General features: G+C 43.7%; 3 protein-coding genes and 1 long non-coding RNA gene across 5 annotated transcripts in view; 2 read left to right on the top strand and 2 right to left on the bottom strand.

The window, feature by feature from the left end:
- Positions 1–23,312, bottom strand: part of crip2 (cysteine-rich protein 2) — a 57,683-nt gene extending 34,371 nt beyond the window's left edge. Inside the window, exon 1 of the mRNA XM_023993998.2 lies at positions 23,173–23,312. Coding sequence (XP_023849766.1) covers positions 23,173–23,215 — 43 coding nt within the window. The 5' untranslated portion in view covers positions 23,216–23,312. The remainder of the gene's footprint in view (positions 1–23,172) is intronic.
- Positions 23,313–36,910: 13,598 nt separating this feature from the next.
- Positions 36,911–72,066, bottom strand: LOC139028225 (uncharacterized). Its single transcript, XR_011480409.1, has 3 exons — positions 71,633–72,066; positions 45,912–45,991; positions 36,911–39,014 (listed from the first exon to the last, which is right to left on the bottom strand). It is a non-coding gene; the product is annotated as an uncharacterized lncRNA (long non-coding RNA).
- On the top strand, positions 52,290–95,586 carry mta1 (metastasis associated 1). 2 transcript variants are annotated; one of them, XM_023993996.2, is made up of 17 exons: positions 52,290–52,559; positions 58,115–58,182; positions 65,543–65,636; positions 82,313–82,445; positions 82,642–82,705; positions 84,509–84,626; positions 85,108–85,210; positions 85,629–85,728; positions 86,730–86,918; positions 87,948–88,081; positions 88,509–88,699; positions 89,094–89,245; positions 89,445–89,634; positions 89,906–89,995; positions 90,190–90,345; positions 94,523–94,665; positions 94,908–95,586. In XM_023993996.2, the coding sequence occupies exons 1-16, from the start codon at positions 52,532–52,534 to the stop codon at positions 94,624–94,626; spliced, it is 1,914 nt and encodes a 637-aa protein (XP_023849764.1). In that variant the 5' UTR covers positions 52,290–52,531; the 3' UTR covers positions 94,627–94,665; positions 94,908–95,586. The 2 variants fall into 2 exon arrangements, with proteins under 2 accessions (XP_023849764.1, XP_023849763.1); XM_023993995.2 differs by having other exon boundaries at positions 52,291–52,559; positions 94,879–95,586.
- Positions 95,587–96,553: 967 nt separating this feature from the next.
- On the top strand, positions 96,554–119,397 carry tmem229b (transmembrane protein 229B). The gene is made up of 2 exons (XM_023993994.2): positions 96,554–97,267; positions 112,338–119,397. Exon 2 carries the CDS (start codon positions 112,548–112,550, stop codon positions 113,097–113,099), a length of 552 nt encoding a protein of 183 aa, XP_023849762.1. The 5' UTR covers positions 96,554–97,267; positions 112,338–112,547; the 3' UTR covers positions 113,100–119,397.
- The last annotated feature ends 12,561 nt before the right edge of the window (positions 119,398–131,958 follow it).

Raw genomic sequence — 131,958 nt, 5'->3', positions numbered from 1 at the left:
GTGTCAACGGGGTGACTGATTGGCAGGACCCCGGCTTTGCATAGATATGAGCCATGAAGGATAGGTGGTGTTATGCCACTACTGCTAATAGAGACATGTGTGCTGGTGCGTATATGTGCTTGTGAGTGTGTATGTGTGTGTGTGTGAAAGCTGTGTGTATGTGCGTGTGTCCATGTGTGTCCGCACAGACATGCATGCTCGTAGTCATACCCAGGCACACCCACCTACACACGTGTGTTTATATAGATTAAAATGCATATTACACATACATTACAATATGCATACATTGTACAGTACATACTAGAGGTCGACCGATTAATCGGAATGGCCGATTAATTAGGGCCGATTTCAAGTTTTCATAACAATCGGAAATCTTTTTTTTCCTCTTTTTTTCCCACCTTTATTTAAGAGTCATAAGAGTCGCTCTAACCACCTGCCTCACGAGGAGCCCGCCTGTTACGCGAATGCAGTAAGAAGCCAAGGTAAGTTGCTATCTAGCAGTAAACTTATCTTATAAAAAATCAATCAATCAATCATAATCACTAGTTATAACTATACATAGGTGATGATATTACTAGTTTATCTAGCGTGTCCTGCATTGCATACAATCGATGCAGTGCGCATTTGCGAAAAAGGACTGTCGTTGCTCCAACGTGTACCTAACCATAAACATCAATGCCTTTCTTAAAATCAATACACAGAAGTATATATTTTTAAACCTGCATATTTAGCTAAAGGAAATCGAGATTAGCAGGCAATATTAACCAGGTGAAATTGTGTCACTTCTCTTGCGTTCATTGCACGCAGAGTCAGGATATATGCACCATTTTGGGCCGCCTGGCTCATTGCGAACTAATTTGCCCGAATTTTACGTAACTATGACATATCTTTGAAGGTTGTGCAATGTAACAGGAATATTTAGACTTATGGAACGGTTCCGTATTTCACTGAAAGAATAAATGTTTTGTTTTCGAGATGATAGTTTCCGGATTCGACCATATTAATGACCTAAGGCTCGTATTTCTGTGTGTTATGTTATAATTAAGTCTATGATTTGATAGAGCAGTCTGACTGAGCGATGGTAGGCACCAGCAGGCTCGTAAGCATTCATTCAAACAGCACTTTCGTGCGTTTTGCCAGCAGCTCTTTGCAATGCTTCAAGCATTGCGCTGTTAATGACTTCAAGCCTATCAACTCCCGAGATTACGCTGGTGTAACCGATGTGAAATGGCTAGCTAGTTATCGGGGTGCGCGCTAATAGCGTTTCAAACGTCACTCGCTCTGAGACTTGGAGTAGTTGTTCCCCTTGCTCTGCATGGGTAACACTGCTTCGATGGTGACTGTTGTCAATGTGATCCTGGTTCGAGCCCAGGTAGCGGCGAGGAGAGGGATGGAAGCTATACTGTTACACTGGCAATACTAAAGTGCCTATTAAGAACATCCAATAGTCAAAGGTTAATGAAATACAAATCGTATAGAGAGAAATAGTCCTATAATTCCTATAATAACTACAACCTAAAACTTCTTACCTGGGAATATTGAAGACTCATGTTAAAAGGAACCACCAGCTTTCATATGTTCTAATGTTCTGAGCAAGGAACTTAAACGTTAGCTTTCTTACATGGCACTTTGCACTTTTTCTTTTCTCCAACACTTTGTTTTTTGCATTATTTAAACCAAATTTAACATGTTTCGTTATTTATTTGAGGCTAAATTGATTTTATTGATGTATTATATTAAGTTAAAATAAGTGTTCATTCAGTATTGTTGTAATTGTCATTATTACAAATAAATAAAAAATTTAAAAAATCGTCCGATTAATCGGTATCGGCTTTTTTGGTCCTCCAATAATCGGTATCGGCGTTGAAAAATCATAATCGGTCGACCTTTACTTTGTACAGCCGTTAGCGATGATGCTAATGACAACCTTCTGCTAGCAGATATGGAAAAGCTTTCCCAAAAACCTTCTCAATTAAATGTGAACTACAAAGTAACCTGTGCCTACCTGGCAGAATGATATCATGATTATTTGCATCAATTCAGTGGCCATTTCCTTTGAAAACTATGCAATCACATGAGCGCTACAAAAACATCGCTAACCAAACAACGGTCTCTTGCTGGTGCGCACTTGGATTAAAGGGTAGCCTAACTACACCTCAAAGCCACATTTCTTCTATTTTTCCCAGACCTCAAAAGTCTCCTGATGTGGTTTAAGCATGGTTGTGGACTTAGAAAATGCTTTTATATTTAAAAAGTGTGATTTTGAGAGCAAAAAACGTTATCATCATTTTGCTATCGGGAGCCTGGACAAATGAAACGGAGAAAACGGTATTTGAGAAAAAACTAAATGGAATCAGGCAAAAAATGTAAAGGGCCCTATGTTAGGCTTTATCAATATAAGACAGCTACTGTAGGCCTACATACATGACACCTAAATTGCAACACATACACACACATCCACTCATACAATCCTTCATAGATTGCTTCTATCTAACCAGTCGTTAAATGGTAATAGTTGTGTGAGGTAAACGCTATCAGATATGTGAGGGCAGAAGTCATTATGTTGTCTTCCTTCGGAGTGGATTTCACTACAATTTTAATCCAGTTATAGTATGATAAGAGGTCTATATACGAGGTAGCAACACTGTCCCACTGGACATTCCTTCCCGTTCCTGTGGCAGTACTGTTGCATGCTGGTAGTTGTGTAAGTGTTGTCCAAGGCGGAGTAGTCCAGTGATTATTTGTCTGTGATGACTTCTCAGACTTTGTTTAACAGACACAGAGGTGTGTGGGTGCAGCATGTGTATTGCACACACTACCGATCAAAAGTTTTAGAACACCTACTCATTCAAGGGTGTTTCTTTATTTTGTACTATTTTCTACATTATAGAATAATAGTTTAAGACATCAAAACTATGAAATAACACACATGGAATCATGTAGCAACCAAAAAAGTGTTAAATCAAAATATATTTCAGATTTTAGATTCTTCCAAGTAGCCACCCTTTGCCTTGATGACAGCTTTGCACACTTGGCATTCTCTCAACCAGATTCATGAGGTAGTCACCTGGAATGCATTTCAATTAACAAGTGTGCCTTCTTAAAAGTTAATTTGTGGAATTTCTTATCTTCTTAATGCGTTTGAGCCAATCAGTTGTGTTGTGACAAGGTAGGGGTGGTATACAGAAGATAGCCCTATTTGGTAAAAAACTATGTCCATATTATGGCAAGAACAGCTCAAATAAGCAAAGAGAAACGACAGTCCATCATTACTTTAAAACATGAAGGTCAGTCAATACGGAAAATGTCAAGAATTTTGAAAGTTTCTTCAAGTGCAGTCGCAAAAACCATCAAGCGCTATGATGAAACTGGCTCTCATGAGGACCACCACAGGAATGGAAGACCCAGAGTTACCTCTGCTGCAGATGAGAAGTTCATTAGAGTTACCAACCTCAGAAATTGCAGCCCAAATAAATGCTCAACAGACACATCTCAACATCAACTGATCAGAGGAGACTGCGTGAATCAGGCCTTCATGGTCGAATTGCTGCAAAGAAACCACTACTAAAGGACACCAATAAAAAGAAGAGACTTGCTTGGGCCAAGATACACGAGTAATGGACATTAGACCGGTGGAAATGTGTCCTTTGGTCTTGAGTCTAAATTTGAGATATTTGGTTCCGACCGCCGTGTCTTTGTGAGACGCGGTGTGGGTGAACGGATGATCTCTGCATGTGTATTTCCCACCGTAAAGCATGGAGGAGGTGTGATGGTGCTTTGCTGGTGACACGGTCTGTAATGTTTTTGAATTCAAGGCACACTTAACCAGCATGGCTACCACACCCTTCTGCAGCGATACGCCATCCCATCTGGTTTGGGCTTAGTGCAACTATCATTTGTTTTTCAACAGGAAGGGCTATTTTACCAAAAAGGAGAGTGATGGAGTGCTCCATCAGATGACCTGGCCTCCACAATCCCCTGACCTCAACCAAATTGAGATGGTTTGGGATCAGACCGCAGAGTGAAGGAAAAGCAGCCAACAAGTGCTCAGCATATGTGGGAACTCCTTCAAGATGGTTGGAAAAGCATTTCAGGTGAAGCTGGTTGTGATCAAGGCTAAGGGTGGCTATTTGAAGAATCTCAAATATAAAATATATTGTGATTTGAACACTTTTTTGGTTACTACATGATATGTGTTATTTCATATTTTTGATGTCTTCACTATTATTCTACAATGTAGAAAATAGTACAAATTAAAAAAAACGTTGAATGTGTGTGTGTGTTTGCTGTGTTTGTGTGTGGGTCACGTGTGAGAGTTATGGTGTTTGGGTGCTTCTGGCTCGTTGTTGATAATTAAGCTGCTGTAATTAAGTCGTTTGGGACACTTGCCCATTAGAAGCCTTCCCCCTGTAGACCTCCTTGCTAAATTACTAGTTCCCTCGTATAATTTCCCCACACTGCTAATGTCTGGCGTAATTACACTCCGTTTTCACACACCATAAGCGCCTGGGCTTGCTCGCTCGCTCGCACGCACGCACACACAGAGACAGACACACACACACAGGAGACAGACACACACACACAGGAGACAGACACACACAGGAGACAGACAGAGACCCCAATATGGCTAGAGAACTTAACTGTCCAAAGAATAACGCTCACAGTAGGCCTAATGGCTTCCCTGCCGAACATGATCCTAAGTAGCAGCACATCACATCATTTTGAACAAACAAAATACGTAACCGAATCACAGAGACGACTTTCTGCTAAACCTGTATCACTGATAGCAGTGTAGAAACAGCACTTCCCCTATCACATGGCTAATCTCATATTGGGCTTGGCATGTTTACAGAAACAAATTTTCCTCAACGCTGATTCTATTAGATCCATCCTTATGACTCCCATGTTCCCTGGGAGAGAAGGTTGTGAATTATGTGTGTCTATGATAGAACAGTTCTGTGAACAGTTGCTGTGGCCTCACATGCACCTTACAGCCCCTTTACAGTCAAGTTTTACCCACACTGTGAACAATGTCAACTGTAGGTTTGCTTTGTTATAAAAAATGGTTCATCCAGACGTAGTCATCCTGAGTCAAAAGGATGAGGATGGGGTAACATAGGAGGGGTTAACACAAGCACACCTCCATCCTAGGGTTAAACCAGGCTGCCAACAGGGGGTTAACACCTCCATCCTAGGGTTAAACCAGGTTGCCAACAGGGGGTTAACACCTCCATCTAGGGTTAAACCAGCTGCCAACAGGAGGTTTAACACCTCCATCACCTCCATCCTAGGGTTAAACCAGGCTGCCAACAGGGGGTTAATACAACCACACCTCCATCCTAGGGTTAAACCAGGTTGCCAACAGGGGGTTAACCACCTCCATCACTCCATCCTAGGGTTAAACCAGGTTGCCAACAGGGGGTTAACACAACCACACCTCCATCCTAGGGTTAAACCAGGTTGCCAACAGGGGGTTAACACCTCCATCACCTCCATCCTAGGGTTAAACCAGGCTGCCAACAGGGGGTTAATACAACCACACCTCCATCTCTAGGGTTAAACCAGGCTGCCAACAGGGGGTTAACACCTCCATCACCTCCATCCTAGGGTTAAACCAGGTTGCCAACAGGGGGTTAAACACCTCCACACCTCCATCCTAGGGTTAAACCAGGTTGCCAAACAGGGGGTTAACACCTCCATCACTCCATCCTAGGGTTAAACCAGGTTGCCAACAGGGGGTTAACACACCTCCTCACCTCCATCCTAGGGTTAACCAGGTTGCCAAAGGTTAACACCAGCCACACCTCCATCCTAGGGTTAAACCAGGTTGCCAAACAGGGGGTTAACACAGCCACACCTCCATCCTAGGGTTAAACAGGTTGCCAACAGGGGGTTAACAAGCCACACCTCCATCCTAGGGTTAAACCAGGTTGCCAACAGGGGTTAACACCTCCATCACTCCATCCTAGGGTTAAACCAGGTTGCCAACAGGGGGTTAACACCTCCATCACCTCCATCCTAGGTTAAACCAGGTTGCCAACAGGGGGTTAACACCTCCATCACCTCCATCCTAGGGTTAAACCAGGTTGCCAACAGGGGGTTAACACCTCCATCACCTCCATCCTAGGGTTAACCAGGTTGCCAACAGGGGGTTAACACCTCCATCCCTCCATCCTAGGGTTAAACCAGGTTGCCAACAGGGGGTTAACACAGCCACACCTCCATCCTAGGGTTAAACCAGGTTGCAACAGGGGTTAACACTCCATCACCTCCATCCTAGGGTTAAACCAGGTTGCCAACAGGGGTTAATACAACCACACCTCCATCCTAGGGTTAAACCAGGTTGCCAACAGGGGTTAACACCTCCATCACCTCCATCCTAGGGTTAAAACCAGGCTGCCAACAGGGGGTTAACACCTCCATCACCTCCATCCTAGGGTTAAACCAGGTTGCCAACAGGGGGTTAACACCTCCATACCTCCATCCTAGGGTTAAACCAGGCTGCCAACAGGGGGTTAAACACAACCACACTCCATCCTAGGGTTAAACCAGGTTGCCAACAGGGGGTTAACACCTCCATCACTCCATCCTAGGGTTAAACCAGGTTGCCAACAGGGGGTTAACACCTCCATCACCTCCATCCTAGGGTTAAACCAGGTTGCCAACAGGGGGTTAACACCTCCATCACCTCCATCCTAGGGTTAAACCAGGTTGCCAACAGGGGGTTAATACAACCACACCTCCATCCTAGGGTTAAACCAGGTTGCCAACAGGGGGTTAACACCTCCATCACCTCCATCCTAGGGTTAAACCAGGCTTGCCAACAGGGGGTTAACACCTCCATCACCTCCATCCTAGGGTTAAACCAGGTTGCCAACAGGGGTTAACACCTCCATCACCTCCATCCTAGGGTTAAACCAGGCTGCCAACAGGGGGTTAACACTCCATCACCTCCATCCTAGGGTTAAACCAGGCTGCCAACAGGGGGTTAACACCTCCATCACCTCCATCCTAGGGTTAAACCAGGTTGCCAACAGGGGGTTAACACCTCCATCACCTCCATCCTAGGGTTAAACCAGGCTGCCAACAGGGGGTTAAACACAACCACACCTCCACCCTAGGATAAACCAGGTTGCCAACAGGGGTTAACACAGCCACACCTCCATCCTAGGGTTAAACCAGGTTGCCAACAGGGGGTTAACACCTCCATCCTAGGGTTAACCAGGTTGCCAACAGGAGGTTAATACAACCACACCTCCATCCTAGGGTTAAACCGGGTTGCCAACAGGGGTTGTTAACACCTCCATCACCTCCATCCTAGGGTTAAACCAGGTTGCCAACAGGGGGTTAACACCTCCATCACCTCCATCCTAGGGTTAAACCAGGTTGCCAACAGAGCGTAAGGGGTAGCGTCACAAGAGTTATTTCACATATTTCAGACAGATAAAAGATAAGACCATATTTACTATACAGAGGAGATCAAAGGAACCACAGACTGAAGAGGAGAGCTTAGCTCACCACAGGACCTCAAAACACAGCTAAGAGGCTTACAGAGGACAGGTACAGTATCAGGCATATCAATCGCTTTCTGACCTCTGTCTGCTTCTAAGCAGTAGAAGCAAAATATGTTTTGTTCAGTTGTCATCAGAACTCACACTGCCCACTGGCTATACCTAAATGTAAAATGTTACCGTTGTTTTTTAACAGGCTAGCTGTCCTTTAGGACTTGACACATCCTCAACAGTGTTGACCTTGTTAACTACCACATCATGAGGGTGATGAGGATGACCTTTCATTAGTGGGTCAAGATGGGTTAAGTGCTACACTGCTAGCAATACACAAAGTCCGAAAGTCTATGATTCAATTACGTGTTTTGTTGGTTCAAAATTATGTGATGTGCTGCTACTACATAGGATCATATTCAGGTTGACACGGGAGTGAAAATTCATTCTTCCCGTCTTGTCCTGTCCAATTTTCCCCCCTAAATATCCTGATCCTGCAACAGTTCTAGAACCCTGGAAGTTTCCTGTCCCATCCCGATAAAAATCACTCCCGACCCGTGCTCTTTTTTACGCGCAGAAATCAATATGCTTTCCATCCGCAACATTTTGGAACAGTTGGTGCATATAGTATGATGGCATTTTGTGACGTTTTCCGTTTTGGTCCTCGGCAAAGGTTTTATCGGCTGTTTGTCCACACCAAAAAATGTCTTCAGGCAAGCCGAAGTTCAGAGCCGACGTGTAGGCCCCTTCGTCGGTCACTGGTTTAACAGTAGGGATTCCCACAAACACTGCTCCCAACTTTTAACATGTTAGGCACAAACTAAATTTAAGGAGCACCAGAAAGAAATTGATTTGTGATATAGTTTAGGTTTACATTAGGCCTACATGAATCCTACCTTTAAAGCACATCTCATGAGTAGCAGACTCTTTTCCTTTCTTCCTGTGCCAATCAAATTAGCCTTAACCTACTGTCAAGTTACAGTACCAGATTTTTTGCTAGCTAGGTGACATGACTGAACAACGTTGTTGGTTATCAAACCAAAAATGAGCGACACAGGATTATTTTAAAATGGCCCGCGACATGGTTTGTGAAATTATATCAAATGCGTGCAAATCCCGATAGAAAGTTTAAAAAAAAATCTCTGGTAATATGGGTCATATTGTTTTTACCGCTTACACTAGAGACAAGCCGTTTTCTTTGCTGTAAAGCTGTAAACATGCCCGTCGCGAAACGGTGCTCCATATTCCCTCTCTGACACTCAGAGGCTGCATGTCAGTCAACTTGCAAAGTCTACTCTGGGCCTGTGCTCTTGGTTATAACAGGCGATGAAACGATACAATCTATCAACATGGCTTGCTTTGCGCCGCGCGCTTCCAATGTAACAAATGTACAACTCTAACAACAGAAGACTCATCAGGGTCTGCATCCCCGCTCGCCATCACTGCTAAATTCTATTTCAAAAACTGATGGAGGAATAGATGTACATGAAGAGTGGGCAGAGAGAAGCAGTGAGAGTGGGCTGGTAGGGGATGGGGCTGGGGCTGGCTGATTACAGCTGCCACATGTGATGTGGGCATGAAAGTGAAGTAGATAGTGAAGTGGACCCGTGCATTCAAGAGACTAGTGGCTGTTGCTTCAATTCAACTGAATGTATAAACCAAACTGAGTTTATAAACATTCTCTAACAGGCGCCAGCGGGTTCTTTCAATCTGTAGGGCTGAAAAATGTGGTAGTATCATATGAAACGGTACTACGGTATTCCAAGATGTTGGTATCATGATGTTTTGGTACCGTGATATTACCGTGGTACCGTGCAACACTAGTCTGTACTGGTCAAGAGGAAAGCACCATTTTCATAGCCTCTCTGCCTTGCCTTGTTCACCTTTCGGGGCGGCAGGTAGCCTGGCGGGTAGGAGCGTTGGGCCAGTAACTGAAAGGTTGCTGGATCGTATCCCCGAGCTGACAATGTAAAAATCTGCCGTTCTGACTCTGAGCAAGGCAGTTAACCCGCTGTTCTCCGGGCGCCGATGATGTGGATGCCGATTAAGGCAGCCCCCCGCTCCTCTCTGATTCCGAGGGGTTGGGTTAAATGTGGAAGACACAGCCTCTCACCCTCAGCTCCAACTCATCTGCAACCACTAACCAGCCAGGACATTGTGTTCTGAACTGGAAAGTCTAGGCTACAGGTCAACATAGCTCTCAGAGAAGTACTAGGCTGAAATGCTACTGGGTACAGGACTGTGTGACTTACTGCTAATGATTACTAATGATGTAGCATGTTTCCCAAATGGCACCCTGTTTCCTACATAGTGCACTACTTTTGATCAGAGGCCCATAGGGCTCTGGATAATAGTAGTGTGCTATTTAGGGAATAGGGTGCCATTTGGGATGCCTATTGTACTGTATGTAGGTTGCTTTGCACCTGTGGTCTTGCTGCTGTTTACTTGTGGAACCAAATGCTATTTGAAATTCACATCACCTTCACAGAGTCACAGAGTGAGCGCAGTAAGTGCTTAAATAAAAGGGTCTCAGACGCATTGAGTTCACTACACAAGTTGGTAGTGTTCAGCGGAATTGGCTAAGGAAGATAAAAGGGGTAGAGGGGGTGTAAATGAATGATTTTCTGCATCTAGACCAAAACCAAATTAGAGCGGCTTCACTGCAGTCAGATTGGACGTCTTAATATAAAAATAATACACTACCGTTCAAAAGTTTGGGTTCACTTAGAAATGTCCTTGTTTTTGAAAGAAAAGCACATTTTTTGTCCATTAAAATACCATCAAATTGATCAGAAATACAGTGTAGACATTGTTAATGCTGGAAACGGCAGATTTTGAATGGAATATCTACATAGGCGTACAGAGGCCCATTATCAGCAACCCTCACTCCTATGTTCCAATGGCACGTTGTGTTAGCTAATCCAAGTGTGTCATTATAAAAGGCTAATTGATCATTAAAAAACCCTTTTGCAATTATGTTAGCACAGCTGAAAACTGTTGTAATGATTAAAGAAGTGAAGAGTGAAGAGGTGACTGGGATTTTATTTATTTTATTGAACCTTTATTTAACTAGCGCACATAGAAGAGATATTTATTTAATATTTATTTTACTAGGCAAGTCAGTTAAGAACAAATTCTTATTTAAAATGACGGCCTAGGAACAGTGGGTTAACTGCCTTGCTCAGGGGCAGAACGACAGATTAGATCTTGCAACCTTTCGGTTACTAGTCCAATGCTCTAACCACTAAGCTACCTGCCGCCGGGATGCTGGCCTTCTAGGCAGAGTTGCAAAGAAAAAGCCATATCTCAGACTGGCCAATAAAAAGAGAAGATTAAGATGGGCAAAAGAACACAGACACTGGACAGAGGAACTCTGCCTAGAAGGCCAGCATCCCGGAGTTGACTCTTCACAGCTGACGTTGAGATGGGTGTTTTGCGGGTACTATTTAATGAAGCTGCCCGTTGAGGAGTTGAGGCGTCTGTTTCTCAAATTAGACACTCTAATGCACTTGTGCTCTTGCTCAGTTGTGCACCAGATCTTACCACTGCTCTTTCGATTGTGGTTAGAGCCAGTTTGCGCTGTTCCGTGAAGGGAGTAGTACACAGCGTTTCTTGACAATTCCTCGCATGGAATAGCCTTCATTTCTCAGAACAAGAATAGACTGATGAGTTTCAGAAGAAAGTTATTTGTTTCTGGACATTTTGAGCCTGTAATCGAACCTAGACCGCTGCGCCACTCGGGAGCCAACATTTTAAGGGCACGGCATAGTCTGTCCCAAATGGAACCCTATGCCCTATATAGTGCACTACTTCCCTATGGGCAGTGGTCAAAAATAGTGCATACATAGGGGATTGGGTGCCATTGGGACGCAATAGTGTCATCTCTGTTAGGGCCCTTCCTTGACCAGCTATAGTTTCACAGGGGCTATTATGCAACCCAATGCCACATGAGGCACCGAATCAAGAAATTACATTACATAACGTAGCCTAGGCCTAATGTAGAGCGTTCAGTCAGCCCCAGGGGCAGCCAAGTGGAAAACAGGGTACTCCACTCTAAAGTTTCTAAAACGGTTAAAATAATGTCTGAGTATAACAGAACTGATATGGCAGGCGAAACCCCGAGGACAAACCATCCCAAAAAGAAAAATGTTCAGCCTACCACTGTTTCCAATGTATGTCATGTTTATTATGAGGCAAAATCCTCCCAGATTGCAGTTCCTAGGGCTTCCACTAGATGTCAACAGTCTTTAGAAAGAGTTTCAGGCTTTTTTTTTTTTTTTATGAGCTAGAATTTGTAGTTTTTCTAAGTGAGGTGACTGTGACATTTTGGCTGTAGTGTTATCATGCGTGTGGATGAGAACGCGTTCTTTGTTGTTTATCTCCGGTAAAGACAATAACGATTCTCCGTCTTAAATTTTATCATTTATTTACGTATTAGGGTACCTGAGGTTTGATTATAAACGTTGTTTGACTTGTTTGGAGAAGTTTATTGGTAACGTTTGGGATTCATTTTGTATGCATTTTGAAGGAGGGAAACTGGTGGATTATTGAATGAAGCGCGCCAGCTAAACAGAGTTTTTGGGGACATAATGAAGGACTTTATCGAACAAAAGGACCATTTGTGATGTAGCTGGGACCTTTTGGAGTGCCAACAGAAGAAGATCTTCAAAGGCATTTATTATATCGCTATTTCTGACTTTCGTGGAGCACCTGCCTGGTTGAAAAATGTTTTTCATGCTTTTGTATGCGGGGCGCTGTCCTCAGATAATTGCATGGTTTGCTTTCGCCGTAAAGCCTTTTTGAAATTTGACACAGCGGCTGGATTAACAAGAAGTGAAGCTTTATTTTGATGTATGACATGTATTTTCATGAATGTTAAATATTTATATATCTGTCATTTGAATTTGGCGCTCTGCAATTTCACCGGATGTTGTCGAGGTGGGTCGCTAGGGGAACGCCTGCGCCAGAAAGGTTAATCAGAACAACAGTTTTCAGCTGTGATAACATAATTGCAAAAGGGTTTTCTAATGATCAATTAGCCTTTTAAAATGAGAAACTTGGATTAACTAACACAACGTGCCATTGGAACACAGGAGTGTTGGTTGCTGATAATGGGCCTCAGTAGGCCTATGTAGATATTCCATTAAAAAAATCTGCAGTTTCCAGCTACAATAGTCATTTACAACATTAACAATGTCTACACTGTATTTCTGATCAGTTTATTTGTAATGGACAATTTTTTTACATTTTCTTTCAAAAACAAGGACATTTCGAAGTAACCCCAAACTTTTGAACGGTAGTGTAGATATATAATAATAATAATAAAAAAACAAATTAGGCCTAAACATCAGTTCTATTTAAGGATCACATCCTAAGAAACCATAGTTCAACAACCACATGCAGGTCAGTTCATCTCTCAGAGCAGAGTTTACAGTGTGCACTGTAAAAGGTATCTATTCTATATTTTGGTGTTCTACTATGCATGTTAGTATCCCAAACAGATTTCCCTTTGGAGATTAACAGAGTATAATCTCATTTTGCTGCTTGAATCCCATGCACCCGTCTGTGACTGACACATTTTATTACTAAGAACTGAGAAAGGCACCGACCATCTGTTTTATTGAACCTTTATTTAACTAGACAAGTCAGTTAACAACAAATTCTTATTTACAATGACGGCCTACACCGGTCAAACCTGGACGAATTGTGCGCCGCCCTATGGGACTCCCAATCACGGCCGGTTGTGATACAGCTTGGATTTGAACCCGTGTGTCTGTAGTGACGCCTCTTGCACTGAGGAGCAGTGCCTTAGACCGCTGCGCCACTCGGGAGCCAACATTTTAAGGGCACAGCATAGTCTGTCCCAAATGGCACCCTATACCCTATATAGTGCACTACTTCCCTATGGGCAGTGGTCAAAAATAGTGCATACATAGGGGATTGGGTGCCATTGGGACGCAATAGTGTCATCTCTGTTAGGGGATCAAACTGTGACTGGAAGAGGCATACAGATCGACAACAGGGCCCTTCCTTGACCAGCTATAGTTTCACAGGGGCTATTATGCAACCCAATGCCACGAGGCACCGAATCAAGAAATTACATTACATAACGTAGCCTAGGCCTAATGTAGAGCGTTCAGTCAGCCCCAGGGGCAGCCAAGTGGATAACAGGGTACTCCACCATGAACAGGGAGAAAGAGAAGATTGTGTGTGTACGGTGTGTGTGTGTGTGTGTTTCAGTGTGTCTGTCAGTGTGTGTATGAGTGTGTAGCCTACGGTGTGGGAAATAGGGTGTCCTTCTCTTCTGCCCTGAGAGAGCCTGTCTAAGAGGAGGACTAAGGTATTCTAGCAACCTGAAAGGACAAATGCGTGTAGCTACTATACACAGAAAAAGACAGAAAGAGCCTTGTGTGAATAGAGGTGTTGCTACTCATTATAATACAGGAGGCACTTTGAGAGGCTCGCTTTAAATAAAGACCAAGCCATGTCACTCCACTCCTCTCCACTCGCCCCATTCCGCCTCGCTCCCCCTGCCCCCTCATTTAGATTCAGGGGAGGAATTTAAGGCCTGGGTTTAGAAAGAGAAAGAGTATGATTTTTATTTTTTAAAGAGAGGGATAAAGAGATGTAGAGGGATAGAGAGAGAGAGGCTCAAAGACCTCTCTGATGAGGATAGGCTACCCGTCCTGTTGGTGGATGACGCATAGAGCTGTGGGTTGGCAGCGCACTAGATTGCAGCCTGCCATAAAAGAAGGGACAGTGTCTGACAGACCAACCAACCTGCACATGTCCTCTATGCCATTGCTTTTGTCCATTGTATGGATTTTTTTACCCTTGATTAATGTTGTTCCTGATTGTCCCATTGACAATCTTGATGATTATTATTTCAATTATGTTAATATTGTAAATTAATCACTTCATCTCCAAAGTATGATTTGGCAATATGCACATTGTTACGGGATGGAGAGAGAGATATTTAACATAGAATAGACTTATGGCAGCACAGCATCATTCACTTCCTAGTTTTTCACTTATCATGCTGTGCACAAGTGACGCTGCCTGCCATTATATTGGCCCACTTAGCCTATTTCAGGTCCACGTTTGGTTTACTGAGCCGTGCCACCATGCACGCACTCACACAAACAGACACACACAATTCCCTGGGGGTCTCTGTCCTAGTCACGCCAATCAATAGTCCCTGTGCATTTCCAATACGGTTTCACATCGGTAGAGCTGCAGCAGTTGGAACACTGGAACTCTCTTCTGAGAGATGTGCACCATGCACTCTGGGAGTTAAGAGTTCACGTCAACGAGTGAAGAAGAAGTCATCCTGACCTAGGCTAAGGGACATTATGCATTCTTTCTCTGCCTACACTTGGGCTAAGGTTTTATTATGGATGTATTTGGATTTCATTAAGTTAGCCTAAATTCATGAGAATCCTAAATATAGGCCAAACATCAACCTACTTTATACTCTTGATTCTTTAATCTGGTACAGATTCTCTTCATGGGATAGAAACACTATGAATAAGTAGAGACAAGCTAAGCAGAGATTTAACACCAAAAATACATTTGAAATAAGATGATTGTAAAGGCTTTAAAACGCCACTATTACAGTCAACATGTGTATTAAGTTAGTGGCGACTAAATGTCACCATCTGCAAACAGCAGCCCAATAAAGAACAAATGGAAAATAATAACACTTCCTTTCGAAGCAAAAGTTTGCATTCCAGACAGTGGCTTACCACTAAGGGTTTAAAACGACAGTCTATAGTATCAAGGAAGAGAGAGAATTTTAAAAAAGATTGAAAGAGAGAAATAGGTATAGATAAAATGCCCGCTGTTCCAATATTGGGCAACGCAAGGCGGGTCCTTTTCTACAGACGCCAACGCGAAATATATACTGGCAAACATAGAATTCAATGTAGAAATGGTTGAGCTAAGATGATCCTTTTCCAAATGGATTTTATATTGTTCTTTGGCATAGCCATTCTCCATAGTAGGACGCAAGGTGCATAGTAGGCCTAATCGATAAGGCGCATGTCAACCACCATGCAGCTTGAATCCATACAGCACATTCAGTAGCAGCAATCGCTTCCAGCTAAAGTGAGTCAGGTAAGGTGGTTAAAGAGAGTTGTCTAGGTGGTATTGTAACAAGGCAGCAAGTCCAGCTCGTTCTACACAGGTGCATTCTAGAATTCCTTTGTGACGTCCACCTGATGTTCCAACCACCTCGCCCAGACTAGACCGCATCACTTACTCACTTAAGTGATAATGCCAGAGAAGCCGGTGTTTGGAGGATATAGTGGCACGGGTGTTGTTAGGAGGATGCCAATATATCCTCCAAACACCGGCTTCGAGAGCATTATCATTTTTATACAATGGGTTACCAAAATATTTAAACAATGATTGACAAATTTTCATAAATTTTTTAATTGTATTAATTTATTCATACTATTTCATCCTTCCACAAAATATAGTCCCGACACAAATCTAGGGTTACTACCCAAGCCGGTTGGTCGTTCGTTCTATCGGTTCGGTTGCCAGAGACGCGACTCAGTTGTTCAGTCTTTTTGTTCTGCATCTATGGACGCGACCCAGTTGTTCGTTCTAAATGTTCCATTGCCATACTGGCTGGCAACGTTCTTACGATTAACTTACAGTCATGTCGAAAAGTGCAGCCAGAATAACAGCAACGTATCCACATTTGCATTTGTTAAAGCTGTTTTCTAGTGGCATTTATTTGGATACATCCATAACAATGAGCTAATGAGGCACGATTTCGACTGGCATTGAGAAAATGCTCACTCGTCAGGACACTGTTGCTCAGAGGAGGTAGTCAACAACACAGCTTACACAATCACCTCAAACTGCAGCAAGAAAGACAACAAACTAGTTGCACTTCATTTCGTTTGACCTTTTTTCAATTTACATTTCTTTGTACAGTGCCTTCGGAAACTATTCACATCCCTTGATTTTTTCCACATTTTGTTATTTTACAGCCTTATTCTAAAATGGATTCAATAGTTTTTTCCCTCGTCAATATACACACAATACCCCATAAAGCAAAAATGGGTTTTTAGAAATTTAAGCAAATGTATTACAAATAAAAAACTGAAATATCACCATTACATAAGTATTCAGACCCTTTACTCAGTACTTTGTTAAAGCACCTTTGGCAACAATTACAGCCTTGAGTCTTCTTTGGTATGACACTACAAGATTGGCACACCTGTATTTGAGTTTCTCCCATTCTTCTCTGCAGATCCTTCCAAGCTCTGTCAGGTTGGATGGGGAGCGTTGCTGCAGGTCTCTCCAGGGATGTTCGATTGGGTTCAAGTTTGGCCTCTGGCTGGGCAACTCAAGGACATTCAGAGACTTGTTCCGAAGCCACTCATGCGTTGTCTTGGCAGTGTGCTTAGGGTCGTTGTCCTGTTGGAAGGTGAACCGTTGCCCCCAGTCGGAGGTCCCTAGCGCTCTGGAGCAAGTTCTAATCAAGGATCTCTGTACTTGCTCCGTTCATCTTTGCCTCGATCCTGACTAGTCTCCCAGTCCCTGCCGCTGAAAAACATCCCCACAGCATGATGCTACCACCACCTTGCTTCACCATGGGGATGGTGCCAGGTTTCCTCAAGACGTGACGCTTGGCATTCAGGCCAAAGAGTTCAATCTTGGTTTCATCAGACCAGAGAATCTTGTTTCTCATGGTCCCGAGAGTCTTTAGGTGCCTTTTTACAAACTCCAAGCGGGTTGTCATGTGCCTTTTACTGGGGAGTGGCTTCCGTCTAGCCACTCTACCATAAAGGCCTGATTGGTAGAGTGCTGCAGAGATGGTTGTCTTTCTGGAAGGTTCTCCCATCTCCACAGAGGAACTCTAGAACTCTGTCAGAGTGACCATCGGGTTGTTGGTCACCTCCCTGACCAAGGCCCTTCTGCCCTAGGAAGAGTCTTGGTGCTTTCAAACTTCTTTCATTTAAGAATGATGGAGGCCACTGTGTTCTTGGGGACCTTCAATGTTACAGAAATGTTTTGGTACCCTTCCCCAGATCTGTGCATCAACACAATCTGTGCCTCTCAGAGCTCTATGAACAATTGCTTCTACCTCATGGCTTGGTTTTTGCTCTGACATGCACTGTCAACTGTGGGACCTTATATAGACAGGTGTGTGCCTTTCCAAATCATGTCCAATTAATTGAATTTACCACAGGTGGGCTCCAATAAGGTTGTAGAAACATCTCAAGGATGGATCAAAGGAAACAGGATGCACCTGAGCTCAATTTCAAGTCTCATAGCAAAGGGTCTGAATACTTATGTAAATAAGGTATTTCTGTTTTTATGCATTTTCTAAAAACCTTTGTTCGCTTTGTCTTTATGGGTTATTGTGTGTAGATTGCCAATCAATTTCAGAATAAGGCTGTAACGTAACAAAATGTGGAAAAAGTCAAGGGGTCTGAATACTTCCCGAAGGCACTGTATATATCCATAAAAATTATGCTAGCTAATTCTTGACTTCAACTGGCTGAGAAATTCTGCCTGCCTTTTTGTCTCGTCCCGACACTTTCATTACTATGGGACAGCTGGAGATCGAATTTGAATACTGAAACAATGTTGCAAATGTCGGAGAGACAGACTGCAAGGTTTATAAAAATCTCTGCTGTTGAAAACTAAATGTTAGTCTAAAAGAAAATTGAGATCATGTCTAGATGATTTTTAAAGTGGAGATCAAGTTTATAACTTGCCTGGCTGGGCTGATGAGACAGTGGATTGCGGAGTCAGATGGAACAGAGTAAATAGGCATTTTAACGTCATAGATTTAGCCGGTGGTACCTTGTGGAATAGACACTGGCTGAAATGCAGTTTTAACCAATCAGCATTCAGGATTAGACCCACCCGTTGTATAATCTCCAATAATCACGTATGATGCAGACAAAACCACACAAGTCTCATCACTGACTGTTCCGACTAGCCACAGCGTCAACTACTCCCAGTAAAACTGTTATTTGTTTGTAGGCCCACGGATCAATAGTCCCGCGGAGCTTTTGTAGGCACGCGGATCAATTTTGCCCTGCCCCCGCTCCCAAATAAGAACAATCCAAAAATGTTTTGGGTGGGGTTATTAGGTCGGGGTCTTAACTTAATGTTGAGAGTTAGAATAGTAGAATACACAAGGTACAATTTATAAATGTTGTTTTGCATCAGCATTTCTTCTCATGTTATGCCAGTCACTGACAGTCACTCAATTAGCTCATGTCAGCTAACAATTTTTTAAATAGGTAAGTTAGTCTAGCCAGCTATCTAAACTTGTAATAATCATGGGCCAACATTTCTCTCCACCCTTTGGCAAAATTAGCAGAATTGCAGGGAATTCGATATATAAAAAAATAATGTATCTCTGCCCCATGGCAAAATGTGTAGAATTGCAGCAAACTTGATTTAAAACTGCAACATGTTCTGTACGTCCAATGGCAAAATGAGTAGAATTGCATGAAATTCTCTCTTCTTTCCCGCTGTAAAAAAGGTGGCCACTAAAATGTTCTTCTCGCAAGGTGGGGGGCCGTCTGTGAGTATGGATGTGGGTACACAGACCCGCAAGCCACTGCAGACCCTCATGATGAGTTCAGATTTGTTGTGGCCCCCACCCCCACTGCCCATCCCTGCTATAGTTAGTTACTCACTCACCCACTCTGACTTCTGACGCAAACCACTGAGGCTAGTCACTGACTGACTGCTGTCAGTTACAGCTACTGTATCCCCAGAATCAACTGTTGTGTTCACATATCCCCTACATGGGGTGGCAGGTAGCCTAGTGGTTAGAGCGTTGGGTCAGTAACTGAAAGGTTGCTAGATCGAATCCCCGAGCTGACAAGGTAGAAATGTCGTTCTGCCCCTGAACAAGGCAGTTAACCCATTGTTCCTAGGCTGTCATTGTAAATAAGAATTTGTTCTTAACTGACTTGCCTAGTTAAATAAAAAACATCAGCTGTTCACACAACCCCAGCATCAGCTGTTCACACAATCCCAGCATCAGCTGTTCACACAACCCCAGCATCAGCTGTTCACACAATCCCAGCATCAGCTGTTCACACAATCCCAGCATCAGCTGTTCACACAAACCCCAGCATCAGCTGTTCACACAACCCCAGCATCAGCTGTTCACACAAACCCCAGCATCAGCTGTTCACACAACCCCAGCATCAGCTGTTCACACAATCCCAGCATCAGCTGTTCACACAATCCCAGCATCAGCTGTTCACACAATCCCAGCATCAGCTGTTCACATAACCCCAGCACCAACCCCATACTGCACTTCAGATAAACCTGCATGCTCCAGGCAGGAGGCAGCACTCCACCCAACTGTGATGTGAACACTTCACCCCACCACACGCAGTCCCGGTAAAAATAACTTCAATAGGCTGTTCCCCTTCCTCTGTGTGCTCGCATTGTGTGTGTCTGTCTGTTTCCCTGTCTGTGTGTTACATTAAAAAAATATTAATAAATGCGGAGCAATCAAATTACTGCTAAGATTAGAAAATTGCCATTTATTTGGTGCTCATCTCAAATCTTATTTGCCTGCTGTACAGATGTAGGATGTTAATTTGATCACACTTTCGCAGAAGAACTTTCCTGCAGTGCAGGACATTTAAAGTGTGTCGTGCAGTGGTCACCAACCTTTTCTAAGTCAAAATCACTTTCTGAGTCAAAATGCAAGCCGAAATGTACTGCTGAGATTTTTAACCATGACTTAGACAAATGTAAGCCTACGCAACATTAACCTACTAAAAACAGTACTGTATCAATGAGGTTTGTGCAGTAAGACCAATATATTAGCACCTTATATTGGCTTTGCTTGAATTGCCCTGCCAATGCATTGTTGTTCAGAGAATTTATTTTTTTTATATGTAAAGATTTGAGCTAGGCTATATGATCACTTCGGTAATATATCCGTTGTTGTATTACTTGTGAGGCACAGCTGAGTGAGCATACATTTAAATACTTTACTGGGCTGATGGTGCCTGCATCTGATGGTCAGTCTCAGCGGAGGGAGAGAGCAGCAGACTGAGGGTTCGCCTCTCAACGTCCCTCCGTTCTCCCTTTCCTCCGCTGACCAAAAAGGGTCACCGTCTTCCAGCTAATGGCGAAACTCGAGTCGCACCGCATTATTCCTGCCTCATGCACAAATTCATGTTGTTACTCCTATGAACAGAGAAAGTGAAATATTCCCCGATACTAATAAAGACCCAAGCCTCTAATGATAACAACGCAAGCCTATAGATACACTTTCCTTGTCATTCCTTACCGCCTCAGTGTTGGAAGAACGCACATTTTAATAGCCTAGAAAAGTGTTGAATAGATTTTTTTGACAGTGTTGAGTAAGAAGTTAAACAACAACATCATAAAAACAGCAGCACTTTGCTGTGTTCGTTGACAGTCTCTCTAGTCATGGGTTTTAAAAGGTTTGAAATCTCACAGTATAAACTTTGCTGTAGCTTTCTTTTAAGCCTGGCTCGCTACTGCAGACATGTTAATCTGAGCCATCCGATTGGCCACCTGTAGGCCTATAGTGCACTTGATTTGCTCTCCGGGCCTGCCGGGAAGGCAGAGTTTGTACCTTCAGACACATGAAATTATTCAAAAATGGGAAAACTTTGCCAATCTGGTGCGCAGGGCAGCTGAATCGGATGCACCTACAGGCAACAGCACGAGACAAAAACAAAACAAAAAGGAAAGCAAGGCTTTATCATAGTTGTTTTTTACAGAACTGTTTGGCAATTGACTAGAAATGCCTTGGAAATTGACCAGTCGATCAGGATCGACCAGTTGGTGACCACTGTTCCAGTGCATTTGAGGTTTAAAAAAGGCTTCTGAAGTTTGTAATTTGATTTACCCTTACAAATAATGTATCAGCCCTACAAAAATGAACATTAATTACAATTCACATAATAATTAACATATCCAGCAAACTGGCTCAAATGAAAATCCTACACCTGTATGCTTCTAGTTGTCTGACTTGATGACTTGAGGGAGTGTGGCTGGCACAATTACCGTATAACCGTGTAACTGACGGTTTTGGATGAAGACCGTCATCAAAATAAAATAACAGTCATAACCGTTTAGAAAACGTTGTTTTTTGTTGTTGTTGTGTGGAACGCACAACTGACTGAAGACGGGACGCCCGGGCGTTTGTGCTGTTGAGTCCGTTTCTGAGGTAACATGGACTCTACAACGTGATGAAACTTTGTTGCACCTTGCTGAAACAAGCAAGGTGTTTTAGCAAACCAATCTTTGCTTGCCTAGGCAATGCCTCCCTGCAGCAGCAGCACATACAGTCAGGCGCGGAAGAGAAGAGAAAATGTCTTTAAAATATATATTTATTTTCTTTAAAATTGTTTTGGTTTTGTTATCAGAATGGAAATTACGATGACCACGGTTATTTGGTAGACCAATAACTGTCATCCAAAATGCCATGCCTGTCACAGCCCTATTGGCCCATAGGATGAGGAGCAGCTGCCATGTGCACCGCTTGTTATTATATAACAGGCGCATCCACTTAATTGATTTGGAACCCATGACCACTTCAAGCACTGTACTAGATGGCATGTGTGTGTGTGTGTTTGATGTAGTTAGAGATAGGATGAGAACTAGCCAGGAATAACTGTGTTTTTTCCATGATGACAGCAAAACACAAGCACACACACACACGGCGATCAGGTGATTGATTTAATCATGACAAACTTATCTGTGTGTGTGTGCGTGTGCGTGTGTGTGTAAATCACAGTTCTACACTGCCAAAGTAGTTGTTTGGTATCTTTGTGGTCCAGACTGGGCATATGGTTGACAGAACAGCAGGTTTGGTACATCTGAAACAGCTTGACCACAAAATTAGGCTACACTGCCTCCCTTCATATTGAGTATTTTCAGCATATGGCATTATCACACACTTGGCACTGACTGAGTGAGCAAGGACACTGACTGAGCGGCAACCTCCAAAGCTGCCATAGGCGTATATATCCCAAAAGCACAACAAATGTACTACTGCTATGTCCTAGTTCTGTGTCAACTGAGCGATTCATTTAATATTTTAGGATAAAAAATAAAAATAAAAATTAATGCATACATACAAATGTCCCATATTTTGGCAAGGATGTTATTGTGAGATTAAATGGATGTTCTTCGGGCACTAACGTTAGCTAGTCCAATCCTCTACTATCATTCCAGTATTTACACTGCATAGGATTTGTCCACTAGACTGTTGTTCTAAACGTGGGTAACCCTTAGGATTGTTAGGAACGTGCCAGGCTGAACACTAAAGTATAGTCAATTAACAAATCCAGTCATTTAATTTACTTGATATATTAGCTAGCATCATTCGTTTTTTTACAACAAAGCAGAGACTTACTACTGCTTAGAAAAGCTGGTCCTCTTTGAAAATTAGTCGTGATGACAGTAACGTTAGCTAGCTATTGTAAACAATGCCAAACTGTGCCAACTTGTAGGCCTACCCACAAACGTCGTGATTTTGGGTAAGGACATGTTCTACATAATAACGTGGCTAGCCTAGCTGTAGCAGGTTGCAGTCTTTGCATCCTTTCCCACGGGTGTCATTTCGCGAATAAATCTCAACTAACCATGTGCACAAACTAGATTAGAGTCAGGAAATCAAGTAACTTACCAAAATACACAGTCTTGTCACACTTGGGGCACTTTGAAGCCATGTTGCGATGATTTTTTTTTATCGACGAATGATCAAAGAAAGTGGTGTTCACAAAGTGCTCGTCCTGTCTCACTGAAGCTCGAGCGTCTCCTCACTGCGCCTCATTTGCATAAAACCCGCCTCTCGAGCCTCACTTCTTTGGTCCAGCGCGCGGTCAGTCACCGATCCGGCGGGAGTCGGTAGAGCACGGTGATGTCTACGGAGTGGGACGGGAGCGCTCAGCCACTGACTCAACCACCCACTTTCTCCTATCCTTTTCCTTTTTTTTTTCTCAACTCGGCGAGTAGGCAGTGTTTGTTTGATTCACAATGCGCTCTTTCACTGAAGATGAGTAGGAATTTCTACTGGCGTGCATGATAATGGCAGACGTTGACATTTGAAATCAGTTATCTGGCTGATTGAATGGCCATGGAGAGAGATGGGGGCTAATATAATCATTTATTTCATGACCAGTGCCTTGACATTTGACGGTTCAATGTAAACTCCACACTGAAAAACATGTTATAGGGAGAGGAGGGAAACACACACACACACACACACACACTGTGCACATGGGTCACATTCTGCAGGTCCCAGCCCAAGAACGGGGACACACACAAACACACATTCTCCAGAAGCTATTTCCCAGAGCTTTGTGAGTTTCCCAGAATATTAGTACCACTAGTTCATCTTATCTCTGAGCTCACTATTTTTAATAGCCTCCTTGTTCCAACCATCAGGCTGTCTCGCTGCTGAGTGTCTGTCTCACTGGCTGGCTGTCGCAGGTGACTGTGTGTGTGTGTGCCACAGAAAACATGACTTCATTACTAGTCAGTCACCTCCCTCACTTTGCTGTGGTTGCAGCCAGGTGTGTGTTCAGCTCATTCAGCTGCAGTACAGAATCTGGCTCAGCGCAGGACGATCAGCAGAAAGGAGAGAAGAGGGTTGGAGAAAGAGAGAAGGGAAATTGAGGGGAAGGAGATTTACAGTTTTTCTCAATCACTTTGGTAAATTTTTTGAAACAATCTTAACATTCTCTAAACTGTAAGTGCAATTGTCACAACTGTTTGATGAGACATCACAACTCTATTGCATGTCTGCAAAATGTAGTAACTCCCACAAAACATTTAAAACATGCTTCAAAACCTAGTTATTGTGTCAGTAAATTGGCCAATGCCACCAAAATTAAACGCTTTTTTTAATCATCGTGTGAGCCTTTGCCACTATGTGCGCAACTGGTTGAAGGTAAGTCAGGTGCAGGAGAGCAGAGATGGGTGATAACAGGCGCACTTTATTCATGCCCAAGGAAAACAGCGATACCGCTTAAAGTACACTAACGGTACAATAAACAAAACACACGGGTCAAACACATACCCAGCGCAAACCAGCCTGATGCGAACCACACGTAACAAACAAACAATTCCACACACAGAAATGGGGGGAACAGAGGGTAATATACATTTAGTCAGATGAGGGAATGTGAACCAGGTGTGCGGAAAACCAAGACAAAACAAATGGAAAATGAAAGGTGGAGCGGCGATGGCTAGAAGACCGGTGACGTCGACCGCCGAACGCCGCCCGAACAAGGAGAGGGACCAACTTCGGCGGAGGTCGTGACAGCCTTACTGATCAACATTTTTAGATGTTTTTTCACCAAATTTCAGTTTTGTTCTACTTTTTTGTTGACACTGACTGCTTACTGTACTATACCAGAATGTCAGTTTTGTCTAGCTAAATGCTATTGTGTTATCACACTGAGCTTTTTAGATACCGATTTCAACAGTAGGGAAAAGTTTACTGGGAAATGTCAATACTGAGGAACACAGAAAAATGATATGCACATTTGTATGTATACAGTACATTTATTGTTTGTAGCAATGTGTTACATGTAAACAGAAAATTCACAGTTGCATGTCCATTTTTTTATATTTCTTACATGTAAAGTCATATATAGTGAACAGAAAATTTGCCACAAAATGACATCCATGCCAAAAAAAAACAAATGCAACAGTGAAAAAACCTGCGGTAGTTCTGTAAAAAAAATTATATTGTACCTCCTCACAGTACGTAACACTACAAGTTCCCATCTTCTTGGTGGACATCCTGTCGCTTTTGTTGGTCTGGCCAGAGATTTTCATCAACATCACATCTGATGTTTTCCCTTGCGATGCACTGGGGGAAAAATGTCCTTGCGTGGCGCAACCGTCCCCTGCAGTGATCGCCTGTGATGTCCTCACAAACAGCATTCATGGCATCTAACAGAGACATCTGATCTTGTGCCCGATAGTCTTATACTTTCCACCTCCATGCTGAACAAACCTCTTTTATCAGATTCAGGAACGGGGAGGATGGTGGAAGGACCTCCATTGTTATCCTTTCATACGCAGCAAATCATTCCCTAACAATGTTGGTTCGGTGGAAGCTGACATTGCCCCACACAATTACATAATTTGGCAAATCTGGTCTATCTAAACCTCTTTGATGTTCTGGTGTTAGGTCTCTGTAAAGTGTATTTAGGAAGGCCAGGAGAAGTTGGGTGTTATCGGGCCCAATGTGTGGAATATGTTTGCTCACACCATTCTCAGAAATGGCAGAGCACATTGTAATATTGCCCCCACGTTGGCCTGGTGTGCCAATTGTGGCTTAGTGTCCAATGAGATTGCGGCCACGTCCCCTGCCTTTGGCCAGATTGAACCCAGCCTCGTCCACAAAAAACAAGAATGTGGGTCATTTCATGTCCTTCCAGCTCCATTATTCTCTATATAGTAACACAGAAAATAGAAAGTTAGTTTTGCATAGCCTATTCTAGAATCAGACAGTTCAGTAAAGTAGAAATGTTTTCTGTTCTTATGGGTATCTACAACTTCAAGAAGTATATACAGGCATCATTGAAGTACAGTAAAACTCCCTGTACTATATACCATGTGCACACCAATGGTTTACCTGGACATACTTGTACCACAGTTCCTACCCGGACATACTGGTACCACAGCTCCTTCATTCTGTCACTATTCCTCTCAAATGGCACCTTGTAGAATTGTTTCATAGTCATTAATTTTTTTTTCAAATCTCTGTCACATTCTGTTAAAGGTCCCCAAAGCACACACATCCCTGGGTGGCTCCTCTTTTCAGTTCGCTGCAGCTAGCAACTGGAACGAGCTGCAACAAACAGTCAAACTGGACAGTTTTATCTCAATCTCTTCATTCAAAGACGCAATCATGGACACTCTTACTGACAGTTGTGGCTGCTTTGTGTGATGTATTGTTGTCTCTACCGTCTTGCCCTTTGTGCTGTTGTCTGTACCCAATAATGTTTGTACCATGTTTTGTGCTGCTACCATGTTGTGTTGCTGCCATGTTGTTGTTATGTTGTGTCGCTACCATGCTGTGTTGTCATATGTTGCTGCCTTGCTATGATGTTGTCTTAGGTCTCTCTTTATGTAGTGTTGTGTTGTCTCTCTTGTTGTGATGTGTGTTTTGTCCTATATTTATATTGTATTTATTTATTTTAATCCCAGGCCCCTGTCCCCGCAGGAGGCCTTTTGCCTTTTGGTAGGCAGTCATTGTAAATAAGAATTTGTTCTTAACTGACTTGCCTAGATAAATAAAAGTTAAATAAAAAAAATTATAAATTAAAATCTCTCTTAGCCTGATGGAGTTGTTGGCTATGACCATGTTGCAAGGCATCAGACCAGGCATCAGAAAATTATTCTGATCTGCTACTTGCTTCAGAGTTTAGACCTCGACACTAGCCTTGTCGCAGATCTGTTTGTACTGTTTGTAACCAATGACCTAGTAGTTGGCTATACGGCACAAACAGATCTGGGACCAGGCTACTAAACCACTGCCACTTACATTTTGACACTATCTCAGACAACATATGGTCCCACTCTACATAGTGCTCTGATTATAGTGTTCCATTTTGAGTGTTTTTGTAACACTTCGTAGTGTAGGAAATCAACACTGCATTAAACTTGCCATTGTTACTCAAATTTAACAATATGGGGTAAGTAATACTCACAGTGTCATTTCTATTCAACGCTAGTGTTAATCTAGAGTCAACTCCTACTAGTGGTATGCAAAAACACTGTTACAGTAAGTGATTTTGGGTGTTATTTTAGCACTATATGGTGTGAAGCCTAATTTGCATATGGTGCCTTTTCTTTTCAAGTGAATTGTAGAGTTACCGCCAATAACTGTATTTGTTAGTGACAGAGAGATAGTTGTTGAATTCTTGCCTTTTAAAAGCCTGTGGCTTTCATCAAATTAGTACCTAGGTGAATGTTATCATTACAAATTTTACTTGATGACAATACATCACATATATCATAAGGCCTTGCTTTGATGGCCTAGTTTTCCCCTAACAGAATGGTGGTAGGACAATCCTGGTATACAAATTACAGGCATCATCAGGCCTGCAAGTCACATTATGCTGCCTGGCAAAGTGATGTCTAATTCCTTTTGGAATTCAGACAGAGTTTTTATTCAACCACAACTTGCATTCAGAATGACTACCAGGTTTAGGAACTCAGATAAAGGAGACTACCTAAACCATTTAAACTGGAACAACCATTTCAGTGACGCGTGCAATAAATGTAACTAACTGATTGGATTTGTTTAGAAAAATGTGTTATTTATCTTGAAAAAATGTATTTATTATCTCTGTGTAGCATAAGATAATCAATCAATCAATGTACATGCATAGCATGCTGGGAAATATGGTAATGATGGGTGTAGTTTTGATGGGACTGTTTTACTCGCCACAGTGTAAAACAATAACTCTGGTTATTAACACCAACACTGGGGTTATTTTACACTGCTGGGTGTTAATTTAACTCTAACAGAGTGAATTCTCTGTTGGAACATTGTTGGAACATTCTCTGTTGGAGAGGAGTCAGTCAGTAGGCCTAAGCAGACAGGGAGAGTGACAACAGACAGACAGACAGACAGATAGATAGTCTATGACTACTATTCTCGAACACTAAAGTCTTATCAAAGATTCAATGTTCTGAGTGAGAGTGAGTGGGCATGTATCTGTTTTAATGGATAAGAATAAGGGGCGGAGGGAGTGAGCTTTATCTAACCTCTTCTCTCTGTATCTCGTCATCTGAAGGACTCTTCCAAGTAGTGGGAAAAAACAGTTAGACAAAGCCCAAGCTCCAACCCCAGTCTCATCCTCTGCCCCAAACTCATACCCTTGCCTCAGCCCCAGACTACCCTCCCCTCTACCCAGGCTCAGACTACATGCCCTCTGGCTGGGGCTGCCTATGTGCCCTGTCTCAGATTCCACTGAATGTCATTTTGACTGTTAAAGGGGATATTGTTTCACTCAGCGACGCACATCCTTATGGCTCTCTCTAGGACGTTCCCCCTAGCTCTCACTCCCCAGTTCTCTAACCCTCTAACCGCAACCCCTCTCTGATCTAAAACATATATTTATAGACAAAGTATTTATTCAAATCTGTTATTTCATTTTCAGCTCTGTGTTCGTTGAGGAAGGGGAGGAGCATATTGCTTTGGGTTGTTTGGATGGAAGTTTGTTTCCAGGGGAGTGGCATACACGGAAATTCACATCGTGGAGGGAAGGAAGGAATAGTGGGTTGAAACAGCAGTAGGAGTAGAAGCTTTTGAGGTTTGACATTTCTATTTCCACCATATAGTTCTGTGTGATCCCTACCCTCCTTCATCTCTCACAGTCTATACTATTATATCATATTATTACCCTTACTGGAATGGCCAGCTCAGAGGTTCAGCATTTGAGGATTACACAGTCTGAAGGCGTAACACTGTAAATGCACGCAGGAGAAAACATGTCGTAGACACACTGTGTCTTTGTGTGTTTGAAATCAACAATTAAAAACGGCTGATGTTTTTATTAATGAAAGGAATGAAAGACTAAGCTGTGTTCTGTGTTGTTGCTGTCTTTTGTGTAACTGATTGGTAATTGATCAGTGATCCATCGTTGTAATGGGGTTTGGCCGAGCCAGTGAAATTGTCAGTCGTTATTCTGCTGTGTGTGCCCTTCTTTTATGTGATGTGTTCTTTTACACTGCACCCTTCAGCAGAGGGCTCCCTCACCACTGCCAACCTATCAGACAGCTCATTCATCATCATGTCCTTCTTCCACCCCCCTAGTTTGCATGTGGGAAGCTATTATTATGCTTCTGTAACGGTGGACCTAAAGACTTGTGTTAGAGCCCCAAACTAGTGCCTAGACTTAAGCTCAGCTGACTAACACATTTCATCCACCCCTAGTTTGTATGTGGGAAGCCTTTAATTAAAGATGCACTCTCGAACAATTTTAGCCACTAGTTTTGAAAACGGTGCTCACGAGCCAGTGTACTACTTCATCCAATTGTGTACTACATGCTCTATTTCATATATGTTACAAATCCAATTTGTGCAATATGATACCAGTAGTGTAGTCATAAATTAGTTGGTGGGTGGGCCTGCAGAAATGTGGATGGGACAAAAAAAAAACAGCTAACTTCCTGCAATTATACACATTTTGCCATGGGACAAAGCTTAAAATGTGCAGTTTGTTAGCTAATCTCATGCTATTCTATTTTTTAATCTAATTTAAGCTAAAACATAGGTGTGTTGACTGTGACAAAGGCACTAGATAAAAAAATGGAGCTGTCTTGTTTGCTAAATGAACAAATGAAGCAGAGGCATGGTGCATATAGCCATAGAATCACAGTGACATATTCCTCAATGCGGTCATATTTGTGGCTTATTGGGGGTGTGGCTTTCAGTTAGTTCTTTTTGGCCACCCATCCCATGAGAGTGAATGCCATTCCAGTTCATCTGAATGTCATTCCAGTGCACTGATTGCTATGAATTCTATCTGATGGTGTTTGTATGTTTAAGTAAAAAGACAAATAATGTCCCATTTTGAACACTGACAAGTAGAGAGCATAAAAAATATATACAATACCAGTCAAAAGTTTGGATACACCTACTCATTCAAGGTTTTTCTTTATTTTTTACTATTTTCTACATTGTAGAATAATAGTGAAGACATCAAAAGTATGAAATAACACACATGGAATCATGTAGTAACCAAAAAAGTGMTAAACAAATCAAAATATATATTTCATTCAAAGTAGCCACCCTTAGCCTTGACGACAGCTTTGCACACTCTTGGCATTCTCTCAACCAGCTTCATGAGGTAGTCACCTGGAATGCATTTCAATTAACAGGTGTGCCTTGTTAAAAGTTAATTTGTGGAATTTCTTTCCTTCTTAATGCGTTTGAGCTAATCAGTTGTGTTGTGACAAGGTAGGGGTGTATACAGAAGATAGCCCTATTTGGTAAAAGACCAAGTCCATATTATGGCAAGAACAGCTTAAATAAGTAAAGAGAAATGACAGTCCATCATTACTTTAAGACATGAAGGGCAGTCAATCCGGAACATTTCAAGAACTTTGAAAGTTTCTTCAAGTGCAGTTGCAAAAAGCAGCAAGCGCTATGATGAAACGGGTTCTCATGAGGACGGCCACAGAAAAGGAAGACCCAGAGATACCTATGCTGCAGAGGATAAGTTCATTAGAGTTACCAGTCTCAGAAATCGGCAATTAACTGCACCTCAGATTGCAGCCCAAATAAATGCTTCGCAGAGTTCAATTAACAGACACATCTCAACATCAACTGTTCAGAGGAGATTGCGTGAATCAGGCCTTCGAATTTCTGCAAAGAAACCACTACTAAAGGACACCAATAAGAAGAGTCCAAATTTTAGATTTTTGGTTCCAACGGCTGTGTCTTTGTGAGACATAGAGTAGGTGAACGGATGATCTCCGCATGTGTGGTTCCCACCGTCAAGCATGGAGAAGGAGGTGTGATGGTGTGGGGGTGCTTTGCTGGTGACACTGTCAGTGATTTATTTAGAATTCAAGGCACACTTAACCAGCATGGCTAGCACAGCATTCTGCAGCGACACGCCATACCATCTGGTTTGCGCTTAGTGGGACTGTCACAGGACAATGACCCAAAACATACCTCCAGGCTGTGTAAGGGCTATTTGACAAAGAAGGAGAGTGATGAGTGCTGCATCAGATGACCTGTCTTCCACAATCACCCGACCTCAACCCAATTGACATGGTTTGGGATGAGTTGGACTGCAGAGTGTTGGAAAAGCAGCCAACAAGTGCTCGCATATCTGGGAACTCCTTCAAGACTGTTGGAAAAGCATTCCAGGAGACTACCTCATGAAGCTGGTGAGAGAATGCCAAGAGTGTGCAAAGCTGTCATCAAGGCAAAGGGTGGCTACTTTGAAGAATCTAAAATATATATTTTGATATTTTTAACACTTTTTTAGTTACTACATGATGTGTTATTTCATAGTTTTGATGTCTTCACTATTAATCTACAATGTAGAAAATAGTAAAATATAGAAAAACTCTTGAACTAGTAGGTGTGTCCAAACTTTTGACTGGTACTGTTATGCAGGTGAATGAGGACCCAAAAGCGACGTAATAGAAACAGAGTCTTTATTCCAGTATCAAACAAACAATGATTCTCCTGGATATATCAAAGGTAAATCCAAAACAGGAAACTGAAATCCTCTCGTCAGTAGAGAGGAACGACAGGAGACGCGACCACAGACTGCAGGTCGCTTCAGGAAGGCACAGGCCGTAGCTGACATAGACACCTGCTCACACGCAGCATCTGAAGAAGGCTAAAACACGACAGGGCGGAACAAGGACACAGGAACAGCAAACATCAAACAAGAATCCGACAAGGACAGAAGCGGAAAAACAGAGGGAGAAATAGGGACTCTAATCAGAGGGCAAAATAGGGGACAGGTGTGGAAAGAGTAAAGAGGTCGTTAGGAGAATGAGAAACAGCTGGGAGCAGGAAGGAACGATGAGAGAAGGAGCGGGAGAGGGAGAGAGGGAGGAGGAGAGAAGAGAGAGAAAAGAGGGAAGAACCTAATAAGACCAGCAGAGGGAAGCACAGGGACAAGACATGATGATCAAGACAAACATGACAGTACCCCCCCACTCACCGAGCGCCTCCTGGCGCACTCGAGGAGGAACCTGGCGGCAACGAAGGAAATCATCAATCAACGAACGGTCCAGCACGTCCCGAATGGAACCCAACTCCTCTCCTCAGGACCGTAACCCTCCCAATCCACTAAGTACTGGTGACCACGTCCCGAGAACGCATGTCCATGATCTTCCGTACCTTGTAAATAGGAGCGCCCTCGACAAGGACGGGGGGGGGGGAGGGAAGACGACGGGGGCGCGAAGAAAAGGCTTGACACAAAGACATGGAAGACAGGGTGGACGCGACGAAGATGTCGCGGAAGAAGCAGTCGCACAGCGACAGGATGGACGACTGAGAGACACGGAACGGACCAATGAACCGCGAGTCAACTTGCGAGAAGCTGTCGTAAGGGGAAGTTACGAGTGGAAAGCCACACTCTCTGACCGCGACAATACCTAGGACTCCTTAATCTCACGTTTATTGCGGCTCTCACAGTCTGCGCCCTGTAACGGCAAGTGCAGACCTGACCCTCTCCAGGTGCGCTCACAACGTTGGACAAAAGCCTGAGCGGAGGGAACGCTGGACTCGGCGAGCTGGGACGAGAACAGAGGGGCTGGTACCCAAGACTACTCTGAAACGGGGATAGCCCGGTAGCAGACGAAGGAAGCGAGTTGTGAGCGTACTCAGCCCAGGGGAGCTGTTCTGCCCAAGACGCGGGTTTCGAAACGAAAGGCTGCGTAATATGCGACCAATCGACTGATTGGCCCTTTCTGCTTGACCGTTGGACTGGGGATGAAACCGGAAGAGAGACTGACGGAAGCACCAATCAAACGACAGAACTCCCTCCAAAACTGTGACGTGAATTGCGGACCTCTGTCTGAAACGGCGTCTAACGGGAGGCCATGAATTCTGAACACATTCTCAATGATGATTGTGCGTCTCCTTAGCGGAAGGAAGCTTAGCGAGGGGAATGAAATGTGCAGCCTTAGAGAACCTATCGATAACCGTAGGAATCACAGTCTTCCCCGCAGACGAAGGCAGACCGGTAATAAAGTCTAAGGCGATGTGAGACCATGGTCGAGAAGGAATGGGAAGCGGTCTGAGACGACCGGCAGGAGGAGAGTTACCTGACTTAGTCTGCGCGCAGTCCGAACAAGCAGCCACGAAACGGCGCGTGTCCCGCTCCTGAGTAGGCCACCAAAACCGCTGGCGAATAGAAGCAAGCGTACCCCGAACGCCGGGGTGGCCTTAACTTGGCAGAGTGAGCCCACTGAAGAACAGCCAGACGAGTAGAGACAGGAACGAACAGAAGGTTACTAGGACAAGCGCGCGGGCGACGCAGTGTGAGTGAGTGCTTGCTTTACCTGTCTCTCAATTCCCCAGACAGTCACCCGACAACACGCCCTTCAGGGAGAATCCCCTCGGGGTCGGTAGAAGCCACAGAGAAACTAAAGAGACGGGATAAGGCATCAGGCTTGGTGTTCTTATTCCCGGACGATAGGAAATCACGAACTCGAACAGCGAAAAACAACGCCCAACGAGCTTGTGCATTAAGTCGTTTGGCAGAACGGATGTACTCAAGGTTCTTAGTGTCAGTCCAAACGACAAAAGGGAGGCGTCGCCCCTCCAACCACTGTCGCCATTCGCCTATGGCTAGCGGATGGCGAGGCAGTTCGCGTTACCCACATCATAGTTGCGTTCCGATGGCGACAGGCGATGAGAAAAGTAAGCGCAAGGATGGACCTTATCGTCAGACTGGAAGCGCTGAGACAGAAGGCTCCACGCCCACCTCTGAAGCGTCACACTCGACAATGAATTGTTTAGTGACGTCAGGAGTAACAAGGATAGGGGCGGATGTAAAACGCTTTTGAGGAGATCAAAAGCTCCCTGGGCGGAACCGGACCACTTAAAGCAAGTCTTGACAGAAGTCAGAGCTGTGAGAGGGGCAGCCACTTGACGAATGAAACGCCGATAGAAATAGCGAAACCGAGAAAGCGCTGCAACTCGACACGTGACTTAGGAACGGGCCAATCGCTGACAGCCTGGACCTTAGCGGGATCCATCTGAATGCTTTCAGCGGAAATAACAGAACCGAGAAATGTGACAGAGGAGACATGAAAGGCGCACTTCTCAGCCTTCACGTAGAGACAATTCTCTAAAAGGCGCTGGAGTACACGTCGAACGTGCTGAACATGAATCTCGAGTGACGGTGAAAAAATCGAGATATCGTCAAGGTAAACGAAAACAAAATGTTCAGCATGTCTCTCAGTACATCATTAACTAATGCCTGAAAGACAGCTGGAGCATTAGCGAGACCGAACGGCAGAACCCGGTATTCAAAATGCCTAAGGAGTGTTAAACGCGCGTTTCCACTCGTCCCCCTCTCTGATGCGTACGAGATGGTAAGCGTTACGAAGGTCCAACTTAGTAAAGAACTGGCTCCCTGCAAAATCTCGAAGGCTGACGACATAAGGGGAAGCGGATACGATTCTTAACCGTTATGTCATTCAGCCCTCGATAATCCACGCAGGGGCGCAGAGTACCGTCCTTCTTCTTAACAAAGAAAAATCCCGCTCCGGCGGAGAGGAAGAAGGCACCACGGTACCGGCGTCGAGAGAAACAGACAGATAATCCTCGAGAGCCTACGTTCGGGAGCCGACAGAGAGTATATTCTACGAGGGGGAGTGGTCCCCGGAAGGAGTAAATACAACAATCATACGACCGGTGAGGAGGAAGGGAGCTGGCTCTGGACCGACTGAAAGACCGTGCGCAGATCATGTATTCCTCCGGCACTCCTGTCAAATCACCAGGTTCCTCCTGAGTAGAGGGGACAGAAGACACAGGGGATAGCAGACATTAAACACTTCACATGACAAGAAACGTTCCAGGATAGGATAGAATTACTAGACCAATTAATAGAAGGATTATGACATACTAGCCAGGATGACCCAAACAAACAGGTGTAAAAGGTGAACGAAAAATCAAAAAGGAAATGGTCTCACTGTGGTTACCAGATACTGTGAGGGTTAAAGGTAGTGTCTCACATCTGATACTGGGGAGAAGACTACCATCTAAGGCAAACATGGGCGTGGGCTTCCCTAACTGTCTGAGAGGAATGTCATGTTCCGAGCCCATGCTTCGTCCATAAAACAACCCACCTGAGCCCAGAGTCTATCAAGGCACTGCAGGAAGCAGCCGAACCGGTCCAGCGTAGATGGACCGACAAGGTAGTACAGGATCTTGATGGAGAGACCTGAGTAGTAGCGCTCACCAGTAGCCCTCCGCTTACTGATGAGCTCTGGCTTTTACTGGACATGACATGACAAAATGTCCAGCAGAACCGCAATAGAGGCAAAGGCGGTTGGTGATTCTCCGTTCCCTCTCCTTAGTCAAGACATGATGATCAAAGACAAAACATGACAGGTACTGTACATATTTAACGTTGTTGTTGCTCAATCTGATTGGGTGGGCCTGGCTCCCCAGTGGGTGGGACCCGGCCCACCAAGGCCCAAGCGGCTGTATAATACGAATTTGTTGTGCTTAAGACACCAGAGTGCATCTTTAACATGCTAATGTAACGGAGGAGGTTCGGGTGAACTACGCTGGTGTGATGGTGAGTAAGTAACTTTGTCTGAGACTTCAAGACTTGTGTTAGCGAGCTAACACATGCTTGTAGGAGGAAGGAGCCTAATATTTTAACCCCAGTCCGCCTCACTTATACAAATCATTATTGAACGATGTAGCCTAAGGGCTTATCCCATAAAGAGAATCCTCAATACGAGGTGCTGGAGATTCAGAGAACTACAGAGTTGGACCTTTACTGTATATCTCTGCAGTTCACTGAATCTGCACCAACTTGTATTGAGGACAATTTTTATGCAATAAGCTCTTACATCGTTCAAGAATGATTGCGTAAATCAAACCAACTGTGGATTCAAAATGAAAAAAGGTTTTGACAAAAACAGATCTCAGTCTTTGCTCTGTTTGACTTGGCTGCGTGTGTGAGTGTGTGTGTGTGAGAGAGAAGGAGAGAGAGAGAAAGAGTAGAGAGGGAGAGAAGGAGAGAGGGAGAGAGAAAATAGTTAATTGTCTCCTGTTTGACATATTCTGTCTGCTATCTTTTTCTGCTGGGAACTCCCTGGCTACATCGGGAACGATATCTGCTCTGCTTCAGTGAGGAGTTCCATGGCAATCCACATTTTTTCTAATAAAAAGGATAAAAACCAACTGGAAAGTTTCCTGAAAGCCAGCGTTTAACAAAGACTCGTCTGTGTTTCTACATCATAGCAAGGCAAGGGGCCCTTTTAAATTTCTAACAGAGCCTAGTCAGTACACTTGGTCTCAGCCAGCCGCATTTTATTTTCACAGTTTTGTTCCACTTGACGCAAGCAAGGAAACTTAGTTAGCGCACACAGTGTTCTGCTCCGTGTCGCATAAATAAACCCTTTCAACATTAGGCACTAGACGGAACGGGAAAACAAAGCCTTCTTGTCTCTCTGAGGTACACACAGGTCCCATCCTGTTGTTAGTTAGATCCTGGAAGGGCCCTTTACAAGAGGACATCCCTTGAGTTTTCCTGCTGTTTCCTATTGGAGAACAGGGCCTGAGGTGTGGATGTCTGTGGCAGACAGCCCTCGTGCAGCCTCAGCCTCGCCATCTGGTACACCTGATCCTCTTGACTCCCCACCATTTATATTTTAGTTATCAGACACTCTTTATCCGAACGACATACAATCAGTGCACTTAAACCTCTACTTAATCACCCTCCCGGATCCGGGATCATCCTCATCAGAAAAGCTGACTAGCATAGCGTAGCCTAGCGCCACAGGGATATTCATATAATATAATTTCATGAAATCACATGTCCAATACAGCAAATGAAAGATAAACATCTTATGAATCCAGCCAACATGTCCGATTTTTAAAATGTTTTACAGCGAAAACACAATATATATTTATGTTAGCTCACCACAATATCCAAAAACACACCACGGCATTTTTTCACCGCAAACATAGCTTTCACAAAACCCACAAATAGAGATAAAATTAAATCACTAACCTTTGAACAACTTCATCAGATGACAGTCTTATAACATCATGTTATACAATACATTTATGTTTTGTTCGAAAATGTGCATATTTATAGCTACAAATCCTGGTTTTACATTGTGAATACGGCGCCAAAATGCACCAAATGTCCGGAGAAATTTTGGACAGTCACGTAATCTAACCAAAAAACTCATCATAAACTTTGCTAAAAAATACATGTTGTACAGCAAATGAAAGATACACTGGTTCTTAATGCAACCGCTGTGTTAGATAAAAAAAAATAACTTTAGTACAAAGTACAGCATGCAATAATTTGGGACAGCGCCCAGCCATTCTCCGCCATGTTGGAGCCAACATATTCCACAAAAATACAAAATAACATCATAAATATTCTCTTACCTTTGATGATCTTCCATCAGAATGTAGTGCAAGGAGTCTTAGTTCCACAATAAATCTTGTTTTGTTTTAGAATGTCCATTTCTTCTGTCGAATTAGCAACTTTGGCTAGCATGGTGGAGCGCACATGTCCATGAACTCTTAGCGCATGGAACGAAAAATTCCAAAAGTCACAATAAACGTCGAATAAACTGGTCAAACTCAGTTGAAAATCAATCTTTATGATGTTTTTCTCATATGTATCCAATAACGTCCAAGACGGAGCATTTCGTCGTGTCTACCTAAGGCATTGCAGAAAACAATACGGTGCTCTCTGGTGCGCAGCAAAATACTGCCAATATGGTGGACCTGTCACTCCAAAAGCTCTCATTCGGTCTCACATCAAGCTAGACACCCCATTCAACATTCTACTGCCTGTTGACATCTAGTGGAAGGCGTATGAAGTGCATACAGATCCATAAATAAAAGGCAATTGAATAGGCAAGGCCTTACACAGAGACCCATTTTCAGAATTTTCACTTCCTGTTTGGAAGTTTGCTGCCAAATGAGTTCTGTTTTACTCACAGATATAATTCAAACAGTTTTAGAAACTTCAGAGTGTTTTCTATCCAATAGTAATAATAATATGCATATCGTATGATCTAGAACATCTAGAACTTTTTTCCCAAAGTGAAAACAGCGCCCCCTATTAAGAAGAAGTTTTAACTAAAGTAGGTAAAACAACCACATGTACGTTTCCACCATCCCCTTTCTTTCTCCATTTTACAGAACTCACTATTTCCACATTGCATCTGTAGGCAGTCTGGGCACACAGTACAGTACACTCTGTGACACTGACTATACCATTTAGCAATGCATCAGAACTAGGAGGAGGCCAGCTAAAGAAAATGGTTGGCAAATATTGAAACGTGTGTGGGTGTGTACTGTGTAACCAGATGACATAGAAGTAGCAGCTAACTGCCAGACTTTGAAGTATCACAGCTTTGGAAGGCTGGTGGTGTGGTGATAGCCAATAAAAAGACAGACATGGAATTTGGAATAAGATCAATTCTGAATTGGGAGTCTCTAAAGCCAGTTGCCATTCCATATTCCATTGATATCTTTGCCATTGCATTGATACCATTTTCATGGTCTCCGCTTTGTGGTTTTCAGCATACACCACACATACCATCATCCCTCCACCAACTGTCAGGGTTTCTCTGTGAAGATTGAACAGAACTTGGAGGACATTTGTAACAGCTATCTCTCCAACTGAACGTATCCGGGTCTTGGTTGGCTCCTGCCTGGTATTCTTGGCATATGGTGTTCCTCCTGTGCTATGAAGGGTGAGTGGATTCCCCTGCAGGGTGGGGCAGATGGAGACAGTGGTCCTTGGCTTCAACTATCTGATCAGGAGAAGACAATGGAGGTGCATTAGACACACACTCATAAAAGAGGCATTATAAACTGGGTGGGACGAGCCCTGAATGCTGATTGGCTGAAAGCCATGGTATATCATACCGTATATCCCGGGTATGACCCCGGGTATTTATTTTTACTGCTCTAATTACGTTGGTAACCAGTTTATTATAGCAATAAGGCACCTTGGGGGTTTGTGGTATATTGCTGGGGCTGTATCCAGAAACTCCTCATTGTGTCGTGCGTAAGAGCAGCCCTTAGCCGTGGTATATTGGTCATATACCACACCCCCTCAGGCCTTATTGCTTAATTAGACTACAACCCACAAACGTTTTGACTTTATAACATTCCCAGAAGGCATGGTTTATTGAGTCATTATTAGTTTTACACGTCAGATATGACTCTGCTATTGTGCTGTAGAATTTATGTTTTTTGTATCTTGTATTATACATTTAAAACATTCATTTATACTGGATTAAGCCTAGATTCTGTTAACTCTAATCTCATTAGTTATGTTTCAACATTCCTTCCATCTTGTGCCAACATCAGTTATTTTTAAGTCTGGGTTCCAATAGTTTATATTTTTTCTAAGCGATTGTCAGTTGGATAGGCTCACTGCAAGATTCTGTATAGCTTACCAATCATATGAATATCCTTTTCTGACTCAAATTGTCACGACTTCCGCCGAAGTTGGCTCCCCTGCCTGTTCGGGCGGTGCTCGGCGGTCGTCGTCACCGTCCTACTAGCCGCCACCGATCCCTTTTTCGTTTGTCTGTTTGTTTTGTCTTATTAGTTTCACCTGTGTTTCTGTTTRCGGTTAATGAGCTTCCCTATATTTAGTAGGTAGACCCGCCCTTGTTTTGTGCGGGATTGTCTTTATGTTACGTGTGTGTGTTTTAGGTAGAGGTATATTATTTTGCTATTTACTTGGAACCCTGTGTTTTGGGTTGTCAAGTTATTKTCTYCGCCCTGTWTGTTTGGGCTTATCATTTTTTGTGTGCAATAGTAAAAGGAGCACTTTTCCCAAGTGGAACTCTCTGCGTCTGATTCCTTCACCCACCTAGTCCCGCGTGACAGAATCCCGCACCCGAACATGGAATCAGCAGGAGCAGCTGCATCTCCTCTCCCATCGATGGAGGAAAGGGTCCTCCATCACACCAGTGTTCTCCACAGGATTGGTTCAGCTATGGACCAAATGATGGAGAGGATGGATGGATGGGAGAGGAGTGGCCTTCCCACCTCATCTCCAGCACCCCCTCCTCCAGCACCTCCTGTTCCTGCTACCGCATCCGGCTCCGGGGCTCTTCGGCTGGCGCTCCCACGGGAGTATGATGGAACGGCGGCTGGGTGTCAGGGTTTCCTTCTCCAACTGGAACTTTACCTGGCGACCGTTCAGCCTACTCCCTCCGGAGAGGAGAGCGTGAGCGCCCTCGTCTCCTGTCTGACTGGACGAGCTCTCGAGTGGGCCAACGCAGTGTGGAATGGCCCAGACTCGGCGAGGGATCATTACCCTGAGTTCACCCGTCGATTCCGAGCTGTGTTTGACCACCCACCAGAGGGTCGTGCGGCGGGTGAACAGCTGTTCCACCTGCGTCAGGAGACGAGGAGCGCACAGGACTTTGCCCTGGAGTTCAGGACCTTGGCCGCAGGAGCAGGGTGGAACGACAGGGCCTTAATAGACCATTTCCGATGTAGCCTTAGGGAGGACGTCCGCAGGGAGCTAGCGTGTCGGAACACCACCCTCACGCTGGATGAACTCATTGACATGGCCATCCGTCTCGACAACCTGCTGGCTGCCCGCGGACGTTCGGAACAGGTCCTGTCGTTTCCACCTCCCAGCCCTCCTGCTCCTATCCCTATGGAGTTAGGGGGGGGCAGCGTCGAGGGGGACCAGAGGAGGAGTGTCCTCCTGCACCAGTTGTGGTCGGCGAGGGCACACGGCCGACCGGTGCTGGAGGAACTCGTCTGGGAGTCGGGAGGGCAGGCGGAGCACTACTCAATCACCCCAGGTGAGTCAGCACCAGACTTACCCAGAGCTTCCTGTCGGTCATATGTATGTGTTAACCCGGGGAAAGAGGTTCTCCCTCTCTACAGCATAAGGCGCTTGTCGATTCAGGCGCAGCTGGGAATTTCATTGATTGGGGGCTTGCGTTAAGGCTAGGGATTCCCCTTGTGTCGTTAGACCTACCTTTCCCCGTGCACTCCTTAGATAGCCGACCATTAGGGTCAGGAATGGTCAGGGAGGCCACGGTACCACTGGACATGGTAATGCAGGGTAGTCATAAGGAGCAGATTAGTCTGTTCCTTATCGACTCACCTGCGTTTCCAGTGGTGTTGGGAATTCCCTGGCTAGCTCAGCACAACCCGGTGATTTCCTGGCGACAGGGGGCTCTTAAGGGGTGGTCAGAGGAGTGTTCAGGCAGGTGTATAGGAGTTGCCGTTGGTGCGACTACGGTGGAGAGTCCAGACCAGGTTTCCACCGTGCGCATTCCCTCTGAATATGCCGATTTGGCTATCGCCTTCAGTGAAAAGAAGGCGACCCAATTACCACCCCATCGCCGAGGGGACTGCGCGATAAACCTCCTGGAGAACGCTGCACTTCCTAGGAGTCACGTGTATCCTTTGTCCCAGGAGGAGACAGTAGCTATGGAGACATATGTTACTGAATCACTGGGACAGGGATACATTCGGCCCTCCGCATCACCTGTCTCCTCAAGTTTCTTTTTTGTGAAGAAGAAGGATGGCGGTTTACGCCCGTGCATTGATTATCGAGGTCTAAATTCCATCACAGTGGGGTTTAGTTACKCACTACCTCTCATCGCTACGGCGGTGGAATCATTTCACGGGGCYCGCTTCTTCACAAAARTGGACCTGAGYAGTGCGTATAATCTGGTGCGTATCCGGGGAGGAGATGAGTGGAAAACCGCATTTAGTACTACATCTGGCCATTATGAGTACCGCGTCATGCCATATGGGTTGAAAAATGCTCCAGCTGTCTTTCAATCCTTCGTAGAAGAGATTCTCCGAGACCTGCTCGGGCAGGGAGTGGTAGTGTACATCGATGACATCTTGATCTACTCTGCCACACGCGCGGCGKATGTGTCTCTGGTGCGTAAGGTACTTGGGCGACTGCTGGAGCATGACCTGTATTGCAAGGCGGAGAAATGTGAGTTCTTCAAACAGGCCGTTTCCTTCCTGGGTTATTTCCACCTCCGGGGTGGTGATGGAGGATGACCGCGTTACAGCCGTGTGTAATTGGCCGACTCCGACCACGGTGAAAGAGGTGCAGCGGTTTTTAGGGTTTGCAAATTACTACCGGAGGTTTATCCGGGGTTTTGGTCAGGTGGCTGCTCCCATTACCTCACTGCTGAAGGGAGGACCGGTGCGCTTGCGTTGGTCAGCAGAGGCGGACAGAGCTTTCAGTCGTCTGAAGGAGCTGTTCACCAATGCGGCCACGTTGGCGCATCCGGACCCCTCTTTAGCGTTCATAGTGGAGGTGGACGCGTCCGAGGCGGGGGTCGGGGCCGTGCTGTCCCAGCGCTCGGGCGTACCACCCAAGCTCCGCCCTTGTGCCTTATTTTCGAGGAAGCTCGGTCCGGCGGAGCGAAACTATGACGTGGGGGACCGGGAGTTGTTAGCTGTAGTCAAGGCTCTGAAGGTGTGGAGACATTGGCTTGAGGGGGCGAAACACCCTTTTCTCATCTGGACTGACCATCATAATCTCGAGTACATCCGGGCAGTGAGGAGACTAAATCCGCTTCAGGCTAGATGGGCCATGTTTTTCACCCGGTTTCAGTTCACCATCTCATACCGGCCAGGCTCCCAAAACACTAAACGCGCTGTCCGACGAGCTGTCCCGCCTCTATGATACCGAGGAGCGGTCCGTTGAGCCAACTCCCATCATTCCACCTTCATGTCTCGTGGCACCGGTGGTATGGGAGGTGGACGCGGAGATAGAGAGAGCCTCACGGTTAGAGCCGGACCCCCCTAACTGTCCAGCGGGGGCTCAGTACGTGCCGGGGGGGGGGGGTCCGGGATAAGCTAATCCGTTGGGCTCATACTCTCCCCTCCTCATCCTGGCATCAAGAGGACAGTGCGGAGTCTTAGAGGGAGATACTGGTGGCCCACGTTGGCTAAGGACGTTAGATTTTATGTCTCCTCCTGCTCGGTGTGCGCTCAGAGCAAGGCTCCTCGGCACTTGCCTAGAGGGAAGTTACAGCCCCTCCCCGTTCCACAACGGCCGTGGACACACTTATCGGTGGCCTTTCTTACCGATCTTCCCCCGTCCCAGGGAAGTACTACGATCCTGGTCGTTGTGGATCGGTTTTCTAAGTCCTGCCGTCTCATCCCGCCCCACTGCGGTGCTGGTCAGCGCTCCTCTTCTGCCGTTGTCCCGCTAACCTTAGCGATTCCTGGACGGCTTTCCAGGTGTCCTTGGAGCGCTGTACCCATTCCTCTACCGCAGGAGCCTCGGTCTGGCTCTGATGCCATGGGGCCAGGACCGGCTGGTAACCTAACACACACTCAAAAGGGGACATGTTCGTTGAGGAGTGGCGGAGGGAGTTCTGAGCGAGCTCAGCCCAAGGAACATACCTCGCCCACTCACCAGGCCGGTCCCGGCAATATGACCGCAGAAACCTGCCCACATCCTGGTTTACGCGCTCCACCTGCCCATTACTCTCGGGGTGAAAACCCGAGGTCAAGCTGACCGAGACCCCAGTCTCTCCATAAATGCCCTCCAAACTCTGGACGTGAATTGGGGGCCCCGATCAGAAACGATGTCCTCAGGCACCCCATAGTGCCGGAAGACATGGGTAAACAAGGCCTCCGCAGTCTGCAGGGCCGTAGGGAGACCGGGCAACGGGATGAGACGGCAGGACTTAGAAAACTGATGTCCAAAAGATTTCAAAACTAAATGTTGTGACATAAATCTTAAGTTGCATGTATTTGAAAATATCTACATTGGTCAATCCAAAATGTATTTTAAAAGCTGTAATGGGAATCTATTTCTGTTTTACCGAGTCATTTACGGTTTCCATGCCTTTAATTTCCCACGTGGACCAATTTATCTGTGAATTCTGAAACGCTATCCAAGGATTGTTCCATAAGGTTGTGTTTTTAGGGATGTGATATTGGTTCTTGTAGAATATGTTTCATTTTCTTCCATATTGTTATAGTGTTTCTAACTATGAAGTTAATGTTCTTATCCTTTTAAATTACATACGTAAAAAGATTCTGGGGATGAATATGCGCATCTTCAATATGTACCCATTGCTTTAATACATTTAACTATATGTCGTAAGTAAAAGATTTGGGTAGCGATTTGATACATTTTAAAGTTTGGAAGGTTAAAACCCTCATACTTAGGAAGATGTAAAACTTTCCAATTTAATTCTATGAATGTTATTTGTCCATATAAAGTCTGTTATGACCAAGTATACTTTTTTAAAGAATATCTTCGATGGGGTAATTGGTATTACCGAAAATAAATATAAAAACTTTGGGAGCCATGCCATTCTGAATGGTTTATTCTACAGTACCTGTAAGATTTATGGGAAGATTGTTCAATTTAATTAGATCTGCTTTTATATTGTTGAGTAATGGATTTCTGTAGATTGTGAGTTATTGTTTTTCTTTTTCCTATTTTCCTATTGCCATTATCCACATACATAAAATATTTTCAGCAAAGGAGACATTGAGATTTCAATATTGGTCATGTATATCAGGAGATCATCTGCAAATAAGTTTCGTATATATTCATGTTTAACAATACTGATACCTGTTACGTTTGGGTCCTGTCTAATTATTTCTGCAATATGTTCAATTGCCAGTGCAAACAGGAGAGGGGAGAGGGGACATCCCAGTCTTGTGCCCTTTTCTAAAGCAATTTAATCAGATAATGTCTCATTTGTGTATAATTTTACTTTAAGACATTTATATAATATTTGTATTAAATGTATTATTTCAGTTGGAAAGTTGAAAGCTTCTAAAGCTTTGAATAGAAAAGTCCCCCCCTTGAGGGTGGAGAGAAAAATGTAAATTTTTAAGTTAATTTCGTGCAATTCTAGACAATTTGCCATGACTTATGCCATGATATCTGAGTGATATCAATGGGGGGCCCTGGAGGTCAGGGTGCTGACTGTGTGTGACAGTGATTGTGAGTGACTGAAATAACAAAACCAAATTGCTGATGCACAACCAAATTTCGAACTTGTACATTGTGTACTCTACTAATCTAACTCTCAACAGTAATTTGAGACCCTGAGTGACATCTTATGTTGCTTATGCCTGGAGCCGGCCCTGGAAAAGGCCATTTGAGACAGTTATAAGTGTTTTCAGCATCAACAGCCATTATTGATTTTTTTTGTATGCATGCCAGCAAAGCCACTACACAACACAACACTGAACAATACATGCACTATAACGGTGACAAACGGAGCCCACAAACAGTGCCCACAAATTGTTAGGGCCTTCATAAAGCTGTCCCAACAGCAGAGTCCCAACACCTTACCACTGCTACCCCTGGCTATCAGCAGAGCCTTGTCTGGCAGTGAAACAGTTCATTAAGCCTCATTTACTGCAATTAAAAGAACAGCTGATATGGCTGACTTGCTTAAACAAATGTGGTTTCTACTGACACTTGAGATGTACAAACTATGGCATAAGGGGACGACGAGCGGATAAGAGGCAATCCGTAAATCCGATTAAGACATTAATGAGCGAGCTAGGACGGACGTAGTCAATATAACTATTTTTTCAGCACGGGCTACTAACAGCTTACTACACAACATACACTTAGTATTACTTTCTTAGCTACGGTATACATATCTCCCTGGCATATTACATCATTTAAGCGGCAGCATACAATACATTTTTGGACTCACCTTGTTGTATTGTGCTCACTTGAACAGGAAGGTGGCACAGCTGTGCTCACTTTATGGTGCTTTCAAGACAACTGGGAACTCTGAAAAAAAGAAGGCAGAATCATGACGTCAGTGATCTTTAAGGTCGGAGCTCTAGAAAGAGGCCTGAGTTCCCGACTTGAAATTCCGAGTTGGATGACTGTTCAAAACGTGTTTTCTAGTTGTCTTGAACTCACTGAAGTCTGAGATTTCTGAGTTTACAGTTGTTCTGAACGCGGCAGAAGTCAGGCTGGTTTGACAGCATAGCCAATGTTGAATGTTTATTTTGTAAGCTTGGAAAAGAGACCCTTAAACCCAGACTTGGACCACACACCCACTCCACTGAATAGCAGGCTAGTAATTGCTTTGCAATGCTTACAGTTAGCCACTGTTTCCTTCCAAACCACTCATTTTTGAATTTGCAATTTCCAACTTGTTGTGTAATGTTTATGGCCGATGAGCACTGATACATTTTATCCATAATTTCTCTTCATATGACAAGGATTGAAGAGGATTTGCCAGCAGATTTTCGACTTGATTCATGATGATGACTGCTAGCTAAGATTTTGAAAGTATGATGTTGACATGATCAGTCCAATCAAAGCTACGGTAGATATAACGTGATTTGACTTAATTTTATCTGTGGCCAACGACCTTGAGCCTTCTTGGATGGGCACTTCTAATGTATCTCTATGGCAGCACCCAAGGGGCTTGAATTTTCGAGTACCTCAGCAAAAATTGTAGAATAAGAGTGAAGACATCAAAACTATGAAATAACACATATATTTCTCATGAGGACTGGCTCTCATGAGGACTGCCACAGGAAAGGAAGACCCAGAGTTACCTATGCTGCAGAGGATAAGTCCATTAGAGTTACCAGCCTCAGAAATTGCAGCCCAAATAAATGCTTCACAGAGTTCAAGTAACAGACACATCTCAACATCAACTGTTCAGAGGAGACTGTGTGAGTCAGGCCTTCATGGTCGAATTGCTGCAAAGAAATCACTACTAAAGGACACCAATAAGAAGAAGAGACTTGCTTGGGCCAAGAAACACGAACAATGGACATTAGACTGGTGGAAATCTGTCCTTTGGTCTGATGAGTCCAAATGTGAGATTTTTAGTTCCAACCGCGGTGTCTTTGTGAGACGCCGAGTAGGTGAACGGATGATTTCCGCATGTGTGGTTCCCACTGTGAAGCATGGAGGAGGTGTGATGATGTGGGGTTGCTTTGCTGGTGACACTGTCAGTGATTTATTTCGAATTCAAGGCACACTTAACCAGCATGGCTACCACCACATTCTGCAGCGATACGCCATCCCATCTGGTTTGCGCTTAATAGGACAATGACCCAACACACCTCCAGGCTGTGTAAGAGCTATTTGACCAAGAAGGAGAGTGATGGAATGCTGCATCAAATGACCTGTTCTCCACAATCACCCGACCTCAACCCAATTGAGAAGGTTTGGGATGAGTTGGACAGCATAGTGAAGGAAAAGCAGCCAACAAGTGCTCAGCATATGTGGGAACTCCTTCAAGAAAAGCATGCCAGGTTGGAAAAGCATGCCAGGTGAAGCTGGTTGAGAGAATGCCAAGAGTGTGCAAAGCTGTCATCAAGGCAAATTTGATCTTTATTTATTCTTTATTACTTTGAAGATTCTAAAATCTATTTTGATTTGTTTAACACTTTTTTGGTCACTACATGATTCCATGTATGTTATTTCATAGTTTTGATGTCTTCACTATTATTCTACAATGTAGAAAATAGTAAAAATAAAGAAAAACCCTTGAATGAGTAGGTGTGTCCAAACTTTTGACTGGTACTGTATAAAAACTCTTTGATGTACAATTAAAGGTCAAGTTTGTAAATTGCATGTAAAACAGTCAGCAATAATCTAATGAAATCAGAGCTTTTGAAATTATACCTAGGCTGAATATATGCCTTACACAACCGTAAGACCCACGAATAATTTAATTATTCTTTTTGCTATAATCATTGATCTGGCTGTCAGGTCTGTCAATAAAAATGCCCTTTTTGTTACAATTTTAACCAGAACCAAGCATAATGCCCATTCACTAATATTTTTGAAAATGAACACCTGTCTCATAAACAATATCTCAAGCACAAGTCCACGTGCTAGTGAGTAGCCGGCTAATATTTATATTTCAAGTTTAGCCAACTTGGATCTCGGTATAATTTCACACGCTCTGAATTCAGCTAACAAGGCAAAACAATTGTTATGAACACACCCTTCTGTCTGTCTCTAACTGTTTGATCAGCATGTTGGCCTGTCCACTTGGTTCAGATGTTTCAATCAAGTGGCCTTATTTCTCAGAATGAGAACGAGTTGCCAGTTCCTTATATAATTGTTTTATGCGTATTGCACATTTATAAAACACAGACTAAACAGCAAGTATAGCAATCTTTATTTGACTAAAAATGCTGCTAGCTATACGTGGTACCGTAATGTTGTAACGGCTCTCGTCGAAAGGAGTGGACCAAAGCGCAGCGTGGAAAGTGTACATCGTTCTTTTTATTGATGACACCAAAAGCAAAATAACAACGACAAAAACGAACGCGCACAGTTCTGTAAGGCAAATAAACTATACAGAAAACAAGATCCCACAAAACCCAAACGGAAAATGACAACTTATATATGATCCCCAATCAGAGACAACGATAGACAGCTGCCTCTGATTGGGAACCACACTCGGCCAAAACAAAGAAATAGAAAACATAGATTTTCCCACCTGAGTCACACCCTGACCTAACCAAACATAGAGAATAATAGGGATCTCTAAGATCAGGGCGTGACAAATGTGCGTACGACCAACTGAGCATTAATTTGTCAGAATGAATGCTCACTGGTACATCCGTTTTAGTAGTGTCTGCTCTTCTCAAACATGTAGGAGTTGAAACATAAGCAGGGTATGGTTCGAAAGGTTAACTTCTCCTCTAATACAGTCAAATAATATCAGGAAGAAGTGATCTCTCATCTTTGTTGTTGTGAGTGGTAGGGAGAGGGACTTGGGAGAAAGAGGCGAAGCGGGAGGTTTCACTCTCGCCAAAATCTGTCCAAAATCAGCCCAATACGTTTCTATGCACTTATTTTGAACCTAAGCCTGTCGCCTGCCTTCTCGCCTTTGGGACACGACTCCCATTGTTAGGGCTTAGACATGAGCATCTCGTCATTATACAAATCTCTGGTGTAAATGGGAAGGTGCACACAGCACAGAAGGAGCGAATGAGACGAGACCAAAAATACAACATGAGAGCAAGCAGACATAAATGCTCATAAAAAAGAAAAAGAAAAAAAAACTTGATTCTGCGATACAGGCATTTGGAATATCGTCTGAGACCAGCCACCCGGACAGCTGATGAAACTGAAGAGTATTTCTGGGAATACTGCCATTTGGGATGAAAACAACAGAGGCTGAGATGCTGGTTCTGGTAAGGAGTGAAATCTCCACTAACCTTGTATAACCGCCCTCCTTCATGGCACTGCCCTTATCTTGCCATGGACTGTCTCTCCACACCCAAACTGCCAACCTTTATCATTCACACTTTCTCACACACGCACAACACACAAACCTCTTTCTTCCTCCTAATCTAACAGACCAACAGGAAAAGGAACAGGAAGTCAAAGGCAATAATGGTGGAAATATAAACTCAGTGCCTCAATTAATAAAATGATGTTAATGGAGGTCAGCAGAGGCTTAAGCTCTGTTGGCTGGTCTGGGCCTCAGTCGGAAAAACATTGACTGTGTGACTCAAACAGCCCCAAAATACATAATAAATCAATTGATGAAGTGTCATGTCTGGATCCTCAGGGATCGCTGCACAGCCTGAACAGCCTGCCCTGTCTGCTGTCCATTCAGCACTGCTGTCAAGGGAGCATGTGAGGACAATGGGGGAAATATGTTTGTAGCGATCTCTGCTGGTGAAGATAGGAAACTGCATCTTAGTGCATCATGGAAGTATTGGAAAATGGGACAACAGTGCCACCTGCTGTCTCATTCATACCAGTACAGGAACGGAGTAATGCATGGTGCAGTAACAATAATCCCATTATCCATTATCTCAAAGCCATCCTCACTAACACTGTGGTTGTGTCCACAACACGACTGTAATGTAGTCAACCTGGAACGTGCCCAGTATCTTTCTGGTCAATAAAACTTCAGGGAAAACACCGGGACTGTACAGCGCTCTGACATCACCAACATCTGGAAGAGGAGCCAGCCAATCAAAGACCTCTGCACAGCAGCCAGAGAGCAGCCAAGAAAACAAACAGCATCATGCAGGAACTCCTATTCACAGTTCCCAGTTCCCTACAAACACACACACGCACATATGCACGAGTGCATACACACCATGCACACTCAAGCGCACACTAACAGTTCGTAGTATGAAACAGGGAAACAAGTTGTAAACAACTTTCTTCTTGTTCAAATTGAGAGCATATTGGCTTGGGTTAGATCTCTGATGAATGCAGGATTGTGTAGTCACAGGAAGATGCTGTCTAGTTATAATTACAACACACTGGCAACAGCGTCGGTAAAAGTATAGAAGTGCCAGCCTACAGTGGCATATACGTAAGCACACACACACACACACACACACACACACACACACACACACACACACACACACACACACACACACACACACACACACACTGTTACTTAATATTGAATGTGCAAGTACACAATAGTATCCCTCTCGACTGTTGCAAAGAATTACTTCACTTTGAGTGCACTGGTGGTAAAATATATATAGAGACTTGTGATTGGCTTACCATGGTCATATGACTGCAGCCGCTTGGCCTAGTAGTTGAGCTTTCCATATGGAAGGGGTGCTCAGTTACATTCGGCAGTGGGTCTATTTTTTCTTTTTGGGGGGGCCGGAACAGAGTTATAAATAATTTGTACACTGCAGAATCTCAAACAGATATAGTATTTGAGAAAAATATAATAATTTCAAACCTTGATTACATTGGGATACACGATCACATATGCCTCTCTTCTTATGTGTGGGGATACTTGGGAACAGATTTCCTACATTAAAATCACTTTGAGCTCATGTTGTTTTGTTCTCAGGCGACTTTGGGGGCCAAATAAAATCACACGCGGGCTGAATTTGGCCCGCAGGCCACCTATTTGGGAACTCTGCCATATGGTATAGATCAGATGTACACCGGGGGAATTCATCCATGCCTAAATTTACATTGAAAACCACCTCATGAAACACGGTAGAGATTCAGTACACCATCAGAGGAAGCACCGTCTTCCTGGAATAGACTCTGCTCTGTATAAAAAAAATTCTCTCCCTCCTCTCTTTTTTCTCCTTTCTCTGTTCTCTCTCTCTCTCCTTCTCGCTCTCTGTGTCACTGTCCTGTCTGTCTGTCTGTCTGTCTGTCTGTCTGTCTGTCTGTCTGTCTGTCTGTCTGTCTGTCTGTCTGTCTGTCTGTCTGTCTGTCTGTCTGTCTCTCTGTCTGTCTCTCTGTCTCTCTCTCTAAGACCACCCAGGATCATGTTTTCACAGCAAGCTACATCTCCTTGGACTCAGACATAGGCTATAACACACACACCACAGTTCTTTAAGGCATGAAGCTGACCAAACCAGAAATACTACGGTGTGGATAGTGGATACCTAAGGCCGCTATCAAACTGTTTTAAACAGCAAATCCCCTAATGATGTTTTGCCTAATTTAGTTCAGAATTATCTGTTATGTGACATCAGTGTTGGCCTAATCATGGTCTTCTATTCTACTCTGTTTTCCTCTTATCCTTTACAAAACAAAGGAGTGATCATAAGAGAATTAAACTATACTGTCTGATAGTAATTGAATACACATAGCCTACACTATAGCCTAGTTAAAGACTACAACATTATCCATCTCTCTCTTCCCTTTGAAGATGATGGCACAATGAATAGGCTAGACCAGGGGTATTCAACTCCCACCCTAAGAGATCTTGGAGCCTGCTTTTCTCTTCTACCTGATAATGAATTGCACACACCTGGTTTCCCAGGTCTAAATAAGTCTCTGATTAGAGGGGAACAATGAAAAAAAGCAGTGGCACTGGCTTCAGTGAGGTTGAGGGGGCTAGACAGAGGGAGATATGAACATACATTTTTAAAGGAACTGACCACAATCAAAAAAAAAATTTTTTGTAGGCTACTCAAACAGCAACAGTTTTAATACTTTATAAATGTTTCCGTTAGTTTTGAAATAACACAGCATTGTTGTGTTGCGTGCAGGTAGGGAGGCGGGGTAGTGAGAGGGCAACGATGCTGAATAGTGCCCCCTCCCACTGCAGCCCACTCCTCGTTCGTGCACTGACTTCCAGGGGAAACCGCTTTGTTACGAACTGTATCCACATTTTACGCGGGTTACTCAAGTCCGCCTCAAATATAAAATACAGCAGGCCTACCCAGAGTAGGTTTTGGAGAAATAACGCGTACTGTCTCTTTAAGATCTCTTGGCTAGTCTGCTTCGTATTGATCAATCCACCATTTTCCAACACACAGCGGCGGCAGTGGTAACAGCGACGGCTACTGCGAGAGATAGCCCTACCTGGAGACGCCAGGACCCGGGGCAGTCATGGCAGCGAACATGTACCGGGTTGGAGGTAAGGGGAACACAGTTTTGGACAATTTTGTGTCCTTTATGTCGCGTTTTCACTGGTTCGTCGCGGGTTTTGCAGCATGGTGTTGTCTTTTTTTTATTTCCTAAAGCTAAAGTGCCTTGTGCTTCAGTCAGTGATGAAGATGATGGTGACTGAGGAGGAGGAGGATGGTGATGAAGAGTCTCGTAGGGACCCCGGGTTTTTCCTCGTTGTTTCTAAACGTATCGCTGTTGTTGTTACACAAACCAATATGGTCGTCTTTAGAGTTAACATTTTGTTTTTATTAAAATAATTATTCAACGATTCGCTTTTAAAAGTAAAGTTTGGCTTGCCAGTCGGCTAGCTAACACATTAGTTGGCTAACAGGCTATTTGGCTCTGTTGAGAGAGTGAGTATTTTGAGGCAGAGCACGATAACGTTAGTAACTGCTGCTGGTCTCTGAAGTTGTACTTTCAGAATGATAATAAATTACGATGGTGTCTATTGTCTAATCAAAGTAGCTGTATTATATTAGACTGACCTTTTTGAGTTTATATCAAATTGATCAGTATTTGCATTTCATAATATGTACAACTTTACAATAACAATAGTTACCTAGCAAGGTTAGTCTACTCGGGTTGAAGTTGACTTAAATTAGTTTCCAACTCACCTGGCTCGTTCAGTGCATGGGAATAGTTAGTATACTGAGGTCCGGTGTCACACTCCCCTGAAATACATTAAAGTAGTTTGTCAACAAATTGGTAACTGTATCCAGCAGTAGGCTAGTCAAGCCACAGGTTTTAAACCAAGTTTAATTTCATTGTTAGCTGGTGTGAAAATCTTTCTGTTTGGCCACAACAGTGAGTGTCAGCAGCACCAGTTGTGGATTGTGATGGATGAGGTCAATGTGACCAGTCATAGAGGAAACTATTTTTTACTTAACATAGTTGAAACAATACTATATAAAAACAATAGCCTAGCCTACCCTCTTACTATTAATTCATGTCAACTGGCTTTCAGTTGTTTATGAATCATTTGTTTGTCAGACAAGTGAGACAACTCACTGTCAAGCTAGTGTTCATAAAATATATAGTTTAGTTGGCACTGTACAGAAATGGTAACAGTTTGTCTGTCTGCTTGTGATCATGCTGATTCTGCTGAATAGAGGACCCATTTAATTGTTTTGGAAAGTGTGGAATTCAAGCCACTCATTGCTATGCACACAGTTGGTGCACACAGAGTAGTTTACAGCAGATCATTTTAATTGATCGCTGGGGAATGCAACTTTTTGACAGCAGATTCAGTACGGCTGCACACTCATTTTTTGAAATTGTGGACTTTTGGTGGAACGGTTTTGACAGTTTCTCAAGAACCTCTGACTAGCCATTCAATCAGTGCCAGGATAGCAAAGGTAAGCCTACGTTTTAGAGGGAGAAATTATGTTGAGTTGCCATGTCAATCAATAAAATGTATTTTATGAAACCCTTTTAACATCAGCAGTTGTCACAAAGTGCTTTACAGATACCCAGCCTAAAACCCCAGAGAGCAAGCAATGCAGCGGCAGTTAAGCACAGTGGCTAGGAAAAACTCCCTAGAAGGCAGTAACCTAGGAAGAAACCTAGAGAGGAATCAGGCTCCAAGGGGTGGCCAGTCCTCTTCTGACCTGCTACATTCCCTTTGGGTCCCGTTTGGCCCTACAACCACAGTCGTTGCCTCAGCTCTTTGGTTCAACGTCGAACCGCTCATGGCAGTACACTGAAATCTAATAAGGTCCAGGATCAAATGGATGCCTCTCTGGGTAGGTGCCTTGTCCCCTTCTCCAGTCTAGGGCATTGCCTGGAATCTGAGCAAAGCCGGGTTCCCCTCAAAGATAGCTGACACTTAAAGACATTGTTGTAGACAATGCTGGATCATCACAGAGGCAATGAGGAGGACTTCCCTTGTGGCTGAAGCATAGACAAAGCCTGTCACACATACACAGCAGGCTAGCTAGGCCCTAATGTCTTTGTTTCCCACAGCAGATCACTCTTCTGGGCCCTCAACATTTTACACCCCAAAAGTCCATTTACCCTATCCTTCCGATAGATCACTTATTTGTCTTTGTTTTCTGTAGATCACTCTTCTGGAGAGCGAGCCTCACCTGGCATTTAGGGTCCCTGACCATTTTTACCCTCCAAAAACCCAAGGAAAATGATAAAAACAAGGGTCTGTATGGTTGTTTTTCATTTTGGAATCACACAGCATTATTGTGAACTAACATCATAATATCCTAAACTGATGCGCTGTCTCTGGCATAAGAGGAAAGTTGCTTGATCAGTGGCATCAATCTGGCATTTTCAGCTTATTGTCTTGGCTAACGCGCACTGGATGAGCACCAAATTGTCATCATGGCCACTTTCCCTGTAGGTGTGTAAACTCAGGCCCCTTGGGGTCAAAGTTCAGGAGAGGATCCAGGTAGTTGGTTGCTTGGAATAGCTTTACTATTCAGTTGAATTGGCTCTTCTTTGGTAAAAGCCCCCCCCCCCCCCCATGGCATTATCACATGGCATCTTCCTTACAAATGTGATTGGCTACATGTCATGCAGAGAGTGCATGATGGGATCAATGTTTGGGTAAAGGAAGACCGTAAGGAGAAAAAGCCGCAGTATCTTCAGCAAGTGGCCATCAGTGGAAATGTCAATCACTGACCCCTTGAGTGTGATGTACTTTGTGACAAGGGCTTTATTAATACATTTGATGTGATTTCGATCCGCAGCAATAACCAAACATTTTTCCCAGCAGAGAACATATTGTGGTGGTAAAATGACAAGAGACCAGTGGCAACACAGACGTTTGTACACTGTATCTCCTTGGAGCCGAGCTGTGGTAGACAGCATAGATACACAGCATCTCCTTGGCAGCAGAATTGATACAGGCTCTCTGACAGAGGGCGAACACACCGCTCAGATAGGATAAAGGTGGAGGCTATGCCTTCTAACAGTCACAGACAGTATGGATGATCATACCAAGTTTGGCTAGTGTTAGAGTAGGCCCTGCATTTTCTTTACCTATCTGAGTGAGATGGATGGACAGACTGTCTTTGGGGCTCAGCTACATGCTACGATTGGCTCTGAGGGAATTTGACTGCACTGTGACGTGGCGGGTAGTGATGGCGCGTGATTGGCTGAGGCCGGCAGTGGGGGAGGGGAGGGGGTAGCAGACGCTGGCTGTGGGCACATGCAGGCTGATCTGGCAGGAGGGTAGGCGAGGGCTGGCAGAGACAGGCAGGCAGGAAGAGAGACCGACAGAGTGAGCTGGAGAGACGGGCAGGCAGGTTTGCCTGTTTTTGTATGTTTTTATTACATTTTGGAGCTCTTTTGAAGGCTGTGGTTGAGCATGTTCAGTGCAAGATTCGCTGTATGTTTCCCATTAGTAAACCGCTCAAATTGAGTTGGTTAGTGTACTTGCTACGGGGGTACACACGCGAGTGCATGGCTGGACATGTACAGTGCCTCTGGATAGTATTCAGACCCCTTGACTTTTTCCACATTTTGTTACGTTAGTCTTATTCTAAAATGTATTAAATAAATAAAAATCCTCAGATCTACACACAATACCCCATAATGACAAAGAGAAAACAGGTTGTTATACATTTTTGCTAATTTATAAAAAATAGAAAACAGATCTTATTTACATAAGTATTCAGACCCTTTGCTATGAGACTCAAATTTGAGCTCAGGTGCATCCTGTTTCCATTGATCATCCTTGAGATGTTCCTACAACTTGATTTGAGTCCACCTGTGGAAAATTCCATTTCCAATTGATTGGACATGCTTTGGAATGGTCCCAGAGGTGACAGTACATGTCAGAGCAAAAACCAAGCCATGAGGTCGAAGGAATTGTCCGTAAAGCTCCGAGACAGGATTGTGTCGGCACAGATCTGGGGAAGGGTACCAAAACATTTCTGCAGCATTGAAGGTCCCCAAGAACACTGGCCTCCATCATTCTTAAATGGAAGAAGTTTGGAACCACCAAAACTCTTCCTAGAGCTGGCAGAAGGGCCTTGGTTAGGAGGGTGACCAAGAACCCGATGGTCACTCTGACAGAGCTCTAGAGTTAGGCTGTGGGGATGGGAGAATCTTCCAGAAGGACAACTGTCTCTGCAGCACTCCACCAATAAGGCCTTTATGGTAGAGTGGCCAGCGGCAGGGACTGGGAGACTAGTCAGGATCCGAGGAAAAGATGATCGGCGCATCCCGGAGTTGCCTCTTGACTGTTGACGTTGAGATGGGTGTTTTGTGGGTACTATTTAATGAAGCTGCCAGTTGAGGACTTGTGAGGTGTTTGTTTCTCAAACTAGACACTCTAATGTACTTGTCCTCTTGCTCAGTTGTGCACCAGGGCCTCCCACTCCTCTTTCTGGTTCTCTTTCTGGTTAGAGCCAGTTTGCGCTGTTCCGTGAAGGGAGTAGTACACAGCGTTTTACGAGATCTTCAGTTTCTTGCCAATTTCTCACATGGAATAGCCTTCATTTCTCAGAACAAGAATAGACTGACGATTTTTGAGCCTGTAATCGAACCCACAGATGCTGATGCTCCAGATACTCAACTAGTCTAAAGAAGGCCAGTTTTATTGCTTCTTTAATCAGTACAACAGTTTTCAGCTGTGCTGACATAATTGCAAAATGGTTTTCTAGTCTTTGAAAATGATAAACTTGGATTAGCTAACACAACGTGCCATTGGAACACAGGAGTGATGGTTGCTGATAATGGGCCTCTGTATGCCTATGTAGGTATTCCATAAAAAATCTGCCGTTTCCAGCTACAATAGTCATTTACAACATTAACAATGTCTACACTATTTCTGATCAATTTGATATTTTAATGGACAATTTTCTTTTCTTTCAAAAACATGAATTTCTAAGTGACCCCAAACTTTTGTGTGTGTGTGTGTGTGTGTGTGTGTGTGTATATATATTTCCTAGGAGAGCAGAGACCTGCTCAGTCAGACAAGAGATGAAGAGTTGGACTGGAGAGGATGGGGGTAGACGGTAGGGGGAGACAAGAGGAGGGGTTTAGCTCCAGGCAGCCTATCAAGTGTGGGGTATGATAATCTGACATTAGTCAAGTTGCATGCAGGTTTAAGAGGAGAGGCACGCACTCTACTAAGCCCAGGGCCTGAGGGAGAGAGGAGAGGCGCAAGAGGGAGGGAGAGAGGAGAGGCGCAAGAGGGAGGGAGGACTATAGGGGGGAGGAGGAGAGGGGCTAGGTCAAGAGCAAGGGGAATGGGGGTGAAAGGAGAGGAGCTGGGTCAAGCGTATAGACGGAGGGAAAGAGGAGAGGGAGCTAGAAATGCAGAGGACAAAGAATGGGAAGAAAAAATTGAAAATAGTGTTTTGATATACTGTACAAGCTATTGAAGTCATCCATTGGTCCAGGTGGCCAAATCACTCCGCAAGAATACAGTTGACGCTGTCTCTGTCTGTTGGCTATACAGAGTAGGCTAACCTTGTTAAGACGCTCTACTGACGTGTTTTCTCTCTCTCTCTCTCTCTCTCCCTCCTCCTACTTCTCTTCCCTCCACCCCTTTTTCCTCAACAGATTATGTTTATTTTGAAAACTCATCCAGTAACCCACTGCTGATCCGGCGGATAGAAGAGCTCAACAAGGTGAGACAGTGGTGCGTGTGTGTACAGCCTCTGGCCCTAACTAGGGTTGCGGTGGTCATGAAATTGTCAGCCGGTAACTGTCACTCAAATAACTGCCGGGTCTCACGGTAATTTACCGTTAATTAACATAAACACGTTTTAGCATCTCAGGGCTTCCACGCATAGCCTTCAAGCAAGCCACTGATGCAGGTCTTTGGAACATGAATCCATTTATTATAGCCTACACCATCACAATAAATCCATTATTTAATTTAGGCTAAAGAAACATTAGGCTATATTCTCTCATATCATATTTCAGAAGAACAGAAATGGCATATTCTGAGTCTTATGTTAGGCTCTGATCTAGCTATGCTATATGGCCGTGGGCTACAGCAGTTCATTTGGCAGGTAAGATTTGCTTCTAGTTCCTGTAGCGTTAAATTTTTTTATAGTAAGAAGAATACAGTTGAACGTGGCTGAGTAAAATTGCAAGGATATTTTCCTGGAACTATTTCCAAAGGAGTGCGCACATGCAGCTATTCTGTGTTGAGCGGTTAATGAAGAAACCGGTCCTCTTATATGCCTCAGTTATTTGTGATACACACTAGTGTTGCATGGTATACCGGTACCACAGTAATATCATGTTACCAAAATGATACCAACATTTTAGAATACTGTATTTCTGTTTCGTATGATACTACCTATTTATTTATGTTATTTTATATTCTGCCCTACCCGTTTTTAACGGAAGAGTAGAAGGTTTCATGCAGTGTTTTCCCTTACTGACACAATGACATGCAGATCATTATGCATGTACATTTGAAGTCGGAAGTTTACATACACTTGGGTTGGAGTCGTTAAAACTCATTTTTCCACCACTCCACAAATTTCTTGTTAACAAACTATAGTTTTGGCAAGTCGGTTAGGACATCTATTTTGTGCATGACACAAGTAATTTTTCCAACATTTGTTTACAGACAGATTATTTCATTTATAATTCACTGTTTTACAATTCCAGTGGGTCAGAAGTTTACATACACTAAGTTGACTGCCTTTAAACAGCTTGGAAAATTCCAGAAAATGATGTCATGGCTTTAGAAGCTTCTGATAGGCTAATTGACATCATTTGAGTCAATTGGAGGTGTACCTGTGGATGCATTTCAAGGCCTACCTTCAAACTCAGTGCCTCTTTGCTTGACATCATGGGGAAATCAAATCAGCCAAGACCTCAGAGAAAAAATTGTAGACCTCCACAAGTGTCTGGTTCATCCTTGGGTGCAATTTCCAAATGCCTGAAGGTACCACGTTCATCTGTACAAACAATAGTACGCAAGTAAACACCATGGAACCAGACAGCCATCATACCGCTCAGGAAGGAGACACCTAGAGTCTCCTAGAGATTAACGTACATTGGTGTGAACAGTGCAAATCAATCCCAGAACAACAGCAAAGGACCTTGTGAAGATGCTGGAGGAAACGGGTACAAAAGTATCTATATCCACAGTAAAACAAGTCCTATATCGACATAACCTGAATGGCCACTCGGCAAGGAAGAAGCCACTGCTCCAAAACCGCCAATAAAAAGCCAGACTACGGTTTGCAACTGCACATGGGGACAAAGATTGTACTTTTTGGAGAAATGTCCTCTGGTCTGATGAAACAGAAATAGAACTGTTTGGCCATAATGACCATCGTTATGTTTGGAGGAAAAAGGGGGATGCTTGCAAGCCGAAGAACACCATCCCAACCGTGAAGCACGGGGGTGGCAGCATCATATTGTGGGTGTGCTTTGCTGCAGGAGGGACTTGTGCACTTCACAAAATAGATGGTGTCATGAGGAAAATAAATTGTGGATATATTGAAGCAACATCTCAAGACATCAGTCAGGAAGTTAAAGCTGGGTCGCAAATGGGTCTTCCAAATGGACAATGACCCCAAGCATACTTCCAAAGTTGTGGCAAAATGGCTTAAGGACAACAAAGTCAAGGTATTGGAGTGGCCATCACCAAACATTGACCTCAATCCTATAGAACATTTGTGGGCATATCTGAAAAAGCGTGTGCAAGCAAGGAGGCCTACAAACCTGACTCAGTTATACCAGCTCTGTCAGAAGGAATGGGCCAAAATTCACCCAACTTGTGGAAGGCTACCCAAAACATTTGACCCAAGTTAAACAATTGAAAGGCAATGCTACCAAATACTCATTGAGTGTATGTATACTTTAGACCCACTGGGAATGTGATGAAAGAAATAAAAGCTGGAATAAATCATTCTCTCTACTATTATTCTGACATTTCACATTCTTAAAATAAAGTGGTGACCCTAACTGACCTAAGACAGGGACTTTTTACTCGGATTAAATGTCAGGATTTGTGAAACTGAGTATAAATGTATTTGGCTGAGGTGTATGTAAACTTCTGACTTCAACTGTATATTCCTTCCTCCCATTCCTCCAGCCAAATCACAGGTAGGCCTTTGGCTGATTTGCTCATATTTGCCTTCTATGCCGTATTCTATTGTTCACTAAACAGTGTGAAAGTAAATTCAATCTGCTGTATTGAGTAGACGTGTGAATTTCAGTGACAGGTTTTTGCATAGCACATGCGCAGAACGTGACCAAGTGTCCAGGGGACGGGGCGAACAGGACGCTAGTCCACCGAATTTATTATATTCCCCCCCCCGTGGTATCGTGCTATTTATCTTTATCTTGATACTTGGCCTGGTATCGTGTTAGTAACATTTTGGTATTGTGACAACACTAATACAAACTATATATAGATATATGTGTGTGTTTGCCTTTTCTTTCCTAATACATTCCAAGGCTGCATGATGCAACTAATGATTTGAAAAAATTTGCGTGGAAGGAAAGAGCTCTGCTATTTCACGTCATCAGTCATTCATCCACAATTTGACAAGCGCTTGATAATATTCTCACCTGTCAGACTATTGTCAATTTAATCTGGTCTTTACATATCTACTAATGTGTGTGGATTTATTTTATTTAGAATGGGCCACAAAAAACCCCAACATGTAATCCGTAGGCTGCACTTGAATAGGGAGCTTCCCATGGTTACGTTTGTAATATTCCAGGTAGGTTACACCGGTTGTAAAGCCGATTGATGTGCTTCATTTTAAGAATTGAGCAAATAAATATAGCAGCACGAGGAAGCTGGCATCCTCTTTTAAATAGCCGGGAGTCAAAGCTCTGTTTTCACACGCTATTGCGCAGTTACTGGGCTGATATGAATACGTTGTGATAGGCCTATATGTTTTTGATAAGGTTTCTATGGGATTGACTATATGATGCATGCCACTAGGATTTGGAAAAAGTCGTAATGCATGTGCAGTTTCTTGTCTTTGATGCCCAGCATGTTCAGTCTTTCACAAGTGATACTATTCTCACCCATCAGACTATTCTCAATTTAATGTTTTACATATACTAAGTAATATGTGTGAAATTAGTTTTGGATTTAGAATGGGCCATTTTCATGCACCTGTATGCACTTCAACCTCTCCCTGCCTGGTTCTGTAATACCATCATGTTTCAAGCAGACCACCGTAGTGCCTGTGCCCAAGAACACTAGGGTAACCTGCTTAAATGTCTACCGACCCGTAGCGCTCACGTTTGTAGCCATGAAATGCTTTGAAAGGCTGGTCATGGCTCACACTAACACCATTATCCCAGAAACCCTAGACTCACTCCAATTTGCATACCGCACCAACAGATCCACAGATGATGCAATCTCTATTGAGGCTCTGAGGACCCATGCCAAGTCTTTTCAGTCTCCTGAGGGGGAATAGGCTTTGTTGTGCCCTCTTCACGACTGTCTTGGTGTGCTTGGACCATGTTAGTTTGTTGGTGATGTGGACACCAAGGAACTTGAAGCTCTCAACTTGCTCCACTACAGCCCAGTCGATGAGAATGGGGGCTTGCTCAGTCCTCCTTTTCCTGTAGTCCACAATCATCTCCTTTGTCTTGATCACGTTGAGGGAGAGGTTGTTGTCCTGGCACCACATGGCCAGGTCTCTGACATCCTCCCTATAGGCTGGCTCGTCGTTGTCGGTGATCAGGCCTACCATTGTTGTGTCATCGGCAAACTTGATGATGGTGTTGGAGTTGTGCCTGGCCATGCAGTCATGAGTGAACCGGGAGTACAGGAGGGGACTGAGCACGCACCCCTGAGGGGCACCTGTGTTGAGGATCAGCGTGGCGGATGTGTTGTTACCTACCCTTACCACCTGGGGGCAGCCCGTCAGGAAGTCCAGGATCCAGTTGCAGAGGGAGGTGTTTAGTCCCAGGGTCCTTAGCTTAGTGATGAGCTTTGAGGGAGCGCTGAGCTGTAGTCAATGAATAGCATTGTTCCTTTTGTCCAGTTGGGAAAGGGCAGAGTGGAGTGCAGTAGAGATGGCATCATCTGTGGCGCTGTTGGGGCGGTATGCAAATTTGAGTGGGTCTTGGGTTTCTGGGATAATGTTTTTTATTTGAGCCATGACCAGCTTTTCAAAGCACTTCATGTCTACAGACGTGAGTGCTACGGGTCGGTAGTCATTTAGGCAGGTTGCCTTAGTGTTCTTGGGCACAGGGTCTATGGTGGTCTGCTTGAAACATGTTGGTAATACAGACTCAGACAGGGAGAGGTTGAAAATGTCAGTGAAGACACTTGCCAGTTGGTCAGCGTATGCTTGGAGTACACGTCCTGGTAATCTGTCTGGCCCTGCGGCCTTGTGAATGTTGACCTGTTTAAAGGCCTTACTCACATCGGCTGCAGAGAGTGTGATCAGTCGCCTGGAACAGCTGATGATCTCATGCATGTTGCAGTGTTACTTGCCTCGAAGCGAGCATAGAAGTAATTTAGCTCGTCTGGTAGGCTTGTGTCACTGGGCAGCTCTCGGCTGTGCTTCCCTTTTGTAGTATGTAATAGTTTGCAAGCCCTGCCACATCGGATGAGCGTCAGTGCCAGTGTAGTACGATTTGATCTTAGTCCTGTATTGATGCTTTGCCTGTTTGATGGTTAGTCGAAGGGCATAGCGGGATTTCTTATAAGATTCCGGGTTAGGGTCCCGCTTTTTGAAAGTTCAGTGCGGATGTTGCCTGTAATCCATGGCTTCTGGTTGGAGTATGTACGTTCAGTCACTATGGGGACGACGTCATCGGTACACTTATTGATGAAGCCAGTGACTGATGTGGTGTACTCCTCAATGCCATCGGAAGAATCCCGGAACATATTCCAGTCTGTGCTAGCAAAACATTCATGTAGCTTAGCATCTGAGTCACTGGTGCGTCCTGCTTTTAATTTGAGCTTTGTACGCATCTCTGTGTGTGGAGTACAGGTGGTCTAGTTCTTTTTCTTTCTCTGGTTGCACAATTAACATGCTGATAGAAATGAGGTAAAACGGATGTAAGTTTCCCTGCATTAAAGTCCCCGGCCACTAGGAGTGCCGCCTCTGGATGAGCGTTTTCCTGTTTGCTTATGGCGGTTTACAGCTCATTGAGTGCGGTCTTAGTGCCAGCATCGGTCTGTGGTGGTATGTAGACAGCTACGAAAAATGTAGAAACTCTCTAGGTAGATAGTGTGGTCTACAGCTTATTATGAGAGACTATCTCAGGCGAGCAAAACCTTAAGACTTCCTTAGATATCGTGCATCAGCTGTTGTTTACAAATATACATAGACCGCCACCCCTTGTCTTACCAGAGGCTGCTGTTCTATCTTGCCGATAGTGTATATCCCGCCAGCTGTATATCATTCATGTCGTCGTTCAGCCACGACTCGGTGAAACACAAGATATTCGTTTTTAATGTCCTGTTGGTATGATATAGTTGCTTTTTAGTTTGTCCAATTTATTATCCAGCGGCTGTACGTTGGCCAATAGTACTGATGGTAAAGGCAGATTAGCCACTCGGCGGCGTATCCTCACAAGACACCCTGATCTCTTTCCGCGATACCTCTTCTGTCATTTCCTCCTGCGAATGACGGGGATGAGGGCCTGTTCGGGTGTCTGGAGTAAATCCCTCTTTTCTGACTCATTAAAGAGAAATTCTTTGTCCAGTTCAAGGTGAGTAATTGCCGTTCTGATTTCCAGAAGCTCTTTTCGGTCATAAGAGATTGTAGCGGCAACATTATGTACAAAAAATGCGAAAAAACTAACAAAATAGCAAGTTTGGTGACGAGCCCATGTTACGGCAGCCATCTTACAACCGCCATCTTACAACCACCATCTTACAAGCTTTTACGGCAGTTATTTTTCATGCCAGCCAGGTAACCTACTCCGGTTGTAAAGTGTAGCAATGTGCTTAATATTAGGAAAGTTGAGAAATAAATGTAGTAGGCCAAGCCTAGAGAGAGCGTCATTTTTTTGTTGCATAGCCTATAGAAGAAATGTTGTGCAACATGGGCTTATAGGAACGCTTATCTCATTCCATGCATCAACCAGCTATGAGGAGCTGGCTCTCGCTGCGCAACTGAGGATACTATTCCGCTCAAACTCTGAATGCCAGGGCTCTCATGAAGTGTTTAATTCGATTTGTATTTGCATTGACGTCCGAGTGATTAGCGGGACAGTAGAGCGCTGAGTACCAGAGCATTAGCGACTAGCTGTTAGCAAGTTTGGTAGGCTACTAATGACCATCTGTGACGTCAGAGTGCCGTTTTGGAGAAGCCTAGTTACTGTGATTCAACGGTCACGTGGAATTTGGTGAGGTATGACTCATGACTGCCGGTGTGGTGGTGATACTGTCACCGTAACAGCCCTAGTCCTAACAGGTGCCAACTGTCCTGTCTGGTTGTTTAATTGTACTGGAGACTAGTGTCTGTCTGTGATTGACAGTAGACACAGAGCTGAGTGTAGGCCTAGCTAAGCTGCCGCTCTGATGTCACTCAGTCTGCCCAGACGGGCATAACACTGGCTCTTTCCCAATAAGTCACTCCTGGATCCCTCATTCTTCGAATCCTCAACGCATTGGAGGAAAAGGTAAGATGGGAGGGACTTTGGGTCATCTTCTCCGAAGCCGTTTGAGAAGGAAGGAGGTGACGAATCAAGCGAAGACTAATTCAGAAAAATGAACCTCATCATCGATGAGTAGTCACCCCACTTTGATCAACCAATCAACACTGAAATGTAAAATACTTTAGTTATTACATAGGCCTAGTCTAGTTGTTCTACTGTTTCTACATTATGTAAACCCCATACTTCACCAGGCTCGTTTCTCATTAGTAAGTATAAGCCTAGCTGGTATTGATCTTTCTGTTCTCAGATCATCAGCAAACTCCAACTCTACTCTCTCGGTGTGTGACCAATGACGTGTGGCAGGCTGGGCTGGCGGATTACGGTCGTTGCCATGGTAACCCTCCATCTCTCTCTCTCTCTCGTGTTGTGTTGCAGACTGCCAATGGAAACGTGGAGGCTAAAGTGGTGTGTTTCTATCGACGCAGGGACATCTCCTCAACACTCATCGCCCTGGCCGACAAACACGCACGTGAGTGACACGCACGGTTCACTGTTCAGTCAGAAGTCTTCAACATCGAATGCCAAAATTCAAATCCCCTAGTATAATGACTGTTCAGTCAGAAACCACTTTTAAATGGATGGAACCTTTAAACAGGCTATTCTCATTCCGATTAAGCGTCTCGCAAGAGAGACCTGTTCACTAACCACCATTCAGCATCCAATGACACTTCATCGCCTTGTACAGATCAAATGGACAGTTTGACTCAAGTGCTCTGTGTATAAGGTTTACAGATGTGCAATCTAAACCTAATTGAACCTATTGACTTCTGCCTGAAGAGTGAATATGTAGTGAAGGACCTATGTATTCGTCTTGGACTAGGCAAATGTCAGAGTTTTCTGTACGTTTGCTCGTCCATGCAGAATTGTGTAGCTTTGCAGTGTTTGTGGCTGTGAGGGTTGTAGCTGTTGCTGCCGGTTACTGTGAGGGCTGTAGCTGTGAGGGTGGTAGCTGTTGCTGCCGGTAGCTGTGAGGGTGGTAGTTGTTGCTGCCGGTAGCTGTGAGGGTGGTAGCTGTCGCTGCCGGTAGCTGTGAGGGTGGTAGCTGTCGCTGCCGGTAGCTGTGAGGGTGGTAGCTGTGAGGGTGGTAGCTGTGAGGGTGGTAGCTGTGAGGGTTGTAGCTGATGCTGACTGAGAAGAGGGAGCATCAGACCCAGGGACTGACTGACTGACTGACTGGAGAATTTAAGCCTTCTAGACTGCAGCACTCCCAAGGCCTAACTCACTGACTACACTACTGTGTCCACTCATACGACTGAATCTGTGGGGCCGAACGTTAGTTTGGGTGTGGTAGCGTGTGTGCAGAGAAGTGGGGGGGATTCTGTGGCAGTGGGTTGTTTTTTGTGGACCACACAGTTAGTAAGGAGGAGCTCTCCATTTAATTTAAGGGGCTTTATTGGCATGGGAAACATATGTGTACATTGCCAAAGCAAGTGAAATAGATTAAAAAAACAGAAGGGAAATGAAAAACAAAAGTTGCAAAAGAATAAAGACATTTCATATGTCAGTGTTGAAATGATGTGCAAATAGTTAAAGTACAAAAGGTGTTTTTTCATCACTGGTTGCCAATGTGGCAACAGGTCACAAATGTTGCTGCTGTGATGGCACACTGGTATTTCACCCAATAGATATGGGCGTTTATCAAAATTGGATTTGTTTTCGAGTTCTTTGTGGATCTGTGTAATCTGAGGAAGTATGTGTCTCTAATATGGTCATACATTTGGCAGGAGGTTAGGAAGTGCAGCTCAGTTCCACCTCATTTTGTGGGCAGTATGCACATCGCCTGATTCTCTTGAGAGCCAGGTCTGCCTGCGGTAGCCTTTCTTAATAGCAAGGCTATGCTCACAAAGTCTGTACATCCGTCAAAGATTTCCTTAATTTTGGGTCGGGCACAGTGGTCACGTATTAGCCACTGTGTACTCTCTGTTTAGGGCCAGTAAATTCTTTGCTGTGTGTCAAATAATTGTCTTTTTGTTTTCTCATGATTTGATTGAATCTAATTGTGATGCTGTCCTGGGGCTCTGTTTGTGAACAGAGCCCCAGCACCAGCTTGCTTGGGGCCTCTTCTCCAGGTTCATTTCTCTGTAGTTGATGGCTTTTTTAGGAAGGTTTGGGAATTGCTTCCTTTTAGGTGGTTGTAGAATTTAACGGCGCCTTTCTGGATTTTGTTAATTAGCGGGTATCGGCCTAATTCTGCTCTGCATGCGTTATTTGCTGTTTTATGTTGTACACAGAGGATTTGGTGTTTGTCCCTTTTTTTTGTGAATTCTTGGTTGGTGAGTTGACCCCAGACCTCACAACCATAAAGGGCGATGGGTTCTATAACTGATTCATGTATTTTTGGCCAGATCCTAATTGGTATGTTGAATTTTATGTTTTGATGGCATAGGTCTTTCTTGACTTGTCTCTCAGATTGTTCACAGCTTTGTGGAAGTTACCTGTGGCGCTGATGTTTACGCCGAGGTATGTATAGTTTTTTTTGTGTGCTCTAGGGCAACGGTGTCGAGATGGAATTTGTATTTCTGGTCCTGGCAACTGGGCCTTTTTTGGAACACCCATTATTTTTGTCTTACTGAGATTTACTGTCAGGGCCCAGGTCTGACAGAATCTGTGCAGAACATCTAGATGCTGCTGTAGGCCGTCCTTGGTTGGGGACAGAAGCACTAGATCATCAGCAAACAGACATTTGACTTCAGATTCTAGTAGGGTGAGGCCGGGTGCTGCAGACTGTTCTTGTGCCCTCGCCAATTCGTTGATATATATGTTGAAGAGGGTGGGGCTTAAGCTGCATCCCTGTCTCCCCCCCGGCCATGTGGAAAGAAATGTTTTTTTTTGCCAGTTTTGTTTGTGTACGTGGATTTTATAATGTATGTTTTTTCCCCCCCAACACCACTTTCCATCAATCTGTATAGCAGACCCTCATGTCAAATTGAATCATGCTTTTTTGAAATCAACAAAGCATGAAGATTTTGCCTTTTTTGTTTGTTTTTATCTATTAGTTATTATAGGACTATTTCTCTCTATACCATTTGTATTTCATATACCTTTGACTATTGGATGTTCTAATAGGTACTTAAGTATTGCCAGCCTAATCTCGGGAGTTGATAGGCTTGAAGTCATAAACAGCGCAATGCTTGAAGCATTGCGAAGAGCTGCTAGCAAACGCAGTAAAGTGCTGTTTGAATGAATGCTTACAAGCCTGCTGCTGCCTACCACCGCTCAGTCAGACTGCTCTATCAAATCAGACTTAATTATAATATAATAACACACAGAAATACGAGCCTTAGGTCATTAATATGGTCATGTCCGGAAACGATCATTTCGAAAACAAAACGTTTATTCTTTCAGTGAAATACAGAACCGTTCTGTATTTTATCTAACGGGTGGCATCCATAAGTCTAAATATTCCTGTTACATTGCACAACCTTCAATGTTATGTCATAATTACGTAAAAATATGGCAAATTAGTTCGCAATGAGCCAGGCGGCCCAAACTGTTGCATATACCCTGACTCTGCGTGCAATGAACGCAAGAGAAGTGACACAATTTCCCCGAGTTTAATATCGCCTGCTAACATGAATTCCTTAACTAAATATGCAGGTTTAAAAATATATACTTCTGTGTATTGATTTTAAGAAAGGCATTTATGGTTAGGTACATTAGTGCAACGATTGTGCTTTTTTTCCGCATATGCGCTTTTGTTAAATCATTCCCCGTTTGGCGAAGTTGGCTTTGTTAGGAAGAAATGGTCTTCACACAATTCGCAATGAGCCAGGCGGCCCAAACTGCTGCATATACCTTGACTCTGTTGCACAGAAAGCAAGAGAAGTGACACAATTTCCCTAGTTAAAATAAATTCATGTTAGCAGGCAATATTAACCAAATATTCAGGTTTAAAAATATATAATTGTGTATTGATTTTAAGAAAGGCGTTGATGTTTAGGTACACATTGGTGCAACGACAGTGCTTTTTTGCGACTGCGCCTGTTAAATCACCCGTTTGGCGAAGTAGGCTATGATTCAATGATAATTTAACAGGCACCGCATCGATTACATGCAACGCAGGACAAGCTAGATAAACTAGTAATATCATCAATCATGTGTAGTTAACTAGTGATTATGCTAAGATTGATTGTTTTTTATAAGATACATTTAATGCTAGCTAGCACTTTACCATGGCTCCTTGCTGCACTCGCATAACAGGTAGTCAGCCTGCCACGCAGTCTCCTCGTGGAGTGCAATGTAATCGGCCATGATCGGTGTCCAGAAATGCCGATTTACCGATTGTTATGAAAAATTAAGGCCGATTTCAAGTTATCGGCCATTCCAATTAATCGGTCGACCTCTAGAGGAAACATACGAGTCTGCTGTTAATGATAATGCAGAGGATTTCCCCAAGGCTGCTGTTGACGCATATCCCCCGGTAGTTATTGGGGTCAAATTTGTCTCCAATTTTATGGATTAGGGTGATCAGTCCTTGGTTAAAAATATTGGGGAAGATGCCAGAGCTGAGGATGATAAACAGTTTAAGTATAGCCAATTTAGTTTAGGATACCATCAACACCACAGGCCTTTTTGGCTTGGAGGGTTTGTATTTTGTCCTGTAGGTCATTCAATGTAATTGGAGAATCCAGTGGGTTCTGGTAGTCTTTAATAGTTGATTCTAAGATTTGTGTTTGATCATGTCTGTTTTTGCTGTTCTTTGTTATAGAGCCAAAAAGATCGGAGAAGTGGTTTATCCATACATCTCTGTTTTGGATAGATAAATCTTTGTGGTGGTGTTTTGAGTAATCCCATTTTCCCAGAAGTGGTTAGATTTGATGGATTCTTCAATTACATTGAGCAGATTTCTGACGTGCTGTTTCTCCTTCCGTAGTGTATTTCTGCTTTTAGTGATTCACCATAGTGAAGGCGTAGACTCAGGTTTTCTGGGTCTCTGTTTTTGGTTGGATAGGTTCTCAATTTCTTAGGTTTTTGAATTCTTCATCAAACCTTTTGTCATTGTTAATTTCTTAGGTTGTTTGCTTTGCATTACATTTTTTTGATAGGGAAGCTGAGAGGTCAAATATGCTGTCTAGGTTTTCTACTGCCAAGTTTATACCTTGTCTAGAAGGGATTGAATTTTAATAGTTTTTTTGGTAGTTCTCAACACTATTTTCCTTCCATCTATAGCATTTTTTTATTCAGTTCCTTTAGTTTGATGCCACATGATTTTGCTGTGATGTCAGTGGACTGAATGCTTTAAGAGACTCTGGGTTGAGGTCAGTGATAAAGTAGTCTACAGTACCACTGCCAAGAGATGAGCTATAGGTGTACCTACCATAGGAGTCCCCTCAGCCTACCATTGACTATGTACTTACCCAGCGTGGGACAGAGCTCCATGAGGTGTGACCTGTTTCTGTTGGTTACAGTATGTTGTGTCTAGTGCGACATGCGGCGGAGGGAATGCTGTCACCTCCAGGTAGGTGTTTGTCTCCCTGTGTGCTGAGGGTGTCGGGTTCTTGTCCAGTTCTGGCATTTTGTTCGCCACAGACTAGTACATGTCCCTGAGCCTGGAAATTGTTGAGATCCCCCTCTAGGATGTAGAAGCTGTCATCGTTTAAAATATGGGGATTCTATTGGGGCAATAGCTAGCACACGAGGACATTTTTCTCTGTTGAGATCATTTCCTTAATAATTTCTAGCCAGATGTAAAATGTTCCTGTTTTGACAAATTTAATAGTGGATTCGGTCTGCTCTATACCAAATTAGCATACACCCTGAGTCTCTTCCCTGTTTCACACCTGGTAGTTTGGTGGATGGGACTACCAGCTCTCTGTAACCTAGAGGGCAACCAGTGCGTCCATCTCTTTTACAGTGTTTCTTGTAAAAGAGTTCCATGTCTCTCTCCAGCTCTGTGAATGTATCCTTCTCAATGATGGAGGAGCAGTGCAGTTGTGGGGACCTGGGTGTGTTCAGTGCTGGGGGGGTGACTATCCTTTTAGTTTGAAGAGGTGTGATCAAACTCACTCAGGATGGGGGAGTCATCACAGAGAGAGAGAGCTTTTCCTGCAGTGCTTTCTCTTTGATTCCGTAAGAGTCCTGCTGGGATTGCATGAGGATGCCCTGCACCATTACTGTCCCGGACGTGTACACGTTGACAGAGGTTGTTTTAATTTCCTCAATGTCTAGTATTCTGAGTTTCCACCCTGGGCCAATACCCTCTCTGACACCGGGGTAATGTGTGCTCTTATAGCACTGTGCCATGTCAGGGGATGGTTGTCTGTGAAACTCTCCTGCCATTGTTGGACTCAAGAGTTTTCACACATCAGACTTCAGTGCTAATTGAAGGTGGCGCCAGGTCTGCTCTGTTCTAGCAGCTTGGTAGCTTAGTATACTGATTTACATAGCTTTATATAACAACATTACCTAGAGATGGTCTTTAAATGTTTGGCTTCAGACTGTAGCTTCAGACGGAATATTACTCACTCAGTGTTGTGTTGGACGGTATTTCCAGGTTCCACTGTGTTTCTTCTGCAGGTTTTGGTTTGGTAGAAGTTTTTTTTCTTCTTGATAGTCCTTGGTAGTCCATTCAGATCATTTTGTCCAAAATTAAGTTTTTAGGTATAGAATTTTGAATTGGATTGGAGGTTTTAATGTTTAGGTTAGTATCCTGTAAGTCCTTGTGAAAAAATGAAAGTTCATCTACATTTATCCACCTCTAATTCAATATTTTTTGCAGAAGAACTCAGGAGCCCATGAGCTCTCTCCTCTCTTCTCTTTCTGTGCGTTCCTGCGGGAGAACCACTGTTCATTTTTGAGAGCCGTGTGTGTCCCGGACAGTCCCAACTTGTGCTGGTTTGTGTGCATTTGTCTGTGTGTGGAGTATGGGCCTCCTGGTTCTATGTGCAGCCAGCACCATCAGTCAGTCCTCCAGAATTCCTAACTGTCCCAAATGGCACCCTATTCCCTATATAGTGCACTACTTGCGATCAGGACTCATAGTGCACTATGTAGGGAACAGGGTGCCGTTTGGGACGCTACCCCAGCCAGACATTTGCAATATGTGAAGTATGCATGTAAGGAATGGCTCTTCACCCCATGGGTGTGGTGGTGGGCTGCTGCTGTATCCTGTCTGAGTTTTGGAGCCGTCAGCCCAAGGACAAAGAGTGAAAAGGGGGAGATCTGAGGGCCTGTTGGCTTTCCCAAACAGTGTGTGTTTGGAAATGGGAGAGGGAACTTTACTCTCTGAGAGTGGCCCTGTGGAACATTGTCCTTGTGTTGTACCGGGTGGCTTTCTTTCTCCATTCTGGATTATTGCCTGTGCGGTGTGTGTGCTGTGAGTCACAGATCAAATATTTTCCTTGCCGGGATTCGGTTGGAGCCTTCCCTTAGAGGGCCTGTGACTGCACCCTTACTCCAGGTCTTAGCCCCGCCCCTGTCGGCAGAGCTGCCTCCTGAGTGGTCAGTCCCACTGACATGGCCTTTTGCTCCTCTGGCCCCTCCCTCAGGCCCAAATGACTTAGCCTCTCTTTAATTTCCCTTTCTATTCTGAGAGCTCTAGAACTGTAGGCCGTTAGTTTCAGTAAACAATAGACGTCAATGGTGACGATGAATCCATTCACAAGCACAAACAAATCGAGTGGTGAAGTACAGAAGAACCGTTTCTCAATGTAGGCTAGACTTCATAACTTTTAGAAGAATGCATCGTTGAAATAAAGTAAAAGTCCTTCAGAGCTCAGGATCGGAGGTGTGTCTCCTCTCTTCTTTCCCTCCTCTACTTGTAAGGCCTCTCATTCATCAATAATTGAGAATTGATACGGGCAGGTGAGATGGAGAGGCAATTTGTGGAGAGTATGGATTTGGTCCTGTGCCAGAAAATTGGCTGTGTCTTTTTATGGGTAGAGCGAGTCAGGGCTCAGGGAGTCAGTCAGGGGCTGGTGTTAATGGTGCTACTGCACCTGTCCACCACCTGGCTACAGAACCCCAGGCCAAAGCAGGCCTGATGGTTGACCCTCTTCAACTCAGGCTGGGAATTGCCTGGGACGATATTAACACAATACTTAAGTGCCTATACGACATGTATTGTGATTCTATATGCATTGCGATTCAGTACTGCGATTGTATTATTGACTAGGTACAGCCGAGTAGTCAAATATAATATCCAATCCAAAACTAATATTGGGAGTCCCATAGGGCAGAGCACAATTGGCCCAGCATCGTCATTGTTTGGCCCGGGTAGGCCAGGCCGTCATTGTAAATAATAATTTATTCTTAACTGGCTTGCATAGTTAAATAAAAGTTACACACACACCGCTCTGACCAAAAAGTTATTTTGTTGGCATTTACGTATGTCCCCATTACCAGTAAAACATCAGCAAAACCTATTTCTTTCACTTACTTGCTGTTCTGTTTTGTTGTTAATTTGTTCAGTCGTTTCATTCTCAACCAGGATTTCTATGGGACGCCGTTTGGGTCTTTGCTTGTCAAAAGAAGATACACGTCAAATAAGCTTGTTGACCAATCAGGACCTGAATATGACTGCACGTCACATAATTTAACGCGTTCATTCATTTTTTTACGTGGCTATTACACATTGATTACACTGAATCGTTGTGACATGAAATACGAGTGATATTGATACGTATGCTATGATGCTGGTAAAGTTGTCTCGCGCACCTACAGGGCTGGTCATAAAAAAAAAAAAGCTAGCTAGCTCATGGATGCAAACAATGTTCTTCCACAAAAACATAGCAAAACGTCATCTGTTTCAGTAGCTATAGTTAGCTAACTATATAGCTAGGTGTCATCTAAAATAACCCTAATTTTATAAGACAGCTCTTATTTGATTAATGGCGGTCGGACCCATTTGTGAAGCTAGCCACAATAAGGACAAGCCCAATATTGGACTTTGCGGTTAGCCTTCAAAATAAAAGTGTCATTGAGAGTGATGTAAGTGAATACAAATAGTAGATTTATGCCATAATTGAATAGTTCATGCTAAATGAGGATGGAATGTTATATAAAATCAACAAAAGACAAATTGTTAATTTCACAAATCTGTTAATCACACTGGATGTATTATACTTTAGAATTGCATTGAGTACATACTTATTTCACTGTACAGCCTTACCTATGGATTGTGGATCAATGCCATGGGGTATCAGTCTACTCAGTGACACCCAGAGAACATTACCGTTGTAGCTCTTATTGCGGGACTCTGAAACAACTGTGAATTGAGCCACATTTATTGTCAACCTATGTGTATTGCACACTATTCCCGAGGAAAAACAATACTGCGTTGTTTTGGAGTCTGATAACTCTGAGGAGGACGTTGGGGGAAAATATCTTGTGTATTGAGTAGACTGATACCCCATTTCATTGATCCCCAATCCTTAGGTAAAGCTGTACAGTGCAATATGAATGTCAATACACGCAAAGGGCTGACTGGGGAGGTGATTTCACACAGTCAGTCCCGCGATAAGAGCTACAACGCTAATATTTGCGTAAACTCTTCAGTTGTGTTCTGTCAAGTAGACAGATACCCCATTTCATTGCTTCACATTCCAACTTCCGATTCCAACCTTTTTAACATTTATCTAGTCTAAATATGGCATGATTCCATCAATTGTAACCTTCTGCATCGCTTTCAAAGAGGTACTTTTATTTTGAAGGCAAACTGCAAATTCCACTATTGTGCCTAATCCTTATTGTGGCTAGCTTCACAACCCAACCCGGTCTGGTCGAGCCTCACTAGCCAGATGGCGCTGGCTGCTTATAACGTTAGCTTTGGGCAACAGAGCTAAGTAGCTGGCTAGCTATTTATTTTCATGAACTGAAGTTCAATTTCAAAAGGTAAACAAGTGGCTACCTAGCTAATACTTACTCACAAGGATTCCTAAATCATTGCGAAGAATAATGAAAGTGACTGCAGTTTCTATTGGTCATTGTTTTCAGGCTGGTTGTATTGGTGCTAGCTAGGTACCAAGCTAAAGCTAGCTAGCTACCCCAGAAGTTGCGGTCTAACAAATAATACTTTATTACCAACGCGGTATTGTGTAAACACTGTTTGTGGCCTGTGTTTGCTTGTTTATTTGACATATCTTTTTTGACACGCATAGACCCAAACGGTGTTCCATAGTATGTCGTGAAGCTAATAGCAGTGCCGCTAATACTGTGCAACTCCGGTAGGGTAACATCTGAAAAATAGCGCACTTGGTAGTGTGTACCAGTGCTCGACCAGTCGCGAAAGCCAACATCACCCACGACAGGGAACGGTTGATTGTCAAGGGCAATGAATTCCATTATCTTGGCGTTAATGGATTTCACCTTAGTTGTCTCGCTGAAATGTTCTTACTCTTTCAAATGACTGCCTGATCCACACAGCAGACATTGTGGGCTAGGTTAGGAATGCTGTGTTGCACTTGTAGCGCAACATTTACGTCAAGTACCTAAGTTATATAGGTATGCATGTCAGCTTTGACATCGATGTTACGTGCTGACCACACCGCTCACGTCGCGTGCGTTGCAAAATAAATGTACACATACATGTTATTCAATCATTGCGCTGCTCGCGTTCGCCAACGAGTGTCTGCGTTGCCAAGCGCTAAAATAGAAGACAGTTCTATTTGTGACGCTGAACGCGGCGCAAGTCTTGCCTCTCCCATCTCCTCATTGGTTTATAGAAGAATATCTCCACGTGCCAGCTCTTCATTGGTTATACCCACGTGGGTGATTGAAAGATGAACAAAGGTCGGTCGGCTCTGGTAATACACCATATTATGAAAGTTAGATGCCAATCGCCATATAAAGTCCAACGAAGAAAAAGCCTGGAAGGAGGAGAGATGACTAAAAACGATTCGGTTGACCGTTTTATGTGTGGATTAATTGTCGGAGTAGAGGACCTTGTGCATTTCAGGTAAAATAACAACTCAACGTTTATATCCCAGGTCAAATTAGCTAGCTAAATTGCCATTAATGTTTAATGCTTTTCAACCTGTCCCCAAATGTAATATAATTGGTTCAGTTTGTTTTGATATTTCAACCTGTGTGTCATGGTTGCGTTTGGTGTGGGGGGGGACAAAATCTATTTGCGCACGCGTGCATCAAGTTTAGGCATGGTGTTAAACTAAACATCGGGCCGATACTGATGTTGGCATTTTTAGCTAATATTGTCCGATTCTGATATGTTAACCGATTTTATATATCGTACATGCAACTACACAGAAGCAAGCTTACATGCTGTAAAAGATCCCTCATCTATGCCCATTGGCCAACTATCTATTGCCTGACCGTACCCGATTTGTCAGATTGGTTTGGCTGTGGGACTATGGACCGTAGTGTCTGTCCATTCTGTGATGTTGTCTATAATAAGAGTCTATATAAGAGTCTGTCTGGTGGGTGCTGAGTGAGTGTTGGCGAGAGTGAGCACATATTGATTCTGGTCCCACTTCCCTTCTCCTGGAAATCCTTTGATTGCTTCTGTCGGTCTCTCTCCGGTCTCGATTTCCCTCTCTCCGGTCTCGGTTTCCCTCTCTCCGGGTTCAGTCTCCCTCTCTCCTGGGTCTCCCTGACTCCGGTCTAGCGCCTCTAATGAAACTTCAAATGAGCTGGAGCACGCGCCTGCTGGTTTCGCTTTCTACCCCGTCCCCCTTGGTCTCTATCGTCTTCACTCTCCCTTCTCTTTCTCAGTCACCCTCGCTCCTTATATATAGATGTGGATATTAATCACACACAGAGTGCATTTGGAAAGTATTCAGACCCCTTCACCTTATACACATTTTGTTACGTTACAGCTAGAGGTCGACCGATTATGATTTTTCAACGCCGATACCGGTACCAATTTATTGGAGGACCAAAAAAAGCCGATACCGAATAAAATAAATAAATATATATTATATATAAATATATATATATATATATATACATGCTCAAAAAATAAAGGGAAACACTAAATAACACATCCTAGATCTGAATGAATGAAATATTCTTATTAAATACTTTTTTCTTTACATAGTTGAATGTGCTGAACAAAATCAACACAAAAATTATCAATGGAAATCAAATTTATCAACCCATGGAGGTCTGGATTTTGGAGTCACACTCAAAATTAAAGTGGAAAACCACACTACAGGCTGATCCAACTTTGATGTAATGTCCTTAAAACAAGTCAAAATGAGGCTCAGTAGTGTGTGTGGCTCCACGTGCCTGTATGACCTCCCTACAACGCTGGGCATGCTCCTGATGAGGACTCCTGGACATTCTGTGGTGCAACGTGGCGTTGGTGGACTGGAGCGAGACATGATGTCCCAGATGTGCTCAATTGGATTCAGGTCTGGGGAACGAGCGGGCCAGTCCATAGCATCATGCCTTCCTCTTGCAGGAACTGCTGACACACTCCAGCCACATGAGGTCTAGCATTGTCTTGCATTAGGAGGAACCCAGGGCCAATCGCACCAGCATATGGTCTCACAAGGGGTCTGAGGATCTCATCTCGGTACCTAATGGCAGTCAGGCTACCTCTGGCGAGCACATGGAGAAATGCCCCCACACCCATGACTGACCCACCACCAAACGGTCATGCTGGAGGATGTTGCATGCAGCAGAACGTTCTCCACGGCCTCCAGACTCTGTCACGTCTGTCACATGTGCTCAGTGTGAACCTGCTTTCATCTGTGAAGAGCACAGGGCGCCAGTGGCGAATTTGCCAATCTTGGTGTTCTCTGGCAAATGCCAAACGTCCTGCACGGTGTTGGGCTGTAAGCACAACCCCACCTGTGGACGTCGGGCCCTCATACCACCCTCATGTAGTCTGTTTCTGACCGTTTGAGCAGACGCATGCACATTTGTGGCCTGCTGGAGGTCATTTTGCGGGCTCTGGCAGTGTTCCTCCTTGCACAAAGGCGGAGGTAGCGGGTCCTGCTGCTGGGTTGTTGCCCTCCTACGGCCCCCCTCCACGTTCCTGATGTACTGGCCTGTCTCCTGGTAGCGCCTCCGTGCTCTGGACGCTACGCTGAGAGCACAGCAAACCTTCTTGCCACACTGCATTGATGTGCTCATTGGATGAGCTGCACTACTGAGCCACTTGTGTGGGTTGTAGACTCCGTCTCATGCTACCACTAGAGTGAAAGCACCGCCAGCATTCAAAAGTGATCAAAACATCAGCCAGGAAGCATAGGAACTGAGAAGTGGTCTGTGGTCACCACTGCAGAACCCTCCTTTATTGGGGTGTCTTGCTAATTGCCTATAATTTCCACCTGTTGTCTATTCCATTTGCACAACAGCATGTGAAATGTATTGTCAATCAGTGTTGCTTCCTAAGTGGACAGTTTGATTTCACAGAAGTGTGATTGACTTGGCGTTACATTGTGTTGTTTAAGTGTTCCCTTTATTTTTTGGGCAGTGTGGTGGTGTGTGTGTGTGTGTTGGTGTGTGTATATATATAAAAATATATATTTTTAAAAAATGGTTGAAATGCTATAAAAAAATAAAAACAAAACAATAAATAAAAACATGTTTTTGTAATATTGACAATTACACAATACTGAATGAACACTTATTTTAACTTAATATAATACATCAATAAAATCAATTTAGCCTCAAATAAATAATGAAACATGTTCAATTGGTTTAATAATGCAAAAACAAAGTGTTGGAGAAGAAAGTAAAAGTCAATATGTGCCATGTAAGAAAGCTAACGTTTAAGTTCCTTGCTCAGAACATGAGAACATATGAAAGCTGGTGGTTCCTTTAACATGAGTCTTCAATATCCAGGTAAGAAGTTTTAGGTTGTAGTTATTATAAGAATTTATAGGACTATTTCTCTCTATACGATTTGTATTTCAGATACCTTTGACTATTGGATGTTCTTATAGGCACTTTAGTATTGCCAGTGTAACAGTATAGCTTCCATCCCTCTCCTCGCCGCTACCTGGGCTCGAACCAGGAACACATCGACAACAGCCACCCTCGAAGCAGCGTTACCCATGCAGAGCAAGGGGAACAACTACTCCAAATCTCAGAGCGAGTGACATTTGAAACGCCTTTAGCGCGCACCCCGCTAACTAGCTAGCCATCTACACCAGTCTAATCTCAGGAGTTGATAGGCTTGAAGTCAAACAGCGCAATGCTTGAAGCACAGCGAAGAGCTGCTGGCAAAACCCACGAAAGTGCTGTTTGAATGAATGCTTACGAGCCTGCTGGTGCCTACCTTCGCTCATTCAGACTGCTCTATTTAATCATAGACATAATAACACACAGAAATACGAGCCTTGGGTCATTAATGTGGTCAAATCCGGAAACTATCATTTCGAAAACAAATCGTGTATTCTTTCAGTGAAATACGGAGCCGTTCCGTATTTTATCTAACGGGTGGCATCCATGAGTCTAAATATTCCTGTTACATTGCACAACCTTCAATGTTATGTCATAATTACGTAAAATTATGGCGAATTAGTTCGCAACGAGCCAGGCGGCCCAAACTGTTGCATATACCCTGATTCTGCGTGCAATGAACGCAAGAGAAGTGACACAATTTCACCTGGTTAATATTGCCTGCTAACCTGGATTTCTTTTAGCTAAATATGCAGGTTTAAAAATATATACTTCTGTGTATTYATTTTAAGAAAGGCATTGARGTTTATGGTTAGGTACAMTCGTGCAACGATTGTGCTTTTTTTTGCAAATGCGCTTTTGTTAAATCATCCCCCGTTTGGCGAAGTTGGCTGTCTTTGTTAGGAAGAAATAGTCTTCACACAGTTCGCAACGAGCCAGGCGGCCTAAACTGCTGCATATACCCTGACTCTGTTGCAAGAGAAGTGACACAATTTCCCTAGTTAAAATAAATTCATGTTAGCAGGCAATATTAACCAAATATGCAGGTTTAAAAAATATATACTTCTGTATTGATTTTAAGAAAAGCATTGATGTTTATGGTTAGGTACACGTTGGAGCAACGACAGTCTTGTTTCGTGAATGCGCACCGCATCGATTATATGCAACGCAGGACATGCTAGATAAACTAGTAATATCATCACCTATGTGTAGTTAACCAGTGATTATTGATTGATTTTGATTTTTATAAAATAAGTTTAATGCTAGCTAGCAACTTACCTTGGCTTCTTACTGCATTCGCGTAACAGGCAGGCTTCTCGTAGAGTTCAATGTAAAGCAGGTGGTTAGAGCGTTGGACTAGTTAACCGCAAGATTGAATCCCCGAGCTGACAAGGTAAAAATCTGTCATTCTGCCCCTGAACAAGGCAGTTAAGCCACCGTTCCTAGGCCGTCATTGAAAATAAGGATGTGTTCTTAACTGACTTGCCTAGTTAAATAAAGGTGTAAAAGAAAAATACGGCCAAATCGGTGTCCAAAAATACCGATATCCGATTGTTATAACTTGAAATCGGCCATTCCAATAAATCGGTTGACCTCTAGTTACAGCCTTACTCTAAAATGGATTAAATTATTTTTTCCCCTTATCAATCTACACAATACCCCATAATAACAAAGGAAAAACAGGTTTTTAATTTCTTTTGAAAATGTATAAATAAAAAAACTGATCCTTTTGTATTCTGACCCTTTGCTATGAGACTCGATATTGAGCTCAGGTGCATCCGGTTTCCATTGATCATCCTTAATGTTTCTACAACTTGATTGGAGTTCACCTGTGTTTGATTGGATATGATTTGGAAAGGCACACACCTGTCTATATCAGGTCCCACAGTTGACAGTGCATGTCAGAGCAAAAACCAAGCAAAGAGAGAGAAGGAATTGTCCATAGATCTCCGAGAGGCACAGATTGGGTTGATGCACAGATCTGGGGAAGGGTACCAAAACATTTCTGTTACATTGAAGGTCCCCAAGAACACAGTGGTCTCCATCATTCTTGAATGGAAGAAGTTTAGAACCACCCGGAGAACCGCCCGGAGCAATCGGAGGAGAAGGGCCTTGGTTCCTCTGTGGAGATGGGCACTCCAACATTCAGGTCTTTATGGTAGCGTGGCCAGACGGAAGCCACTCTTCAGTAAAAGGCACATGACAGCCCGCTTGGAGTTTGCCAAAAGGCACCTGAAGGACTCTCAGATAATGAGAGACATGATTCTCTGCTCTGATGAAACCAAGATCGATCTCTTTGGCCTGAGTGCTAAGTGTCACATCTGGAGGAAACCTGGCACAATCCCTACGGTGAAGTATGATGGTGGCAGCATCATGCTGTGGGGATGTTTTTCAGCAGCAGGGACTGGGAGAATAGTCCAGATCGAGGGAAAGATGAACGGCGCGAAGTACAGGGAGCTCCTTGATGAAAACCTGTTCCAGAGCGCTCAGGACCTCAGACTGGGGCGACGGTTCACCTTCCAACAGGATAACGACCATAAGCACACAGCCAAGACAATGCAGGAGTGGCTTCGGGGCAAGTCTGTGAATGTCCTTGAGTTGCCCAGCCAGAGGCCAAACTTGAACCCGATCAAACATTTTAACTTTTTTTGCTTTGTTTTTATGGGGTATTGTGTGTAGACTGGGGTGGGGGACAATTTAATCTGTTTTAAAATATGGCTGTAACGTAACAAAGAGTGAAGGGGTCTGAATACTTTCTGAATGCACTATCTGTCGCTCTCCCGCCTCCCCCCTTGTCTCCCTCCCGCCTTGAGCTCCTTCCCCCACGTCTTTCTCCTCCACCTTCCTCCTCATGGACCACACACATCCAACGCCTGCTGAAATATCGTCTCTTCTGTGTCTTCTCCCACATGGGGAGAGGGGGTATAAAGAAAGAAGTAGAGGGAGAGGTTAGAGAGAAACATGCTGGGGGAAGAATAGAGGGGCTTATAAAGAAACTCACCAGTCCAGGCAGGGATCAATATTCTCATTTACTAAATGAGCCTGGCACCTGCAGTGCCACAAAGCATTGACATGAACTCCTCTGGATCATTACCCTAGCTCATCTGCCTCATTACCCTAGCTACCTTCATGGTGTGAATACTGTTTTTGTTTGTCTTCACTGTTTTCTTGGAAAACAAATCTCTGTAGCATCTAATCCTTTAGTTTGGCTCTGGGTCTCTGGTTCTTCAGTATGTGGTGCCCGCACTTGGCTCAGTCCTTGACATTTCTGCCCGAAACCCCCCCATTGGTGTGTGAGCGAGCGAGCTAACTAACGTGACCTTTGACCCCTATCAGGAGAGCTGGAGGAGGAGATGGAGAACCCGGAGTTGAACCCAGTTGACCTGCCAGAGAAACAGAAACACCAGCTGAGACACAGAGAGTTGTTCCTGTCCCGCCAGCTAGAGTCATTACCTGCTACACACATCCGGTAGGACATGTCTTTACCATCTCACCTTATGTTAGCTACCTGCTACAGACCATGAGAGTTGGTTACAAGTATATGTTAAAACACAGCCTGGAAAACAGATGGCACTTTCTTTCACCTGTATTATAGGAAGGCATTGGTGTTATACGGCTGTACTGTATTTAAGAGCTACATCTCAATCAGATTGTGTGTGTCTCAGGGGGAAGTGTTGTGTCACTCTGCTCAATGAGACTGAGGCTCTGAAGTCATATCTGGACCGGGAGGTAGGTGGCTGTCTTTACTGTCCTCACAGGCCTCATACACTGTCTTCTCAGAGAGTGAATGGTGTGTGCCATAGCCTCTATGTATGGCTCTGATGTACAGTACCAGTCAAACGTTTGGACACACCTACTCATTCAAGGGTTTTTATTTTCTACATTATAGAATAATAGTGAAGACCTCAAACTATGAAATAATGCTTATGCAATCATGTAGTAACCCCCAAAAATGTTATTCAAATCAAAATGGATTTTATATTTGAGATTCTTCAAAGTAGCCACCCTTTGCTTTGATGACAGCTTTGCACACTTGGCGTTCTCTCAACCAGCTTCACGGGGTAGTCACCTGGAATGTATTTCAATTAACAGGTGTGTGTGTGTGTGTGCCTTGTTAATTTGTGGAATGTTTTTTCTTATTGCGTTTGAGCCAATCAGTTGTCTTGTGACATGGTTGGGTATACAGAAGATGAAGACCAAGTCCATATTATGGCAAGAACAGTTCAAATGAGCAAAGAGAAAAGACTACCTCATTACTTTGACTGACCTTCATGTCTTAATCTGGAAAATGTCAAGAACTTTGAAAGTTTCTTCAAGTGCAGTCGCATAAAACAAGTGCCATGATGAAACTGGGTCTCATGAGAACCGCCACAGGAAAGTAAGACCCAGAGTTACTTCTGTTGCAGAGGACACGTTCATTTGAGTTACCAGCCTCAGACATTTCAGCTCAAATAAATGCTTCAGAGTTCAAGTAACAGACGCATCTCTAACGGACAATAAGAAGAAGAGACTTGCTTCGACCAAGAAACACGAGCAATGGTCATTAGACCGGTGGAAATCTGTCCTTTAATCTGATGAGTCTAAATTTGAGATTTTTGGTTCCAACTGCCGTGTCTTTGTGGGACGCAGAGTAGGTGAACGGATGATATCCGCATGTGTGGTTCCCACCGTGAAGCATGGAGGAGGAAGTGTGATGGTGCTTTGCTGGTGACACTGTCATTGATTTTATTTAGAATTCAAGGCACGCTTAACCAGCATGGCTACCACAGCGTTAGTTCCACTAAGTGCAAACCAGATGGGATATAATTTGTCTCCTCCAGGCTGTGTAAGGGCTATTTGACCAAGGAGAGTGATGGAGTGCTGCAACAGATAAACCTGGCCTCCACAATCACCTGACCTCAACCCAATTGAGATGGTTTGGGATGAGTTGGACTGCAGAGTGAAGGAAAAGCAGCCAACAAGTGCTCAGCATACGTGGGAACTCCTTCAAGACTGTTGGGAAAGCATTCCATGTGAAACTGTTTGAGAGAATGCCAAGAGTGCGTAAAGCTGTCAAGGCGAAGGGTGGCTACTTTGAATAATACAAAATATATTTAGATTTGTTTATCACTTTCTTGGTTACTATGTGTGTTATTTCATAGTTTTGATGTCTTCACTATTATTCTGCAATGTAGAAAATAGTACAAATAAAGAAAAATCCTGGAATGCGCAGGTGTGTCCCAACCTTTGACGGGTACTGTATGACCATGTTGGATGAGTTTGTGTGCCTGTGTCCAACTGACTGTGATGTGTGTGTTAGTTGTGAGTCGTGGTGCTGTATGAATAATTCAGTGTGTTGACCCAGAATGTTCTTCTCACAGTCAGTAATGAGGAGACGAAAGACTGCTCTCTACACACACGCACGCACACACTCAATCCACAACCCCACTCATTTTCTCCATTCCTATTTCTCTAACTCTTTTCTAATGTCTCTCCTCTCTATCCCTCCCTCTTTCCTCCCCCCACTTCTCTTCCTCCTCCCTCTCTCTCCAGGATGCGTTCTTCTACTCCCTGGTCTACGACCCCCAACAGAAGACTCTGCTGGCTGATAAAGGGGAGATCAGGGTGGGGAACAAGTACCAGGCAGACATCACAGACTTTCTCAAAGAGGGTACGTCCGCCAAAGACACTCGTACACAAAACTGTGGACTGTTAGCATTTTCCATAGGTAAATGTGACACGCTAGCTGGTAGATTAGCCTCCTGGCTAGTGTTCTCTTTGGTAGTGCAAGCAGGGTCCGATCTTAAGGCTCAGTCAGTGGGAGGGCATGGGCGTCTGTCCCACTGCCTAATAAACCCACTGCAATTGGAACAATTTTGCAACGTTATGACAAGGAGTGTGTTATCAAAGTGAGTTTTACTGAGGAGCCATGTCACAACAATAGTGTTGGAGAGGGTCAAAGGGCAGGATATTCACTGTTTTGTGGCTCTCTCTATCGAAGGTATCATAACCACAACACCCCAAGACTGTTGGAGAGCCAGAACTAAATTGACTTTGGTTAACCACAGGGCTGTCTAGTCCGATGGAGTGTATCAGACTGGTGACTGTGCTGACTGCTTACTAACTGGTGATTGTGCTAACTGGACCCCCAGGTGAGGAGGATGGCAGGGACCTGGCCAAGCTGGAGGAGAGGGTGTGGGACCCCAGCAGTCCCCTCACAGAGAAACAGATCGACCAGTTCCTGGTTGTGGCTCGGTAAGTGGCTCCGGTCCGGTGGGCTGTGGCGAATGGGTAAGTGGTTCTACTGTAGTGGTAGTGCCTTGGTAAGACTGCTGTGAACAGGATAGCCAATGTCAAATATTTTTCAGTAAGACATTTTTTTTTACGTGGCTCTGTAAAACGGGGTGCAAGGGTATTGTATCATTAGGAAGACTGGTCTTCACACAGGTCTATTCTAGTCAGATTTGCACTATTGTCAAAAACATGATATCTGGAGGATTAATACACTCCTGCAGTATAAAACTGTTTGCACTCACTACTGTAAGTCGCTTTGGATAAGAGCATCTGCTAAATGACTTAAATGTAAAAATTATATCCCTGTCTGTCTCTCATCCATCTCTTTCCCTCTGCCACATCATCCCTCTCTGCCGCCTCATCCCTCTCCCTCTCTCAGGTCAGTGGGTACCTTTGCGCGGGCTCTAGACTGCAGTAGTTCTGTCCGGCAGCCCAGTCTCCACATGAGTGCTGCTGCTGCCTCTAGAGACATCACCCTGGTAAGACATATACACACATTGCCCACTTCCCTAGGTAGGGTCAGACCAGAGTTGAGTGCTGTTAGCTCAGGGGTATGCTGGGAGCTACAGTAGAAGGTGTGTATGTGAGCTTGTGTGTGTGTGTGTGTGTGTGTGTTAGCTTGCCATAGTGTGAGGATCAGTAACAAGCAGGATTCAGCCTGCCCCAGACGCCACACGTTCCGGCCCACTTCTGCACCTCATATATAAAACATGAAACACAGGCCTCCGAGCTACAGCTTTCAGAGTACACACATCCATGAACACATGCGCACAACACACATCCTCTCAGACTCGCCAATAGATACGCTCACACGAAGTCAAGTGACCAGATAATAGCCCATCCACTTCTGTTTTTGGACTATGCTCTGTTCCTTAAACTTGGTGGCTTTGACAAGTAGAATAATGGAGGCCCTTTGCTTGGTTTCTATGTTAAGAGGGTAGGTTTTGTTTGCTGGGTGTATGTGGAAAAACCAGGGTTGTGTTCATTAGGGCACACCGTAAACACAGTTATCTCTTCATTCAAAGACTCAATCATGGACACACTTACTGACGGTTGTGGCTGCTTTGCGTGATGTATTGTTGTCTCTACCTTCTTGACCTGTGTGCTGTTGTCTGTGCCCAATAATGTTTGTACCCTGTTTTGTGCTGCTACCATGTTGTGTTGCTGCCATGTTGTTGTCTTAGGTTTCTCTTTATGTTATGTTGTCTCTCTCGTTGTGATGTGTGTGTTGTCCTATATTTATATTGTATTTATTTTAATCCCAGGCCCCCGTCCCCGCACGAGGCCTTTTGGTAGGCCTTCATTGTAAATAAGAATTTGTTCTTAACTGACTTGCCTCGAGAAAGGTTAAATAAAATTTTAAAAAACGCACTGAAGTGTTTCATATTGAACCAGTACAGATGGTACCTCCCAGTGTGTTTCTTCTGTTCTGTGCCTACCGAACACTACCCGCCATTTTGCCCCTCTCTCCTCTCCCCAGTTCCATGCCATGGACAGCCTGGATAAGACGCGTTATGACATGACGCGAGCCATCGCTGCGCTGGTTCCCCAGGGAGGGCCTGTTCTCTGCCGGGACGAGATGGAGGAGTGGAGCGCCTCCGAGGCCAACCTGTTTGAAGAGGCCCTGGAGAAATATGGAAAAGACTTCACAGACATACAACAGGACTTTGTGAGTACAGACCGACGGGTAGCCAGTCAGGCAGGCACGGTTCTGCTGCCTTGGCTTGGACTAGCCTCGACAAGGAAGCTCTGATGTACATGCCACCAAAACAAGGGGGAAGAGGAACCATGCTTAGACTGAGAGGAACAGGCTCAGTTCAAGGCTCACAAAATGTATCTCTGGGATGGGCAACTGGTGGCCCAGTTTCCCCATGGCAAAATGAGTATTACATGAAATGAGTTAGAAAATAGCTAAATCTTTGCCCCCATGGCAAAATCTGTAGCATTGCAGGAAATTAACTGTGAAACGTAAATGTTTTCTCTCCGCTTTCAAGAGGGTGGCCGCTAAAATGTTTTGCTCGCAAGGTGGGTGGGGGCCAACAATTTTTTACTTAGGGCCCCCAAAAGGCTATCCATACCTGGCTCTGACTGCATGTGTGGGTACACAGACCCGCAAGCCACTGCAGCCCCTCATGATGAGCTATGATTTTTTGTTGTGGCCCCCACCCCCATCAAAGTTGCCCATCCTTTTTGTAACTAATAGTGAGACACTCAACTCAGACTGGCAGGCATCCTATTGAGAGCAGAGAAGAGAATCCAGCATGTCTGCTGTAGCCATAGAGATAGATACTGTATGTCTATATCTCTGTCAGCCAGGTGCTGCTGTTGCCCTGAGGGGGAAGAATAAATGAATGAGGTTTATGCAGTCTTTACGCTGTGCCTCACTCTGCCACCTGGTGGTGGGTTACAGTCAGTGCACTATCCAGCCCACAGCCACAGGCTGCTGTTAGGGGTGGGGCTTGCTCTCTGGCAGCCTGACAATTCAGTTGCCTCTTTCAAACTTTTTTTAAAGAGCGCAGTGTTCATTTTCCCCGTCGAAGATCAAAGTATTTGCTTACAAAGATGTAGGAAATGCACTAATGTAGTGCCCTAAAGCATGATGGCGAGGACCGTTGTCTGTGAGGTGGAAACGGCTCTAAAGCATGACGATGGCATATCTGTGATGTTGAAACCGCTTGTCTCTCGCCCTTCCCGGCAGCTCCCCTGGAAGTCCCTGACCAGTATCATAGAGTACTACTACATGTGGAAGACCACAGACAGATACGTACAGCAGAAACGGTTAAAAGCAGCGGAGGCAGAGAGCAAGTTGAAGCAAGTCTACATCCCCAACTAGTGAGTATCTATCTGGCTGGGGACTGGGATACTGTGATTCTTGTCAGACTCCTACAGCAGGTCCCAATTTGCACCCTGCCGCTAAGTCTTTGGTCTTTGCAGATGTGAATGCTCTGTATAAGTGTAACTGGTAATGGTGGAGCGTCTGCAAACAATGGAGGGATGGTGCCAAAGGGTTAAGGGGATATTTGGGACTGGCTGCAGATGACGGTTCCCATTAGATGGTCAAGCTGCAAAGTTTTTTGGTCTTAACTTAAGGTTCGGGTTAGGCATAAGGTTATCAGTTAGGTTTAAAATCTGATTTTAAGAAGAGAAATTGTAGAAATTGGCGTGGTTTATGACTTTGCAACTTGCCCAGATAGTGACGACCGCAGATTATACAGTGCGTTGCATCTCTGTCTCTGATCCTCTGCCCACTTCCTCATAGCAACAAGCCCAACCCCAACCAGCTGAGTGTTAACAGTGTAAAGCCTGGAGGTGTGGGATGCCTGGTGAACGGCTCCGGGGCGGCAGCTGGAGCCGCAGTCGGAGCCGGGGGTTTGCCTGGAGCCCTGGGGGTGATATCAGTTCCCCCAGGACAGACCCCAGGTCTGGGCCGCGCCTGTGAAAGCTGCTACAGTGAGTAACGCCACAACTGTCCTGTTTCCTGGATGATGAAATAAAGACTACGATGTTAGAAAAGAGACCAGGAAGTTAACCTGGGAGTCAAGAGTACTCCTAGTACAGATATACAGTACCTCCTGAAGAACCTTGAGATTCACTCTCATCCTAGTATGATCTCTTCCCCATACTTGGGGAGCAAGGCTCCAAGCCAAGCCTCCATCTCTATTGCTGTTCTTTAACAATGAAGGAGTGGGAGTTTTTAAGACGGAGAGCGAGGCAAAGCTCAGCTCACGCTGCAGTAGAATCTATTCAGAGCTATTTTAGTAGTGTTAATAAAGTCTTAAATGATTTAGTCTCACTGTGGGTGTCTCTCGACGTGTGTGTGTGTCCTCTTTCTCTGTGCATGTAGCCACCAGCTCGTACCAGTGGTACTCGTGGGGTCCCCCCAACATGCAGTGTCGTCTATGTGCCTCCTGCTGGACCTACTGGAAGAAGTATGGAGGACTGAAGATGCCAACCAGACTGGAAGGAGAGCGACCTGGACCCAACCGCAACAACATGGTAAACAAATCAAACTGAGATATCATGTATGGGATAAAAACATTTTCAAGGTTAATGCGAAACTGACCAGGAAAAACATCCCGGCCCTTCTGTATAACAACTTACAACTTTTTGTCTTGGACTTCACTCTTGTCTCCGATTGTTGTCCGTTCTCTAACAATTTCTCATATCCTCGCTTTCTCTCTTCCCCCACCGCCAGTCTCCTCACAGTGTTCCCATGCGTCACGGTGGGAGCCCCAAGTTTGCTGTGAAGACGAAACAGGCCTTCTACCTACAGACCACCCAGGTGACACGCGCCGCCCGGCGGGTTTGTCAGGACATCATCAGACCACGCTTCCTCGCCCGACACCCTTACCTCCCTCTCAATACAGTCCAAATCAAACAAGAGTGTGAGTACTGTACCCCTCAACCCCTACCACCTCCTCACCACCCAAATCGAGGCGTAGCGAGAGTACGATGTAGACCTGGGTCCTGTTCATTAAGGCACCAAACGGACGAAAACTGAGTAAAACGGAGGGACTACCTGAAATTGTCCAATAAGAAACGTTTGTTTTATTTTCCTGTTGCAAAATGTTTTGAAAGGTCTCAGTGGCTGTCTTATGTAACGGTCTGCTGAAATGTGGTACATGCATACTATACTGACTTTGTGGTGTATTTCAGGTGCGCTGCGGTTGCCAGACGAGCCCAAAAAGCCCTTGCCGCTGAAGCCAGTTGAGAGGAAGCCTCTGGAGTCTGTTGTCCGATATCTAGGTGAGGATCTGTTACGCCCATCTGTAGTCTTTCATTTTCAGTCTGCTAAATGACATACTGTATTATATATTGTCTGTTTCGGCCAGTGTTGATTTTGCGATTTTTAAACTCATATCTTTCTGTTTTCTCTTCCTTTCTCTCCCTCCTGTCTCTTCTCCTCTGTGTCTTCTGTCCTCCTCTCTCCGGGTCCCCAGAGGCCCACCCGTGCCCTCCCAAACACGACCCCCCGCGTGGCCAGACGGTCACCACGGGTAGCCTGACACCCATCAAGTCCACACCCAACATTCTCAACAACGGCTCGCCCACCATCCTGGGCAAACGCACCTACGAGCAGCACAACGGCATTGATGGTGAGAGACCGAGGGAGAGGAGTAGAAAGGGGTTGGAGCCGTTGGGATGTTGATGGAAGACCGTTGTGGTCATTGCTGCACTCCATTGGGGTTTGAGTCTGCACCCCAACGTCTTGTGTCATTGCGGCCATCTTCCTTTTTCTTATTTTTTTGCGGCCTCCCTTCCTCCACCCCTCCCCCTCATCTCCCTTTTGTCTCAATGTACTACTGTAGCTGGTTAAACATGCCCCTCTTTTTTTTCGCTCACCAACTTTCCGCCTTTCACTTTCTCTCTCTCTCCTTACCCCCCCTCTCTTTCTCCCTTGACAGTTTTATTATTTTTGCACCATCTGTCTCTGTCGCTTTCTCCTTTACCCCCTCTTTTTCTCTTGCACCGTTCTCTATTTTTTTTTTGGTTCTGCTCTCTCCATTTCTCTCTCGCTCTTTGTCTCTGTACATCCATCTCAGTAGGTTGTAGTGAAGGCTGGTTTCTTTCTCTGGTGTATATCGCTCTAGGCTACGGCGGGTGTTGTCATGGTAACGGAGCGGTAGCCAGGACCTATCTGGGACCGGAGTGAGACCAAAGGGGTGGTGTGGTTCGCTGGGACCTCGCCCCCTAATAACCCTTCTCTCCTGGACCACAGCAGGGCTAGTCCACACTCACTAGGGACTATGTCCATGTTCAGAACGGAGGAAGACCTGTCAATGTGTGTGTTACATAGAGATAGAAGGAGAAACGTGGAGAGTAACGGCGGGAGGGAGGGAGCTAGGCCTATAGGCTACCTACAATGAGTGGTTCTACTGCGTCTTCTAAGGCAGGGTTTCCCAAACTCAGTCCTGCCCCTCCCTGGGTGCACGTTTTGGATTTTGCCCCAGCACTACACAGCTGATTCAAATGATCAAAGCTTGATGCTGAGTTGGTTATTTGAATCAGCTGTGTAGTGCTAGGGCATTAAACCAAAACGTGCACCCAGGGAGGGCCCCAGGGCCGTGTTTGGGAAACCCTGCTCTTAGGGTGACTGCAGTGCAGGCTAGCTGGTATCTACAGACATCTTCTCTGGGTTTGGACGGGAGACAAGACTCCTAGAATACAGTTGAAGTCGGAAATTTACATACACTTAGGTTGGAGTCATTAACTCGTTTTTCAACCACTCCACACATTTCTTGTTATCAAACTATAGTATTGGCAAGTCGGTTAGGACATCTACTTTGTTCATGACACAAGTAATTTTTACAACAATTGTTTACAGACAGATTATTTCAGTTATAATTCACTGTATCACAATTCCAGTGGGTCAGAAGTTTACATACACGAAGTTGACTGTGCCTTTAAACAGCTTGGAAAAATTCAGAAAATGATGTCATGGCTTTAGAAGCTTCTGATAGGCTAATTGACATAATTTGAGTCAATTGGAGGTGTACCTGTGGATGCATTTCAAAGCCTACCTTCAAACTTAGTGCCTCTTTGCTTGACATCATGGGAAAAATCAAAAGAAATAAGCCAAGACCTCAGAAAAAAATTGTGGACCTCCACAAGTCTGGTTCATCCTTGGGAGCAATTTACAAACGCCTGAAGGTACCATGTTCATCTGTACAAACAATAGTACGCAAGTATAAACACCATGGGACCACGCAGCCATCATACCGCTCAGGAAGGAGACGCGTTCTGTCTCCTAGAGATGAACGTACTTTGGTGTGAAAAGTGCAATTCAATCCCAGAACAACAGCAAAGGACCTTGTGAAGATGCTGGAGGAAACAGGTACAAAAGTATCAATATCCACAGTAAGCGAGTCCTATATCAACATAACCTGTAAGGCCGCTCAGCAAGGAAGAAGCCACTGCTCCAAAACCGCCATAAAAAAAACAGACTACGGTTTGCTACTGCACATGGGGACAAAGATTGTACTTTTTAGAGAAATGTCCTCTGGTCTGATGACCATCGTTATATTTGGAGGAAAAAGGGGGATGCTTGCAAGCCGAAGAACACCATCCCAACCGTGAAGCACGGGGGTGGCAGCATCATGTTGTGGGGGTGCTTTGCTGCATGAGGGACTGGTGCACTTCACAAAATAGATGGCGTCATGAGGGGGGAATATTGTGGCTATATTGAAGCAACATCTCAATCTGGTTGCAAATGGGTCTTCCAAATGGACAGTGACCCCAAGCATACTTCCAAAGTTGTGGCAAAATGGCTTAAGGACAACAAAGTCAAGCTATTGGAGTGGCCATCACAAAGCCATGACCTGAATCCTATAGAATACTTGTGGGCTGAACTGAAAAAGTGTGTGCGAGCAAGGAGCCCTACAAACCTGACTCAGTTACACCAGCTCTGTCAGGAGGAATGGGCCAAAATTCACCCAACTTATTGTGGGAAGCTTGTGGAAGGCTACCTGACACCTTTGACCTAAGTTCAACAATTTAAAGGCAATGCTACCATATACTAATTGAGTGTATATAAACTTCTGACCCACTGGGAATGTGGTGAAAGAAATAAAAGCTGAAATAAATCATTCTCTCTACTATTATTCTGACATTTCACATTCTTAAAATAAAGTGGTGATCCTAACTGACCTAAGACAGGGAATTTTTGGCTAAGGTGCAAGTAAACGTCTGACTTCAACTGTAGTATGTGCTGTCTGTGCCTGACTAGTCTGAACGCCACTTCATGTCTCTCACTTTCATTTAGGGAAAATAATTGATCTGTCCTCTGTGGTTACGCACACGTCACGGACTGTACTACTACATTATTAACATGAATATGCTACAGCAAGTTTCCATCAATCTCATTGATGTGCTGTATGAACGGATCAGTTTGATTATAGCCCTGTTTACACAATTGTCTATCTAATAAGACACCCTTCTGTCTGGAGTGGGGGTCAGGGTTTGGGACAGGAAGTGTGTCACTGGGTTGAGTTGATCTCCTGCTGCAGGGCAGATGAACATGCAGTACTACGGAAGACCAACAGGGGGCGGGAGAGGTCAGCGCATGAACATGCAGTACTACGGAAGACCAACAGGGGGCGGGAGAGGTCAGCGCATGAACATGCATTACTACGGAAGACCAACAGGGGGCGCGAGGGGTCAGGCATGAACATGCATTACTACAGAAGACCAACAGGGGACAGCAGAGGTCAGACATGAACATGCATTACTACAGAAGACCAACAGGGGGCAGGAGAGGTCAGGCATGAACATGCATTACTACAGAAGACCAACTGGGGGCAGGAGAGGTCAGGCATGAACATGCATTACTACAGAAGACNATGAACATGCATTACTACAGAAGACCAACTGGGGGCAGGAGAGGTCAGGCATGAACATGCATTACTACAGAAGACCAACTGGGGGCAGGAGAGGTAACCTTTTAATTCTGCTGCTCCATCAGCATCAGTCGCTCAGTGCTGAAGGCAGCGCAAAGGCTTTACAATACACTAGAATCTTGATAGTGTGTCTGCTAGCCATGGGCACGGGTATTAGAATATTTCAGTATCCGAGCAGACGTTAGTATTCCATTACTTGCAAGAGTATCCATTTTTACGGGAAAAAAAATGTATAGGCCTATTTTAACAAAAAAGGCTGTCTAAAATGAAATGATGTACATTGCTACATAGCCTACAAGGATAGACCATTACATTAGACATTTTAATAAAGCAGTTTTAGGACAGTTGTTATGAGTGTGCCCCATTTACCATAAAGATGTTCCGGTAGCCTACACACTTTTCACACTTGTAGCGTGTTATTGTCTGCCAATCAAAGCGTACAGTACAGTCAGAGGCTCCGTGTGTAGCAAGTGAAGTGGGAGATTTCTAATCAATGCAAAATGGAATTGAAAATGATGGGATTCAGTTGGCTAAATGAGGGAGGAGGCTACAATTACAATGGTCAACCAACCGGTATATGATGTTTTAATATGGAGTTGTTGTAGACAAGGACGGGGAGCGCAGCAAGATAGCCTCGTTACGTTAGCTAGCTAGCTTCTTTACATCGATTAGATGCAGTCGAGACCGACACTACCAGATGAGATGATGAGAGAACCTTTCGCAGCAACACGCTTGTCTAACTAGCGCAAGTTTGGCTACTCTGTCTGTTCCAAAAAAGTGTTGTCTATCTGGGGGGGAAATCATGATATTATTTAAATAGTGCAATTTCGCATGCACACCCTAGTGACTGTATTAATATCCATCTCCCCTCCGCTAGGTATGAAGCCCAAAGCCCCTCAGTGGGATATCATGGCCAAGAGGACAGCTGAGCCAGGCCGGACCACCTCTGCCCCTATGCAGCAGGTACATGAACTGGACTGACTGACCACAGCAGGAACCTCACTACAACCTTTACACAAGGTAGGACACCTCTCGTTCAAGGATTCATTTGTCGGCTGATTGATTTGATGTATTTGTTATTTCAGTGACTTTCATCTTTCAAGATGTCCTGTCGATATGGGCTCATAAGATACTAGATATTCCAAAAGTAATGCATTTACAGTGTTAAGTAGTACTATCGTATAGTGGAGTATAAGAGATGAAGTCTAAAACAGTCTTGTTTTCTTACCCCAGGTAAATGGAATGTATTTTTCCACATCCAGAGATGCAGTTGGGGGGATTTGAGTGGAGGAGGGCTGACAGCCGCAGCACCGTCATTGATTGTCCATCATCTCACCCAATCAGCACGAGCCTGCAAAACTGTCAAAGACCAATGGACCAATGTGTCTTTGGGAATGGAAGGAATGGCTCTAAGGCTTTGGCCTATCAGAAGACTTCCTGACTCTACAGGACTGTGTCTATTACCTAACCTTGTTATTACTGTCATTATTGTAATTATCATTTGTTTTGTTTTTTACCAACTATAACCCGACAGCTTATCAGTTTAATTGTTCATTAAAAAAAAAACGATAACTTAAAGTTGCATGACAACTTCTTGGCGTTGTTGCGTGGAAAACCCCTGTGGAAAAGGGTGAAAGAACGACTGTGTATTGTAATATAAGCCATTTTGCATTTTTATTTTTTACATGTTTATTAAATACACGACAAGGAGACAACGATTAATTTCAATGACATAAGAATAACTCCTTGGTTGTTAATTGTTTCATTCTTTTGAAAGCTTCTAGAGTTTTCCGATTCTGTTTTGTGAGCAGGCCCGACCCTATTTGGCCCGAGAGGTTTAACTTATTGAGAAAGACTGAAACATGCTGTTTTTTTTCTACCTTTTTCACAAGTGATGCATCTATGCTTCAATGATGTAATTAAAAAGATGATTTTTTTTTCTTTCTCTCCTCGTGTGGGATTACTGTTCTGGTTGTGGAACTCCTAGGGGTGTGTCCCAAATGGCACCCTACATTTTACATAGTGCAGTCCTTTTGACCATAGGGCTCAGGGTTCTGGTCAAAAGTAATGCACAATATAAATCGATATAGTAGAGGATCACGGTATTTTGACGATATTATATGGATTCTTTGACTCCCAAGTAACGATTCTATAAGATATATGTTTTTGCTAGGGTAGTTGGCTAGCGCTAGTCGGCTGTACCTGTGCCAAAACGCCAGTATTTTTTCTTCTATATGTTGGCCTCAATCTTATTTTTAAGTGGTGAGACGACATGTTTTCAGCACTTTTATTGCCATGATGGATCAGCTTTTTTTTTCTTCTCATGGCTTCTTGTACCTCCGCAGCAGACACCATGAGCAATATGTTTAGAACATCGAATCAGAATAAAACCGAACTACCGAATTGCAGTACATATAGAATTGAGAGCGATAAATCGTGATGTATATAGTATGGCAGTCACCGGAGGCTGGTGAGGGGAGGATGACTCCTAATTACTGCAATGGAGTGAATGTTTGATATATTAATAAGCTGTTCCAGCCATTACTATGAGCCCGTCCTCCCCAATTAATGTGCCACCAACCGCCTGTGACTGCAATACATTGTATTCCACCTAAGTATTTTGATACCTCTGAGGTCCCTGGCAATTCCCAGTCCTACTATAGGGGTGTATATAGGGACTATATTGAATCTGATCTTTTGACTTCCAATTTACACCATACCACCTCCATATGTGGATCTCAATCCTGATACAAACCCAATCTGCCGTATGTGACCTCTGGGCGCTGAGATCTTATTTTTTACTGTTTTACAACTGCAGAGGTTTGGCCCTGCCCACTCCCTCCTAAAGTACTTAGCGGTCACACAGGTTCTGTCAATGACAGACAGTTTTAGAGACACGGCTCTATATCAGGTTCAGGGAATGAGTCAATTTCAATTCTAATGGAAACTGCAACTCCAATTCCTGAGCTGTTTCTACCTGGTCAATGCTTATGGTGACTGGAGTCCAGTGTGGCTCAGTTGGTAAGAGCGTTGCAATAGAAATACCAAGATAGTGAGTTCAATTCCCACAGGTATTACATATAAAGGTGCTTAAGTTATGCACTCTGTACTGTGTGTTTGTATGTCCTCACTGTGTCAAGAGAAACTGTCTGCCTGGGGTAGAAAGGCCTTGGTCCTCTTCAGAAGGGCACACTGTAGCAAAGCGTTTAGCTATGGAAGATTGAAACTAAACCTGTTCTTACTGGACAAGTTCAGGTAGCACTGTACCTCTGCGTTTTAAAACGTTTCTCCCTACTGAACACGACCCAGCTCTGAATTCTGCCAGAGCTCAGTAAAACCCACTACTCACTGAGGTGAAGAAAGAGTTAATGAAAGATGCAAGAACAGCAGAAGTAGGGACCGTTCTGTCTCTGAGCATGTGCTGCTGCCGTTGTCCTGGCTGATACTGCAGTGAAGGAAAATGTGTCCATTTTCATTGGACAGTAGTCCCCTCCGGAATGGTGAATGAGCCTGTAACTGACGGTCAGACGATGTCCTGGTTGCGGATGGTGATTCTTCGCATTGCCCGTTGGTCCTGAGGTGCATTACCGTGGAATCTACAACCGTGGGCGACAATCTCCCGGTAAGATGTGCGGGTTGATATCATTTTTGTTCCACTTTACTGCCTACTTGAAACCGCCCAGGACAGGGGTTAGACCAGGCTACAGGCTGTATTTTGGTCATCCTGACAGAGGAATTCAGTTTATTAAATTCATTGTTTTTTTACTCTGCTGCCCCACTTGACGCGCTGTCCATGGAGAGAACAATGTGAATAGCACATATTTCCCGCGGTTATAAACAATTGAGCGTTTCCCATTATTTGTATGTTTTTCCTATAATATTAGCCATTTTTATGCTCACTTATTCATATGAAAAATGTGTACTATTGGCATAGGCTACTGTAGGTTAGCCTAACATAAATGCAGCCCAAGCCATCACATGAGCAATCAATATTTGATTTGGGGGGAGTAGGCAAGGCATAGCCTATGGCATTACTAGGGCTGGCACAATTACCATATGACCGTGTAACCGAAGGTTATGGATGAGCAGTCATGAAAATAAAATAACCCATGAACTAAAAAATGTAAGCATTCGGTTATGTCCGTTTCTGCAGTAACATGGACCCCTAACAACATGATGAAACTTTGTTGCTCCTTAATGAAATGTGGAATGTTCATTCAAAGGATCTTAACTGATGTGACTCATGCAATGGAATGTATTTTTTTTGTAATGTCAGTTGAGTTGAATCAACAAATCACAGCACATGTTGATGGGTACACTTCCTGCTTTTACTTTCTGCTTTGCTCCAATGGGTACACTCGCAATAGCCGCCAGATGCGGGTACACTCATTATGCTATCATTGACTTGAATGGGAGTGCCTGTTCTATTCGTTTTATTTACAGTGCATTCTGAAAGTATTCAAACCCCTTGACTTTTTCCCCATTTTGTTACGTTACAGCCTTTTTCTAAAACACACATCTCTACACAAGGTCCCACAGTTGACTGTGCATGTCAGAGCAAAAACCAAGCCATGAGGTCGAAGGTCTTGTCCGTAGAGCTCCGAGACAGGATTGTGTCGAGACACAGATCTGGGGAAGGGTACCAAAAAATGTCTGCAGCATTGAAAGTCCCAAAGAACACAGTAGTCTCCATCATTTTTAAATGGAAGAAGTTTGGACCCACCCAAACTGAGCAATCGGGGGAGAAGGGCCTTGGTCAAGGAGGTGACCAAGAACCCGATGGTCACTCTGACAGAGCACCAGAGTTCCTATGTGGAGATGGGAGAACCTTCCAGAAGGACAACCATCTCTGCAGCACTCCACCAATCAGGCCTTTATGGTAGTGGCCAGACAGAAGCTGCTCCTCTGTTAAAAGCACAGCCCGCTTGGAGTTTGCCTAAAGGACTCTTCAGACCATGAGAAACAAGATTCTCTGGTCTAATGAAACCAAGATTGAACTCTTTGGCCTGAATGCCAAGCATCATGTCTGGAGGAAACCTGGCACCATCCCTACGGTGAAGCATGGTGGTGGCAGAATCATGCTGTGGAGATGTTTTTCAGCGGCAGGGACTGGGAGACTAGTCAGCAACGAGGGAAAGATGAACGGAGCAAAGTACAGAGAGATCCTTGATGAAAATCTCCAGAGTGCTCATGATCTCAGACTAGGGCGAAGCTTCACCTTCCAACCTTCCAACAAGACAACGACCCTAAGCACCCTGCAAAGACAATGCAGGAGTGGCTTCCGGACGAGTCTCTGAATGTCCTTGAGCGGCCCAGCCAGAGCCCGGACTTGAACCCGATCGAACATCTCTGGAGAGACCTGAAAATAGCTGAACAGCGACTCTCCCCATCCAGCCTGACAGAGATTGACCGGATCTGCAGAGAAGAATGGGGGAAACTTCCCAAATACAGGTGTACTAAGCTTGTAGCGTCATACCCAAGAAGACTCAAGGCTGTAATCGCTACCAAAGGTGCTTCAATAAAGTACTGAGTAAAGGGTCTGAATACTTATGTAAATATAATATTTCAATTTTAAATGTTTTATACATTTGCGAAAATGTATAAAAAACTGTTTTTGCTTTGTCATTATGGGGTATTGTGTGTAGATTGATGAGGGGAAAAAACAATACAATCCATTTTAGAATATGTCTTTAACGTAACAAAATGTGGAAAAAGTCAAGGGGTCTGAATACTTTCCGAATGCACTGTATATGGCGGCACATGCAGTCAGGAGTCGAGGAGAGGAGATAATGTGCCAAAAAATCTAATAAAAAGGATTATTACTGGCCAATTACTGTCATCCAAAATTCCATGACCGTCACAGTCCTATATGGCATCAACATTTCTCCCACTATCAGTGGGGTTGCCGCAGTGAGGTTATTTGAGGTTGTCACAGTTTCAAACGTGAGAGAGAGGGGCATCCCCAAAATTAGTATCTCTATGGGGCAGCCGGCACAGTGATTCTGCAGTAACGGTAACTCCTCTCTTGGGCCTGCACAAGGAGTCGCGGCCAACCTGCAAACCTTATTTACACACCCTGTTCCCTGTGTATTTTGATAAAGGGCAATAATTATTCACTCCAGATATGCACATGTGAATCTACTAAAGAGTTAACAAAATCTTAACAAAGTCTTTTCCTCTCAATTTGAGCATCCAGATCCCTAATCCCAGGGACATGACAAAGATGTTCGGATTAACTCCACATCCCAGGGTCTTTCATTCAAATTGAGAGAAGTAAAGAAAGACCACAGATGTACTTTTCTGTCAATCATTTAATTACAGATTTAACTTGGATACAGACAACACAGTAGGCCTACCATGTAATGAGAAAAACCCATCCACATTTTTGCATCTACCTTTGGAAACGTCTTAATGCTTTTTGATAAACCTCTAGGGGATCGGTGTCCCTCCCGCGGGACGGTTGAGCTAACGTAGGCTAATGTGATCAGCATGAGGTTGTGAGTAACAAAATTTCCCAGGACAGACATATCTGATATAGATTAACAAGAATTCAAGCTTTCTGTCTATCTGCACTGTCCAATTTACAGTAGCTATTACAGTGAAGGAATACCATGCTATTGTTTGAGGAGTGCACAGTTATGAACTTGAAAATGTATTCATAAACCAATTGGGCATATTTGGGCAGTCTTGACACAACATTTTGAACAGATATGCAATGGTTCCTTGGATCAGTCGAAAACTTTGCACATACACTGCTGCCATCTAGTGGCCAAAATCTGGAGATCAAAGAAATTAAGGTGTGGCGGAGGTGTGTCTACAGATACTCCATATTCTGACCTTGACTTAATTCCTTCCTGAGTCCACCACCTTTACGCGCGATGAAACAATTAATTAGGTTAAGCAACCTGTCATCTAGGCCTCCTTAATTATTTTCAGATAGATAAAACACCATTGTCCATGCACTGTAACAAATTGATAAGAGTTATTGATAAGAGCTAGGTAAATGAGTAAACCGTTTGAATAAGGGAATTGTAAATATAAATGACAATTGTTTTAGATCTATTTTACCTTTATGATCGCGGGATACAAATGTGAAACCAGTCATATGGCATAAAACTGAAGCGTATCAACATATCACCTTTTCCACAGTTAAGTTTATCAAATGCTGGCTTTGTAACCTTGCAGAGATTACATTTGGAGACCCAAGCTATAGGCTTCTGTAGCCATGCGCAAATGACAGTATAGCTCCAAACCTACCGAGTTGATTTGTGATTTCTAGAATGTTTTAATAATACTGTATGCCTGGACGTGTCACTGTATTTTTAAACATTTGTATCATGTTGAAGATGCACTTTGCAGAAATCGCTCTGCCACTTCCTGGTTGCAAAATTTTTAATAGTTTGCTTAATTTCGGTTTATATGACAAAACAAATAGTGTAGAGAATCATTGTACCATCTAAACCGATATATTTTCTATAACAAAAATATGATATTTTCAGCTGTTTGTAGCTGGTGTACAAAACTGAAAGTAAAAGACGCAAAAACTAAACTTAAGAAGAGGCGGGCATAGAAATAGCGCACATAGAAGAGATATTTATTTTAATTTTACTAGGCAAGTCAGTTAAGAACAAATTCTTATTTTCAATGACGGGCTAGGAACAGTGGGTTAACTGCCTTGTTCAGGGGCAGAACGACAGATTTTTACCTTGTCAGCTCGGGGATTTGATCTTGCAACCTTTCGGTTACTAGTAAAATGCTCTAACCACTTGGCTACTTGCCGCCCCGATATATAACTTCTTAGACTTGCTTTCAATGAGTGACAGATCTATAACACACATTTCTATGTGCATTTGAGTGGGTTGCCCAAAAAGTTACATATTGCAGCTTTAAATATTAGCCACTATCGTAGGCCTACTTAATCAGTTATTTCCACTTTAGTGTTAGTTTCCTTACATTTTGCATCATTACATTACATCGTTGGTTTACCTTTCTTTGCTCTGTCAAGTTTGTGCGGTTGTTCCTGAGGATCCCTAGCAATAGTAGATCACAGTTGTGCAATCATTTAGGACAGGTAGCATCGTTGAGTCATTATGGGAACGCAGACCATACGTAGCCGTTTAAACCTTTAAACCTGCCTACTGGAGTGTTACATGAGCATTTTAATCCCTCACGGAATCTTTCTCTCTCCGCTCCATCAGCATCACCCGGTTCTTTTTATATAATCCACCCAGCAATTTTCTCTCAGTGGATGACTCTCACAGTCAGACTGACCTGATCACTGTTTCATTCCTTCTGCGTCACATTTCTATTGGTGCGTAGTAGTATGTATTAGAGCTGTATGAAACCGATATTAGTGCTATTTATGGGCTGTTTCTACACCCTCTGAGCCCGTTGTACAGAAGCAGGTAGGGGTCCCAGGTGGCAGTGGGACTGAGAGTGGGGGAAGTGACAAGACCCAGTAGGCAGTGCAGAACTTTCCTATTGATCTGGACCTAGAACCCAACACCTCATGCCAGGCAGCACAAATATAGAATAACAAGAACAGATCATCATGATCAATAAAAAGCAGTGAGAAGCCATTAAACTGTCCATTGATGCCAGGGAGGGAGCAATACCAAAACTGACATGACAACTTGGAGGTGGGAGAGGACCAGTGGTGTAAAGTACTTCATTAAGTACAAGTACTTGAAAGTACTACTTAAGTCGTTTTTGGGGGCATCTGTATTTTACTTTACTACATTCCTAAAGAAAATGATGTAGTTTTTATTCCATACATTTTCCCTGATATCCAAAATACTCGTTACATTTTGAATGCTTAGCAGGACAGGAAAATGGTCTAATTCACACACCTATCAAGAGAACATCCCTGGTCATCCCTACTGCCTCTGATCTGGCGGACTCACTAAACAGATGCCGAGTTTGTAAATTATGTCTGAGTGTTGGAGCGTGCCCCTTGCTATCTGCAAATTAGAAAAACAAGAAAATGGTGCCGTCTGGTTTGCTTAGTGTAAGGAATTTTAAATTATTTGTAATTTTACTTTTACTTTTGATACGTAAGTGTATTTTAGCAATTACATTTTACTTTTGATTCTTAAGAATATTTCAAATCAAATATTTTTAGACTTTTAATCAAATAGGATTTTAATCAAATTTACTGGGTGACTTCCGCTTTACTTGAGTCATTTTCTATTAAGGTATCATTACTTCTACTCAAGTATGACAATTTGGTACTTTTTCTACCACTGGAGAAACAAAACAAAACAACAAAACTACAACAAAACCCACATCATAATCATCATCAACAACAACACCCAACAGTTCCAGGTCACTACAGTGCCTTGCAAAAGTATTCATCCCCCTTGGCATTTTTCCTATTTGTTGCATTACAACCTGGAATTTAAATATATTTTTATTTGGATTTCATGTAATGGACATACACAAAATAGTCCAAATTGGTGATATGAAAAAAAATAACTTGTTTCATAAAATAAAAAATAAAATGGAAAAGTGGTGCGTGTATATGTATTCACCCCCTTTGCAATGAAGCCCCTAAATAAGATCTGGTGCAACCAATTACCTTCAGAAATCACATAACTAGTTAAATAAAGTCATCCTGTGTGCAATCTAAGTGTCACATGATCTGTCACATGATCTCAGTATATATACACCTGTTCTGAAAGGCCCCAGAGTCTGCAACACCACTAAGCAAGGCACACCACCAAGCAAGCAGCTTGGACCAAGGAGCTCTCCAAACAGGTCAGTGACAAAGTTGTGGAGAAGTACAGATCAGGGTTGGGTTTAAAAAAATATTCAAAACTTTGAACATCCCATGGAGCACCATTAAATCCATTATTTAAAAATGGAAAGAATATGGCACCACAGCAAACCTGCCAAGGGAGGGCCGCCTACCAAAACTCACGGACCAGGCAAGGAGGGCATTAATCAGAGAGGCAACAAAGAGACCAAAGATAACCCTGAAGGAGCTGCAAAGCTCCACAGCGGAGATTGGAGTATCTGTCCATAGGATCACTTTAACCTTTACAGCCCCGGCGTTCCGCTAGCGGAACTCCTCCCACATTCCACTGAAAAGGCAGAGCGTGAAATTCAAAAAATATTTTTTAGAAATATTTAACTTTCACACATTATCAAGTCTAATGAAAGATACACATCTTGTGAATCCAGCCAACATGTACGATTTTTTAAATGTTTTACAGGGAAAACACCACGTATATTTATGTTAGCTCACCTCCAAATAGAAAAAAAGCACAGACATTTTTCACAGCACAGGTAGCATGCACAAAACCAACCAAACTAACCTAGAACCAACCAAACTAACCAAGAAACAACTTCATCAGATMACAGTCTTATAACATGTTATTCAATAAATCTATGTTTTGTTCGAAAAATGAGCATATTTGAGGTATAAATCAGTTTTACATTGCAGCTACCATCACAGCTACCGTCAAAAATAGCACTGAAGCAGCCAGAGTAATTATAGAGACCAACGTGAATTACCTAAATACTCATCATAAAACTTTTCTGAAAAATCGATGGTGTTACAGCAAATTAAAGACAAACATCTTGTGAATCCAGCCAATATTTCCGATTTTTTAAGTGTTTTACAGCGAAAACACAATATAGCATTATATTAGCTTACTACAATAGCCTACCGCATTCATTCATCAAGGCACGTTAGCGATAGCAATAGGCACGTTAGCGTTAGCGAATAAACCAGCAAAAGATATTAAATTTCACTAACCTTCATAAACCTTCCTTAGATGACAGTCCTATAACATCAGGTTATACATACACTTATGTTTTGTTCGAAAATGTGCATATTTAGAGCTGAAATCGGTGGTTATACAATGTGCTAACGTAGCATATTTTTCCCAGAATGTGCGGATATTTCTATTAGACTCTCACCTATTCTGACCAAATAGCTATTCATAAACATTACAAAAAAATACATGTTGTATAGGAAAGTTAGAATTCTAAAAATATCTTCATTACGACATAAGACTTAGTTATGGTAAGGGAATAACCAAAACCTGAGCGCAAAGCTACTAGTACACAGTTCGACAGATATATGAAATAGCATCACAAAATGGTTCCTACTTTTGCTGATCTTCCATCAGAATGTTGTACAAGGGGTCCTTTGTCCAGAACCGTCTTTGTTTGGATTCAGAACGTCGTTTTTCCCTCTTGAATTAGCAAGCACACTGGCCAAGTGGTGCTAAGCTCTCCTTCGTGAACAAACGCAAACAACGCAACACGCCTAACGTCCCGAATAAATTTCAATATTCTAATAAAACTATATTGAAAAAACATACTTTACGATGATATTGTGACATGTATCAAATAAAATCAAAGCCGGAGATAGTATTCGCCCATAACGACAGCTTTCCAGTAGGCAATAACAGGTCCCTCCACGCGCCTTACAGAAAATGGCGTACACGTCGTTCCAAGAGGGTTTATTCCACCTCAGACCGAGATAATCAACTAATTTCTTCTCTCACTTCCTCTTGACATCTAGGGGAAGGTGTATGACGTGCACGTATAGTCATACGTATCATGCCCATTTATAGGCAGGCCCTTGAACACAGCATCGATTTCAGACTTTCCACTTCCTGGTCAGAAAGTGTGCTGCCAAATGAGTTGTGTTTTACCCACAGACAAAATTCAAACGGTTTTAGAAACTAGAGAGTGTTTTCTATCCAATAGTAATAATAATATGCATATTGTACGAGCAAGAATTGAGTACGAGGCCGTTTAAATTGGGTACGATTTTCCCCCAAAGTGAAAACAGCGCCCTCTGGTCCTCATCAGGTTAAGCCGTACACTCCACAGAGCTGGGCTTTACGGAAGAATGTCCAGAAAAAAAGCCATTGCTTAAAGAAAAAAATAAGCAAACACGTTTGGTGTTTGCCAAAAGGCATGTGGGAGACTCCCCAAACATATGGAAGAAGGTACTCTGGTCAGATGAGACTAAAATTGAGCTTTTTGGCCATCAAGGAAAAACGCTATATCTGGCGCAAACCCAACACTTCTCATCACCCCGAGAATACCATCCCCACAGTGAAATATGGTGGTGGCAGCATCATGCTGTGGGGATGTTTTTCATCGGCAGGGACTGGGAAACTGGTCAGAATTGAAGGAATAATGGGTGGCGCTAAATACAGGGAAATTCTTGAGGGAAACCTGTTTCAGTCTTCCAGAGATTTGAGACTGGGACGGAGGTTCACCTTCCAGCAGGACAATGACATTAAGCACACTGCTAAGCAACCCTCGAATGGTTTAAGGGGAAACATTTAAATGTCTTGGAATGGCCTAGTCAAAGCCCAGACCTCAATCCAATTGAGAATCTGTGGTATGACTTAAAGATTTCTGTACACCAGCGGAACCCATCCAACTTGAAGGAGCTGGAGCAGTTTTGCCTTGAAGAATGGGCAAAAATCCCAGTGGCTAGACGTGCCAAGCTTATAGAGACATACCCCAAGAGACTTGCAGCTGTAATTCCTGCAAAAGGTGACTAACAAAGAATAGTTATGCACGCTCAAGTTTTCAGTTTTTTTCAGCTCAAGTTTTTCTTATTTCTTGTTTGTTTCACAATAATAAAAAAATTGCATCTTCAAAGTGGTAGGCATGTTGTGTAAATCAAATGATACAAACCTTCAAAAAATCTATTTTAATTCCAAATTGTAAGGAGACAAAATAGGAAAACTGCCAAGGGGGTGAATACTTTCGCAAGCCACTGTATGTCAGCCTTTAGCTCTGAGTCAAGCTGGGCTACAGAGGCATGCTAAAGGGTTTTGGGGTGTGGGTCAGGTGACACTGGTGGTAGAGACGTTATGAATGTTTTAGAGGCAGCAGGGGTGAGGCAGAGCATGTGGTGGAAGGGGGGCTATGGGGTGAGATAGGATATGGGGTGAGAGAGGGAGTCTGTGGGTAAGAGAGAGAGAGGGGGGAACTAGAAGGAGCTTAGGTGAATTCAAGGGAGCAGGAGTTAGGATCCAGTGGGGCAAGACAGGGTGAGAGAGAGGGAGGCAGGAAGAGTGTGTGTCCAGTCTCCTGGCCCAGTTGTTCCTTGTTAGGAAATCCTCATTAGCCTGGCTCTCTGCTCACTTCGCCAAACCAGCTTCTGCTCTTCAAACCAGTTCTTACTGTGTATGGTCACACTCACAACCTCTCTCTGTTAGGATTTAATTGTACTATTGTATTACGTTTGGATGTATAATCTTCAAATCAAAATCAAATCAAAATGTATTTTGTCACATGCGCCGACTACAACAGGTGTAGGTAGACCTTACAGTGAAATGCTTACTTACAAGCCCTTAACCAACCATGCTTTAAGAAGTTTTAAGAAAATAAATAAGTAAGAAATAGACAATAAAAGTAACAAATAATTAAACAGCAGCAGTAAAATAACAGTAGCAAGGCTATATACAGGGGGTACCGGTACAGAGTCAATGTGCGGGGGCACCGGTTAGTCGAGGTAATATGTACATGTAGGTAGAGTTAAAGTGACTATGCATAGTTAATAAACAGAGTAGCAGCAGTGTAAAATAGGGTTCTGGTTAGCCCTTTGATTAGCTGTTCAGGAGTCTAATGGCTTGGGAGTAGAAGCTGTTAAGAAGTCTCTTGGACCTAGACTTGGCGCTCCGGTACCGCTTGCTGTGCGGTAGCAGAGAGAACAGTCCATGACTAGGGTGGCTGGACTCTTTGACAATTTTTCGGGCCTTCCTCTGACACCGCCTGGTATAGAGGTCCTGGATGGCAGGAAGCTTGGTCCCAGTGATGTACTGGGGCGTACGTACTACCCTCTGTAGTGTCTTGCGGTCAGAGGCCGAGCAGTTGCCGTACCAGGCAGTGATGCATCCATTCAGGATGCTCTCGATGGTGCCGCTGTAGAACCTTTTGAGGATCTGAGGACCTATGCCAAATCTTTTCAGTCTCCTGAGGGAGAATAGGCTTTGTCGTGATCTCTTCACGACTGTCTTAGTGTGTTTGGACCATGATAGTTTGTTGGTGATGTGGACACCAAGGAACTTGAAGCTCTCAACCTGCTCCAATGCAGCACCGTCGATGAGAATGGGGGCTTGCTCGGTCCTCCTTTTCCTGTAGTCCACAGTCATCCCCTTTGACGATTGTGAGCTACAATCTTGACTATTATCAAATCAAGTTTATTTTATATAGCCCTTCGTACATCAGCTAATATCTCGAAGTGCTGTACAGAAACCCAGCTAAACCAAAACAGCAAGCAATGCAGGTGTAGAAGCACGGTGGCTAGGAAAAACTCCCTAGAAAGGCCAAAACCTAGGAAGAACCTAGAGAGGAACCAGGCTATGAGGGGTGGCCAGTCGTCTTCTGGCTGTGCCGGGTGGAGATTATAACAGAACTATGCCAAGATGTTCAAAATATTCATAAGTGACAAGCATGGTCAAATAATAATCATGAATAATTTTCAGTTGGCTTTTCATAGCCGATCTTAAGAGTTGAAAATAGCAGGTCTGGGACAGGTGGCGGTTCCATAACCGCAGGCAGAACAGTTGAAACTGGAAAAGCAGCAAGGCCAGGTGGACTGGGGACAGCAAGGAGTCATCATGCCTGGTAGTCCTGACGTATGGTCCTAGGGCTCAGGTCCTCCGAGAGAGAGAAAGAAAGAGAGAATTAGAGAGAGCCAAGATTTTCAAAATGTTCATAAATGACAAGCATGGTCAAATAATAATCAGGAATAAATATCAGTTGCTTTTCATAGCCGATCATTAAGAGTTGAAAACAGCAGGTCTGGGACAGGTAGGGGTTCCATAACCGAGGCAGAACAGCTGAAACTGGAATAGCAGCAAGGCCAGGCGGACTGGGGACAGCAAGGAGTCATCATGCCCGGTTTGCCGTGACGTATGGTCCTAGGGCTCAGGTCCTCCGAGAGAGAGAAAGAAAGAGAGAAGGAGAGAATTAGAGGAGCCAGATTTTCAAAATGTTCATAAATGACAAGCATGGTCAAATAATAATCAGGAATAAATATCAGTTGGCTTTTCATAGCCGATCATTAAGAGTTGAAAACAGCAGGTCTGGGACAGGTAGGGGTTCCATAACCGCAGGCAGAACAGCTGAAACTGGAATAGCAGCAAGGCCAGGCGGACTGGGACAGCAAGGAGTCATCATGCCCGTTTTGCCGTGACGTATGGTCCTAGGCTCAGGTCCTCCGAAAGAGAGAACGAGAGAATTAGAGAGAGCATACTTAAATTCACACAGGACACTGGATAAGATAGGAGAAGTACTCCAGGTATAACCAACTGACCTAGCCCCGCACACATAAACTACTGCAGCATAAATACTGGAGGCTGAGACAGGAGGGTCAGGAGACACTGTGGCCCCATCAGAAGAAACCCCCGGACAGGGCCAAACAGGAAGGATATAACCCACCCACTTTGCCAAAGCACAGCCCCCACACCACTAGAGGGATATCTTCAACCACCAACTTACAATCCTGAGACAAGGCCGAGTATAGCCACAAAGATCTCCACCACAGCACAGACCAAGGGGGGCGCCAACCCAGACAGGAAGATCACGTCAGTAACTCAACACTCAAGTGACGCACCCCTCCCAGGGACGGCATGAAAGAGCACCAGTAAGCCAGTGACTCAGCCCCTGTAATAGGGTTAGAGGCAGAGAATCCCAGTGGAGAGAGGGGAACCGGCCAGGCAGAGACAGCAAGGGCGGTTCGTTGCTCAGCCGTTTCCGTTCACCTTCACATCCTGGGCCAGACTACACTCAATCATATGACCTACTGAAGAGATAAGTCTTCAGTAAAGACTTAAAGGTTGAGACCGAGTCTGCGTCTCTCACATGGGTAGGCAGACCGTTCCATAAAAATGGATCTTAGGAGAAAGCCCTGCCTCCCGCTGTTTGCTTAGAAATTCTAGGACAATTAGGAGGCCTGCGTCTTGTGACCGTAGCGTACGTATAGGTATGTACGGCAGGACCAACTCGGAAAGATAGGTAGGAGCAAGCCCATGTAACGCTTTAGTTAACAGTAAAACCTTGAAATCAGCCCTTGCCTTAACAGGAAGCCAGTGTAGGGAAGCTAGCACTGGAGTAATATGATCAAATTTCTTGGTTCTAGTCAGGATTCTAGCAGCCGTATTAGCACTAACTGAAGTTTATTTAGTGCTTTATCCGGGTAGCCGGAAAGTAGAGCATTGCAGTAGTCTAACTAGAAGTAACAAATGCATGGATTATTTTTCTGCATCATTTTGTGAACGAACCTTCTGATTTTTGCAATGTTACGTAGATGGAAAAAAGCTGTCCTTGAAACAGTCTTGATATGTTCGTCAAAAGAGAGATCAGGGTCAAGAGTAACGCCGAGGTCCTTCACAGTTTTATTTGAGACGACTTTACAACCATCAAGATTAATTGTCAGATTTAACAGAAGATCTCTTTGTTTCTTGGGACCTAGAACAAGCATCTCTGTTTTGTCCGAACAATTGTCTCCTTTTACTTACTAATATTTACAGAACTATATATACACTGAGTATGCCAAACATTAGGAACACCTTCCTAATATCAGAACAGCCTCAATTCATTTTGGCATGGACTCTACAAGGTGTCGAAAGCGTTCCACAGGGATGCTGGCCTATTAACTCCTATGCTTCCCAAAGATGTGTCAAATTGGCTGGATGTCCTTTGGGTGGTGGACCATTCTTGATACTCACAGGAAACTGTTGAGTGTGAAAAACCCAGCAGCGTTGCAGTACTTGACACAAGCCAGTGCGCCTGGCACCTACTTCCACACCCCATTCAAAGGCACTTAAATCAATAAGGGATCATAGCTTTCACCTGGATTCACCTGGTCAGTCTATGTCATGGAAAGAACAGATGTTCCTAATGTTTTGTACACTCAGTGTTTATTTTTTGTGACTGTTAGCGCTGAACGTTTTTGACCTCTTGTAAACTGGTTCCATTTTCCGATGTGCATGTGCCAGTCGGTAGGCCTATGCGCGGTGGTCTCAATCAGATTCAGACATACTGTAAATACTATACAATCTTTATATACTTTAGGCTTTCTGTCAAACCAATGGGGCCTGGGGACGAGGTTATATACTAAGACGGAGTGGTTGAGAGATGGCATCCCTGCCAGGGCCTCCTGACACTTGATACCAGTGGTGCTTACTGCCTGTGTCTGGCCTTGCACCCGTTATTTATATAGTCTATGGTCTGACCTGGGGATTTACACTACAGAAAGCAAGGGCACATGGTGCACACAGATCATGGGGGGGCTATTCTAACTCTCTCTACATGTGATAGCATTGTGTTAGTCTGACCCCTGATACCACGTGTGATGTAATGGCATTGTGTGGCTGATACAACATTATGACTGCCGAGGAGTGAAGTTTTCCCAAGGAACAGATCCACGACAAATCCTAACCTTAACCACTAGTGGGGGAAATGCAAAACTGACCCAAGATCAGGCTCTAGAGGCCACTTCAACCTACTCCTTTATGATCCGTCGTTGATTCTCACGGGTTCTAATATTGCAAACTGACATGGAAAGAAATGCAAGCTGACGTTAATTCAAATGTCAAGTGGTCAGTTTAAGACTTTGTACCAGCAGCCAACAATGTTGGAAGGGATATCTAAGAGGCCTCAAGTCATCTGAAGGTTAATCTTTAGCAGTCTGTGTAGTGTCCATACACTCTTAGAAAAAAGGGTTCCAAAACAGTTATTTGCAGAGGGATAGGGTTCTGTTTTGATCAGAAGATCCCTTTTTGGAAGGTAAAGGGTTCTACCTAGAACCTTTAACTCCCTGAGAACCGTTTTTGGAAGAAAGGGTTCTTTGATGATTCTTTAGAAGGCAAGAAGGGTTCTACATAGAAACATATATAATATTTCCCAGCATGCTCTATTGCAGGGAGATTTTCAGAATTGTTTCTTTTACTATAATATCAGTATTTTTGCATGCACATTGATGGTTGATACATTTGTATGCTACACAAAGATAAATAACACAGTTTTCTAAACTAATCCAATCTGTTGGATTTATTGCACCCGTTACTGAGGTGGTTGTTCCAGTTTAGATGATTGGGTTAGTCTCAGTATTCAATCTTCCCTACTCTGGCAATCATTCGGAGTGCAGGTTGCGACTGATTAACAATTCCACTTGTTGGATATCCCAGTTCTGTCTGGGTTCCTGTAGGAATTACACATCCCTTTACAAGCCAGCAGGCTTAGGTTATAAATAGGCCCTAAAAAAAGGCCTTATGATATATGTAATTTATTGTCATAAATAATAACATTTTAAAGGCTAATAAGGCTGGTGGAACTGTTCATAGAGGGTTCTGGGAAGAACCTTCCAAAGATAAAAGGGTTCTCGGTAGAACCCTTCATAGAGGGTTCTAGGCAGAAGCCTTCATAGAGGGTTGTAGGTAGAACTATGTACAGGTTGTTCTTTGAAGAACCCTATATAAAGTGCTCTAGATAGAACCCTATGCAAAGGGTTCCCCTATAGGGACAAACCAAAGAGGCCTACTTAGCACCTTTTTTTCCTAAGAGTGTAGTATTGCCCTTATGAAACACTTTCCTTTGCCCCACATGCATAAAGTAGGCATTTGACGTAGCAGAGGTACTCCAGCTGTCTATCTCATTCTATAACACCAACGTGACTGATTCACTTTTCTCTCCTTTCTCCCTTACAGACCTACGTTTCTCCTCCACTAGATAAAGAGCGAGGGGCGGTCACCATGGTGTAACGGGTGTCGTTGAACTAGACCTGCAGTATGGCACGCCAAACCAACCATTAGACCAAGAGGGAAATCCTTGTGGTCTGAGGGCGACATTTGGGGCCTCCATCTCTCAGGCAGGACTGCCTTATCACGAGGGCGTAATTCCAAATCGCATCCACCGCAATGGCAATCCCGGCACCCCCACCAGTGCCTCTGACGGTCCTGTCTCGCTGGTACCTGTACGCCATCCACGGCTACTTCTGCGAGGTCATGTTCACCGCCGCCTGGGAGTTCGTGGTCAACCGCAACTGGAAGTTTCCTGGTGTGACCAGTGTGTGGGCTCTGCTAATCTACGGGACCTGCATCCTCATCGTGGAGCACATGTACCTGGCCCTCCGAGCTCTCCGCTGCCCCGTGCTGCTGCGATGCCTCATCTATACCCTATGGACGTACATCTGGGAGTTCGGTACAGGGCTGTTGTTGACCCAGTTCGACGCCTGTCCCTGGGATTATTCCCATTTTCAGTATAACTTTATGGGGTTGATCACAGCGGAGTACGCCCTGCCCTGGTTTTGTGCATCTTTCATGACGGAGCGACTGGTTATACGCAACACGCTGCGGTTACGGATGGACAGGGACAGGGTGGAAGGGGACCAGTCGGATGCAGGCGGGGGAGGAGGGAGGAAAGCGTGGGGCGAACAAAGAGGAGCCAATTGCTATCTTAAATTGGACTGATCAGAGAACAAGGGCATTTTCTAATTTGGGAAAAGCCCGTCCTCCACCCTCGCACCTCTGCCCTCTCTCTTCTGTGACCTGGAAACCGATAAGTGGTCTAGTGGTCGAGGAGTGTGTCAATTTGTTAGTAGAAACATGGAAGACAGTCCTCCCCTCCTCGGTAGCCTCCTTTTGGCAAGGAAGCACAAGTGTATCATACCTGAGACCTTTGCGGAAGAGTTTTGAAATCTGCCATACCCGCTTTGAATCAGCAATTTTTTTGTCAAAGGAGTAAATCATGAACACATTTAAAAACGATATGCTACTCATCCTTTTATCTACAAAATGTCTTGCACGACTGGCTAAAATGTCTTGCACGACTGGCTAAAATGTCTAGCACGACTGGCTAAAATGTCTTGCACGACTGGCTACATTTTGTTTTGATCACTTTATACATTTATTTGGGTATTCCACCCTTTTAAAAGTGATTTGCTTGATGACTCATGATTGGAGAAGGAGAGTCTCATTTCATACAAGGGCATTTTCATCCACATTCCCTCTCCTCTCCACGATTACCTTTGACCTTTTCCAAAAGGAGGCCAGAGAGGACGGAGGAGAGAGGACACGGGAGTTGAGCAAATCCAATTGAGAAAAGGCCACTGAATCTGAATCACTCTGGAATCCCACTCAAGCACTAAAACATTGTATGGAAATGTATAATATTTTTTTTTAAATTAAATACATAAGTACTGTATTTCTGTATAGCTTCAAAAACAATCTGAATAAGGTGCTATATGCAATATGTTCATAATTCATTGTCATGGAGAATGATTTTCTACAGTTAGTGATAAGCCACAATATCTGGAAAAGGTCTGTATGCACTGTAGTCTGTTTAAAACATTTTTTTACTCATAAAGTATTTGCCTATTGAGAAATTAGGTCTCAGGTAACTTACTAAATGAATTGTGTGCTATTTCTACTGTATATCTGTTCTTCCAAATGAAAGACAAAATCCCAAATCAGGATTTCTGATTTTCATGTGATGTAGTCATTCACTATTAGCCAAGGATGTTGTCACCACACTGAAAGAGCTGCTGCTGCCTTGTGGACTTGAGATGATACTGCATCTGAACGCTTCATCTGAACGTCTCAAAAATAGGACTATAGGAGCTGTATTCCTCCCAGATATATATTTGGTTTTTCCCTATAATGGCCCTTGCTTTTATGGCCTCTGGTACTGTTTTGATGATGCAAAATAATGTTTATCTCAAACCACAAAGTGGATTCAAAAGCAATACATTAAAGGCCCAATGCAGCCGTTTTTATCTCAATATCAAATCATTTCTGGGTAACAATTAAGTACCTGACTGTGATCGCTTTGAATGAAAATGGTCAAAAAGAAACAAAACGAGCATCTTAGTAAAGGGTCAATTTCTCAAGCAAGAATTTAGCTAGGACTGTCTGGGAGGTGGTCTGAGTGGGGAGGGGAAAACTGAAAACTAGCAGTTATTGGCAGAGATTTGGAACTCTCTTTCTTATTGGTTTATTAACTAATTTACCGCCTAGTGATGTCACGTTGGAGGGCCAGAACTCTATCCCACCAAAACAGACAAAAACTTCAGGCAGTCTTTTCAAGCATATCTTACACTAAAAGGGCATTATCATCATTTTCACCTTTTCACAGTATTATTCCAGTCTCATAGTGTGAATATATATATATATATAAAACACAGGATATCACATTTTTGACTGCATTTGGGCCTTTCAGCAATGATTATATGAATCCTTAACTCAATATAGTAGTCTGTAGTTTGACTACCGTCTACCAGTATATAACTTTGCGCAGATAATGTCTTTATTCAAAAATGTACTGCTTTGATGAGTGTTTATTTCCAAAACTACTATATATATATATATATACTATATCCACCAATTATTCACATTTGTGTTTTTTCATCAGAAATTTTTGCTTATGGGTACCTTCATGTGTGTGTAAAATATTACTGTTCTCAAATGTTTTTAATCATAGATTTGTGTATGATTTTTTTTTTTTTTTGCCAATCTCTATACGGTGAGTGTTCAAAACAGTTCAAAACCTAATATTGAGTTGCACCCCCTTTTCCCCTCAGAACAGCCTCAATTATTTGGGGTATAGACCCTACAAGGTGTCGAAAGCGTTCCACAGGGATGTTGACTCCAATGCTTCCCACAGTTGTGTCAAGTTGGCTGGATGTCCTTTGGGTGGCGGACCGTTCTTGATACACACGGGAAACTGTTGAGCGTGATAAACCCAGCAGCGTTGCAGTTCTTGACACACTCAAACCGGTGCGCCTGGCACCTACTACTATACCATACCCCATTCAAAGACACTTCAATCTTTTGTCTTGCCCATTCACCCTCTGAATGGCATGCATACACAATCCATGTCTCAATTGTCTCAAGGCTTTAAAATAATTATTTAACCTGTCTCCTCCCCTTCATCGACACTGATTGAAGTGGATTTTACAGGTGACGTAACAGGGATCATAGCTTTCACCTGGATTCCCCTGGTCAGTCAATCTCATGTTCCCTATGTTTTCTACACTCAATGGAATGTTTGTTTCCTGTATATTTGATTGTGATATGTGGTTGTCTCATGAAGCTATCTTAAGATGAATGCACTTAGTGTAAGTCCATCTGCTAAATGACTAAAATGTCAAATGTAAATGTTTTACATACAGATCTCATATTACTGTATAGAATCATTGTAAACCACTTTTGTTTAAATACACTGCATTCGGGAAATTGTTCAGACCCCTTGACTTTTTCCACATTTTGTTACATTACAGCCTTATTTTAAAATTGATTAAATAGATTTTTCCCCTCATCAATCTACATACACTACCCTATAATGACAAAGCAAATACAGGTTGTTAGACATTTTTGCTAATTTATACAAAACGAAAAACTGAAATATCACATTTACATAAGTGTTCAGACCTTTTACTCAGTACTTTGTTGAAGCACCTTTGGCAGCGATTAGAGCATCGAGTCTTCTTGGGTATGACGCTACAAGCTTGGCATACCTGTATTTGGGGAGTTTCTCTCATATTCTTCTCTGCAGATCCTCTCAAGTTCTGTCAGGTTGGATGGGGAGCGTTGCTGCACAGCTACAGTGGAAGTTGGGAGTTTACATACACTTTCGTTGGAGTCATTAAAACTCATTTTCCAACCACTCTACAAATTTCTTGTTAACAAACTATAGTTTTGGCAAGTCGGTTAGGACATCTACTTTGTGTATGACACAAGTAATTTTTGCAACAATTGTTTACAGGCAGATTATTTCACTTATAATTCACTGTATCACGATTCCAGTGGGTCAGAAGTTTACATATACTAAGTTGACTGTGCCTTTAAACAGCTTGAAAAATTACAGAAAATTTGAGTCAATTGGAGGTGTACCTGTGGATGTATTTCAAAGCCTACCTTCAAACTCAATGCCTCTTTGCTTTGACATCATGGGAAAATCAAAAGAACTCAGCCAAGACCTCAGCAAAAAATTGTAGACCTCCAAAAGTATGATTCATCCTTGGGAGCAATTTCCAAACACCCGAAGGTACCACGTTCATCTGTACAAATAATAGTACGCAAGTGTAAACACCATGGGACCACGCAGCCGTCATACCGCTCAGGAAGGAGATGCGTCTCCTAGAGATGAACATACTTTGGTGTGAAAAGTGCAAATCAATCCCAGAACAACAGCAAAGGACCTTGTGAAGATGCTGGAGGAAATGCTGGTCGCAAATGGGTCTTCCAAATGGACAATTACCCCAAGCATATGTTCGAAGTTGTGGCAAAATGGCTTAAGGACAATAAAGTCACGGTATTGGAGTGGCCATCACAAAGCCCTGACCTCAATCCCATAGGAAATTTGTGGGCAGAACTGAAAAAACGTGTGCGAGCAAGGAGGCCTACAAACCTGACTCAGTTACACCAGCTCTGCCAGGAGGAATGGGCCAAAATTCTTAATTCTTATTAAAACTTATTGTGGGAAGCTTGTGGAAGGCTACCCGAAACGTTTGATCCAAGTTAAACAATTTAAAGGCACTGCTACCAAATACTAATTTAGTGTATGTAAACTTCTGACCCACTGGGAATGTGATGAAAAAAATGTAAGCTGAAATAAATCATTCTCTCTACTATTATTCTGACATTTCACATTCTTAAAATAAAGTGGTGAACCTAACTGACCTAAGTCAGGGAATTTTTACAATGATTAAATGTCAGGAAATGTGAAAAAATGAGTTTAAATGTATTTGGCTAAGGTGTATGTAAACTTCCGTAAACTGTATTTTCAGGTCTCTCCAGAAATGTTCCATCGGGTTGAAGTCCAGGCTCTGGCTGGGCCACTCAAAGACATTCAGTGACTTGTCCCGAAGCTACTCCTGCGTTGTCTTGGCTGTGTGCTTAGGGTCATTGTCCTTTTGGAAGGGGAACCTTCGCCCCAGTCTGAGGTCCAGAGCACTCTGGAGCAGGTTTTTGTCAAGGATCTCTCTGTACTTTGCTCAGTTCATCTTTGCCTTGATCCTGACTAGTCTCCCAGTCCCAGCAGCTGAACAACATCCCCACAGCATGATGCTGCCACCACCATGCTTCACCGTAGGGTTGGTGCCAGGTTTCCTCCAGACGTGACTCTTGGCATTCAGGCCAAAGAGTTCAATCTTAGTTTCATCAGACCAGAGAGTGGCGCAGCGGTTTAAGGCACTGCATGCATCATAGTGCTAGAGGCGTCCATACTGACCCTGGTTCAATCCTGGGCTGTGATTGGGAGTCCCATGGGGCGGCGCACAATTGACCCAGCGTCGTCTGGGTTAGGGTTAGGCCGTCATTGTAAATAAGAATTTGTTCTTAACTGACTTGTATAGTTAAATAAAGGTTACATTTAACTTTTTGTTTTTCTTTAGGTGCCTTTTCTTTGTTTAGTTTTTAGGTGCCTTTTGGCAAACTCCAAGCGGGCTGTCATGTGCCTTTTACTGAGGAGTGGCTTCCGTCTGGCCACTCTACCAGGCCTGATTGGTGGAGTGCTGCAGAGATGGTTGTCCTTCTGGAAGGTTCTCCCATCTCCACAGATGAACTCTAGAGCTCTGTCAGAGTGACAATCAGGTTCTTGGTCACCTTCCTCACCAAGGCCCTTTTCCCCCGATTGCTCAGTTTTGCCGGGCGGCCAGCTCTAGGAAGAGTTTTGGTGGTTCCAAACTTCTTCCATTTAAGAATGATAGAGACTACTGTGTTCTTTGGGACCTTCAATGATGCATAAATGTTTTGGTTCCCTTAGCCAGATCTGTGCCTCGACACAATCCTGTTTCGGAGCTCTACGGACAATTCTTTTCAACCTCATGGCTTGGTTTTTGCTCTGATATGCACTGCTAACTGTGGGACCTTATATAGACAGGTGTGTGCCTGTCATGTCCAATCAATTGAATTTATCACAGGTGGACTCTAATCAAGTTGTAGAAACATCTCAAGGATGATCAATGGAAACAGGATGCACCTGAGCTCAATTTCGAGTCTCATAGCAAAGGGTTTGAATACTTATGTAAATAAGGTATTTCTGTTTTTTTATTATTATAAATGTACCATTGTTTCTAACAACCTGTTTTCGCTTTGTCATTATGGGGTATTGTGTGTAGATTTGAGGAAGATTTTTTTTTATTTACTCCATTTTAGAATAAAGCTGTAACGTAACAAAATGTGGAAAAAGTCAAGGGGTCTGAATATTTACGGCCAGCTCTGTCATTTGTACATTTCTTTATTAAAAATGTAGTTATTTGTTACATTTGACTTAGCCTAGCAGTACTACTTATTTCTCTTGAGAGTGAGGCGGATATATATATAGCATTTAGAAACAAAACTTGATTATTTGTCTCTGAAATGAAACCGTCAAGTGATAGATTTTAAACAAATAGATGTCTGTCATTGAACAACCCCATGCCATGATTAGATAGTGAAAAAAACACACCAACCTCTTTCATAATTTCTTTAAACAGTAATTGACCGACATTTCTGAAAATGCATATATACTGTAGCATTTTGGAATTAATCTTTTCAGTTATAAATGAGAACTTACACATAGTGTGTGTGTGTATGTTTGCATGTTTAGTGACGCTGGGTCTGATCTCTCACCACATAAATCTAAGACTCATGCATGTCAGAACGTTATCAGTTGTAAATCTTCCCAAACCAAGTTGTCTATATTCTTGGTTTGATCAGTCACTTAAATTATTTATTTGTTTTAATTATTATTGTTTTATTTTTATTTTTTACAAATGTTTAGTGAAAACACTGCACTGTATTGTATCATACATTTCAAGTGTGTATTTATTGTGTTTAATTTGTAATAAGTCTTTGGAATAAACTTTATTTAAAAAAGCTGGTTTTGGGACTTAGAAATGACCATTTGGCTGTACAGTAAATGGACATATGCTTAACAAGGGTAAAGAAATCATTAACAATATTGATGCTATATGAAACCGACAGGCCCCTTCAGCTAACCTCTGTCTCCTTCTCCTCTGTTAGTAGTCAGACGAAGTCCACTGTGTGTGCAAGCCAGGTAAACACATTAAAACACAGAGGGTAACGAGGATAAGCCAGACCAGCCATATTTTATATCCCATTATAGAAACCCTAGGGCTACTGCATGTCATTAGGACAAAGCAGAGGGCAGTGATGATGATGCACTTTACTAGTGAGCTAATGGTATTTCTCATTTCTCACCCACTTTTCTGTAGTGTTGCAGTGATATTATCCTGCCACATGGTGTCGCTCTCTCACTACAAGATAATGAGATCGGTGGGGCTGTCTTGTCGGAAGATGCCAGTGGAATGCTGGGTTTTGGAGCAGATGGTTGAAAAAAATATTTTTATTTAAGCCCACTGTGCAAAAGGTATGACGATATTTGCAAATGTATAGTCCAGAATTTCAGGGCAAAAATGGTTGTAGTTAAAAGAAAGACCAGACAAAAAAGGATTAGACTTAGGTTACCTTAGCAAAACGGCCAAACACGACAAGAACTTCAGAAAAACTCATACTGTACATGAGTCTAATATAGCTCGCCAGCTTGTAGTCCCGAAAACCTGATATTAATTAGCATTTTCTACATCTGGTTTGTTGGGGGAAATTAATGGGGAAACAATAGGGTTTTGGTATATGCGGCGAAATAACATTTGAGATAATATCAGTCAGCTAACATGACCTTTATGAATTATGAAGCCTTTATGTGCTTTATATGCTTGTTTCAATTATATAAATGCTTTCAAACTCACAAAAAGGGATGTTAGCAGATGACGATTACGTCATAGAACAAAACGTATAATATCTCCTAAGCCTGTGTGTACCACAGACCCTTTTTTTCCTCTGCAATTATCCCTAAATTACCTCATAGGGTTTGGCCAACAAGCCATGGCGGAGTTAGCCTCCGTTAGTGTCTACAAAAAGACACGATTACTATTGCATTCTGTACATGAGCACAAAAGCAACAGCACATTGTCTACACATGATCAGCCACCCCGAGAGCAAACGGCTTAAATACCCTGAAACCGGAAATGGTCCAGAAAAACCAACGGCAAGTGGATCCAGCACAAATTAAATAAAAAGAACCTCAAAACGAGAAGGGCCGACAATAAACATTTATTTTACATTTACAGCAAGTTATTAGAAACAGTATAATGTACTTGAATGACCACAAAATGTCATATTATGTCACTGGGACATTTTATACCATTCCATTGGTCCTTAAGTGAAACCTCCAACCACCCGGTGCACCGGGTCCATTGCAAAACAAACCGGCCCATTGCTCCGGCCAAACGCCACCACACACCCACGGACGTTTGTTTCTTCTCTGCAATGAGTGAATTCACCAATTAATGAAGTATGTCGAGATTGATAGAGCAGCAGAAGAATTCAGTCTGAGTCGTCAGGCAACGTAGCCTGGGTACCAGTCTCAGTAACATTCCACTCCTTGTGCAGTGACTCTATGTGTATGAATGGACAAAGCCATCGATCACGTGACACCATTCATTCCTATGTGAAGACTCAAGAGGGCATTTGAAGCCAAGGAAGTGTCAAATATTACTGTTCTCAGATTTTTTTATTCCTAGATTTCAGATGTGTATGAAAAAAAAAAATTGTTGCAAAACTCTACACAGTGAGTGTTCAAAAAAGGAACACCTGTTTTGAAGGTTTTAAAGGAGGACCTTCAGACGAGTCTTGTGAGACCTGTGGGCGTCCTAGAGCAAAACAACCTGCATGTACATGTACGTGTTCGTTTAAGATGGGGTCTTATGTGGGAGATTTGTGGAGACATAACACGCGCAGTTTGTTAAACATTATATTAAGTGGCATTGTTTAATTAAAGTGGCTAGTGATACATTTTTTATGGCAATTTTTCCATTATTAAAGTGGCTGGAGTTGAGTCAGTATGTTGGCAGCAGCCACTCAATGTTAGTGGTGGCTGTTTAACAGTCTGTTGGCCTTGAGATAGAAGCTGTTTTTCAGTCTCTCGGTTCCTGCTTTGATGCACCTGTACTGACCTCGCCTTCTGCATGATGCTGGGTGAACAGGCAGTGGCTCGGGTGGTTGTTGTCCTTGATGATCTTTATGCCCTTCCTGTGACATCGGGTGGTGTAGGTGTCCTGGAGGGCAGGTAGTTTGCCCCCGGTGATGCGTTGTGCAGACCTCACTACCCTCTGGAGAGCCTTACGGTTGTGGGCGGAGCAGTTGCCGTACCAGGCGGTGATACAGCCGCGCAGGATGCTCTCGATTGTGCATCTGTAAAAGTTTGTGAGTGCTTTTGGTGACAAGCCGAATTTCTTCAGCCTCACACACACGCATACGCCCATACTCACAAACAAGCACGGACACACACACACACACACACACACACACACACACACACACACACACACACACACACACACACACACACACACAACACACACACACACACACACCACACACACACACACACACACACACACACACACACACACACACACCCCCCCACACACACACACACACACACACACAGAAACAGACATACAGACATTAAACACTGGACACTATTTATTTTATACTGTTGTTTTTCACACTGTGTATTCATACTGTATACTGTATTCTTCACATAGCTCATTCTAGTATTTCTACTACTGTGCAGTACATTGCATTTTTCTTACACTGTTTATACACACTGCATATTTATATACTGAATTATTGACATAGCTCACTAATATATCTACTGCATATCATTCTTAGTGTATATTGTTGGTGTATATAAGCATACGTGGGGTTCTACTAAACTTTTTGGAATTGTTTTAAGAAGGTGATACCAAGGGTCATTTTGCTATTTGACCCCTTGAAGTATCATAAAAAAAAAAAAAATGTAAGGGCCTTACTGCTATAAGCCCATACAAATGCATTGAATAACAGATTCACTACATGGAGCAACAGATAGTCCGCCCCCTAAAAAATCTAAAGGAAGTTTATATTGAAGTGTCAGTCCTATATCTGAGAGATATAAGAAAGTTCAGGAAACAAAAAAACAAAAAAACATATATTTAACCCCATATTTTTGGTATTAAACAGTCTCCATATATACTTCCATACATTTTTTTCAACTGGTACCAGGAGACCTTCAGACGAGTCTTGTGAGGCTTGTGGGCGTCCTAGAGCGAAACAACCGACATGTACATGTACGTGTTCGTACATGAGGGGTCATGTTAGTGTGTAGCCAAAACTGTGCGGACGCTACAACAGAAGTTGGCAGATCATCTGTACCGACTTCAGACGAGTCCCTTGTGGGGGTCGGAGAGGAAAACGGAGAACACCATCGTGTTCGTGAGATTTTATCTTTCCATAAAAAGGGGTCATAATAGTAGTTAAACTGTTCGGAAGCTACAGACAATTTTGTGAGAAGACTGATTCTCAGGATGTGTCATGGTCTGACGAACACCGCTCTAGCTCTGTCACCTTTCACCGCAGATGCGGAAGTGCAACATCGGCAGATGTCGTGGATTAGGTTAGGTTTAAAATCACATTTTAAGAAGACAAATGTAATAAATATGCAGGGTTTCTGACTCTATGGCTTTGGTAACTAGTGATGTCTAGTTAACTACAATTTGCTGTCTACACAGAACATTCTCCAGTGGTAAATCAACACTGACAGTGTTATATTTAAAACTGGGCTAGTGTCTAAACGGGTCCACACTTTTGAGTGTTAAATTAACTCTGTGCTTAGGACTGACGCGGTGTTATGCAATAACACCTCATATAGTATTTTTAACCCCAGGAAGTGTATATACATAGTTTACACCAACGGTGTAATAAAATAACACCTTACATAGTATATTTAACCATTACACCAAGAGATCCATAGTGATGTTACGTTTGATACCGGAGCTCCGAGTTACGCGTCGAAAACGCTAAGCAGCTAACTTCGAAGCAGTGTACCGATGCATATATCACTTTATCACAAGTACGCCATCAATGACGCCCGAAGCTTTGTTTGATCACGTGCTTTTTCCAACCGTGTGTCGCCAAATGCAAGATCCCACTGATTTTTCTGTTGTTCCGGTGCTTTCTACGATTCGAAGCTGCTTTCAAACACCGTATTTACAAATATAGTAGGATTTTGTGCATGTAGTTTCACCTGACTGGTAGCTTAGCGGGTAGTGTAGGAAGTTATGGAACATTCAGATGGTATGGGGTTGAAGGAACACTATTTAGAACATTGTTTTATGAGAAACCACACTTTCTGCACCGTCATTCAAATCATTTGCTTATTTATTATAGTATAAGCTTCTGTTTTAAGCGTCCAAATAATGCCATAGATTCTGTTTTTGAAACATTTTAAATTTGAAGGCAAAAAAGGGAAGCATGACTTAAGATGCGAACCCGGTATTCCAACTGATTATAGGCAAACAAAGCCAACAACTTACCGCTGAGCCAGAGTACTGATGAAAACAGTGGGAAAAAAACATCTATCTGATAATCACACGCTGCTATTTATTGATGACCAGCAGATTTCACTAACGTGTAAACTGATAATGAAGCTCAAAGTAACTATGCATTTTTTGGCACAATTTGGTGAAAGCTCTGAACCCTTCAGACAGCCTTGGTTTCCCATCACTAGATACCTTTTGACAAGAACGCTCAGTGCTGGATGAAGGACATTACAATAACAAATAATTTCCCGATACTCTTATCTAAGTGTTAAAAAAGACTTGAATTTGAATTAACATAACTGTAGACCTTTTAAACTGGTAGAACACGTCCACTAACGGGTCGCCAAAAATAACTAATTGAAAGCTACGCCCACGCTAAGCCAGGCCCATCAAAATCATTTCCCAGTGTGCCTTGCCTTTTCAAGGGAATTGTCGAGTTACCCCCATGACTGTATTTGTTAGTGACAGAGACATAGTTGTTGAATTCGTTCCTTTTCATAGCTGTGAACTTCACCAAGTGAGTTTTTAATGTAGGGAAATGTTATCATAACATTTTCAACGACAATGCTTATCATAAGGCCTTACTTTGATGGTCATCTCCAGTAGAGCATGCTGGGAAATAAGATCATGATGGGGTGTGGTTTTTGAGGGTAATGTTTTAGGTTGTTTCACACTTGGTCCCTCAGACAATTTTTGTGAACTGCGGTTCTCCCCCAAAAATTGTGCAGTGTGAACACTCAAGGAACTCGGAGAACCCGATGTGAACTGAACTGAGACCTTGAGAGGTGGTCCGAGTTCGGTTTGCTTGAATTCCGTGGTCCGGTTCCCTTTTTTATGGCAACGTGAACACAAATCTCCCCAGGTTCGCTTGTCATTATTCCTGTACCACACACTAGACTACCTCAACACCATTTCCCGGGACGTGACCCCTCACATTGGTGCCACAAAAGAGACACCTTTTTGTATATTGACTCTTGTACTGACACGATTTCAACTTTTTATTGGATTGTGGAGTTTGAATAGTGTGAGAAGACAACAACATATTTGGTGAGAATCACAACATAGGATACAAAATCAAGGTCCTTGCTATCCGGGAGCCTTGGGACGTCCAAATTCTGACATTAACCCATTGAAGTTGACATTTAAAAGGGTTAAGGTAAGGGTTAAGGTAAGGGTTAAGGTAAGGGTTATGGTAAGGGGAGGGATTAGAATTTAGGGACGTCTCAAGGATCACAAATAGCACCTACCCCAAAATCAAGGCTAGCCCTTAAAGGGGCAGTAGCCTACATTGGGTGTACAATTTTCAATTACAGCTGTATTTCATCTGTATTATTCTTCTGCTACGTATTCTGTTACCAATAATATTTACAAAATAATATTATCTTCTGATTATAATTATTATGTCTCATCTTTTAACTAAATGCAATCTATTAGCTTCCTAAATTGTAAGTAGGTATATCTAGCTGTCTGATAACACGCTCTAATGGAATGGCTTGTCCTGCACTTTGTAAAAACCCAGAATGCATTGAGTGAATGTCGGAAAAAGATCTTGGTTCCTTTCTAAACATAGCAATGTGAACGCAAAGAGGACTCACACCACAAAATAGGTGAAGTGAACTGGCAAAAGAGTTGCTTCCTCATTCAAAGGCAGTGTGAATACAAAAGAGAACTGAGTTATTTCGCTTTTGGTTTTTACCCAAGAGTTCACTTTAAAGAGGACTGAGATCGGTTGCTTTAAAGAGGACCATATGTGAAAACACCCGTACTCTACACAGAGTTAAACTGACACGATCACACTTTCACACTCAACACTGGTTATTAACACCAGCACTGTTTCCATCCACTCCATCATATCTTATGTTTAGTTAGGCCTTTAAGACTATTTATTTTCTCTTATTAAAATCTCAATGACAAATGCCTTGAAGGTGTTTCTTCTACCTCTCCTACTTTCACTGCCTCCCTCACCTTTCGTGTGTGTCAGAATCCCATACATGTGTGTGTATGTGTTTGTTTGTGTTTAAGCTGGAATCTAGGTCAATTACTCTTCACAAATCCTTTAATTGCCAGTTGCTGGCCCCTGGGCTTGTCCCTGGGATTAGTCACAGCCCTGTGGACCTATGACTCACCTGAATCTCAGGTGAGGGTGTGTCCACTATGCCCAGCACTCTACTGCACCTGAAGACACAAAGAAAAACCACACACACTCGCACACACGCACGCACGCACGCACGCACACACACACCACCACACACACCACACACACACACACACACACACACACACACACACACACACACACACACACACACACACAAACACACAGAGCCTGGTCAGGCCCCACCTCTTTACCTGGATTACTTTACCCGCTCCCCTCCAATCACAGTCCAGCACTCCAAATATGGAAAGGTGGTGTTGTTCACCTGTAACAATGGAAGCTACTCTCCCAGGAGCAATTGTACTTGTCTTTCAACCGTGTGTGTACGTGCGCATGTGTGTGTAGTGATTATCTTTTGTGTGACTTCTTTGTGTTCTTCTTGGCTAGTTTCCAATTCAGTCAAGCAGCAAGGAGGAAGTAGCCACTGCGACATTAAAGCGCCTTCCCACATCACATGTGGTTTGTAAAGGCATGAATGAGGTGAACAGATATAGTGTTACTGGATCCCTGTGTGTCTGAAGGGAGAGGAGGGGGTGTGAGAGGTGTATAAGGTGTCCTCAAAACGTGTTAAACACTTGCATGTCAGCGTTGGAGGTGGAGAGAAGTGGAGCGAGTGACAACGTCACGGTGCATTTGTTAGTTGTTGGGGGAGTGTGCGTTTGTACAAGGGGTGGGAGCATTGGTTGGTTGCCAAAGTGAATCGCTCCTTCAACAAGACCAAAGCCTGGCCATTAGCATTCCCTCTGGGTGCAGGTCGAAAAAGAGAGAGAAAAAACAAGCGAAAGACGTGTTTAAAATAAATGAATGAATGCTTCTGGATTTTGCTGGAACACATTCGTATGCCTCCGCCGTAGACAGTCAGCAGTTTAGGTGTGTGCGTTCATGTGTGTGTCTAGTGAAGACCTTTGGAAAACTGGGACTCTTTGAGTCACTTTTTCCCCATCTGGTCCGCTTGGCAAACTGAACTGAACTGGGTCTCGTCTTCTCCTCCGGTCTGGTTGGGACTGTACAGAAGACCAGGGTGTGGGTTATGGATTACAGCTACTCTTGGAGCTATAGTGGAAATTATTGGTTTTCAATCTGGTCTGTGTGACCTTTCAGTTTGAGCATGTAGCTCTATAAAAATATTGAAATAAAGTCGCACACGCATTAATTTAACCGGAAGAAGACACTAATGTGCTGAAACTTTTACACATTCAATTGTTAGGACCATACATAGTGTACCACTGTCTTTTTTTAAATTTCTCTACAGTTTACTCTCTGTTAGTCAGCACCACAAACATTGGGTGTGTCTAGCTCATGCTTTTTACTATACTGACTACACACCAAGAAACGAGGGTTCCTCAAGGGTTCTATGGTTCTATGTGGAACCATACTGACCCCAAAACCCTTTGAGCCCTTCAATGGTTCTTCACAGTTAAAAAAAAAAAGGGATCTTTCCTTTTTTAGTTATAATTCAAATGTAAGGGCAGTGGTTCATTAGAATATTTTGGGGCGTGGTTTGCACACAGCTCTTTTTGTGCAACCATGAGTAAGAGTGTCATTCCATTTCATTCTAATTTGATGTGTTATGACATAAAATGTGAAGCATGGCTGTGGCAGTAATAATGTCTCGTAAATGACTCATGGATGGCCTTGTGTTACTTGAGAATGGTTGACTAAGTCAGGAGTTCTCAATTCCCTCCTCTGGGACTGCCAGCTGTTCCTGAGCTAGCACACCTGATTCAACTTGTTAACAAATGCAATAAGGAGAAATATAACACTGCACAAGCCAAATAATCTCTATTTGGCACAATATAGAATCATTGGTTTTTAGTATGTATCTCTGAAATCGCTATTATGTACATACTGTATCTGTAGTAGTCTTCCTCAGAGTTTCATTGGCTACTTTGATTGCTGGATCAGTAGGCCTGTTGGGAGAGGCAGCCTTCTTTATCCCACTTCCCTTTTCAAGGTACATTAAACAATACAGACAAGTCACTTCTTTTAAATGAGAGTTCTTGAGCCTGTTTTGTTTGCGGCCTGTATTCTGTTTTTAGCCTTCGGTGGAGTACGCCTACCCTGGGGTGAATTCAGTGCGATCCAAACGTAAGCAAATGGAACGAAACGGGGAGGGACCTACTTGAATTTGTCAAATAGAAACTGTTGTTTTCAGTGAAAAAAGGTTTCACACAAAACAGTTTAGGGTGCGCACGCTCGCTCGCGCGCACGCACGCACGCACGCACGCACGCTCATAGCAGGTCGTTTCCGTTATGGAAACGGTTGCGCCATGTTCTTATCTCCCGCCAAGCTTTGCATAACGAGATACAGCGCCACTGCGGAGAGGACAGAGGTTTCCCACGCTGCTTTGCATCATGGTACACAGAGGGTTGTCCCATGATAAAGAAGAGAAGAACTGTAACAATTTCCCTCTCCCTCAAATGTGTCACATGAGAAGAATAGATTTGTTTAATAGTCATGTGTACAAGGTTGCAGATGTATTTACAGGGTACAGTGACATTCCAACAATGCAGTGAAATAAAACAATGAAACAACAATAAATCATTTATAGTAACACAAATTAATTGAAACAATAACATAAACATGTTAACAATTGTGCAATGATAAATGTCCATTCGGGTGGGGGGGTAGGAAGGCAGGGGCAGGGGGAGGAGTTAGGGAGACAGGGGAGCCGTAGGGAGACAGGGGGAGCAGTAGGGAGACAGGGGGATCAGTAGGGAGACAGGGGGAGGAGTACGGAGACAGCGGGAGCAGTAGGGAGAACAGGGGGATCAGTAGGGAGACAGGGGGAGGAGTACGGAGACAGCGGGAGCAGTAGGGAGACAGGGGGAGCAGTAGGGAGACAGGGGGAGCAGTAGGGAGACAGGGGGAGAGTACGGAGACAGTGGAGCAGTAGGGAGAACAGGGGGAGCAGTAGGGAGACAGGGGGAGCAGTAGGGAAACAGTGGGAGCAGTAGGGAGACAGGGGGAGCAGTAGCTGACTAGTGGTGGCTATTCAGCAGCCTGGTGATCTGGGGGTAGAAACTATTGGTCAGTTCTACAGTTTTTGCCATGATGGTCCTTTTTTTTTTTTTGCCATGTCTGAGTGATGGAAACGGGGCCTTCCTGCGACACCTGGTGTTGTAGGTGTCTTTTAGGACAGGCAGTGTGCACCCGATGGTGCTTTCGGCTGAGCGTACCACACTCTGTAGCCTCGGGGACAGGCTAAATTTCTTCAGCATCCCGAGGTTGAATAGTCGCTATCATGCCTTCTTCACCACGGTGTCTGTGTGGTTTGACCATTTCAGCTCCTCGGAGATGTGTACGCCAAGGAACTTGATGCGGATGGAGGGTGTGCCCAGCCTGGTTCCTCCTGAAGTCCACAATCAGTTTAACTGACGTTGAGGGAGAGGTTGTTTACCTGGAACCCCGACGTCAGAGTGACTACCTCCTCCCTTTAGGCCGTCTTGTCGGTGTTGGTAATCAGGCCTACTACAGTCGTGTCGTCAGCGGACTTGATGATGGAGTTGGAACCGCGTGAGGCCACGCAGTCGTGGGTATACAGGGAGTACAGGAGAGGGCTGAGGACACACCCTTGTGGGTCCCCCGTAGATGGTGATCACAATACACTTCTTTCTTCTCCTTCAGAGTGTGGGCTACATGTGTTCTGAAAGCAGCAGAACCATCCAGCCCAGGTCACAATACAGAGGGTTAATGTAGGATGTCTAGTAGTAGTAGTAGTTGTAATAGTGTGTGTCTCAAGCTAACAGTATAGGCCATTGTACTCAATCACAACCTCCTGTACTCAAAGGATAACTTGCAAAACAGTCATGTGTGCCACCAACAACCTTTTTCATTTATATTACGCCGTTTCCCATATTCAAATTACTCCGGCAAGCTTTGTTTGTACAGTAAACACCAGGGTTCAAGTGTTTTTGGCGCTTCAGTGCACTTCTTGCTGTGCACTTCTCTCTCTTTCTCTCTATCTCTTCCTCTCTTTTCTCTTTCTCTTTTTTTATTTTGTAGTTCTCTATTAGTTGTATCAAGGCCTCTTAACAGCAAGGCTGGTACACACCCCTGCTCCAACCCCCAGACCGCAGGAGAAGCGGCAACCATTTATTTTAATAACTGCTCTTATTTTCACTCCTGCCAGAAATCATTTCCATAATTCACGCTCTGCCAACTACTTGGAGAGCTGTGTGTGTGCGTGTGTGTGTGTGTGCGTGTGCGTGTGCGTGTGCGTGCGTGCGTGCGCATGTGCGTGTGCGTGTGCGCGTGTGCGCGTGTGTGTGTGTGTGTGTGGTGTGTGTGTGTTGGTGTGTGTGTGTGTGTGGTGTGTGTGTGTGTGTGTGTTGTGTGTGTGTTGTGTGTGTGTGTGTGTGTGGTGTGTGTGTGTGTGGGAGGTATTCGAGGTCTCGGCTGAACTAGGAGACCTTTAACACGGAGCCTCATTCCAACAACCTGAGCCTCATTCATTGGCCAGCACCTTTCCACTCCTCTAGACAGACAGACTGTGTATGTGTGTGTGTGTGTGTGTGTGTGTGTGTGCCTCTCCTGCTATACTTTTTTTAATGGCAAAATCTGACTTCGAAGTCTTTTTCTGTCTAGACAGACAGCAATTTCTGACACTCCATGATATACGCCGATCAACCGGCTTTTTCTTGTGTCAGGAAAAAAATACCACATTAATCCGATAATATACCTGGCCATTACAACAGATCAAAGATTTCTGGCCAAATTCACAGTTACTGTGTTTTGCCTTTGTAGGGCAGTATAAATCTCAGTCTTCTCCCCTCTGACTTTTCCGAGTTTTGGGCAAAACTTCTAATGCTTCACCCGCCACCCTGCTCTAATGCCAGCTATTCCTCAGTCACCCTGGCCTGTGGCCCTAGTCTGCTTAGTGTCTTCACATTCTCCACCGCTTTTCCAAACAGACCAGGCTCAGTGCTAGTCTCCAGGCTCAGTCCTAGTCTCACCCTATTCCCTATATAGTGCACTACTTTTGACCAGAGCCCCATGTGCACCACATAGGGAATAGGGTGCCATTTGGGAGAAAGCCCTGGAGCCTAGTCCCTACTGCCAGAACTTTGAAGTGGCGGTCCTTACACTTAGCCCACTCTGACGTCAGAGGCGGTTCTGATAGGGTCCAAACTCAAGTTCCAAACGCCAGCGCTGCCTGTCTGTCTGTCTGTCTCCAAGCCCAGACCAAGCCAGGCCATGTGGGCTAGCGAACTAACACATGGTGAGCCTGATCGTACAACCAGACATGTTGGACTATTCTTCATTCATCACGTCAGTCTATAAAGAAGCTAGTAACAGTCTAGTTCCCCTGGTCGACTGGAAGGAGATAAAGCCATATTGGCACGATGTGCAGCAATCACTGTAGGTCCTGTTAGGGGGAGGGATCACAACTGGAGGAAGTTGGTGAATGGTTAGAGGTGGTTTTGCCTGCTTTTTAAAACCTTTAGTAACCTTTAACCATCTACTGAAGCAGACGTTACTGTAACATCTCTTTCGAACAACGCCTGCAGCCTCTAAGCTCATTGCGTAAGCCTCCTAGTCAGGATCCGCACGTGGAAGAAGGTTTCCCTCCAGCAGAAAAGTTGACTGTTGAGTTTTCCATACCAACTGTCCAATCTGGCTCCAGTGTGTGTGGGTGTCGCCGTGCTCCTGAGGAACTCCAGGATTTCATTAAGGGCGTGTGTGTGTGTGTGTGTGTGTGTGTGTGTGTGTGTGTGTGTGTGTGTGTGTGTGTGTGTGTGTGTGTGT

This window comes from Salvelinus sp. IW2-2015, linkage group LG9 (genome assembly GCF_002910315.2).
Source record: "Salvelinus sp. IW2-2015 linkage group LG9, ASM291031v2, whole genome shotgun sequence".
NCBI classification, from domain to species: domain Eukaryota; kingdom Metazoa; phylum Chordata; class Actinopteri; order Salmoniformes; family Salmonidae; genus Salvelinus; species Salvelinus sp. IW2-2015.
Note: the sequence above shows the minus strand (reverse complement) of the source record. Positions and strands in the feature narration are given on the sequence as shown.

Bases quoted from the DNA above. Each gene is read 5' to 3' on its own strand.
- tmem229b (XM_023993994.2), top strand. From the start codon at position 112,548: ATGGCAATCCCGGCACCCCCACCAGTGCCTCTGACGGTCCTGTCTCGC.
- mta1 (XM_023993996.2), top strand. From the start codon at position 52,532: ATGGCAGCGAACATGTACCGGGTTGGAG. The intron at 82,706-84,508 runs GTAGGTGGCTGT...CTCTCTCTCCAG, and splicing joins AGTCATATCTGGACCGGGAG to GATGCGTTCTTCTACTCCCT. The intron at 85,211-85,628 runs GTAAGTGGCTCC...TCCCTCTCTCAG, and splicing joins CAGTTCCTGGTTGTGGCTCG to GTCAGTGGGTACCTTTGCGC.